Source organism: Coregonus clupeaformis, chromosome 35 (genome assembly GCF_020615455.1).
Source record: "Coregonus clupeaformis isolate EN_2021a chromosome 35, ASM2061545v1, whole genome shotgun sequence".
Taxonomy (NCBI): Eukaryota; Metazoa; Chordata; class Actinopteri; order Salmoniformes; family Salmonidae; genus Coregonus; species Coregonus clupeaformis.
This window is the reverse complement of record NC_059226.1, coordinates 2,368,005-2,489,900: the sequence shown is the minus strand read 5'-3', so window position 1 is coordinate 2,489,900 and position 121,896 is coordinate 2,368,005. Positions and strand designations below refer to the sequence as shown.

The 121,896-nt window shown below is 42.9% G+C and overlaps 5 protein-coding genes across 7 annotated transcripts in view; 2 read left to right on the top strand and 3 right to left on the bottom strand.

Annotated features, from left to right (window-relative positions):
- Positions 1 to 390: 390 nt before the first annotated feature.
- LOC121550436 (vesicle-fusing ATPase) lies at positions 391 to 29,346 on the bottom strand. 3 transcript variants are annotated; one of them, XM_041862693.2, is made up of 23 exons: positions 29,217 to 29,346; positions 22,728 to 22,745; positions 20,428 to 20,513; positions 17,210 to 17,309; positions 16,976 to 17,015; positions 16,576 to 16,742; positions 16,121 to 16,228; positions 15,731 to 15,806; positions 7,716 to 7,871; positions 7,256 to 7,455; positions 6,915 to 7,080; positions 6,468 to 6,542; positions 6,129 to 6,316; positions 5,822 to 5,917; positions 5,471 to 5,627; positions 4,862 to 4,995; positions 4,390 to 4,456; positions 4,064 to 4,143; positions 3,764 to 3,898; positions 3,499 to 3,612; positions 3,209 to 3,264; positions 2,698 to 2,741; positions 391 to 1,497 (listed from the first exon to the last, which is right to left on the bottom strand). In XM_041862693.2, the coding sequence occupies exons 1-22, from the start codon at positions 29,226 to 29,228 to the stop codon at positions 2,711 to 2,713; spliced, it is 2,262 nt and encodes a 753-aa protein (XP_041718627.1). In that variant the 5' UTR covers positions 29,229 to 29,346; the 3' UTR covers positions 391 to 1,497; positions 2,698 to 2,710. The 3 variants fall into 3 exon arrangements, with proteins under 3 accessions (XP_041718627.1, XP_041718626.1, XP_041718628.1); XM_041862692.2 differs by lacking the exon at positions 2,698 to 2,741; XM_041862694.2 differs by lacking the exons at positions 2,698 to 2,741; positions 22,728 to 22,745.
- A 1,429-nt stretch (positions 29,347 to 30,775) lies between these two features.
- On the bottom strand, positions 30,776 to 36,708 carry LOC121550385 (cyclin-dependent kinase 5 activator 1-like). The gene is made up of 2 exons (XM_041862613.2): positions 35,990 to 36,708; positions 30,776 to 34,828 (listed from the first exon to the last, which is right to left on the bottom strand). The coding sequence occupies exon 2, from the start codon at positions 34,706 to 34,708 to the stop codon at positions 33,767 to 33,769; it is 942 nt and encodes a 313-aa protein (XP_041718547.1). The 5' UTR covers positions 34,709 to 34,828; positions 35,990 to 36,708; the 3' UTR covers positions 30,776 to 33,766.
- Positions 36,709 to 60,777: 24,069 nt separating this feature from the next.
- Positions 60,778 to 75,100, top strand: LOC121550410 (26S proteasome non-ATPase regulatory subunit 11). Its single transcript, XM_041862660.1, has 12 exons — positions 60,778 to 60,890; positions 65,921 to 66,022; positions 69,592 to 69,788; positions 70,095 to 70,152; positions 70,394 to 70,588; positions 71,032 to 71,173; positions 71,376 to 71,499; positions 71,711 to 71,836; positions 72,786 to 72,821; positions 73,049 to 73,100; positions 73,529 to 73,671; positions 73,914 to 75,100. The coding sequence occupies exons 1-11, from the start codon at positions 60,800 to 60,802 to the stop codon at positions 73,669 to 73,671; spliced, it is 1,266 nt and encodes a 421-aa protein (XP_041718594.1). The 5' UTR covers positions 60,778 to 60,799; the 3' UTR covers positions 73,914 to 75,100.
- Positions 75,101 to 83,190: 8,090 nt separating this feature from the next.
- LOC121550676 (homeobox protein Dlx3b-like) lies at positions 83,191 to 92,217 on the top strand. Its single transcript, XM_041863029.1, has 3 exons — positions 83,191 to 83,900; positions 89,109 to 89,293; positions 90,883 to 92,217. Exons 1-3 carry the CDS (start codon positions 83,558 to 83,560, stop codon positions 91,204 to 91,206), a joined length of 852 nt encoding a protein of 283 aa, XP_041718963.1. The 5' UTR covers positions 83,191 to 83,557; the 3' UTR covers positions 91,207 to 92,217.
- A 16,279-nt stretch (positions 92,218 to 108,496) lies between these two features.
- LOC121550399 (homeobox protein Dlx4a) overlaps positions 108,497 to 121,896 on the bottom strand; it is a 16,126-nt gene continuing 2,726 nt past the window's right edge. Inside the window, exons 2-3 of the mRNA XM_041862642.2 lie at positions 120,715 to 120,911; positions 108,497 to 110,256 (exon numbers count right to left, since the gene is read on the bottom strand). Coding sequence (XP_041718576.1) covers positions 110,005 to 110,256; positions 120,715 to 120,911 — 449 coding nt within the window. The 3' untranslated portion in view covers positions 108,497 to 110,004. The remainder of the gene's footprint in view (positions 110,257 to 120,714; positions 120,912 to 121,896) is intronic.

Genomic DNA, 121,896 nt, shown 5'->3' with positions numbered 1-121,896 from the left:
CAACAGACAAATAGAGAACACAGGTATAAATACACTGGGGATAATGGGGAAGATGGGCGACACCTGGAGGGGGGTGGAGACAAGCACAAAGACAGGTGAAACAGATCAGGGTGTGACAGGTTTGCCATAATAAAGGTGTTGAATACTTATTGACTCAAGGTTTTTATTTTTTATTAATTTGTAAAAATAAAATAAAACATAATTCCAGTGACACAAAATCTAAATTTAATCCATTTTAAATTCAGGCTGTAACGCAACAAAATGTGGGAAAAGTCAAGGGGTGTAAATACTTTCTGAAGGCACTGTACATGTACAGTACCAGCTCGAGCTGGTTTGACAACTAACCTTCACACAAACAACTAAACCAAAAATGGAGACTAGAGATAGATGTTGTTTTTACCTTGTGTATCTGTGCTTTTATTGAAATAATACATCTGTATGTTGACACACATGGTCAATTGACAGAACATAAAAATAGCTTTTGACAACAAGCACTGTTCACATTAAGTAATAAATTAACAAATGCGTCACAACAAAAGACTGGTCAAATTTGGATTCAATTACACACACATACTGTACTTAAGCACAGACACAAACACACTCACTCTTACAGGCACACAGAAGCAATGCTTATTCATACACACACATGCACACACAAAATATTGAAATCACAGTCACACGTGGAGCTGATTTGATAAGTAATAAAGGTTTCTTTATAACATATACCCTTTCAAAAGTGTTGAATTGTTTAACACTGGTCTCGTACACACAAGGCATCTATAATAGACAGACTACAGCCAAGTTATAATCCAACACCACAATCTTCAAGTTTGGGGTGAGATTAACAACAACACTGATATATATTACTCAATAATAGTCAATAGAATGATTTGAAATAATCCATGATATACTGCATTTTATATATACTATGTACAGAAAAAAAATAATGGAGGGAAATACATTTACACCCGAAACGACACTTCTCACTTCCACTACACTGTATATGTTATCATCTGAATATTCAAATAGTGTTGATGACTTACGCTTCATATGAATCTGTGTATATATAATACATATATCATGTTTTTAAGACTGATATATCTACTGGTTTGAATAAATATAGATAGCAAGACAGATACACAGTACTGTAAATACAGAAAGCTAAAACATACATGGCTAAATATAGCACAATGCACAAGACAGCACTTTGCAATCCATATTGGGTTTCATACAGACAACATAGTGGAACAGTAGGATTTTCAATAGGTTTCTGTGACGTGATATGTCGATAGTGTCGGATGGATGGATGATGACGGCATTTGCCGCTGAAACATGCGTGGATGAGAGGGGGGCGACTTCTTCTCCCTCTCGGATTGGTTGGATGAGAACTGATGACGAACAGAGGATGTCCTCCTCTCCTCCTTTTGTCTCTTGGTCAGACGCTCCCTTCAGCTCTAGTCGAACTTGTAGCTGCGGTCATTGCGGTCGCTGCGTTCACTGGAGAGACAGACGTATGGAGAGATGAGGAGAATTTAGGTGACGATGGTTTACCAGTGTCCCCAACCTTAAACACATGACGTTTCGTAAACCACATCCGACTACAGCATGTACTCAAACAACAACAAAAGGTAAGAATGAGTCTTGCATGAAACAAATGTTGAACAGGATTTAATATGCTATAAAACAAGAAGAGAACCATAATGGTGAACCATATCTTTTAACAGTAATTTTAGCACTTTTAATGACCTTTCAAATATAAAGTAATTGCGTAGAATGTCTATTCAAAAGAAAAGAAAATACTTCTTCATCTTGTCGGCTAGCTTTCATCAAATCTGGCTTCAGAACTACTCGTAAGGAGAAACTTACGAGACAAAAAAACAGCAATCTAGGACCCTAAAGTTCTGCAGTCTTGCTGCTTTTGTTTCTCCCTGGCACTTGATGTCACCGATTGGGTGGAGAGAGTGCATTCACCTGGTTTCCCAGGTAGAAGCCAGTCTGTAGTTCAATGGGCTTGAGGACTGAGTCTATGCACCCCTGATATAGAATAAGTGGTGTCCATTGTCAGAGACTATCACAGTAGGTTCATATCAGCCTCAAATTGACATTATGAACAATACGTCATGGTAGGTCATGACATAGGATGGGAATGATCATAAGGTTGTCTTATGTAATGTTTTTATTACATAGACATGATTGAGGCACAGGAGTGGCAGGTATGTCATGCATATAAATCTTTAATAACAACCTCATAACGCGGTCATTATAATGACATGAGATGTTATAAAATGTCTTGACAGCTGATGTCAGTATACCTAAACAATAGCTTCTTTAATGACAAGTGTTAAATCAGTTTCCATAAGCTGATATATTTGACTGCAACTGCATATGCTTGAAATGTAATTGTGTGATCATTGTAATGTAGAATCTGGTCGCTCATAGCACAAGTTGGCCAGAGGGTATTTCTTGTAAAGGTAAATAGATACAGGTGCTAGCAGAAGTGCTAGCAGGTCCTTCTAGAGCTCTAAAACATTGGTATCATTGTAATGAAGCTGAATGAGGGAAGCTATTTCCTAAAGCTAGAAGAGGCAGTTAGGGAAGCTAGTTAAATGTCTGGGTAGCTAGCCTCGTAGCTAGCCTCGTAGCTAGCCTCGTAGCTAGCCTCGTAGCTAGCCTCGTAGCTTCTACTGATGCCCTTACCCTCAGCGACAGCTTAAATTCGGATGTGGTTGGCGTCATCCAACCTGGTGATGACAAAATGAGATCACACCGGTCAACGACTGATACTCTGACTGCATTGGCAGTCAGTGGGCAAGTAAAGTGATAGTATGACAACTTTATTCATAGCCCTCTTCAAGAACATAAACAAGCGTGATACAGTGTTTCATGTTCATAAGATCCCATTTGTGTCAGTGTGTCAGTGAAATAAGCAATACTGATATACTAGTATTTCTACTATACTAGTTATACTACTAGTAATATAGTAAATCATGTTTTTTTTACTTTAGCCTTAAATATGTGCCTGTTGTTGTGTATCCTTGTTGTAATATTCACAGAGATAGAAATGGAGTAATGGATATGCAGGAGAGGAAGGCAGGGTTATAAAGTCAAAAGAAAGGAGGTGATTGGGTGGCTGTGATTGAGTCGCATGCAGGCAGGGTGAAGGTGATTGCGTGGGGTTGGAAAGGGGGAGGGGTTGGGGAGTACTCACGCCCCCTCGTCTCTGAGAAGCTGCAGGAACTTAGTGACTCTGTATTCCACATCCATCTGGAGATCAGGAAGCAGGAAACCAAAGATGAACCCCAGTGCATTACAGAAGAAAAAGAAGAAGAAGAAAAAGAAGACACATTGACAGTGCAAATATGTGGCATTATAAAACCGTTTGCACCACTTCTTGAGGCAGGAGACCTTTCTAGCGACCATAGCTACTGGATGACGCTTGTGGTCGACTGTTCTGCAGCTGAACGATGACGAGGAGGAGGAGTGCTGATTGACACTGACCTGCAGAGACATTTCAATGAGCATTAGGAGCTTCTTGATGCCAATCCAGACCCTCTTTCCTTTGACGTGCTGGCCGATGGTGACCCGCTCTGCATCCGTGAAGCTTCCCAGTAGCTGGAATGGATACAATGTCAATGAGTAAACAAATGGCACACAAGACAAGACAGTAGCATTAACTACTACAAACCTTCATCGATATTTATATTTTGTGTGTGTGTGTGTGTGTTTGCTTGTTCGTTCGTGTGACTGTGTGTGTGGTGTGTACCTCTAGGGCTTCCACCAGGTGTTCTCCAGTAGAGATGTTGGGGACGTGGATGGTGGTACTGAAGGCGTCCAGCATCTCCATCTCCTGCAGCACCTCCTTACGGCTGGTGGTTCCGATAATCAGCAGCTTACGGCCCTGTAGGCAGAGTAAAGCACAGGCAGAGTTACACACACGCACATGCGTGCACACAAACGCGCATACACACACACAGACTGGTGTAAATAAACCCATTCATATAACGCAACACCTACATTAAGCAATGCAACCATGCCAATGCTGTAATGAACACTGAACACTCACTTTAGGAGGAGTCTTCTTCAGCAGCACCAGCAGGGCCTGGAGAACCATGTTGGAGAAGCGAGGTCCAATGGGAACATAGTCTAAAGGAGTGGAGCACAAAGAAATCAGAACAGTACTTCAGACAGGACCCACTAGTGTTGCTGCTGATTCCTTTAGGTTTGAAGACCGGGTCTTGGCTTTAAAATACAGTGCTTTGTTTTATCTGCAGCGTCATTGGAAAGTTAAAAAGAGATACGAGTTTGTTGCTCCACTAGCGACGGAATTAGGAGGTCCACTAGACTAAAAGGAGAATGAGGTTTCAGAGGAATGAGGAGGTAAATAATCACCTAGGAGACGCTCAATGTCATCCACCACCACACAGCTCAACTGAGACTTGTAGGCATCCTCGAAGATCTGAGGGAAGGAAGGCAGGGGATACAGAGTTAAATAACACAAAAATACTGTATAATAATACCATACAGTAAGTATTGGTAATAATCTCTTTCTTCTGCTCTTAGTTGTTATCGATACGTCAGATAGGAAAAGGGGGGAGAGAAGTAGCTAGTAAAGAGAGCGGTGGACCCAGGGATCCAACCCCCAACTCTATGGGGCAATGCGTGGTCCAGAGTCAGCAGTGCTACAACTAGTCTACCATTCGACCAGATTCTGGCACAGTGGCCATCTATTTCTATGGGCATGGTGCCAGTCTTACAAAGACATTGGGGTCGAAACACTTAATACAACTTAATAAAACTGCAGGAGCATTCAACAGTGTGCAGGTATCTATCTTTCTTTCATGGTGCCTGGCTTCACACCCACCTTCTTGATAGCCAGGCACTTGGAGTTTTCGGAGAACCCAATCATCTTGTCCGGGGAACAGATCTTGATGAAGGGGAACTCTGAGCTCTCCGAGATTTGGGCAGCCAGGGCCGTCTTTCCACTGTGAGGGGGTCCTAAGAGGACAGATGGACAAATAAAGACTGTTAGAGAGAGAGGGGGGCTGTTTTTCAACTGTGTGTGTGCGCTTAAGTGTGTGAGCTCCACCTGCATGTGCCTACGCTCACTTGCGTGTGTGTATGTGTGTTCGCTCACACGTGTGTGTGTGTGGTCTAAGGCGCAGTGGTCTAAGGCACTGCATCGCAGTGCTAGCTGTGCCACTAGAGATCCTGGTTCGAATCCAGGCTCTGTCGTAGCCGGCCGCGACCGGGAGACCCATGGGGCGGCGCACAATTGGCCCAGCGTCGTCCAGGGTAGGGGAGGGAATGGCCGGCAGGGGATGTAGCTCAGTTGGTAGAGCATGGCGTTTGCAACGCCAGGGTTGTGGGTTCGATAAAATAATGTATGCGCTAACTGTAAGTCGCTCTGGATAAGAGCGTCTGCTAAATGACTAAAATGTAAAACATTTAAATGTGTGTGTGTGTGGTCTACCCTCCAGTAGCACGGCCACCAGCGGTGTGCGGTCACTGTTCTTGGTCTGCTGCACCAGCAGCTCCCCGTCATCCAGTACACGGGTCACAGGGTCGCCCCACTTGATGATGCCGTTCATGATGTAGCTGGCATAGTCCTCCTGGTTGGAACCAAATGCCTGGGGGAGGAAGAGGGGGAGGATGAGGAGAAGGGGTGGAAGGGTTAGGAGGAGGAAGAAGGAGGGGAGGAGAAAGAGGAGGGGGAAGAACTCTTTAGGATTGGAATGATAGTCTAAGGGTCAATCTCAAATGGCACCCTATTCACTTTGTGTACTATCCTTCGTAAATACACATATAGTAGAGGGACACTTACTGGTTTAATGTCATTGTTCAGGGAGCCCAAGAAGTCGCTTCTGGTGACCTGCAGCTTCTCGGCTCTCTCTGTGTCCACCTCCACTGTGGCTGTGGCCTGGACATGCAGAAAGACATTTCAGTCTGATCTGACTGTGATATACAGTAGACGTAACAAAGGACAGAGTTATGGCAGATACGACTAAAAGACTCTAAAAGCACCTTGCTAAGGGGTGGAGTCTAACCATGTCATGGGTGTTCAAAGCTGTCAATTGGATAGTCTAACCATATTGTGGATGATCATGTTTGTTGATGGGTTGGACTCGAACCTTAATGTGGCGATTCATGGCTGTTGATTGGGCAGCTCTGACCAGCCCCTCCAGTTCAGCACCACTGTAGTTCTTGGTCCCGGCAGCCAGCTCCTTCACGTCCACATCAGGAGCCAGCAGGCCAAAGTCACGCATCTTATTAGTGTGAATGTTGAGAATCTGAACACGCCCTTTCTCATCCGGAAGACCTGAGAGGGAGGGAGGGAGGGAGGGAGAAAATAAATAAATAAAGGGAGGGAGAGAGGTCCCTACAATAATACAATAAAGGGTGGAGAAACATACGAAAAGGAACAACCCATGAGATAAAGGGGAAGGCACAGAGAGATGTGTGGTTCTTACCGATCTCCATCTTGACCTCAAACCTGCCAGGCCTCATCAGAGCATCATCTATCAGGTCAGGCCTGTTGGTCATCCCTGTGGGAAAGAGAAAGAGAGAGGGGGGGATATAAAGATGGAGTTTCTAGTTAGACCAGAGTCATGTATTCATCTCTGTTGCTATGTGAGGCTTAAGGTAAGATTGGTATCTATACCTCAAATTACATTTAGACAAACTGACACCTAGATATTCAGCAAAGTTCAACAACTATAACATGTATGCTTTTATAGGACAGCATACCACTACCTATCTATGACCAGTATGTTATACGACAGCGTACCACTACCTATCTATGACCAGTATGTTATACGACAGCGTACCACTACCTATCTATGACCAGTATGTTATACGACAGCGTACCACTACCTACCTATGACCAGTATGTTATACGACAGCGTACCACTACCTACCTATGACCAGGATGTTGTTGAGCTGCTCTACTCCATCTATCTTGGACAGCAGCTGGTTGACCACCGTGTCGTGGACTCCTGTACTGCCTTGCCCAGTACCTCTCTGCTTACAGATGGCATCCAGCTCATCAAAAATGATTATGTGCAGACCACTGTTAGCACCCAGCTAGGAGGAGAGAAGAGAGGGGAGAGTAGGAAGAGAGGATGAAGAGAAAGAGAGAGAGACAGTCAGTCATGCATGTACGTATAACATATGTTTGTGATTTTCTCATCGTGGATGGATTTTTTTGTTAGATTAATTACTTGTGGTCATCAAAAACAAGATGGCGGCTGGTACTCACCCTCTTCTGCTCCTCTTCTGCGTCTGCGAAGAGCTTGCGGATGTTGGCCTCAGACTCTCCCACAAACTTGTTGAGGATCTCAGGGCCGTTGACGATCTTGGGCTCGCGGGAGTTGAGCATCTTGCCAATCTGCCTGGCCATCAGAGTCTTACCACAACCAGGAGGCCCGAAGAGAAGGATTCCCTTCACGTGCTTACAACCTGGGGGGCAATGGAACAACGACTGTCTACAGACCAACGCTTATCAATCTCTGAATCTTTGAAAGCACAGCATACTCCAGTTGTGTACACAGACAATTTAGTTTGTGACAAATGATCGCTAGGAGGCACCGAGGCACGATGTTGCACATGCATTGCGACAATTGTTCTGCCAATACCATGGCTCGACCGTACTTTTTTGTGTCCTCAACTGTAGGTAGTACTGCATGATCTGACTAAGACTAAGGAGTTGGGTGCCTTACCCATCTGTTCCACGATGTCAGGAGGGAAGACACGAGAGGCAAAGGCTCGGCGGAAGATGTCGGAGAACTCCTTGTCCAGACCACCAATGCCCATGCGCTCAAAGTTCCAGTCCGGGTTGATGATGGACTGACGCTGCTCTTTGGTCTTGGCCTTGCCTAGTGGGCAGAGAGGAATCAAATACAACTTTACAATGAAAAGTGTAACAATGGATAAAGAATGGTTATTTTCCCATGGGTTGCAGGATTTGATCAATCTTGGTATATTTGGTTTATTTTGACAAATCTAAATCAAAAATCTAATCAAGGTTTATTGGTCACGTACACAGATTTGCAGATGTTACAGCAGGTGCAGGTAAATGCTTGTGTTTATAGCTCCAACAGTGCAGTAATACCTAGCAATGACAATGAAAACCTAAAACAACAACACACATAATCCAGAAAAATAAAGAAATTAAGAAATATCAGAACGAGCAATGTCAGAATATATATATACACAGTACCAGTCAAAAGCTTGGACACACCTACTCATTCAAGGGTTTTTCTGTATTTTTACTATTTTTTACATTGTAGAATAATAGTGAAGACATCAAAACTATGAAATAACACATATGGAATCATGTAGTAAACAAAAAAGTGTTAAACAAATCATAATATATTTGAGATTTGAGATTCTTCAATTAGCCACCCTTTGCCTTGATGACAGCTTTGCACACGCTTGGCATTCTCTCAACCAGCTTCACCTGGAATGCTTTTCCAACAGTCTTGAAGGAGTTCCCACATATGCTGAGCACTTGTTGGCTGCTTTTCCTTCACTCTGTGGTCTGACTCATCCCAAACCATCTCAATTTGGTTGAGGTCTGGGTATTGTGGAGGCCAGGTCATCTGATGCAGCACTCCATCACTCTCCTTCTTGGTCAAATAGCCCTTACACCGCCTGGAGGTGTGTTGGGTCATTGTCCTGTTGAAAAACAAATGATAGTCCCACTAAGCCCAAACCAGATGGGATGGCGTATCGCTGTAGAATGCTGTGGTAGCCATGCTGGTTAAGTGTGCCTTGAATTCTAAATAAATCACAGAAAGTGTCACCAGCAAAGCACCCCCACACCATAACACCTCCTCCTCTATGCTTTACGGTAGGAAATATACATGCGGAGATCATCCGTTCACCCACACCGCATCTCACAAAGACACGGCGGCTGGAACCAACAATCTCCAATTCGGTCTAATGTCCATTGCTCGTGTTTCTTGGCCCAAGCCGGTCTCTTCTTATTGGTGTCCTTTAGTAGTGGTTTCTTTGCAGCAATTTGACCATGAAGGCCTGATTCACACAGTCCCCTCTGAACAGTTGATGTTGAGATGTGTCTGTTACTTGAACTCTGTGAATAATTTATTTGGGCTACAATTTCTGAGGCTGGTAACTCTAATGAACTTATCCTCTGCAGCAGAGGTAACTCTGGGTCTTCCATTCCTGTGGCGGTCCTCATGAGAGCCAGTTTCATCATAGCGCTTGATGGTTTTTGCAACTGCACTTGAAGAAACTTTCAAAGTTCTTGAAATGTTCCATATTGACTGACCTTCATTCTTAAAGTAATGATGGACTGTCGATTCTCTTTGCTTATTTGGGCTGTTCTTGCCATAATATGGACTTGGTCTTTTACCAAATAGGGCAATCTTCTGTATATCCCCCCTACCTTGTCACAACACAACTGTAATTTGTACGCTGGGAATCGGGAAGCAAGTACAGGGAGTGAATTTAATGATAAATAATACATCGAACAAAACAAGAAACACAAGTAGCGTACAGACATGAAACACAAACATAGTCAACAACGCATGGGGAAGTAACCAAAGGGAGCGACACATATAGGGGAGGTAATCAGAAAGGTGATTGAGTCCAGGTGTGCCTGATGATGACGTGCAGGTGCGCGTAATGATAAATCCCAGGACCGGTGACCTTGAACGCCGGAGAGAGAGTACACGTGACAGTACTCCCCTCCTGATGCGCGGCTCCAGCCGCATGACGACGCCGACCAGAGGGACGGTCCCGAGGACCAGGGACGGAACAGTTGCTTCTCCTGAGACCCGGGACCCAGTCGCTTCTGCTGCGGAGCCTGTAGAGCCAGCTGAGACATGGGAACCTGTCGAGCCAGCTGAGGCATGGGAACCTGACGATCCAGCTGAGGAATGGGAACCTGACGAGCCGGCTGAGGCTTGGGAGCCTGCAGAGCCTACCGAGTCTTGTAAACCTGGTGAGCCAGCTGAGGCATGGAAGCCTAACGAGCTAGCTGAGGCATCCTCGGTAGATTCGGCAACGGACGCTTGACGGGCCAACCAGGTCTTGTGAACCTGACGTGCCGGCTGAGGCATGGAAGCCTGACGAGCCACCTGAGGCAACCCCGGTTGCTCCGGTAGCGGCACCTGGACCCGACGTCACCTAACAAAAAAACACTCCCTGATGCTTCCCTTTGGTGAGGCGTTATTCTGTAACATGTACGCTGGGAGTCGGAAAGCAAGTACAGGGAGTGAATTTAATAATAAATAATACATGGAACAAAACAAGAAACACGAGTAGCGTACAAACATGAAACACAGGAACAGAATCAATAACGCCTAGGGAAATAACCAAAGGGAGTGACATATATAGGGGAGGTAATCAGGAAGGTGATTGAGTCCAGGTGTGCCTGATGATGACATGCAGGTGCGCGTAATGATGAATCCCAGGATTGGTGACCTCGAACGCCAGAGAGGGAGAGGGAGTATGGCTCAAACACATTAAGAAGGAAAGAAATTCCACAAATTAACGTTTAAGAAGGCACACCTGTTAATTTAAATGCATTCCAGGTGACTACCTCATGAAGCTGGTTGAGAGAATGCCAAGCGTGTGCAAAGCTGTCATCAAGGCAAATGGTGGCTATTTGAAGAATCTCAAATATAAAATATTTGTTTGGTTACTACATGATTCCATATGTGTTACAGTGCCATGCAAAAGTATTCATCCCCCTTGGCGTTTTTACTATTACTATGTTGTTTCATTACAAACTGTAATTTAAATTGATTTTTATTTGGATGTCATGTAATGGACATACACAAAATAGTCCAAATTGGCGAAGTGAAATGAAAAAAATTACTTGTTTCATAAAATTCTAAAAAATAAATAACGAAAAAGTGGTGCGTGCATATTTATTCACCCCCTTTGCTATGAAGCCCCTAAATAGATCTGGTGCAATCAATTACCTTCAGAAGTCACATAATTAGTTATATAAAGTCCACCTGTGTGCAATCTAAGTGTAACATGATCTCAGTATATATACACCTGTTCTGAAAAGGCCCCAGAGTCTGCAACACCACTAAGCAAGGGGCACCACCAAACAAGCGGCACCATGAAGACCAAGGAGCTCTCCAAACAGGTCAGGGACAAAGTTGTGGAGAAGTACAGATCAGGGTTGGGTTATAAAAAAATATCAGAAACTTTGAACATCCCACGGAGCACCATTAAATCCATTATTAAAAAATTGAAAGAATATGGCACCACAACAAACCTGCCAAGAGAGGGCCGCCCACCAAAACCCACAGACCAGGCAAGGAGGGCATTAATCAGAGAGGCAACAAAGAGACCAAAGATAACCCTGAAGGAGCTGCAAAGCTCTACAGCGGAGATTTTAGTATCCGTCCATAGGACCACTTTAAGCCGTACACTCCCCAGAGCTGGGCTTTAAGTGGCCAGAAAAAAGCCATTGCTTAAAGAAAAAAAAAAGAAAACATGTTTGGTGTTCGCCAAAATGCTTGTGGGAGACTCCCCAAACATATGGAAGAAGGTACTCTGGACAGATGAGAATAAAATTTAGCTTTTTGGCCATCAAGGAAAACGCTATGTCTGGCGCAAAGCCAACACCTCTCATCACCCCGAGAACACCATCCCCACAGTGAAGCATGGTGGTGGCAGCATCATGCTGTGGAGATGATTTTCATCGGCAGGAACTGCGAAACTGGTCAGAATTGAAGGATTGATGGATGGCGCTAAATTCAGGGAAATTCTTGAGGGAAACCTGTTTCAGTCTTCCAGAGATTTGAGACTGGGACAGAGGTTCACCTTCCAGCAGGACAATGACCCTAAGCATACTACTAAAGCAACACTTGAGTGGTTTAAGGGGAAACATTAAAATGTCTTGAATAGCCTAGTCAAAGCCCAGACCTCAATCCAATTGAGAATCTGTGGTATGACTTAAAGATTGCTGTACACCAGTGGAACCCATCCAACTTGAGGGAGCTGGAGCAGTTTTGCCTTGAAGAATGGGCAAAAATCCCAGTGGCTAGATGTGCCAAGCTTATAGAGACATACCCCAAGAGACTTGCAGCTGTAATTGCTGCAAAAGGTGGCTCTACAAAGTATTGACTTTGGGGGGGGTGAATAGTTATGCACGCTCAAGTTCTCTGTGTTTTTGTCTTATTTCTTGTTTGTTTCACACAAAAAACATATTTTGCATCTTCAAAGTGGTAGGCATGTTGTGTAAATCAAATGATACAAACCCCCAAAAATTCCTTTTAATTCCAGGTTGTAAGGGAACAAAATAGGAAAAATGCCAAGGGGGGTGAATACTTTCGCAAGCCACTGTATTTCATAGTTTTGATGTCTTCACTATTATTCTACAATGTAGAAAATAGTAAAAATAAAGAAAAACCCTTGAATGAGTAGGTGTGTCCAAACTTTTGACTGGTACTGTGTATATATATATATGGTGTGTAAAGACAAAATAGACAGTATATGAATAGAAAAAGTGTGTACAGCAGTAGTTATATAGGACAAGACACACAGTATATACATATAAAGTGGGTAAAACAGTATGTAAACATTATTAAAGTGACCAGTGTTTAATGACTATCTACTGTATGTACATAGGACAGCAGTCTCTAAGGTGTAGAGGAGGGTATCGGGTGGTAGTCGGCTAGAACAGTGACTAAGGCTAGTGGTGACTGTTTAACAGTCTGATGGCCTAGAGATATGAGCTGTTTCTCAGTCTCTCAGTCCCAGATTTGATGCACCTGTACTGTCTCCGCCTTCTAGATGGTAGCGGGGTGAATAGGACGTGGCTAGAGTGGCTGGGGCCTTCCTGTGACACCGGGTGCTGTAGATGTCCTGGAAGGCAGGCAGTGTGCCCTGGGTGATGCGTTGGGCTGACCGCAATACCCCCTGGAGATTCCTGCGGTTGCGGACGGTGCAATTGCCCTACCAGGCGGTGATACAGCCTGACAGGATGCTCTCAATGGTACATCTGTAGAAATTCGTGAGGGTCTTAGGGGCCAAGCCAAATGTATTCAGCCTCCTGAGGTTGAAGAGGCGCTGTTGCAACTTCATCACCACGCTCTGCTGTCTCCTGTAATCCACGATCAGCTCCTTCATTTTGTTGACATTGAGGGAGAGGTTATTTTCCTGGCACCACTACGCCACGGCGCTCACCTACTCCCTGTAGGCTGTCTCATCGTTGTTGGTAATCAGGCCTACCAATGTTGTGTCTTCAGCAAACTTGATGATTGAGTTGGAGACGTGCATGGCCACGCAGTAATGGGTGAACAGAGAGTACAGGAGGGGCTGACCACGCACGTCTGTGGCGACCCCGTGTTGAGGATCAGCGTGACAGAGGTGTTGTTGCCTACCTTCACCACTTAGGGTCGGCCCCTTCAGGAAGTCCAGGACCCAGTTGCACAGGGAGAACCAGGGCCCTGAGCTTAGTGATGAGCTTGGAGGGCACTATGGTGTTGAAGGCTGAGTTGTAGTTGATGAACAGCATTCTTTACATAGGTCCAGGTGGGATAGGGCAGTGTGCAGTGCAATGGCGATTGGTTGTCCGTCGATCTGTTGCGGCGATATGCGAATTATAGTGACTAGGGTGTTGGGTAGGGTGGCGGTGATATGGTCCTTAACTAGCCTCTCAAAGTCATTTAGTCATTTAGTTCAGTTACCTTCGCTTTCTTGGGTACAGAGGGGCCCACATCGGCAGCTCGATGTTGTTTTCCTCTAAATGGGCGAAGAAGGTGTTTAGCTCGTCCGGGGAGCGAGGCGTCGGTGTCCGCAACCTGGCTGGCTTTCCCTTTATAATCTGTGATTGTCTGGAGTCCCTGACACATTTGCCTCGTGTCTGAGCCGTTGAATTACGACTCCACTTTGTCCCTGTGCTGTTATTTTGCCTCTTTGATTGCCTTACGGAGGTCATAGTTGGTCTGTTTGTACACGTCCATGTTCCCAGTCTCCTTGCCATGGTTAAATGCGGTGGTTCACGCTTTCAGTTTTGCAAGAATACTGCCTTCTGTCCACAGTTTTTGGATAAGTTCTAATCGTCACAGTGGGAACAACATCCTCAATTGCACTTGCTGATGAACCCCGTCACTGAGTCTGTGTTAACGTCGATACTATTCTCAGAGGAGACCCAGAACATCTCACAGTCCGTGTGATCAAAACAATCTTGAAGCATAGATTACGATTGGTCAGACCAATGATGAACAGTCCTTACCACGGGAGCTTCCTGTTTTAAGTTTCTGCCTATACACTACTGGTCAAAAGTTTTAGAACACCTACTCATTCAAGGATTTTCTTTCTTTTTACTATTTTCTACATTGTAGACATCAAAACTCTGAAATAACACATATGGAATCATGTAGTAACCAAAAAAGTGTTATACAACATATTCTTCAAATAGCCACCATTTGCCTTGATGACAGCTTTGCACGCTCTTGGCATTCTCTCAACCAGCTTCACCTGGAATGCTTTTCCAACAGTCTTGAAGGAGTTCCCACATATGCTGAGCACTTGTTGGCTGCTTTTCCTTCACTCTGCGGTCCGACTCATCCCAAACCATCTCAATTGGGTTGAGGTCGGGGGATTGTGGAGGCCAGGTCATCTGATGCAGCACTCCATCACTCTCCTTCTTGGTCAAATAGCCCTTACACAGCCTAGAGGTGTGTTGGGTCATTGTCCTGTTGAAAAACAAATGATAGTCCCAATAAGCACAAACCAGATGGGATGGCATATCGATGTAGAATGCTGTGGTAGCAATGCTGGTTAAGTGTGCCTTGAATTCTAAATAAATCACAGAAAGTGTCACCAGCAAAGCACCCCCACACCATAACACCTCCTCCTCTATGCTTTACGGTGGGAAATACACATGCAGAGATCATCCGTTCACCCACACCGCGTCTCACAAAGACACAGCGGTTGGAACCAAAAATCTCCAATTGTTCTCCCATCTCCCATCTGTCAGAGAGACCATCGGGTTCTTTGTCACCTCCCTGACCAAGGCCCTTCTCCCCCAATTGCTCAGTTTGGCCGGGAGGCCAGCTCTAGGAAGAGTCTTGGTGGTTCCAAACTTCTTCCATTTAAGAATGATGGAGGCCACGGTGTTCTTGGGGACCTTCAATGCTGCAGACATTTTTTGGTACCCTTCCCCAGCTCTGTGCCTCGACACAATCCTGTCTCCGAGCTCTACGGACAATTCCTTTGACCTCATGGCTTGGTTTTTGCTCTGACATGCACTGTCAACTGTGGGACCTTATATAGACAGGTGTGTGCCTTTCCAAATCATGTCCAATCAATTGAATTTACCACAGGTGGACTCCAATCAAGTTGTAGAACCATCTCAAGGATGATCAATGGAAACAGGATGCACCTGAGCTCAATTTTCAAGTCTTATAGCAAAGGGTCTGAATACTTATGTAAATAAGGTATTTCAGTTTTTATTTTTTTATAAATGTGAAAATTTTCTAAAAACCTGTTTTCGCTTTATCATTATGGGGTATTGTGTGTAGATTGATTTGGGGGGAAAATGGTGTCCATTTTAGAATAAGGCTGTAAAGTAACAAAATGTGGAAAAAGAGAAGGGGTCTGAATACTTTCTGAGTGCACTGTATGTTTGAATATAAACTGTGCAGAAAGATGTGCCTGTTCTGGTACCATCTTGTGCAATAGTTAGATATAGCTCCTATATAATCTACCTGTATTCTGTATGAACTCCTCTGTGACTTACCAACTAATGTGAGGGAGGAGCTCTCTGCTTTCTCGAAAACCACCTGGCTGTTCCCCACCAGCAGGCCAATGTCAATCTAAGGGAAACAGGATTTATTGGAATTATTACCAACTACTGGTTATTACAAATAACTGTTCCAAATCAACTCTTACAATTCTGCAGAGTGCCCTTTGGACTTCGACCAGCACCCTAGCAGCGCATTCCCTCGTCAAATAGAGGCCTCGTTCTAAATGAAGGGGCAGGTGAAAGCAAGGGCTCCACCACTTGGCGTTCACCTGTCCAGTCATTTCTAATCATGGATTACTTCAAGGAAGGGGGGTAATTCCAACTAGGGCCCATATCATAAAGGGCTGAGTTGTTACAGCAGTAGGTTAATGTAACTCTGGGTACCTTCTGCTTCTTGCCAGATGCTGGCTCCCCCTTGAGGATGCTGGCGTCCATGGCCTCGATGTCTTTGATCACCAGCCCAAAGAGCTTGTCGCAGAAACTGAACACCAACTGGGGAGGAAGGGAGGAGGACAGGAAGGATGATAGAAGAGAGGAGAGAGAGGATGAGAGGAGAGAGGATGAGGAGAGAGAGGATGAGAGGAGAGAGGATGAGGAGAGAGAGGATGAGGAGAGAGAGGATGAGGAGAGAGAGGATGAGGAGAGAGAGGATGAGAGGAGAGAGGAAGGATGTGTTAAGTTGCATCCCAATTCTCCCAAGTGCGCACTCCTACCCACATCTAAAATAATTTGATTGATGTAAACCACCAGTCTTTTTCCTTGTAACTCCAGGGAAGGGAAGTGTGCAGGAAAAGTGTGAAGAGTTGTGACCGGCTGTAGTGTTTGTTGTTCTGAATGACCTGCTGGGTGACAGAGAAGCCCTGGTTGTTGAACTGCTGGATGAACTCGCTGGCCATCTTGTCTGAGTCGTAGGGGCTGGTGTCCGTGCTCTTCTTCTGGAGGAAGTCAATCTCTATAGTCATGGCACCGATACACTGCTGGGACTTGTCAAAGTTGTAGTTGGCCACTATGAGGGGAGAGGACTCATGTCAGATATTTATCTAGTACTGTATAATTTGTACTGTCAGAAATACTGTACTGTCAAAAATTAAATAGGTATGTTAAAGTGAGCTATTGGTTGTGGTCAAGATGTGAAGGTACAGTATATTAGGGACTGTCCAGGGTGCAGTGTAAATGAGGCAGTATCTTTGGTCATAGTTTTATTTTCCTCAGACTCATTAATGAAATGGAGTGAATTACCTTCCACCTCCTGTCCAATGGACAGACCGGCCCATTTCCTCTGAGAGAAAGAAAGAAGAGAGATAAGTAAGCAAAGAATGGCAGGGAAGCAGAGGGAAGAGGGGCATGTACAGTATGCTTAAAATATTAATATATTTGTTTTGGATAAATTCATTTAGATTATAAATAGGTGTACTTTATAAAACATTGCAGATTCAGTACAATATAAAGATCTGGAGTAGGTGTGTTTTTTACCTGTGGCAGACTGAAAGCGATAGTGCCAGGGACTATGGCGTGGTGGGTTTTTGTGGTGAACACAAACTTGTGAGTTGGCGTAGTCTTCACAGTGACATGTCTGTAGAGAGAGGATTTGAGAAACTCATGGACATCTGTTCCATATACACAGGCAACAAAATGACCTCAATAGAATATCATATTTACAACTGTTTTTTTTCTTCACATAACAACTATTCTGCTAATCATTTTTTTGAATGATGATTATAGAGTATAGTTTGTAGTATGAAATCAGAAAAATACATTACTTCACAGCAAAAATGTGGCACTGATTATATGACAATTAAAAAAAATGAATGCACATATTTAGATAGCTGTGTACTAGTTCTGCAGAGAGGAAACCGAGGAGATGCCAATCTCAGTCGAAACCCTATTGTAACGAAGTGATTATAGCACCGGTGAGTGCTCTAAGCAACATACTTATATTTGAAAAGAGAATTGAATTGTGGGTAGAACAGCCATTGAGGAAAGAAATTAATCCAACATTTTCCAGGGGGGTGGCAGGGCTATAGGCCCAAATCAACAACATGTTCCCACCCTTCCCCCTTTGACAACCAAGAGGATTCCATTGCTGGTGGACTAATCTCAAATTAGCAAGAGATGTGTGGTCCCTAACAATGAGCAGAAAATATATAAAGAGAGATCAGTTGGGAAAAGCTGCTACTGAAATCAACCATTTATTGATTCCTATTTATCTCTAAAAGACAGTAAAAAATTGCAATTGTATTATTCAACAAATAGTTGAATGTAGTGTGTAGTAACGCAAGGTTCAATGCTAGTACCTGTGATCTTTTTTCAATGGCTTATTTGTAAATGCCCTTACAGAGTCGATGTGAACAGTGTTTCTCCTATTGTTACCAATTGGATATCACGAAAAAGGGGTAAAAGTTTTTTTTAAAGGTTTTAAAAAGAACACTCAGGACCTCACATGCCCTACAGTACTGTATGTACGAGCCATGTTTGAGCACAGTCTTGGCCACTCTTTTTTTGCTTCTCTATACTGTCACACTATCTACCTTCCCACTGTACCGCCAATAAAAATGAAGAAAAAAAATATCAAAGGAGATCAAGTGTTGTTTCAAAATGTTGAAAATTGTGCCTTATTTCAGTGTTCTCCTTAGATTGTGCCTTATTTCAGTGTTCTCCAGCTCCTTCAAGTTGGATGGGTTCCACTGGTGTACAGCAATCTTTAAGTCATACCACAGATTCTCAATTGGATTGAGGTTTGGGCTTTGACTAGGCCATTCAACCACTCAAGTGTTGCTTTAGCAGTATGTTTAGGGTCATTGTCCTGCTGGAATGTGAACCTCCGTCCCAGTCTCAAATCTCTGGAAGACTGAAACAGGTTTCCCTCAAGAATTTCCCTGTATTTAGCACCATCCATCATTCCTTGAATTCTGACCAGTTTCCCAGTCCCTGCCGATGAAAAACATCCCCACAGCATGATACTGCCACCACCATGCTTCACTCTGGGGATGGTGTTCTCGGGGTGATGAGAGGTGTTGGGTTTGCGCCAGACATAGCGTTTTCCTCGATGGCCAAAAAGCTCAATTTTAGTCTCATCTGACCAGAGTACCTTCTTCCATATGATTGGGGAGTCTCCCACATGCCTTTTGGCGAAAACCAAATGTGTTTGCTTATTTTTCTCTTTAAGCAATGGCTTTTTTCTGCCCACTCTTCCATAAAGCCCAGCTCTGTGGAGTGTACGGCTTAAAGTGGTCCTATGGACAGATACTCCAATCTCCGCTGTGGAGCTTTGCAGCTCCTTCAGGGTTATCTTTGGTCTCTTTGTTGCCTCTCTGATTAATGCCCTCCTTGCCTGGTCCGTGAGTTTTGGTGGGCGGCCCTCTCTTGGCAGGTTTGTTGTGGTGCCATATTCTTTCAATTTTTTTATAATGGATTTAATGGTGCCCCGTGGGATGTTCAAAGTTTCAAATATTTTTTTTATAACCCAACCCTGATCTGTACTTCTCCACAACTTTGTCCCTGACCTGTTTGGAGAGCTCCTTGGTCTTCATGATGCCGCTTGCTTGGTGGTGCCCCTTGCTTAGTGGTGTTTCAGACACTGGGGCCTTTCAGAACAGGTGTATATATACTGAGATCATGTGACACTTAGATTGCACACAGGTGGACTTTATTTAACTAATTATGTGACTTCTGAAGGTAATTGGTTGCACCAGATCTTATTTAGGGGCTTCATAGCAAAGTGGGTGAATACATATGCACGCACCACTTTTCCGTTATTTATTTGTTAGAATTATTTTCATTTCACTTCACCAATTTGGACTATTTTGTGTATGTCCATTACATGAAATCCAAATAAAAATCAATTTAAATTACAGGTTGTAATGCAACAAAATAGGAAAACGCCAAGGGGAATGAATACTTTTGCAAGGCACTGTAGGTGTGGCTAATGTTGCCTAAGTAGTTACAGTCTTGTCCCATTGCTGCAACTCCCCTACGGACTCGGGAGAGGCGAAGGTCGAGAGCCATGCGTCCTCTGAAACACGACCCTGCCAAGCCACACTGCTTGCTTAACTCGGAAGCCAGCCGCACCAATGTGTCAGAGGAAACACCGTCCAGCTGGCGACCGAAGTCAGCTTGCAGGCGCCCGGCCCACCACAAGGAGTTGCTAGATCACGATGGGACAAGGAAATCCCGGTCGGCCAAACCCTCCCCTAACCCGGACGACACTGGGCCAATTGTGCGCCACCTCATGGGTCTCCCGGTCACGGCCGGCTGTGACACAGCCTGGGATCGAACCCGGGTCTGTAGTGACGCCTAAAGCACACCAATGCAGTGCCTTAGACCGCTGCGCCACTCTGGAGGCCCATGTCCCAAGTGTTAAATGCTACACCAGACTACAGCACCAGAGTTGAAACACGTAGACCAGGGATCATCAACTAGATTCAGCCGCGGGCCAATTTTTTCTTGAGCAGATTGTTGGGGGGCCGGAACATAACAATTTGTAGACTGCAAATTGACCGCAAGAAGCCCAAACAGATATAATACAGTTGCTTACATTTGTATACAATCACGTGTCTCTCTATTATGCGTGGGAATACTTGGGAAGAGATTTCCAAACTTAAAATCACTTTGAGCTGAAGTGGGGAACCCTGATGTAGACAGTGTGGTTTTCCAGACTACAGAGGGCTATACTGTATAGGGTGATTACTCACTGTCCAGACTGCAGATCCTTTTCGCTCACCACAGCACAGTTTGTCAACGATAGGTCATCTGTCGGGCATCGCGCCGCTTGCATCGTCTGCAGTGGAGAGAGAGAGAGAGAGAGAATAAGTTGAAGGGGAGATATTACTCTAGTAGTTGAGTAGTGACGCAGCATTTCCAAAGGAAAACTAATTTTACATTTAATAGCATCATCAAGGAACTTGGGTTTCCTTGTTGAGACTGAAGCTAAGAAACAACCAGGAGACACACCCATAATGGCCTCTTGACTTTCATCAGGAGTCATTAAGAAACATCCAGTCAAATTCTGGTAGTTCACACTATGGTGTGAGGGTATATTACGAACCATAAAACTTTGTAGCAATGCAACAGTATACTGTAGATCCGTCACAGCATTTCTTTGGGTGGAACATTTATCGTGTTTAGTTTCTCTGCAAATTCAACATATTTCAACTCATAGGCAACAGCAATGTTTGTCCAATATCACAAAATGAATATAAACCAGCCTTGAAACAGACAATGCCAGAGAGCAGCAACAGACAGCAGATACAGCTTGCTAGCTAGTTAGTTTATTTCTTTATTTGATAGGATCTATTCCAGTCGTTACAAGACTATGAATTAATGAATGACATACAAAATACAATGAAACCAAAGACAAATTCAAAACACAATATATAAAAACTAAACAAAGAACACTTCTTTCTTAGTTGCGGTAACTTATCTAAACACAATTCTTGTTGACAAGTTTCTACATTCTCATGTCAGATTATTGCACGGATTAACTGCATCGACATTCTCTTACATAGCTCCGTTCACACAATTCACTGAGCGAAAAGGTTCCAGAGTGAAAAGGTGAAGAGATTCTCAGGGCACTGAATCTCGTCACCTTTGTTTGCTGCTAAGAGCATGGCTTCCAGACCGCCTGTGAACTGTCATAGTATACCAAGGACACTATACAGTACAGATTCTTCCCTTTGGTACACAAGACAAACCTCGAAACAGTTTCAGTAAAAGAGAAAAGATGGGAAAAAGCAAGGACGTGGTTCCAATTAAAGATCCCACAGAAGGCCATGTTACAAAAAGGTTGTCATGACCACACATTTCAGATCAAGACAGAAAGAGATCTTGATGATGATGCAATATTCATTCCAGCTTTAGAGAGTTGATCTTGGGTTCTCAATCTCAAGACTAGTCTAGACCATTTAAAAACAGTCTTGGTCTGGGCCACAATGGCAGAGGTCTGGGTCTGGGCTGATGGTCTATGATGAGACCATGGTCTTTGTAGATTTTCAACTCATGTCGTCAAGATGCATCTTTGAATACCATCTTGTCAGTTATATGGCCATGTATGAGTGAAATAACAAGCAAGTCCAACACTCGCTGCCTTACTTCTCTAATGTCAGAGCCAAGGGGGCCTAAAATGACAACTGGTTTGGTCTGGGTCTAAATAGGTTGCATCTTCATCTGGGTGTCATAAGGTATAGTCTGGGTCTTGAGGGCCTCACACGATTTCTGAAAATTAGACCCTTAATATTTAATTAATAACATAAGGAGACGAATCGTCATTCATTTCAGTTTGATTTGATACAATCCTTAACGTTGTTGTGAACGTACCCTGTGAAGATATGCATGCCATAGGTATCTCTGATTTTGCTCACTCATAGTTAGACACAGGCCTGCCATGTACGCTTGCTTGTCTGACATTTGAGCGGTGGCGGCTGGGGAGCGGTGAGCAAGGGCAGCGGGTTTTGGGAGTCGTAATGTTTGGGTGCAAGGGGAATGCTTGGGTTGTGGCAATTAATAGAGAGGTGCGTATTGCACTGCAGTGCTGGCACACTGCCCTTCCCCATTTAAAAAATCATCACATGCAGTCTAGTCTACCCCCAGAGCTCGCTCAGCCAGAAGAAAAATAAATAGGCTGAAGCTTTTCTGTTTAACCCCGGTCCAAGAGTAGGTCTAATCATTCTTAGTGAAACTGCAGCGGAGGAGTAAAGGATGCTAATTAATTTTGTGCACTCAATCAAATGTCCTCCCCTCTGCATTGCAACTCAGTCAATGGATTTGCAATGGCAGATGATATGTGTATCATATGTATATTGTTTCCTGAGACAGTCACTACCAAGGGTGCGAGCAGCGGCAGTGGCAGCAGGGGGGAAGCTTTCGTAAGACCTTGGGAGTGGACGAGGCGGATAAAGCTACTTTCAGTAAAGCCGACTGACTGTCCAATGAAGCTATTAGACGTTTAGCGGGTGGCGTGGGAGTTCATACATGAGGAAATGACTTACATACATACCTTGAAAAATATTACGACCTGGGGGCCAACGTACGCAAGCAAAGAGGGAGGGGAAGAGGAGGACATAAGACAGAGAATTGAGACAGCCAGGACCACTGTCTGTCAGAGAGCTGAAGCAGCATTGGGTGCATTGATTCACAATCGAAGGAATACCACTTTGACAGTGGCAAGTGGCAAGCGCATGCAGAGAGGGGCAGAGTTGGGGTCTTTCTTATCATTTCACTTTACTTTTGTTCTTGTCCTGAACTGCACCAAAACATGGGCACATTTTGACGTCAGTGAATTTACACTGCCCAAATAAATTGGTCTGTGGCTAGAGTCTTGTTTTTGAAATGTGAGTTTTTAGCATGCTAAGCGCCTACTATAAAGTATACCCCAAATCTGGTAGTAATGTCATTTGTCAGCCATATATGTTTTACAGTCTTATGTAGATCTTACATAAGGAAGAGATTCATTCTTCACATTGTAAACAGAAAACATTGTCTTAATGTGAGAACTAATATGAATTTTCATGAGAGCAGAAATCTTTCGTATTTTTGGTGATCTTTTGTGATGAATGGATGGAACCCCAGGGTTACTGTCATGTATGGCTGATTAAAATGGTAATAGGAGCTGTAGCATGCACAAACAAGCAAGACATTACATGGTTTTGAAAATGTACAAAGAATAAAACCCTTCACATAAATACCTTCATTCATAGCAGAACTCAATGCATTTAATGAGACACCATTTCAAATCAAAGTAGTCAAATCTTAGTGAGCTATGCACAGCCTTTGATGGATCAACACACCCCACAAACCCTCTAGATTGTATTCAGTAAACCTATATTACAAATGGCTCGTTGGTGGTGGTATGCTGCATTCAGGACTAAGAATAGAGGGTGTTCAGTGATCCGTCTTATGATTGCGGTATAAACACACACACACACACAATCCTAAATCTTGATGCCCCACCCAGCCCTGCAGTCTCGTAGGACAGAACACTCCAGGCTTTTTCTCCTGCCTTATTTCAGGAATCCCTTTTCAATATTGCATCAGCTGGAGTCCTGGGGGAGGTATCCATTGAGCTGTATGTGCTGGAGATCAATATGTATAGATGCGGCTAGTAGGAGGAGCCATTCAACTCAGCCTCTAGCCAGCTAGTGCATCAGGTTGGCCTATGTATGCAGTAGAAACATAATTAAACTGAGTATACACAACATTAAGTACACCTGCTCTTTCCATGACATAGACTGACCAGGTGAAACTTAGGATTCCTTATTGATGTCACTTGTTAAATCCACTTCAAATCAGTGTAGATGAAGGGGAGGAGACAGGTTAAAGAAGCCTTGAGACAATTGAGACATGGATTGTGTATGTGTGCCATTCATAGGGTGAATGGGCAAGACAAAAGATTGAAGTGCCTTTGAACGGTGTAAGTGCCAGGCGCTCCAGTTTGTGTCAAGAACTGTGACTCTGCTGGGTTTGTCACGCTCAACAGTTCCCTGTGTGTATCAAGAATGGTCCACCACCCAAAAGACATCCAGCCAACTTGACAACTGTGGGAAGCATTGGAGTCAACATGGACCAGCATACCTGTGGAACGCTTTCGACACCTTGTAGAGTCCATGCCCCAACGAATTGAGGCAGTTCTGAGGGCAAAAGCTGGGGTGCAACGCAATCTTAGGAAGGTGTTCCTAATGTTTGGTAAACTCAGTGTATTTGAATATAAATTATATGCCTATGGGCCTATATTTCATCAGTCAAAGGGACATGTTTACAAAACCACAATATTTATGCAATCAATTCAAATGAGGCATTACTTTTTCCATGGTAGTTTGACAATCTTACCACCATACTATGTCTACTAATCAGTTATTTTCATTATAGGCACCAGAAAAAGTGCATACACAATCTATTTCAAACTGACTTGGGATCAGTTCTCCCAACACCAATCTTCACTTGAAACCATTGTAAGCGAGTCAACAAGAAAGCCATAGGTCAGATTTTGAAGGGCATTTAGAGTCAGCACAGGGATATGTGTTATGCATTCAGAAGCAGCTGAAGACATTATTGAGCTAATATGCTAGGTTTGAAAGCCAATTCCTTTTTCTATTCAGATAAATCACTTTAAGCTAGTTCTTGGCTCTCTTCCCCTACTGGAAAGTAATTACATCAAAGTTAGAGAGATTTGATGGCAGGGAGAGACCATACAGACACATCACTTTGACTACTCTGCGACTGCACTGTTATAGCCCTGCAGGGTATGGTATGTTTTGTAGAGGAAGATTCCAAAAGGTAATGTGCAAAATGTAATGTGCTTGTATTTCTTCTGTGTAGCTGTAATGAATACTGTAGCTGTAATGAATACTCAGGGAGAAAAAGGGGTAGATTCACGCGCAGAGCGCGGCAGGTGTTAATTTCGCCTTCGCATAAGGCAGGAATCGTGGTCACAGGCAGGCAAACAGGCAGGAGAAACAAAACTAGGACTGAAGGCTGACTGGTTCTCACAAACGAGCTAGGAAAAGGCTTAGTAGAGTCAAAACGAACAATACCTCACAAGGCACAAACAGAATGAACTGAACTAAATAAGGAGCTGATGAGACCAGGTGAGTACCTAATACACGTCCAGCCGGCAATGAAGCTTCAAGCTTTTCTCAATATATCTGGCTAATGTGGATACCAAGGATGTCTATGCCTTCTGCTTCCATTACAATATAATTAAACTCACATGAGTTATATTTTGCTTTGTCCGCATTGGCTGATTCTGCTGCATGCTCTCTGTCTGACGCCTCCAGCAGAGATAGAGGAACGCATCACTGCTTAGTGAGTGAACGCATCACAGCAGGGCAAGAGGACACATTTGAAGGTCGCTCTTGTCCTAGAGAAAACACTCTGGTCATCACCCTATTCAGAATCAGAGAGAATAACTAAACTCAACTATGAGGGCTTCTTGTTTTGTGCAGTCTAAACATAATGACATTCAACTATCAGATGAATTGTGTGTCTGATGGAAAGAGTGTTTGAACTGTTCAAGCCTGTTCCACAGCAATGCCCCCACAGCACATAGAGTAGCACTCTCTCTATATATAGATAGCTGCAGCTCACACAGATGAAGGCCCTACACCAAGACAGGGATTACAGATTACACAGACACCCACCCACACTGTACACTCCTACACATTTATATGTGTATACAGGCACGTAACATATATATATAGAGAGATATATGGATATACAGTGCCTTGCAAAAGTATTCATCCCCCTTGGTGTTTTTCCTATTTTGTTGCATTACAACCTGTAATTTAAATGGATTTTTATTTGGATTTCATGTAATGGACATGTATCTAACCCAGGGTTAGAGATACTATTTTTTTTAAATAACATATCGTGAGCTACTAATTTTGTTATACCAAATAGGCACATTCTTCTCTTCTCCTCTACCCTGCAACTTATTGGTGTACAAATATATAGCTGGTAAAATAATGGTTAATAAACAACTCTAAGGGCGGCCCAAAAAAGTATATTAGGTATAGTAGTTTAGTTTACTCCTAGTAGTTAAGTTGCAGTTTGTGGTAGTGGAAGTTTGGGGTGGTTATCGGTTGTAGAGGATGTGTAGAGTTTCACAGGAGGGAGACTGCTATCTAATTCAGTCTGTCTTTTCCTCGTATCCTGTCACACTCTCGCTCTGATCTTAGATCCTGATTCTTGTCCTGTTGAAAACCTACCCCATTCCGTCCCATCTTGCACAGAACACAGATTTTGTTCAGTAATCTTCCCGGTGCACTGTTGTGTTTGTTTATTTACATTGTTGCACGTTACATAAACGTTACATAATATATTAACTCTCCAATTAAAATACTAAGATGGGAGCGGGCCTATGAATAAAGAGGATCTGATGTCAGCATAGGATGTAGATTCTCCTAAACCCCTGGCCATTTAGACATTACTACAAGGCCATGGATGACCACGCATACACAAACGAAGGTCATTCTCCAACGACCATCCACTGTTTACATTCCCTAGGTCTACTGTTCATAGTGAATCCACGTCCTTTCCTACGTTTTCCTCTTAGTACGAGAATTTAGTAAGGGGTATTCATGTAGGCCATTTCCCTCTGTTGTAAGATGTCCGCTGTGTGCTGTCAGTCTGTGATACCATCCATGTCAGCTCTGACACTCTAGGCCCAGCAACAATGTGCAGTGCACTCTGCAAGGGCGAGGGAAGGAGGGAGACCAATGCCAGTGGACACAGTTGACTCATGCCATGTGACCAAGTGAAAATGTGTCATCGGATGCCTTGGCTCGGTACAGGGATGCACATTCTCCCTCTCGCTAAGGCAAAGATTGAAACGCGTCTCAATGCCTTTAATCCAAGTATGTCAACTGAAATGATAATAAATAAACAAGTCTGTCGACTGAAACGAACTGTTGGATCCAGTACACTGATGTACAAAAGCTAATCATTGCCTTGACACTTAACGGCAAGAAGGAGTAGAATACTATCTTAAAGAATGACATTGCTGTTATTTTTCATAGTGTAAAGATTGCATTTTCAGTACTGTCTTGTAATTTCATTGGGGCCATTATACTAGAGCACTAAAGGTGAAAATATTCCTTATTATTCTCAAACCACAGCGGTGTATTGTCAATGGTGTCTTCTGGATACAAGTTTGAATAATGCAGGCGGGCAACAACGTCAACCAATGGAATAGGCCTAGATTTTAAAATCTCATGCTATTATGCCCCACCTATATTACCATTTTGCCTTGAGCTATGTAAATTCAATGGGCAAGCTTAGATCTCCACAACATATAATGGTTTTAAACTGGGAGAGACAGGAGAAGAGCTTCAATCAGCATTAGGGATGGGCCAAGGTGTGGTGGATAACTTGACCAGCTCTAAATAGTGCTCCATCCTGTGATAGAAATCCAGTGATATAAGATATTTGGCAGCACAGTGGCACCAGTCCCTATCAGCAGGCCAGGCAGGGCATAGCTAACCTACGTAATGCAGCAGCAAGGTGTTGTCTGTTCAAGTTGAGTGTAGCGTATAGGTCAGGGGTAGGCCACCCTGTTCCTGGAGTGCCGCAGCCACTTCATGTTTTGGAGTTAACCAACCTGGACCCTGTGTGTTGAATTTAGGCAATCACTGAACAGATCAATTAGCTAAGTAGCTCAGTGTGGTGTCTAGTTGGGACAAAATCCTGCAGTACCTGCGGCACTCCAGGAACAGGGTTGCTTACCTATGCTATAGGTTGTGGCTGCCTGGCTGGAATGCATCTCTATCGGCAACAGGTTGTTGCTTGTCATGCACTGCTTTGTCTAGATTAGGGATGGGGTTGGAGGCCACAAAAAACTCTGAACTCATCATGTAGGCCGCAGTGGCGTGCGGGTTTGCTACCCACACATACAGTCAGAGCCCTTGCCTTTTGGTGGCCGTAAGTGAAATTTTGTCTGCCGTTTTAGAGTTAATTTCCTGCAAGATAAATTAGCAGTTTTACAGGTAATTTCGTGCAATTCTACACATTGTGCCATAGGGTGGAGAGAAATGTTTGCAGTTTTTTTATATGATATCTGAGTGAGAGTGACTAACAAAATCGATGGGGTGCCCAGGTCGGTAATTCGACCATGATTACTACAAGTTTAGATAGCTGGCTAGACTAATAAAAAAATGACTTACCAATAAAAAAATACAAGCTGACACGGGCTAATTAAGTGAATGTCAGTGACTGACATAGGCCTAACAAGAGAAAACTGATGATCCACAACCAAAATTTCGAAATTGCACCTTGTTTATTCTACCATTCTAACTCTCAACAGTAAATTGACCCTAACTGAGTTCCCCAAAAAACATTAATATTTTTTGTTTTTGGAAATTGATCCGCGGGCATACAAAAGCGGGTTGCCCATCCATGATCTAGATAGCGCAGAAATAGCTTTCCAATACAATAAAGCATAGATTATATTCCGGACTCCCAAAACTGCCATAGGCTATATAGCCTAATAAAATACACCCGCGACGTTGAGGTCGTGCTATGTACAAGGAAGCTTGCGAGCACTGCTTTTCACAAATTATTACAAGCACTTTTTGCACAGATATCCTATAAAAGGTTTCAATAGCCCTTTTAAGCATTCCGTCGGCTAAAGGGCATGTAAAATCCAGGATTAGCTTCAACCGACGCACTCAGTTTATGCAGTGGCTAGCTGTAGAGGTCTGTAGTTTCCTAGCGCTGACTGTAGGCTGATTATACAAGACAGGTCAATTATTTCTGCGACCTGTCAAAAACCAGATTGGGCGGGTGCCTATCAAATTGAATGCCAGGGCGTAAAAAACATTCTGCATTGAAATAGCAGAGCAGAGCCGACATTTCTTGCCATTTGAAGGCAGGCAAGCCCCTTCCTTCGCGTACCAGGAAGCCATACGTCGCACTCGGTATTGTATCCTATTTACAACGAAAGAAAATGTTGATGTTGACAAGGAGATATTGAACAAACGAGAAAATATCTTACCCGGGCCGCCATCTTCGCGTTTGGTGATGTTCAGAGGTGCAGCTCTGAATGGTAATTCATACGGCAGTCGGCAGCATTGACAGCAGATGGACTGTATCCTACCTACCTAGCTACGCAGGAGGAACCAACGCTACACACACAGCACGACTGACGAGTGCAACGCATTCGATTTTGATTGGCCGAATTGAGAGTTAGCCCTAGCAAAATATCAGTCCCTCACGTTGCACGATTGTGTTCCCCCCTCCCACTCTTACACACTATTATCCATGTAGCCTATTCTTTGTTTAATGTTGAGTATTCTCAATACAATTATTTTATTAAACCAAGCTATGATCTTAACGCAACATTGTATGTAGCCTAGCTTACCAGTAAATAATATGGGCAAATTACACACAATGTAGCTATTGAAGTTTATAGATTACTATTGTTATCTGCAATTGTGAATAAGCAGCTAGAATCTAGATTCTAAACTGTGCTGGGTGTGTGGTATCTTGCGAAGGCGCTCCTTTCAGCACTGCAGACAGAGCCTCTACATTGGTCAGGACCAGGGACAGAGGCTCTCACACAAACAGCTAGCTGCCCGTTCAGCACCACCGACCGTGGACAGCTCCTCCTAACCACTCCACCACTTCAGAGAAGGACATTCCGCACTGCGGTTGCCCACCCCGCAGCAGAATAGCGTTTGAGCAAGGCAATGCGCACTGTGTATTTAAGGGGGGTTCCCTTTGAGCGAGACAAGGTGCAAAATCGCTAGTCTTAATCACATAGTAAGCAGTTATTTGGGAGGCGTGATTTGTAGATCTGTGATTCTCTGCAATGTAGCCATCTCAAGTCGGCCTGCCATGGATAAGAGAGGCTACCTCAGCAGCCATAGGCTACAGTTTGGCAGACATATTAAGCAACCTAATCCTCTCTTATCCAACATTCCACCTAGCCTATCAGAGGGAAAGGTGAAGCTATTTCCATGATGGTACTTAGATACAGTATCTATCATCTCAGATCTCCAAGCATGATGTGCCACAACGCGCTACTGCCTCGTTGTGGCCAGACTGGGTAGTGCAGGCTCATGGGAAGTGAAGTTCTTTTTTTAAAACCTTTATTTAACTAGGCAAGTCTGTTAAGAACCAATGACGGCCTACTCAGCCCAACCCTCCCCTAACCCGGATGGTGCTAGGCCAATTGTGCGCCGCCCGATCACGGCCGGTTGTGATACAGCCCAGGATCGAACCCGGGTCTGTAGTGACACCTCTAGCACTGCAATACAGTGCCTTAGACCGCTGCGCCACTCAGGAGGCCTACAGGGGTGGCTTCCATCGCCTACAGATGAATGGAAGGTTTTTACTCTCATATTGTTTATACAGTGCTTTATATGGCTAGGGGGTGCAAAGCGTTCGGTCTGTCTGCATTATGGTTTTATAGTGTGTGGTCCCTGGGACAGGATTGGTGTATCCAATACAGTGAAAATTCCACCAAGCCTATCTGTGTAAGATGGAGTTCTTGCTTCCTCAATGTTCAACATTCATTCACATGATCAGACACAAAGAAATAGAACATTTAAAAAGGCTTGCAAATGTGTTTTTTATATAAAGTAAATGTAACAGTTGATCAAATTCTTCTCACTCACATACATAGTCATACATCCACATACATTAGTCACAGATTGCCTCATCTTTACTCTAATAACACTATTTTGACTTGAGTAGTTCAACAAAATTGCACACAATATGATTCACAAATGAAAAGGGAAAATAATTAAACAACCCCATTAACTTTGTATTGTACAAATGTGTTGTCTTGTTTGTGTTGCAAGTGAAAACATGGCACATAGTTATGACTTAGTCAAAGAAATAAGAGGATACAGGGTGAACTTCACCTCTCTCCATAGAGTTCCATAGAGTCCCAGGCTGTGTTCCATTCCAAACAGGCTCAGTGTTCCATTCCAAACAGGCTGGGTGTTCCATTCCAAACATTTGTTTCATTCCCTCTGTTCTTTGCGACTTGCCCTTGCTGAGTTGAATGGACTGAATACGTGAAAACAAAATGGCGGAAACTCCACCTGGCAGACACTATCTCTGTTGCTTTATACAATATAGAAGTCTAGAAGTTTCACTGCCTGTCATTTCCACTACATTTCTACTCATCAGTATTATTGGCCAGTTTGCACATGTGCATTTTACTGGAAGGCCTATAGATAAAGTTTGCAAAATATCCAGATGTCAATATTTTACCAGTCACAGTAACTATCTGAAATTGTAAAGAGAATAATTACACACATTCAAATGTGGTTGGAGCTATAAACATTAATAGCAATGAAAAGAGAGCAATATTCTAATTTTCACTTACTAGCATCAATTTGGAAGCAGCAAACCCTCAGTGGACAGTTTTTCTTTTCTTTTTAGTAACTGTTTCAAGCACATGGAAATGTAAATGGTTGTATTGTATGAGAATAAGCACTGAACCCATACCACACAACTTGGTTCAACAGCAAAGAACATGTCTTGATAATAATAATTCAAATTGTATCTGAAAGTCACTTATACATCAGCTATCTACCGTTCAATCCAGCCCAAACACATCATGCAGGAAGAACATGTATGCAGGCTCTGCAATCTGATTTTCATATGCATATTTTTCATGAGGTTTGAGACTGTTGATAATATCAATGGCAGTTTCAATTGAGCGCTACACAGCCAAGTCAATGGAGATTCTGAAATGGGCAGATAATTAATATTTATCTTGTTACATGTTGCCATTGAGTTCCATTGGTAGAACACAAGTCACTGGCTCTGTCATCTCCAACATACATACACAATACTATAATAATAACTGATGAAATGTATTGGGTGATTGCTTTAAGAAGTCTTTCTTGTTCTACATGATGATCCAAGACTTGCGTTGTTGTTTTTATAAATCCTCATCTTCAGAACGATATGGCACAGGACTCTCGCCTCCCAACCTTGCAGGAGGTGGGATTTCATCAGAACGAAGACTTCATAATCAGTAATCATAACTTCATAATCAGTTAAGGTAAGGGCAGCATTGCAGCATACTGCTCTCAGTCTAAAATAATGTGGGGGTATGTCCCAAATGGCACCCTATTCCCTATGTAGTGCACTACTTTTGGCCAGAGCAGCCCATTCCATAGGAAATAAGGTGCCATTTGGGAAGTAGCCGTGGTGTGCGAACACAAAGCAGCATGCTAGGAACCCATAGAAGCACACATGCATGTCAACACAAGTGGTTACATAAATAACCATCAGTGGGGAGGGAATAGTCTCTTTAAGGGAGATGACTTAATGGAGAATCCATTTTGTTCTGTCCTTAATGGAAACCAAGCAGGTGGACACATCACATGAATTGCCACAATAATAGTCTCCTGTAGTTCTCGACTAGTGTTGTTTTGGGTCAATGGAAGTCAATCAACTCAGCAGTATGTTCTACTGGCCTTCCATATCACTTTATTCGATGAGGACTAGCCTCCTCTCCATACCAAAACACAAATCAGAACTGTGGTAGGTGGTGAGATTTGGCAATGTTACCCTCTTATCTGTTAATGGTGAAATAAAACCAGGCATGCTTGTTGTGGGAAGAAGTGCAATGTTGTGGGGGTAGACTTGGGCAGGGCTATTGTTGGTGGTGAGGTAGGGGGTATTGGCAATTGGTGATTGTGTGTGGAGGAAGTTAAGATGTGAGAGGACATGTTAAGACATATGAAAACGTGATGTCCTGAGGGGACACGTGATGACATGGGACGTGGTCTCATGCGTAGTGGGATCATGATGTTTCTTGTACCCCCATATTTCCCTGTTGAATCCACATGGATCCTCTCTTTAGCTCTGCTTTTGGTTGCTTTGATGACTCTTAGTTTTTCCCCCCTAACTATGTACAGTACACGAGCAGACTACTACAGTGATGTTGTCTGGTGTTTCCACTGTCTGTGTTAATATTTAGGGTCAGTGAGGATGCCGATGCAGCTTGGAGAGGGGGAAAAGGGATGCAGTGGCTTCACAGCTTTCTGAAGTCCCTAAAGTGATTCTCTTGACTCTGAATCTGGACACATAAAATGTATCTGTCTTTTACTCAGCCATTCTTCCTTTTACTCTAGTCACTGACATTTGATTACCTGTTTTGGGTTTATGAGGGGTCATCATTTTCTATCAATGTAATCTTGTCAGGTTTGGCTGCTGTTGAAGTAATATTTAATATGTGCCCAGCCCCAGGCCCCGCTGCATCTCTGTTATCAAATGTCCTGAAGGCAGTGTTTTACTGTTCACTCAACATAAAGGTTATCAGTAATTGTATCTGTGCGATTGTCTGTAAGTACTTTAATGCCCAAACATTGGCCTTGTTAACATGATATATGACACCAGAGCCTCCTGATTGGCCATTATGGGCCTCCAGCTAAACCAATTTCCTACTAATACAAGATGGGAACACCAGACAACGCTCCTGTTCTTTCTGTAGTCGTGCATGCCACCCTGACCCTATCCACATCCCACCCGTCCCACTTCTCCCCTATTCCTCCCTTTACCGTCCTCCCAAGGTTCCTCTTATCGGTCGAGGCCAATCAACAACCTCGTCTTCTCTTCCTCCTTCTTGCTCTCGTTTTTGAGGTCGGCGAACACCTGGGTGAAGTAGTGCGGGTCGGAGTTGATCTGCAGCATCTTGCCACTCATGCGGTTGATGATTTCCAAGCAGCGGTCCCAGAAGGCCTCCTTCTCAGTCTCCACCAGGAAGGGCTTGAGCGGGTAGGAGATTTCATTGCCCATGTAGGAGTAGGACAGGTAGAGGCAGGTGAGCAGAGAGGCTTGCAGTTCCCGCTCGCTGGCCACCTCAGACGAGACCACATCGCGGCACAGCATGTAGAGGAAGACCACATTGGCCGGGGTGATGAAGCCCTGGTCCTGCCAGCCCTGGAGGAGGAGGGAGCGGTCCACGCTCCGCAGCCACAGCACTGGGTCGGTGGGGGACAGACGCTTCAGCCGGTAGCAGCGCCGGCACAGGAACTCACCCAGGCTACGCATTAGCTCGCTGGTGGAGGCCTGGACGATCACCCGCTTGGGCGTGCCCGCGTTCATTGCCTGGCCCCCCGTGGAACAGGTCAGCGAGTTCTTCTTGGCGGTGGCGGCCACGTTGGAGACGGTCTTGGAGGTGGGGATGGTGGCAGCTATGGTGGGTTCCTGCGTGGCGAAAGAGGACAAGTTGGCGCAGGACTGGGACTTCTTCAGCTTCTGGCTGTTGGTGATGGTGTGCTCAGTGCTGACCTTCTGCCCATCGTCGGGTGGGAGCTTTTTGGAACCTTTCCTTTTGGCCGATACCGCCACAATGCGTTTCCATGGCAACACGCTGATGAGGGACTGGCGCTTGAGGCTCTTGGCGTCCTTGGAGTTTTTGCTGTTCTGGACGGCCGTGTAGTGGCCCACAGTGGCCGGGCCATCCTCGAACAGGGCCGCCTTCCGGTAGCTAGGGGAGAGGGACAGAACGGTACCCATCGTTCCTCTGGGGGAGAGAGTTATGGAGGGAGAGTTGGTTCTCTTCTCTGGGGGATCTGACAAAAATGTTTTTAATGGGAAGAACCAAATATGCTTGTTCTCTGAGAGGGGAAATGGTACCTGTCAATAAACAGAATAGAAAGTGCATTACAAAGTAGTATGCTACAGCGTTTTGTGTATGGTAAACATTTGGGATTTGGGTGAAAAATGTATTGAAGATGAGCTGTACATTGATTGCTGAATGCATTTCCAATGGTTATTAAAACAAGAACTGTTGATCTTGGAAAATGCAGGGGTAAAGCATTTTGTATTATTTGTATTAATTGGAAGGCCATATTACATAAGAAATATTACATTAAAATAGTATTAATATTTAGTGTTTAATTCAAACACAGTTTTTAGTTTGTTCAGTTGATATACATCAGACTTCCTATCTTTAAAACAGAAGTAATCAAGATGCCCAACTTCTAACCAAATCAAATTCCTTTGCAGCTTGGTTTGGATAAATCAATCAGTTCCTTGTGTGTTAATTAGGCTATAAATAATTATCACGTTTATTAAATAGCCTGTGTTTACAGGATAGTCAAAGTTGCATGTTTTTTTTTTGTTAGTCACAGATCAATGAATAGACCTTGGGCTGTATAACACCTCAGAGACAGTTCATTCATAACGGCCAAATCTCGCAGCATTCACTATACACTTTTGAAATGAGGATTTGTTTAATATTCATTTCAGCCATGATGTTAATATCATTTATAAGATGTATTATGTCTAATATTTCGAATGCAAATTCGAATTAATCTAACCAGGCCAAACATTACATCGTTACTATTAATTTTATATAAGGAGCAAGATAAGGCCACTGAAGCATGATAAAGAAATGTGCGCAAGCATCCATCTTATCTTCAAAATGGAAGCCTTGAATGAAAACACCATCCCCTTTAGCACAAGACAGCGTTGATATAGATATAGATGTTATATTTGTTGATGTTACATGTTTTTTATTTGTGATATTGATCAATATTGTTTATTGATGACACATGACCTATTATTGAATACATTTTTTTTCTCCAATTAACCATTAACAAGATATGGAAATGCAAGCAAAAAATTGCACTGTGATTTTAAAATGGTTGCTTAATCGTGCCCAATAAAGACAAATACAGTGCAATGATAAAGAAACCAAATATACTGTATTGTTTATAGCATGTTGATTAAATCACTTGATAATGATGCTGACAAGCTGCAGAATATCAACTGCTCAAAGGCACAATTACTTACCTTCAAATCAGTAGAGTCTTCTGGTATAATCCATATGGAATCACGGCTTGTGATCTTTACTATTGGTCAATTCTTGAGTATCTTTTGATGATTGTGATGAACCGATAGGCCTAATAGTTGTTTTTCACGCCGAGCTGCGGCCACTGACACAAGCGCTGTCCACGGTCCTGGAGAAGGCGCTATGGAACTGAAAGCTCTATGAATGAACGTTTCACGGTTCTTGTTGTGTCTGTGTGTGGTGTCTCAATCTTCAGCTAAGAATAATGGAATAATCTCTTTCTCATAGAGGGCAATACCGGTACACAGCAGATGCGAAATGTATTGCCAACACTCGCTATTAGTATAAAAATGTATTCCATTGAAGAGCAAAAATCAATAGCACGGCTGTTATCTCAGTCCTCCCGAAGAAGCAGACAGAGGCGGGTATCTTTCTCAAACACGCCGTAGGGAAAGGCGAGAAAGAAGAAAAGGAAGGTGTGAACATAGAAAAGAAAACGATCAAATGTATACTACAGATTCTTAAAATAGATGGCTTATCCTTAAGCAAACCAGCAAAAATCTCGACGCTTTGATGCAGGCATCTGCAGATATTCGGGTTGGCTGTGAAACTGATATGCAGTCATCCTATTGGTCCGCGCTGTAAGCTGCTGTTTCTGCTATGTCGCTCTCGCAATCGTAGCGCTAGAGACCGTATTGGCTGTGGATGTGTCGGTAGCCAACCGCTGGGTGCTCTGTCCATGGTGCTGAATCCGCTGTATCCAGAGGTGCCCTTCACTCCGTTGACAACCAATACAGTTACGCCATACAAACTAGTTGGATACCCTCCTGTAAACTCAAACCCCATTGGCAGATCAGGACTCTCCGTAGGCCTACATCTTTAGATAAACATGCATTTGTAACTGAATCTGATTGTAAAATTCTGCATCGTGCATCTCCGATGGATAGTGGTTTTTAACAATGGCGAATAGCCTTCACTTGATATCGAGTGCTTAGTCAAAAGGATAATTTAGATATTGTCCCCATCACCGGAGTTTAAAGAGCACTATACACTATCATTTATTTAGGCCATTCGCCTTTCCATTTAATCTCTCCAATGCATGCTAAATTATGGAATTATGTTTGGGTTCAATCGGGCAGCTACCTCTAACATGTGTCCGCTTGGTTGGGTGATGGACAAAACAAAATGCTGGGTTAAAAACAATTCAATTTGGGTAAATATTGGACAGAACAAATGCTGGGTTATTTTGAACGAGCACTTGGGTCATTTCACAACCCATTGCCAGAGCCAGGTTGGGTTGTTGATGCTTGGTTATTGATCTACGATCAGAGATGGGCAGTATTTCTGTTACATGTATTTGAAATACCTATTTGAATTACTTCTGAGTATTTTGAATGTTGTATTACATTGGGCTGAACTATACGCCAATGAACTTTCGAAAGCTGTAATTTGTATTTTCAAAATACTTTTCTATACCATTTCTTTATAGTTGTCCCCCTTTCACTCTACATTGGTATCAAAAGTCTGATGGCACTATGGTGTGATAAGAGCATCTGCTAAATTCATTACAGTACAGTCAAAAGTTTGGACACACCTACTCATTCAAGGGTTTTTCTTAATTGTTGTACTATTTTCTACATTGTAGAATAATAGTGAAGACATCAAAACAATGAAATAACACATGGAATCATGTAGTAACCAAAAAAGTGTTCAACAAATCAAAATATATTTTATATTTGAGATTCTTAAAATAGCCACCCTTTGCCTTGATGAGAGCTTTGCACACTCTTGGCATTCTCTCAACCAGCTTCACCTGGAATGCTTTTCCAACAGTCTTAAAGGAGTTCCCACATATGCTTAGCACTTGTTGGCTGCTTTTCCTTCACTCTGCCGTCCGACTCATCCCAAACCATCTCAATTGGGATGAGGTCGGGTGATTGTGGAGGCCAGGTCATCTGATGCAGCACTCCATCACTCTCCTTCTTGGTAAAATAGCCCTTACACAGCCTGGAGGTGTGTTGGGTCATTGTCCTGTTGAAAAACAAATGATAGTCCCACTAAGCCCAAACCAGATGGGATGGCGTATCGCTGCAGAATGCGATGGTGGCCATGCTGGTTAAGTGTGCCTTGAATTCTAAATAAATCACAGACAATGTCACCAGCAAAGCACCCAAACACCATAACACCCCCACACCTCCTCCATGCTTTACGGTGGGAACTACACATGCGGAGATCATCCGTTCACCCATACCGCATCTCACAAAGACACAGCGGTTGGAACCAAAAATCTTCAATTTGGACTCTAGACCAAAGGACACATTTCCACGGGTCTAATGTCAATTGCTCGTGTTTCTTGGCCCAAGCTGGTCTCTTCTTCTTATTGGTGTCCTTTAGTAGGGTTTCTTTGCAGCAATTCGACCATGAAAACCTGATTCACACAGTCACCTCTGAACAGTTGATGTTGAGATGTGTCTGTGACTTGAACTCTGTGAAGAATTTATTTGGGCTGCAATTTCTAAGGCTGGTAACTCTAATGAACTTATCCTCTGCAGCAGAGGTAACTCTGGGTCTTCCATTCCTGTGGCGGTCCTCATGAGAGCCAGTTTCATCATAGCACTTGATGGTTTTTGCGACTGCACTTGAAGAAACGTTCAAAGTTCTTGAAGTTTTCCGTATTGACTGACCCTCATGTCTTAGAGTAATGATGGACTGTCGTTTCTCTTTGCTTATTTGGGCTGTTCTTGCCATAATATGCAAAAGTTTTCACCCCCCTTGGCATTTTTCCTATTTTGTTGCCTTACAACCTGTAATTAAAATTGATTTTTTGGGGGTTTGTATCATTTGATTTACACAACATGCCTACCACTTTGAAGAACAAACAAACAAGAAATAAGACAAAAAAAACAGAAAACTTGAGCGTGCATAACTATTCACCCCCCCAAAGTCAATACTCTGTAGAGCCACCTTTTGTAGCAATTACAGCTGCAAGTCTCTTGGGGTATATCTCTATAAGCTTGGCACATCTAGCCACTGGGAATTTTGCCCATTCTTCAAGGCAAAACTGCTCCAGCGCCTTCAAGTTGGATGGGTTTCGATGGTGTACAGCAATCTTTAAGTCATACCTCAGATTCTCAATTGGATTGAGGTATGGGCTTTGACTAGGCCATTCCAAGACATTTAAATGTTTCCCCTTAAACCATTTGAGTGTTGCTTTAGCAGTATGCTTAGGGTCATTGTCCTGCTGGAAGGTGAACCTCCGTCCCAGTCTCAAATCTCTGGAAGAATGAAACAGGTTTCCCTCAAGAATTTCTCTGTATTTAGCGCATTCCATCATTCCTTCAATTCTGACCAGTTTCCCAGTCCCTGCCGATGAAAAACATCCCCACAGCATGATGCTGCCACCACCATGCTTCACTGTGGGGATGGTGTTCTCGGGGTGATGAGAGGTGTTGGGTTTACACCAGACATAGCGTTTTCCTTGATGGCCAAAAAGCTCAATTTTAGTCTCATCTGACCAGAGTACCTTCTTTCATATGTTTGGGGAGTCTCCCACATGCCTTTTGGTGAACACCAAACGTGTTTACTTATTTTTTTCTTTAAGCAATGGCTTTTTTCTGCCCACTCTTCTGTAAAGCCCAGCTCTGTGGAGTGTAAGGCTTAAAGTGGTCCTATGGACAGATACTCCAATCTCTGCTGTGGAGCTTTGCAGCTCCTTCAGGGTTATCTTTGGTCTCTTTGTTGCCTCTCTGATTAATGCCCTCCTTGCCTGGCCCGTGAGTTTTGGTGGGCGGCCCTCTCTTGGCAGGTTTGTTGTGGTGCCATATTCTTTCCATTTTTTAATAATGGATTTAATGGTACTCCGTGGGATGTTCAAATTTTCAGATATTATTTTATAGCCCAACCCTGATCTGTACTTCTCCACAACTTTGTCCCTGACCTGTTTGGAGAGCTCCTTGGTCTTCATGGTGCCGCTTGCTTGGTGGTGTCCCTTGCTTAGTGGTGTTGCAGACTCTGGGGCCTTTCAGAACAGGTGTATACAGTTGAAGTCGAAAGTTTACATACACTTAGGTTGAAGTCATTAATTCTCGTTTTTCAACCACTCCACAAATTTCTTGTTAACAAACTATAGTTTTGACATAGTTTTAGATTATTTCACTTATAATTCACTGTATCACAATTCCAGTGGGTCAGAAGTGTACATACACCATGTCTCCTGAGTGGCGCAGTGGTCTAAGGCACTGCATCGCAGTGTTAACTGTGCCACTAGAGATCCTGGTTCGAATCCAGGCTCTGTCGCAGCCGGCCGCGACCGGGAGACTCATGGGCGGCGCACAATTGGCCCAGCGTCGTCCAGGGTAGGGGAGGGAATGGCCGGCAGGGATGTAGCTCAGTTGATAGAGCATGGCGTTTGCAATGCCAGGGTTGTGGGTTCGTTTCCCACGGGGGGCCAGTATAAAAAAATATATATATATGTCTTCACTAACTGTAAGTCGCTCTGGATAAGAGCGTCTGCTAAATGACTAAAATGTAAATGTAAATGTAAGTTGACTGTGCCTTTAAACAGCATGGACAATTCCAGAAAATGATGTAATGGCTTTAGAAGCTTCTGATAGGCTAGTTGACATCATTTGAGTCAATTGGAGGTGTTTCAAGGCCTACCTTCAAACTCAGTGCCTCTGTGTTTGACATCATGGGAAAATCAAAAGAAATCAGCCAAAGAATTGTAGACCTCCACAAGTCTGGTTCATCTTTGGGAGCAATTTCCAAATGCCTGAAGGTACCACGTTCATCTGTACAAACAATAGTACGCAAGTATAAACACCATGGGACCACGCAGCCGTCATACCGCTCAGGAAGGAGACGCGTTCTGTCTCCTAGAGATGAACGTACTTTGGTGCGAAAAGTGCAAATCAATCCCATAACAACAGCAAAGGACCTTGTGAAGATGCTGGAGGAAACAGGTACAAAAGTATCTATATCCACAGTAAAACATTTTAGTCATTTAGCAGAGCGACTTACAGTTAGTGAGTGCATACATTTTCATACTGGCCCCCCGTGGGAAACAACCCTGGCGTTGCAAGCACCATGCTCTACCAACTGAGCTACAGGGGAGTCCTATATCGACATAACCTGAAAGGCCGCTCAGCAAGGAAGACGCCACTGCTCCAAAACTGCCATAAAAAAGCCTGATTATGGTTTGCAACTGCACATGGGGACAAAGATTGTACTTTTTGGAGAAATGTCCTCTGGTCTGATGAAACAAAAATAGAACTTAATGACCATCGTTATGTTTGGAGGAAAAAGGGGGTGCTTGCAAGCCGAAGAACACCATCCCAACCGTGAAGCACGGGGTGGCATCATCATGCTGTGGGGGTGCTTTGCTGCAGGAGGGACTTGTGCACTTCACAAAATAGATGGCATCATGAGGAAGGAAAATTATGTGCATATATTGAAGCAACATCTCAAGACATCAGTCAGGAAGTTAAAGCTTGGTCGCAAATGGTCTTCCAAATGGACAATGACCCCAAGCATACTTCCAAAGTTGTGGCAAAATGGCTTAAGGACAACAAAGTCAAGGTATTGGAGTGGCCATCACAAAGCCCTGACCTCAATGCTATAGAACATTTGTGGACAGAACTGAAAAAGCGTGTGCAAGCAAGGAGGCCTACCTACCTGACTCAGTTACACCAGCTCTGTCAGGAAGAATGGGCCAAAATGTACCCAACTTATTGTGGGAAGCTTGTGGAAGGCTACCCGAAACGTTTGACCCAAGTTAAACAATTTAAAGGCAATGCTATCAAATACTAAGTGAGTGTATGTAGACCTCTGACCCACTGGGAATGTGATTAAATAAATAAAAGCTGAAATAAATCATTCTCGCTACTATTATTCTGACATTTCACATTCTTAAAATAAAGTGGTGATCCTAACTGACCTAAAACAGGGAATATTTACTAGGATTAAATATCAGGAATTGTGAAAAACTGAGTTTAAATGTATTTGGCTAAGGTGTATGTAAACCTCCGACTTCAACTGTATATACTGAGATCATGTGACACTTAGATCGCACACAGGTGGACTTTATTTAACTAATTATGTGACTTCTGAAGGTAATTGGTTGCACCAGATCTTATTTAGGGGCTTCATAGCAAAGGGGGTGAATACATATGCACGCACCACTTTTTGTTATTTATTTTGTAGAATTTTTTTAACAATTTATTTTTATTATTTCACTTCACCAATTTGGACTATTTTGTGTGTGTATGTCCATTACATGAAATTCTAATAAAAATCAATTTAAATTACAGGATGTAATGCAACAAAATAGGAAAAATGCCAAGGGGATGAATACTTTAGCAAGGCATTGTATACCCCCCTACCTTGTCACAACACAACTGATTGGCTCAAATGCATTAAGAAGGAAAGAAATTCCACAACTTAATCTTTAAGAAGGCACACCTGTTAATTGAAATACATTCCAGGTGGCTACCTCATGAAGCTGGTTGAGAGAATGCCAAGCGTGTGGAAAGCTGTCATCAAGGCAAAGGGTGGCAATTTTAAGAATCTCAAATTAAACATATATTTAAGAATCTCAAATAAACACACTTTTTTGGTCACTACATGATTCCATATGTGTTATTTCATAGTTTTGATGTCTTCACTATTATTCTACAATGTAAAAAATAGTAAAAATAAAGAACAACCCTTGAATGAGTAGGTGTGTCCAAACTTTTGACTGGTAGTGTAAATGTAAATGTATATGTAAAATGAATAATTGCAAAGCATGCTGAGTATTACTCAAATGAGCTCTGCCCCGAAACAAGGCCAATGAAAATACCCAGTGTGCTTTGCAGTTGTTCATTTTCACATATACATTTAGGTAATTTAGCAGACGCTCTTATCCAGAGTGTCAATGTATTCAACTAAGGTAGATAAACAACAACATAACACAGTCATAAAGTAAAACGTTTCTGTAACCATTACTGAGAATGTTATTTCTGTTCGGCCAGATACTTGCACATTTATTTTTGTATTTTAAAACACAAAACACATTCATTTTAATTTCATACAATACTTTGCAAAAGTATCTTGTATTTTATTTTGATACATTGGTCTTTAGGGTATTTTGTAGTTGTATTTTGTAATTGTAATTTATGCCCATCCCTGGCCACATATGACTGGGACAAATCCACTTGAACTGGTAATTACTAGTGGGGAACTCGTCTTTCATCCTGAGATCCCACTTCTCCCACATGCTGACCTCTGACATCACCTACTAAGGAAATTACCTCAATAACAGCATTTGACAGTTAAATGCAACAACAAAATATTATTTATAAAAAGCAATCTATTAATATGGTTTTTGAACACTATAATTTGTTTACAAGCATGATAGCTGTACTTTTAGTTCATGGTTTAAGCAGCTGTTGGCCATTAGCCAATCTGCGTTTCTCAACAAGTTCAAAGCATGTGAATGCATCCAACCGGTATTTATGACTTCACAACTGGTAAATTCCCACCTCCCACTTGGTTATGAATGCAGCATAAGCATAAACAGCACTTGTCATTTTCCCATTCTTTTTTATTTATTTAACTAGGCAAGTCAGTTAAGAACAAATTCTTATTTACAATGACGGCCTACACCAGCCAAACCCAGACGACGCTGTGCCAATTATGTGCCTCCCAATCACGGCCGGTTGTGATACAGCCTGGAATTGAACCAGGGGGTCTGTAGTGACGCCTCAAGCACTAAGATGCAGTGCCTTAGACCGCTGCGCCACTCGGGAGCCCATGGCCTCAGCAATGTGTAATATGTTTTATGTTCTGTTATTGTGTATATTGTTTCTCATTTGTTGTTGTTTTTGTAAAACCAATTTGGTTTTCTACTAGTAGTGTGAAAGTATTTCATTTTAATTTTTTTATGTACCCTTATTTTACCAGGTAAGTTGACTGAGGACACAATCTCATTTACAGCAATGACCTGGGGAATAGTTAATTGGAGTCAATTAAACAATGTAATCATGGTTTGTTCCTTCCTTTGTCCCTGAAAATCATAGAAAACACCCAACATTAACCTCTTAAACTACACAGAAAATTCGACAGTGTTAAATCAACACAGAGTGTTACATTTAACACTGGTCCAGTGTCTATTGGGGTCCACACTTTTCAGTATTAAATTAACACATTAGTGTAAAGCCTTATTTGCATATTTCCCAGAGTGCCTTGCCTTTCTAGTGAATTGTAGCGTTACTACCCCTGACTGTATTTGTTAGTGACATAGACATGGTTGTTGCATTCATCCATGTTCAGTCCTGTGGCTTTCACCAAGTGAGATCCTAAGAGAATATGTTATCATAAAAATTAAATGATTTAACATAACACATTTCATAACGCCATATTTTGAGGTCCTAGTTTTACCCTAATACAGTGGCCTAAAACTCATGGTTTACAGGCCTGCAAGTCACATTATGCTGACTTGCAAAGTGAGTCCAGCCAGAGTGGGGATATCCAACATTTTGATTTTTTATTCACCCAAACATGCATTCAGAATGACTACCTAAAGAATCTAAACTGGAACAACCATTTCAGTAAAGGGTGCAACAAGTCCAAGTAACATATTAGATTAATAAAACAAATGATGTTCTTTGTATTTGAGTAGGATAAAATCAACTTATCAATTAATGAACATGCAAAAACATAGATATTGAAACAAACTATTCAAAAGATCGTGCTGGGACATTTCATTATGATGGGTGTGGTTTTGGTTTAACACTGGTTATTAACACCAACAGGTTATTGTACACCAATGAGTGTTAATTTAACAGTTATAGAGTTAATTGAACACCTGAATCAACACTAGAAATGTTACACTGAAAAATCAACACTAGGAATACTGGCCAATTTACTTTATACCAAATCTATTTTTGGATGTTACAATATAAAGTATCCCAACCCTGGTCCAACAGTAAACATTGTTGTTGTAGCCCTGGACAAACATACCTCATTCAGCTCATTGAGGGTTTGATGATTAGTTGACTAATTGAATCAGGTGTGCTTGTCCAGGGTTACAATAGAAATGTGCACTGTTGGGGGTACTCGATGACCAGGGTTGGGAAACATTGTTCTATACTGTAGAATAAACAAGACAAAACAAGCTTGATCTTCTTAAAACCAGCAATATATCTCATAAAAACACAGTTCATTTTCAACTACGATGATGTTGTGTAACGATCCCGGCAGTCTGAGTCGGGTCCTGTCGGTGTACTAGTTTTTCTGCTCGTGATCTCCAGTTTCCCGAGGGTTCTGGAACGCTCCCTGCCTGGTTGCCGGGCAACGTTGCTAGGCGGGAGCTCTCTTGATTTCCGCACCTGCATCCCATCAGCAATCTGCACACCTGGTCCTGATCATCACCCTTCTTAGGCTCTGGCCTAACATCCATTCCCTGCCGGATCGTTAGCCATGAACAGTATGTTTGTCCGTGTATCAGCCTTGGAACTTCTAGCGTTAGTTTTGTTGTTTTGCACCTTTTTGACTTGCTGTATACTTACCTCCGTTTTGTTCTATCTGCAGTCACTCACCCGGAACCTTCACCCAACCTCTGCCTGATGGTCGGCGGCTGCCGAGCCATTACTGGACCTACCACTGCACCCTCAACAAACCATCCACGCCACCCGCTCTGTTCCCTGGATTATTCAGCCTCACTCGTGGATCTATTAAATAAACACTCACCTTTGTTTCAATTTACCTTGTCCTGGTCTGCTTCTGGGTTCTGGCTTAGTAAACCGTGACAGAACGATCCGGCCAGTAATGAACCCAGCGGACCTGGACTCTGTTCGCCATGCCATTACCCATCAGGAGAAGATGTTGGGCCATCATAGCACGGTACTACAGGAGATCGCGTTGTCAGTTCGGAACCTTTCTACCGGTCTGACGGAGGTCCAGAACCAGCGCAAGTTTCCGGTGGAGGATCCACTACCGGTTTCACCCATCTCGCCTGCCGCTTCTGGAGCTGTGTCCTTCCGTGAGCCCAAGGTTCCGACGCCGGATAAATATGAGGGGGAGCTGGGAAGATGCCGTTCCTTCCTTATGCAGTGTGGATTAGTGTTCGATCTACAGCCCTACTCTTATGCCACAGACAAAGCTAGGATAGCCTTTGTGATTGAGTTGCTGCGTGGTCGAGCGCTGGAGTGGGCTTCAGCCGTTTGGGAACGACAGGATCCCTGCATGGCTTCATACCAGGGGTTCACGGCCGAGATGAGGAAGCTCTTCGACCATTCCGTCCGAGGGAGGGACGCAGCTAGGCGCCTGTTTTCGCCCGCCAAGGAACTCGCAGCGTGGCCGACTTCGTGATCGAGTTCAAGACGTTGGCTGTGGAGAGTGGGTGGAATGAGGAGTCTCTGCAAGCGGCCTTTTACCAGGGTCTGTCGGAGCAGCTCAAGGATGAGTTGATCTCCTATCCGGAGCCTAGTGACCTGGACAGCTTGGTAGCCTTGTCTATTCGGGTGGATAATCGAGTCCGAGAGCGAAGGAGGGAGAAGCAATGGGTCCCGTCCAACCGATCAGCTTCTCAGGTTCCAGTCGGGTCGGGGATTGGACCAGAATACGTCGATCATCGTCCACCACACAGGATTAGTGGAGAGGTCCTGTCTCCCGATTCTGAACCCATGCAAGTGGGGCGGCACGGGTTAACCAAGGAGGAGCGCCAACACAGACGTAGGACTAACTGTTGCCTCTACTGTGGTGGTTCGGGACATTACCTCGCCACTGGTTCCCGGCGGTCGTCAAACTGCGCGGCTCGCTAAAGTTGGGAGGACTTTTAGCGAGCCAGTTTCGACCTCTCAATACCTCTGTCAGACCCCGTTTCCCGGCCACCCTTATGAACAGGAATCAGAGCTTAGCGATTAACGCTTTTATCGATTCAGGTGCCGATGGAAGCTTTCTTGATGCCGAGTTGGTGGAACAGCTGGGGCTTTCCAAGGAGCAATTGCCGGAAGCCATTGAAGCTACCACTCTGGACGGCAGTAGTCTGGCACGTATCACGATGAGGACTGAACCGGTTAAGATGCTGTTGTCGGGGAATCATTCTGAGATGATTTCATTCTTCATTCTGCCGTCTTCCCATGTTCCTCTGGTCCTTGGATACCCCTGGCTGAAGGAACACAATCCCACGTTCGATTGGGTGACGGGCAAGGTAACGAGTTGGAGCCTTGATTGTCATGCTAACTGTCTCAAGACTGCCTGTCCCCATTCGGTTCCCAGTCAGGTGATTGAGGCTAAACCCCCAGATTTGTCCCTGGTTCCCGAGACATATCACGATTTGGGGGAAGTGTTCAGTAAGCAGAAGGCTCTGTCACTCCCCCCCCACCGACCATATGATTGTGCCATCAACCTGTTCCCTGGAGCTGTCTACCCCAAGGGAAGGTTATACAGTATCTCCCGACCTGAACGTGAGGCTTTGGAGACCTACATCAAGGAGTCCCTAGCTGCTGGTCTCGTTCGTCCCTCGTCATCACCCCTGGGGGCAGGATTCTTCTTTGTGGGTAAGAAGGATGGCTCTCTTCGACCGTGTATTGATTATCGGGGGTTGAATGACATCACGGTCAAGAACAAGTATCCCCTGCCCTTGATGAGTTCTGCCTTCGACTCCTTACAGGGTGCTACGGTGTTCACCAAGCTAGACCTACGCAATGCGTATCACATGGTCCGGATCAGAGAGGGGGACGAGTGGTTGACGGGTTTCAATACACCGATGGGTCACTTCGAGTATCAGGTGATGCCGTTTGGACTGACCAATGCTCCAGCGGTATTCCAGAGTATGGTGAACGACGTCCTGAGAGATATGATCGGTCTCTTTGTGTTTGTTTACCTGGATGACATTCTGATCTTCTCGAAGGAACCTTCCGACCACGTCCAGCATGTCCGGCAGGTTCTGCAGCGATTGTTGGAGAATCGCCTGTTCGTGAAGGCCGAGAAGTGCGAGTTTCACGCCCACACGACATCCTTCCTCGGGTACATCATCTCCAGGGGAGAGATTAGGATGGACCAGGAGAAGGTTAGAGCGGTTCTGGAATGGGCCCAGCCCGGTACGAGATTGCAGCTCCAGAGATTTTTGGGGTTTGCGAATTTCTACCGCAGATTCATCCGGGATTACAGCCGTGTGGCCGCTCCGTTAACTGCCTTGACTTCCAGTATCAGGACCTTCAAGTGGAATCCGGAGGCGGATCGAGCGTTTCTGGATTTGAAGAGGCGATTCACCAACGCACCGATTCTCTCTCAACCGGACACGGCCCGTCAGTTCGTCGTTGAAGTGGGCCGCGTCTGATGTGGGAGTTGGCGCCATCCTGTCGCAGCGATGCTCCACGGACAGTAAACTCCATCCCTGCGCCTACTACTCTCGTCGCCTTTCGCCTGCGGAGAGGAACTACGATGTGGGTAACCGGGAGCTTCTCGCGGTGAAACTTGCCTTGGAGGAGTGGCGCCACTGGTTGGAGGGGGCGGAGCAACCGTTTATTGTCTGGACTGACCACAAGAATCTTGCTTACGTGCAATCGGCTAGACGTCTCAACTCCCCGTCAGGCCAGGTGGGCGTTGTTTTTCGGACGATTCAATTTTTTCCCTGACGTTCCGACCTGGATCTAAGAACGGCAAGGCGGACGCCTTGTCCCGGATGTTCTCCAAGACGGAGGAGAGTGGGTCCAAGACCGAGACAATTCTCCCCTGGAACTGCGTCGTGGGAGCAGTTATGTGGAAGATTGAGGAGGAGGTGATGGCGGCCCTTCGGACGCAGCCCGGTCCCGGTAACGGTCCACCCGGTCGGTTGTTTGTGCCTGAGTCGGTTCGTCCTGCTGTCCTCAAATGGTCCCACGCCAGCAAGATGGCTTGTCACCCTGGCGTGGCTCGGACGATGGCGTTTCTTCGCAGACGCTTTTTGGTGGCCTGCCATGGCCGAGGATACTCAGGGTTTTGTTGCTGCCTGTCCAGTGTGTGCGCAGAATAAGAGTACCAATCGGCCCAGCTCTGGACTACTTCACCCCCTTCCTATTCCCCGGCGACCATGGTCGCATCTGGCCCTGGACTTTGTCACTGGGTTGCCCGCTTCTGAGGGGAACACGGTCGTTCTGACTATCGTGGACAGATTCAGCAAGTTCGCCCACTTTGTGCCAATTGCCAAGCTTCCCTCTGCCTCGGAGACGTCCGAGATCCTGGTTAGGAGGTTTTCAGGGTCCACGGTTTGCCCAGTGATATCGTTTCCGACCGTGGCCCTCAGTTTACCTCTGCTGTCTGGAAGTCCTTCTGTTTGGCCATTGGAGCTACAGTCAGTCTCACATCTGGTTTTCACCCCCAATCTAATGGTCAGGCGGAGAGAGCCAACCAGAAGATGGAATCCACGCTACGCTGCCTGGTCTCTTCCAACCCCACCTCCTGGGTCTCTCAGTTGCCTTGGGTTGAGTATGCCCACAATACTCTCCCTACATCTGCCACTGGGATGTCTCCCTTCCAGTGCCTGTATGGCTACCAACCTCCCTTGTTCCCTTCTCAGGAGAAGGAGCTCTCAGTGCCTTCTGTTCAGGCCCATATTCGCTCGTTGCCACCGGACCTGGCATCGGGCCAGAAAGGCACTCCTTAGAGTTTCGGACCGGTATCAGCTCCAGGCGAATCGTCGCCGGATCCCCGCTCCCACCTATACCATCGGAGATAGGGTCTGGTTGGCCACACGGGATCTTCCTTTACGGACTGAGTCTAGGAAGTTGTTACCGAAGTTCATTGGTCCGTTTGTGGTGGAGAAGGTGATCAATCCGGTGGCAGTTCGACTCAAACTACCGAGGACGCTCAGAGTCCATCCCACCTTTCATGTCTCCTGCCTCAAGCCTGTTTTCCCTCAGTCCTCTGTTGCCTCCTCCGCCTCCTCCTCCTCCTCCTCGGATGATCGGAGGTGGTCCTGCCTACACGGTGCGACGCATCATGGATTCCAGACGGCGGGGCCGGGGTTTCCAGTATCTCGTGGACTGGGAGGGGTATGGTCCTGAAGAGAGGAGTTGGATTCCGCGCGACAGATCCTAGATGCTGACCTCATTCGTGACTTCTACCGCCTCCATCCTGGCGCTCCGGGAGTCCGCCCGGTGGCGTTCGTCGGAGGGGGGGTACTGTAACGATCCCGGCAGTCTGAGTCGGGTCCTGTCGGTGTACTAGTTTTTCTGCTCGTGATCTCCAGTTTCCCGAGGGTTCTGGAACGCTCCCTGCCTGGTTGCCGGGCAACGTTGCTAGGCGGGAGCTCTCTTGATTTCCGCACCTGCATCCCATCAGCAATCTGCACACCTGGTCCTGATCATCACCCTTCTTAGGCTCTGGCCTAACATCCATTCCCTGCCGGATCGTTAGCCATGAACAGTATGTTTGTCCGTGTATCAGCCTTGGAACTTCTAGCGTTAGTTTTGTTGTTTTGCACCTTTTTGACTTGCTGTATACTTACCTCCGTTTTGTTCTATCTGCAGTCACTCACCCGGAACCTTCACCCAACCTCTGCCTGATGGTCGGCGGCTGCCGAGCCATTACTGGACCTACCACTGCACCCTCAACAAACCATCCACGCCACCCGCTCTGTTCCCTGGATTATTCAGCCTCACTCGTGGATCTATTAAATAAACACTCACCTTTGTTTCAATTTACCTTGTCCTGGTCTGCTTCTGGGTTCTGGCTTAGTAAACCGTGACATGTTGATTATGTTCATAAACAATATTGTTAAGGTTTTCAAACTCAGTAGATATTTTTCAAAACTACTACCATATTTTTCTATCCAGGATCATATAAATCAGGTTTATTGTTTATCCGTTTTTTTCTCTCCATGAAAATAAAAAAATTTACACAAAATAATCAAGGTTACAAAATCCAGATGCAGTGCGTCTTTGATTAGGCCTATATCTTTTCATCTCCTGAGAAGTTTGCTAATGTTGTTCCTCTCCTGTTAGTTAACTAACAATTCAAAGCTAATTAATAACCATTGTTTTACTAATTGAAATGTCTCAGTTATAGTCAACTGCCTGGAAAAAGTGTTTACAATAAGTGTTTATTCTTGCATTCTTGCCTGTGTTTAAAATGAGAACACTTATTGACAAATCTAAATGCCTAGTGGTTAAGTTTTAAACACTGACGTTTAGGTTATAAATGTGTCACATGTTTCATGGTTTTACAGTGCATTTTGTTCCTCTCCTAACTGTCATTAAAACATTGAATACAATTAGTAACCATGCTTTACAAACATCTTCAACTTAGTTAAATTTACATTTCTCGGTTATACCGTCTTTCACCTAACTGCCTATGATTACATGTCAGGGGTAAAAATGCTTTATATAGTTCAAACAAAGAGGGAATATATATATATATATATATATATATATATATATATATATATATATTTCCCTCTTTATATATATATATACATACACACACACACACACACACACCATTAACATAAAAAAATGACAGAACAATTACAAAAAAATCATAAGAGTCTCGTGCTTGGAATAAATTATGTATAAGCATGTAGTAAAACAATTATAACAATGAAGATTGGTATAGTATGACTATATTTATGAGTATGTGCAATTCCCTACTAAATATCTTAATTTGAGCATTGATGTATTTCTCCTAATTGTTAGTTTGTTCCATATGAACAAGATGATAATACTCCACCATGAGTTGCTTTTACTTTCCATCTCTAGAATATTAGTGAAAATGTTTTCAACAAGTTTTATTTGAGGTAGAAATTAATATCCAGTGATTGTGTTTAGTGATGAGCTATTGTTTATTTTATGGCTTGACATTTAGCTCCTTCGGGGCATCTTCCTTTGATATTTTTGTCCAAGCTTCTTGAATTGCACCCTGGCATCCATTCTCATTTACAAGTCTCAACTTGGGTTTTTCTTCCAATTGCTTCTTGAAGGGACAGATGAACCACTTCCAGTATTATTTCTGACTTCCATCTGGAGTGATTTGCCATTTGTCAAGGGGGTGACCAGACTCTTTATATTTACTGTAGGGGACACTATAGAGTCCTGTGATGGAAAAAGTCAATTATCACTTGCTACTTCAGTGGTACAAAAATCAACAGAAAATATATCTATGTTCTTGTACTGACTACCACTTAGAACCTTACAGTGATGAAATTCCACAATGTGGAGACCGGTATGATTAGGTATGGTGTTGGTGCAGATAGCTGTGCAAAAGGGACACTGCTCCCAGCATCCCACTCAACTGATTGCATAGCATGTCACTTGCTCTGTATAGAATGCTGGTCATGTTAGACCTTTCAATAGCTAGCTTTCCATCCAATTGGCGACAGATTTTCCATCAAATTGACTTGTTGCAGATAAAAGGCTGTGCGTGATGACGTAGTGCACATACAAATCCCTTTTGCCGTTAAATTCCCATGGACCGAATAAAAAAAAGACATGCTAAATGGGTTTCCATCGCGTTTTCAACTCTACTGATGTTGCACTATATAGCGAGTGTGTCCACTCTGGTATTGGCACGTGCGCTCTAGCCAACAGCACGCAGGATGCACATACAGTGCTGTTGTCACGACTTCCGCCGAGGCTGCCTCCCCTCCTTGTTCGGGCAGGCTTCGGCGTTCGTCGTCACCGGCTTACTAGCCACTGCCGCTCCATATACCATCATTCCATTTGTCTTGTCTTGTCAATTACACACACCTGGTTCATTTCCCCTCACTAGTCCGTGTATAAGTGTTCCCTCTGCCCCCTTGTCCTTGTGGGTGATTGTTTTATGTGAGTTGAGTGTAGCTCGGTGGAGCTACTCGTACCTTGTATTGCCGGGGTAGATTGTTCCCCTGTGCCTGTATTTTGTTGTCGCTATCCAGCGCAACTGTGTACGACGGAATGAACTCTGTATTCGGTGATTTACCCTCCTGCGCCTGACTGCTTCTAATCACACTCATCACAGCTGTATCTGCATGCTGTTGGCTAGAGCGCACGTATAGCCTACATGATGTGATTATTTGTATTTGTGAAATGGAAGCCAAGCATCGATGATCATGTCACCAGAAAAATACCCTTGATATTTATTGGAAAGGAGCATCAAGCTCATCACCTTGCACTTTCATCATCCTGTGAAGTTCATTACTTATTTCATCTGTAGCCTAATAAACTGCATGCTTTCCCGACGAGTCGTAGTGGGAGGACCACACAGCTTGTCATCGCGTGACTCCAAGTTTACTTTCATATGATGGTTATAAATTATTTGTGCACTAAACCGTTTCCACTGACATTTCTCGCATAATTTACAGACACAAAAAGATCCCACTTTGTTTAGCATATTTAGTTTTCTCGACATGTGGAAAGTTGACCGAAAAATGTTCTGTTTCCATCAGGCCTGTCATGACATTTTTTTTTAATCCAACATGCACTTTACTCGCATAAAAAGGTTGGATGGAAAGCTGGTTATTGTCTTCCTTTCCATTTTGCCGAATTGTTTCAAGGGAACTTCTTATTTTGTTTTAGGAGAACGTAAACCTCTCATTAGCTAGGTTTCCATCCAATTGGCGACAGATTTTCATGCAAATATTCTAAAATCCACATAAAGAAAATATGTGAATTTTTCCACCTGAGGTGTGTTTCCACCAAACGGACTTGTTGCTGATAAAAATCAGTGCTTGGTGGTGTAGTGTCGAGAAAACGATGCTAATTATGCTGTGAGAACAAGGAAATCCGCTGACACTGTACTTTGATTATAAAGGTTTATTATATCAAAGGATTCCAGCGTCAATTTACAGATATCTGCCGATATCTGGAGAATAACTGGCTCCAATCTCTAATATGTTATTCTCCCCGTCCTTTGTCCCAAACCATAGTATATATCCTATGTAACCTGATATGGGTGTTTTCCCCTACAGACCAATCCCAGGACTCCACCTAACAGACTTCCTCTGCTTTAGGGTGCCCCTATAGAACTACCCTCCAGATGCTCCCTTAAGCTGAGTCAACATCCTCTAAGACCATTTGCAACCATTAGCAAAGTCATAAATTGTCCAGATACTACAATGGCATAGTGCAGAAAAAATATAATTTTTCATGTACTGAATAAAAATCTAAAGTTCAATGTGTTTCCATCGCATTTTCAACTCTACCTATAGATTTTTCACAAAAACTGTTGCGTTAAATAGCAAATGTCCCTACTCTGGTCTTGGCATGTGCACTCTAGCCAACAGCTCGCAGGTACAATGCGGGTAGGCTGTGAGGCCAGGTAGGCTAGTCTACATGGTGAGGTTATTATGACTCCAAGTTTGCTTCGATATGATGGTTGTTATGTAAATAATTGCGCATAAAGGCGTTTCCACCGCCATTATACTGACATAAAAAGATCCCACCATGTCGAACGAACAAATGATCTGTTGGCATTTACAAAATTGTTCCGAAACTTCCTGTTTCCATCACAGCTGTCATGATTTTATTTTAGAAGGTATGACTTTACTCACATAAAAACTGTGGATGGAAACGTGGTTACTGTCTTTCTTTCCATTTCCTCGTCTTGTTTCTTCTTAAAGTGTAATCAACAAGAGATGACAATTAAGTGATAATGCCGGAGAAGCTGGTGTTTGGAGGATATATTGGCACGGGTGTTGTTAGGCCCGCTAATGAGGCGCGATTTCGCCTGGCATAGAAAATGTGCTCTCTCTTCAGGACACTGTTGTTCAGAGGAGCTAGCCAACAACACATGTAACACAATCACTTCAAACTAAAGCTGGAAAGACTGCAAACTAGCTGCACTTAGTTTCGTTTGACCTTTTTTCAATTGACATTTCTTTGTATATAGCCATAAAAATGATGCCAGCTGATTCATGATTTCGACTGGCTGAGAAAAGCTGCCTGCCTCCCTGTCTGGGTCCGACTCCCAACATGTGCATTACCATGGGACAGCTGGAGATCGAATTTGAATATTGAAACAATGTTGCAGATGTCGGAGAGACAGACAGCAAGGTTTATACAAATCTAGGCTGTTGAAAACTAAATGTTAGTCTAAAAGAAATGTGAGATAATGTCTAGATGCCTGGCTGGGCTGATGAGACAGTGAATTGCGCAGTCAGATGGAACAGAGTAAATAGGCATTTTAACATCATAGATTTAGCCAGTGGTGACAGGTGGAATAGACACCGTCTGGAATGGGGTTTTAACCAATCAGCAATTCCTCACATTGCTTCTGTGTATCATCAATAAGTTCCTCCTTCAGGTTTTGGACTCTTATGTCAGTGTTGCTCCTCCAGTTCCCCAGGAGCTGTGCATGTTCCTCATTCTTAAAATATGTCTCTATTTCGCCTTCAAATTCTTCACTTAGACTTGATTTGTGCTCAACCTGGACCATGTGGCTGTTTATTTTATTTCGGCATCTCTGTTGTCTCAAACGCATGCTTCTGCATTTTCCACGACCAGTCTGCATGGTGGTTCTCCAGCTTGTTGTACACCATGATCTCTAAAGTGTTTCGGAAACCGAAAATGAAGTTCTCTAAGCAGTGCCTTCCAGAGATCTTTAATTCTGAACTTGAACTCTGATGGTGAGGACAGATTACACTCCTGTTTCCACTGGGCTATTTAAGATCCTGGACATTCTGACTGTAAATTGGATTGGGAGGTGTCATTGGAGGGTCTCCCTCTAGGAGATTTTTGAAGTGAAACACTTGAGTGTCTATGTGAAATGGTATGATGTCACTTAAGCGGTGAACTGGGCAATTTTCATATTTTCTCTTTTGAAGAAGTTGTCGTCTTTGTTTTGAACATTTCCCGTAGTTTCTGCAACATTCTGATGGACAAATATGCAGTTTGGTTCGATTTTTACAGATGCCACCTTCAGAAAAGCCTGAGCACAAATCTGAAGAGTCTTGCATTTCAGATGGATTTTCTCCCATAATGTTGATCAGGGTCAAGTCACCTATCCCAATAATGAATGTGGCCAATTCGTTGTCATGCTTCATTGCTGTTTCAGAACTGAGCTCTTGGGATCTTAACCCTTTTGAATCTACCACTAGGACAGTCATACAGAAGCTAGTCTTTCAGGTCTTTATCTACCTTCGATAACTACGTAAATGCCCCACTGTGTAAGGTTCTGTATTTATTTTCTTAGTTCACCTTGTGTTCTTGAACGTAGTCCTGTTTCTTTGTGTTCTTGAACGTAGTCCTGTCTTTCATTTTTGTTCATTGATTTCACCTGTGTTAGTTACTCACCTGGTCTCATCAGCTCCTTATTTAGTTCAGTTCATTCTGTTTGTGCCTTGTGAGGTATTGTTTGTTTTGACTCTACTAAGCTTTTTTATAGCTCGTTTTTGAGAACCAGTTATAGCCTTCAGTCCTAGTTTTTGATTCTCCTGCCTGTTTGCCTACCTGTGTATGACCATTGCCTGCCTGTGACTATGATTCCTGCCTTTTGCGAAGGCGAAAAAAACACCTGTCGCGCTCTGCGCGTGAATCTACACCTTTTTCTCCCTGAGTTACACACTGGTGCATTTCCCTGCACTTACTGTGAACTGAAGTACAAACATTGTGTTTAAAAGTGTTAACTTCCCTGAGCTTTGGACCCCAAGAACAGAGAGAACAAATATATTTTTGTCCCCAAGCTTTTTAATCAGTTTGTCAAAGACAGCCGTAGACCTTTTTCCTGCAGTCGAATGACCAAAGCGCCCTCTAGTGGCCTCATGGGTGGAATATTATTAATATTTTTAATAATTGTATAATTAATTAACAATTTATTTTTAAATACAGAAAATTCGGTGATCCTATGTCAAACGGTTTTGTTATATTTCAGTCTTCTGTGATGTATATAAGGTGTAATATTGGGATTCAAACTCAAAATGTAATACATTTCAACTCTATATCTCACATGGTACAGGTGTCTTCTTTTTCTAAGCCCATAACATTTACGTCATTTAGCAGACGCTCTTATCCAGAGCGACTTACAAATTGGTGCATTGAACTTATGATAGCCATTTTTTTATGGGGGTGGGGGGGTAGAAGGATTACTTTTATACTATTCCAGGTATTCCTTAAAGAGGTAGGGTTTCAAGTGTTTCCGGAAGGTGGTCAGTGACTCCGCTGTCCTGGCGTTGTGGGGGAGCTTGTTCCACCATTGGGGTGCCAGAGCAGCGAATAGCTTTGACTGGGCTGAGCGGGAACTGTGCTTCCGTAGAGGTAGTGGGGCTAGCAGGCCAGAGGTGGATGAACGTAGTGCCCTCGTTTGGGTGTAGGGTCTGATCAGAGCCTGAAGGTAAGGAGGTGCCGTTCCCCTCACAGTTCCGTAGTAGATGCGAGCCTCAACTGGAAGCCAGTGGAGTGTGCGGAGGAGTGGGGTGACAGGAGAGAACTTGGGAAGTTTGAACACCAGACGGGCCGCAGCGTTCTGGATAAGTTGTAGGGGTTTAATGGCACAGGCAGGGAGCCCAGCCAACAGCGAGTTGCAGTAATCCAGACGGGAGATGACAAGTGCCTGGATTAGGACCTGTGCCGCTTTGCGAATGTTGTATAGCATGAACCTGCAGGATCGGGTCACCGCTTTGATGTTAGCGGAGAACAACAGGGTGTTGTCCAGGGTCACGCTAAGGTTCTTTGCACTCTGGGAGGAGGACACAATGGAGTTGTCAACCGTGATGGCGAGATCATGGAGCGGGCAGTCCTTCCCCGGGAGGAAGAGCAGCTCCGTCTTGTCGAGGTTCAGCTTGAGGTGGTGATCCGACATCCACACTGATATGTCTGCCAGACATGCAGAGATGCGATTCGCCACCTGGTTATCAGAAGGGGGAAAGGAGAAAATGAATTGTGTGTCATCTGCGTAGCAATGATAGGAGAGACCATGTAAGGATATGACAGAGCCAAGTGACTTGGTGTATAGAGAGAATAGGAGAGGGCCTATAACTGAGCCCTGGGGGACACCAGTGGTGAGAGCATGTGGTGCGTAGACAGAATCTCGCCACGCCACCTGGTAGGAGCGACCTGTCAGGTAGGACGCAATCCAAGAGTGAGCAGCGCCGGAGATGCCCAACTCGGAGAGGGTGGAGAGAAGGATCTGATGGTTCACAGTATCAAAGGCAGCAGATAGGTCTAGAAGGATGAGAGCAGAGGAGAGAGAGTTAGCTTTAGCAGTGCGGAGAGCCTCCATGACACAGAGAAGAGCAGTCTCAGTTGAGTCTTAAAACCTGACTGGTTTGGATCAAGAAGATCATTCTGAGAGAGATAGCAGAAGAGTTGGCTAAAGACGGCACACTCAAGAGTTTATCCACTACATAACCATGTGAGTGAGGTGTAGATTTGTTTAAGACTACCAAGAAACACTTTTTAACCCACTACAGTAAATTAAAGGTCCAATGCAGCCATTTTACCTCAATGTCAAATCATTTCTAGGTAACAATTAAGTACCTTACTGTGATTGTTTGCAATTAAAATGGTCAAAAAGAAACAAAAATAGCTTCTTAGCAAAGAGCAATTTCACAAGCATGAATGTTGCTTGGACTGTCTGGGGGTGGTCTGAGTTATGTCACCAGGCAGGTCAAAATGCTGAAATTTCAGGCAGCTTTTTCAAACAGCTCCTACACTAAAAGGGCATTATCTTAATTTTCACAATTTTACAGTATTATTGCAACCTCATAGTGTGGAAATATATATAAAACAAAATCACATTTTTGACTGCGCTGGGCCTTTAAGCCATGTCATTGGAACATGTGAAACATCTCCATTCATCAGCTCAAGTGGATATCAGCTCCAATAGAAGGAAGACGTTCAATCAAATGTTTGTTCTCTCCATTGTAGTTCAGGTCTTGAGGAGCCTCATACAGCTGACATATTTCTGTCATTCTGTCATTAAGAGTGAAAGTGGGGACATTTATCAGTGAGGATATTTCGCTTCGATTTTGACCCATCTGCCCACATGAAATAATACTACAGTTTACTATAGAATAGGCCTACTACTGTACTTAATATAGAATTATATAGTAAACTATAGTATACTGTAGAATATTATACTACACACTGTAGTACTTACTTGTTGTAATGGCGCCAGAGGGGGAGGCTGCCGTTTTACGGGCTCCTAACCAACTGTGCTATTTTGTGTGTTTTTTGGCATTGTCATTAATGTTGCTGCTACCGTCTCTTATGACCGAAAAGAGCTTCTGGATATCAAAACAGCGATTACTCACCTCGAACTGGACAAATATTTTTTCTTTAATGAGTCTGACGCGAAGGATATACTGCTTCTCCGAGACCAGGCCCAAATCCCCATCATTCGAATGAAGAAAATACGGAAATACATGGGGAGGAGATTGGGGTGCCTTGTGAGAATTCGTCGGCGAGTGGGTAACCCGCCTCTACCATCCGTTCTATTGGCCAACGTGTCACATGTGCAACCAGAGGGAAAAAAACTCTGGAAAATAGACCCTTAAACCCAGACTTGAACCACACACCCACTCAACTGAACAGCAGGCTAGTGATTGCTTTGCAACGCTTGCAGTTAGCCATTATTCTTTCCAAATCACTCATTGTTGAATTTGCGATTTCCAACTTGTTGTGTAATGTTTATGTCCAATGGCCGATGAGCACCGATACGTTTTATCGATAATTCATCTTCATATGACAAATATTTAAAAGGATTTGCCAGTAGATAGTCGACGTGATTCATGATGATAACTGCTTGTCTAGCTTGCTAGCTAAGATTTTGAAAGTATGATGTTGACATGATCAGTCCAATCAAAACTACAGTAGATATGACGTGATTTGATGTCATTTTATCTGTGGCCAAGGACCTTGAGCCTTCTTGGAAGGGCACTTCTAATGTAACTCTATGGCAGCACCCAAGGGGCTGGAACTTTCGAGCTTCCCCGTAGATTTTGCTGTGACGTAGTGTCCCCATGAGTGACAGAACACTGAGCCAATCACGGCGCAACTAGTGAACATTACCAACCCCTACGCTCCGTATTTTCCGCTGGCTGCCCCACCACCACATAAAGCACCTGCATTTTGGAGCTGCCTTACTCAAGAAAGCAAAAAAGAGACCATGTTTGTATGCGGCTTTATTAACTCAATGTTTTTTTTTATACATTGTTTGCAAACTGATATGTGACACGTAATTAATGCCAAAATAACATGCAAAACAGGCGGGGCTCAAGCTAAACAGGTGGGGCTCACCTGCCCCACCTGCCCTGAATGACGGGTCGCCAATTGATATTGGGGTTAAGAAACATGTTTATTTAGACATTATAAAGACATTTTGACATCATAAAGAAAAACGTTTAAAAACAATGGCATGTTGACACGGTCATGTTGATCTAAACTTCCTGTAGGAAAACCACAACAGTGTCCGACTTTTGGCTGTTGCAGATGCACCTCCCCTAACTTCACTCATTGCTTTTCGTCTACACCTCAAATGTGCAGTAAAATACAAGTACAAATGTAAAATGTAAACCTCCTAACCTCTCAACCGAAATTCTCATTAAAAGAAACCTCACTAAGGGTCCACTAGGAAACAGGGGCGGTTCCTATCCTTTACAGGGAGATGTCCATAGCCCAGACCAATGAGAACCTGTGTTGAGAGGTTAGGAGGTTTAGATTTGTATTTCATTTTAAGGAGATAACTAGCCTCGTGAAACCAGTCTGCTAGCCTTGGAGACAACATTAGTGGGCACTATGCAAGGTTCCTTCTCTGTCTGTGAAACATAGGCTACATACTCCAGTCCAGTAGGTGGCGGCAACCGCCATTTAACTTCAAAGGAAAAGAAGGGGAAAGTTGATGGACAGACCGGAAACAAGCGGTCATTGAGAAGAGGCAAGATGGCAGCCGCGGCGGTGGCTGAGTTTCAAAGAGCCCAGTCTCTTCTCAGCTCAGACCGGAATGCATCTATTGATATTTTACATTCAATAGGTAAGTATATAGCTACAACATAACTTGTAGTATCCAAGTGTCTCGGATGTGTAGATTATCGCTAAAACAGTCCCTGTGTTAGAGCAGTTAGCTAGCTAACTTAGCTAGTAGCTTGCCAGCTAGGTAGCTACCGTACTCTCTAGCTCAATGACCGTACCGGGCTACCGGCCTATCCCCATTGGTCACAGTGAGTCAGCAGCAGGGAGACTGGTAGCTAGCATGCTGTGTGCAATTAGGTAGGTAACGTTAGCTAGCTACCCTTTTGCTTGCGCATTGAATTAATAGCTTGCTAGCTAGTCCTACTGGCTAGTTAGCTAAATGGTAGAAGATTCCGACACAGACAGAAGTGATTCCAACCTTGTACCCCATCGACGCAACATAGCGGAACTTCCGGGAACGTTTGCGAAGCAGACTCAACAGACCAGACCGGGATTTGGGCTATGAGAATAGGGACGCCTGCTACACAGACCCTGATGATTTTTTCTGAGTCAAGATCACTTTCTGAGTCAAAATTCAAGCCGAGATCTACCGCTCAGATGTATATATTTTTTTTTTTACATGACTTTTAAAAAACGTAAGCCTATGCTAAATTATATATATTTGTAATCGAGGTATATGATCACACTGGTAATAGATCAGTTGTATTACTCGTGAAGCACAACTGAGTGAGCATACATTTAAATAATTACCTTTTATTTTACTGATGGTGCCTGTTTCTGATGGTCAGTCTCAGCGGAGGGAGAGAGTAACAGACTGCGGGTCCGCCTCAACATCCTTCCGCTCTCCATTGACACTGACCAGAAAGGGACACTGTCTTCCTGCTGATGGCTAAACTCGAGTCGCACCACACAAATTCATGTTACTCCTATGACCAGAGAAAGTGAAATATTCCTTGATATTAAAAAAGACTTAAGCTGCTAATAATAACAATACACTTTCGATACACTTTCCTACTCATTTATTGCAGCTGCAGTGCTGGTTGTAGCGCGAATGGAGGTAGGGAGAATGCACATTTTGTGTTGAATAGAAAGTGTTGACAGTGCTGAGTAAAGACTTAAACATGAACTCGCTCATAAAAACAGTCTTTTTTTTTTTTAGGGGGTAGATCAGCTTTAATATTGCAGATTGTAACTTCCATCAATGTAATTGTCTGCATCACTTCCAATCCCCCATATGTTTTTTTTTCTCGCATATATATATACATACATATACATATCCTTTAAAAACAAATATTTACCTTTATTACTTTCCAACCCCACCACCCCTTCCCTAATTGGAGTATAGTGAACAACAATGCTTAGGCCTCTACTTCCAGCTTATAGATACTATATACATTTTATGGACACAGTCAATTTTACAATAATTCAATTTTGTTTGTTTTTACTCCTGAACTTCCTCTACCCTCAACCTTTCCAGTAGCTCTTTGCTGTATTCGTTGACAGTCTCTCTAGTCATGGTTTTAAACATTTTGAAATCTCACATTACTGCAGATACGGTAATCTGAGCCATCCGATTGGCCTGTGGTAGGCCTATAGGGCACTTGATTTGCTCCCCCTGGACCCGCCAGGAAGGCAGAGTTTGTACCTTCACACTAGAGAATGACAGATATACAGATTTCTGAGAGTCAAGGACGCCGATATTCAATATCATTACATAGAAAAATTTGGATGACACAACTTCCCAGAGACAGCCATATACAGTGCATTCATAAAGTATTCAGACCCTTTCCCTTTTTCCACATTTTATGTTACAGCCTTATTCTAAAATTGATTAAATAAATTTGCACACTAAATTAAATGAATCTACACACAATACCCCATAATTACAAAGCGAAAACAGATTTTTAGAAATGTTTGCAAATTTATTCACCAAAAAAAAGGATACCTTATTTACATAAGTATTCAGACCCTTTGCTATGAGACTCGAAATTGAGCTCAAGTGCATCCTGTTTCCATTGATCATCCTTGAGAAGTTTCTACAACTTGATTGGAGTCCACCTGTGGTAAATTCAATTGATTGGACATGATTTGGAAAGGGGCACACCTGTCTATATAAGGTCCCACAGCTGACAGTGCATGTCAGAGCAAAAACCAAGCCATGAGGTCGAAGGAATTGGCCGTAGAGCTCCGAGACAGGATTGTGTGGAGGCACAAATCTGGGGAAGGGTACCAAAACATTTCTGCAGCATTGAATGTCCCCAAGAACACAGTGGCCTCCATCATTCTTAAATGGAAGAAGTTTGGAACCACCAAGACTCTTCCTAGAGCTGGCCGCCTGGCCAAACTGAGTAATCGGGGGAGAAGGGCCTTGGTCAGGGAGGTGACCAAGTACGCGATGGTCATTCTGACAGAGTTCCAGAGTTCCTATGTGGAGATGGGAGAACCTTCCAGAAGGACAACCATCTCTGCAGCACTCCACCAATCAGGCATTTATGGTAGTGGCCAGACAGAAGCCACTCCTCAGTAAAAGGCACATGACAGCCCACTTGGAGTTTGCCAAAAGGCACCTCAAGGACTCCCAGACCATCAGAAACAAGATTCTCTGGTCTGAGGAAACCAATATTGAACTCTTTGGCCTGAATGCCAAGCTTCACGTCTGGAGGAAACTTGGAACCATCCTTACGGTGAAGCATGGTGGTGGCCGCATCATGCTGTGGGGATGTTTTTCAGCGGCAGGGACTGGGAGACTAGTCAGGATCGAGGGAAAGATGAATGGAGAAAAGTACAAAAAGATCCTTGATGAAAACCTGCTCCAGAGCGCTCAGGACCTCAGACTGGGGTGACGGTTCCCCTTCCAACAGGACAATGACCCTAAGCACACAGCCAAGACAACGCAGGAGTGGCTTCGGGACAAGTCTCTGAATGTCCTTGAGTGGCCCAGCCAGAGCACGGATTTGAACCCGATCGAACATCTCTGGAGAGACCTGAAAATAGCTGTGCAGCGACGCTCCCTATCCAACCTAACAGAGCTTGAGAGGATCTGCAGAGAAGAATGGGAGAAACTCCCTAAATACAGGTGTGCCAAGCTTGTAGTGTCATACCCAAGAAGACTTGAGGCTGTAATTGCTGCCAAAGGTGCTTCAACAAAGTACTGAGTAAAGGGTCTGAATACTTATGTAAATGTGATATATCAGTTTTTTGTGCAAACATTTTTAAAAACCTGTTTTTGCGTTGTCATTATGGGGTATAGTGTGTAGATTGAGGGGGGGACAATTTAATCCATTTTAGAATAAGGCTGTAATGTAACAAAATGTGGAGAATATGACTGTAAGTCGCTTTGGATAAAAGCGTCTGCTAAATGGCATATTATTATTATTATTATAAGAAGTCAAGGGGTCTCCAATCTGTCTTTTAGTTATCAAAATTCTCAACTTAATTAAATGCAACAGCGGAGATCATCGTCCATATCCCCAGTGAGTGTGCATATTCACTGTCTTTATCATTTGGTCAGTGCCACTTTTGTTTGTTATTGGACAGGAATTTCCTACTCCAGGTTAGATGGACGTCATATTGCTAATGTTTCCAGTCAAAAAGTGTAGTAGAATTGCATGAAATGTGTTTATAAAGGGCCAACATCTTCCTGTGTAAAGAAAAGAGAAGAAATATAAGGTCTGATATATCCTATAGTCTAGGCCCACTCTAAGCCACTACACGCTGCATTGAACAGTATGTTCCATAATGCAATTAGCAGGAAAATACCATTGTGAGCGGTTTCATATGACAGAGATAAAGATATTTAGAAAGAGGGGAGATCTAAATAGGCATATGCAACAACTAGCATTGGTGGCTAATATGACTAGGAGTGTGCCTTTGGCTACTGGACAATGAAAGAAAGTTGATTTGAAAACCAATAGAACATAAGACAAAAGGGCTACTGGTTTCAATGGCATATGGAAGTCTTTATAAAAGTATTGCCTGCACATTTTGGCTAGGCTACTTTGAAGCAAGGTAAGACATGCCTCGTAGTCAAACGTTCAGATTTCAAACAATTAAGTAGGCTATGCTTTCAAAATGCGTACTGCCTCCAGCTCATTGCAAAGAGGTGTGTGGCGCACCGAAACCTGCCTAGTTGCCTATGCACTTGAATGGCGAATGGGAAGCGTACTTCATTTACCAGTTGAGAGAAAAAAATTGCTGTTTTTTAATCATGGCCATTTTTTAAACGCAAATTGCCTTTAGAATTGTTACAAAATGATTGGGCTTATTAAAGCTGTTTGAGCTGTATCAGCAGCTCTCGTGCTACATCGACTGGTATTTCAATCAAAGAATAGGCAGAAATGCATTATTTAGTGGCAACTGCTAGCTAGCACAAGGACAGAAATGGCAGTTTACTTAAAACTAGCAGTCGTTCAATCTTCTCGTGTAGCAGGTGGGATAATGGGACAATTCGGAGTACAATGCCATTTATATCCCTTGATTGAGGTACATTTTCTGAGCCATATCTCGCTCCGGCTCAGCTGTGTGTTAATTTAAACAAAAGGCATTTCCAACCTTCTACTGTAGCAGAACGTATAAGATTGGAATCATCTAGCTAGCTAAATTAATTTTTCTGTTTTTAGTTTTTGATTTACAAATCTAGCTAAATGTTAGCGAATGTGATAGCTATCTGACAAATGCATTTTTCTAACGTTATATAGCTAATAGCTAGCTAAAGTTAGCCAGATAGCTAACATTACTGAAATGACTAACTAGCTACACATTTTTGTTTGTAAATGGAGCCAGCTAAATCAGATTTATTGACAGCAGAAGCTCAACAGCTAGTGGCTCAGCCTTTGTTACTTTGACTGCTAGCGAATTAGGTGCAATGTTGGACCCAGGGATGATTTCCCCCAGCTAGCCATCAACTGAAAACAGTGACTTATAAGTGAGCACCCCCACTTTGATTTGACAACAAAACTGATGATGGCAGTAATAATAGTTTGATCATTTGTTCTCACATATAGCCTAGATGTTGCCATCTATTAAGCTAGGTCTACGTATAAAAGGTTGTGCTGTCAATGTCAACAAGTATTCTTCCATTGTTTGTTGCAGTAAAGCGGGACATCCAGGAGAGCGATGAGGAGGCGGTGCGTGTCAAAGAGCAGAGCATCCTGGAGCTGGGTGGTCTGCTGGCTAAGACGGGCCAGGCTGCAGGTAACATATCCTCCCTCCCTCCGATTTCAGCTGGACAAGTGCAGACTCAGAGTAGACACATCACCTCTACTAGAGAATGATGCTGACTAGGCTTGTCACGATACCAAAATTTAGCAAACGATACCAGGCCAAGTATAACAATACCGAGTAGTATTGCGATACCATGGTGCAAGACTATCTGTGGCCTAGCATCCTGTTCGCCCCGTCCCCCAGACGCTTGTTTACGTTTTTGAAACGTTCTCCAAAAACCTGTCCCTGAAATTCACACTTCTACTCAATACAACACATTGAATTTAAACTCACACTGTTCAGTGTATAATAAAATACTGCATAGAATGGCTCATTTGCTAATATTTGCAAAGGCCTACCTGTGATTTGGTTGGAGGAATGGGAGGAGGGACTATACCTCAGTGGAGGCTGTTGAAGGGAGGATGGCTCATAATAATGGCTGGAACGGCGCAAATGGAATGGCATCAAACACATAGAAACCATGTGTTTGATACCATTCCGCTCCAGCCATTTTCACAAGCCTGTCCTCCCCAATTAAAGTGCCACCAACCTCCTGGGATATACATGCATAATGATCTGCTTGTCATTGTGTCAGTAAGGGGAAAACACTGCATGAAACCTTCTTTACTCTTCAGTTAAGACACACACTCCCTCATTCTCAAACACACACACACCACTCTCTCTCTCCCACAAACACACATACAGACACTACTCCCAACTTTTAAAACGTTAGGCACCAAACAGAATTTAAGGAGCACCAAAAATAAATTGATTTTTGATATAGTTTAGGCTTACATTAGTGTCCTACCCTTTTGAAGCAAATCTCATGAGCAGCAGACCCTTTTCCTTCCTGTGCCAATCCAATTTGCCTAAACCTACTGTCAAGTTAACAGGTTGTTAGCTAGCTAGTTAACATGACTGAACAACATTGTTTGTTATCAAACCAATAATTAACGACCCGGGATACATTTAAAACGGCCCGAGACATGTTTGTGAAATGATATACAGTGGGGAGAACAAGTATTTGATACACTGCCGATTTTGCAGATTTTCCTACTTACAAAGCATGTAGAGGTCTGTACTTTTTATCATCAACTGTGAGAGACGGAATCTAAAACAAAAATCCAGAAAATCACATTGTATGATTTTTAAGTAATTAATTTGCATTTTATTGCATGACATAATTATTTGATACATCAGAAAAGCAGAACTTAATATTTGGTACAGAAACCTTTGTTTGCCATTACAGAGATCATACGTTTCCTGTAGGTCTTGACCAGGTTTGCACACACTGCAGCAGGGATTTTGGCCCACTCCTCCATACAGACCTTCTCCAGATCCTTCAGGTTTCGGGGCTGTCGCTGGGCAATACGGACTTTCAGCTCCCTCCAAAAATTTTCTATTGGGTTCAGGTCTGGAAACTGGCTAGGCCACTCCAGGACCTTGAGATGCTTCTTATGGAGCCACTCCTTAGTTGCCCTGGCTGTGTGTTTCGGGTCGTTGTCATGCTGGAAGACCCAGCCACGACCCATCTTCAATGCTCTTACTGAGGGAAGGAGGTTGTTGGCCAAGATCTCGCGATACATGGCCCCATCCATCCTCCCCTCAATACGGTGCAGTCGTCCTGTCCCCTTAGCAGAAAAGCATCCCCAAAGAATGATGTTTCCACCTCCATGCTTCACGGTTGGGATGGTGTTCTTGGGGTTGTACTCATCCTTCTTCTTCCTCCAAACACGGCGAGTGGAGTTTAGACCGAAAAGCTCTATTTTTGTCTCATCAGACCACATGACCTTCTCCCATTCCTCCTCTGGATCATCCAGATGGTCATTGGCAAACTTCAGACGGGCCTGGACATGCGCTGGCTTGAGCAGGGGGACCTTGCGTGCGCTGCAGGATTTTAATCCATGACGACGTAGTGTGTTACTAATTGTTTTCTTTGAGACTGTGGTCCCAGCTCTCTTCAGGTCATTGACCAGGTCCTGCCGTGTAGTTCTGGGCTGATCCCTCACCTTCTTCATGATCATTGATGCCCCACGAGGTGAGATCTTGCATGGAGCCCCAGACCGAGGGTGATTGACCGTCATCTTGAACTTCTTCCATTTTCTAATAATTGCGCCAACAGTTGTTGCCTTCTCACCAAGCTGCTTGCCTATTGTCCTGTAGCCCATCCCAGCCTTGTGCAGGTCTACAATTTTATCCCTGGTGTCCTTACACAGCTCTCTGGTCTTGGCCATTGTGGAGAGGTTGGAGTCTGTGGACAGGTGTCTTTTATACAGGTAACAAGTTCAAACAGGTGCAGTTAATACAGGTAATGAGTGGAGAACAGGAGGGCTTCTTAAAGAAAAACTAACAGGTCTGTGAGAGCCGGAATTCTTACTGGTTGGTAGGTGATCAAATACTTATGTCATGCAATAAAATGCTAATTAATTACTTAAAAATCATACAATGTGATTTTCTGGATTTTTGTTTTAGATTCCGTCTCTCACAGTTGAAGTGTACCTATGATAAAATTACAGACCTCTACATGCTTTGTAAGTAGGAAAACCTGCAAAATCGGCAGTGTATCAAATACTTGTTCTCCCCACTGTATATAATCCGCGTGAATCATGATAGAAAGAAAAAAAGCATCTCCGGTAACATGGGTGATATTTTTAGGCTAGAAACTAGCCGTTTTCTTTGCTGTAAAGCTGCAGGCATGCCTGTCGTGAAGCGATGCTCCATTTCCCCTCTCTGACATGCGGAGGCTGCATGACAGTGAACTTGCAAAGTCTTCTCAGACTGGTCTGTGCTCATGGTTATAACAGGCGATGAGGTGATACAACATATCAACATTGCTCGCTTTGCACGCAGCTCCAAATCTAACAACCGAAGACTCATCAGGGTCTGCATCTCCGCTCGCTAAATTATATAAAAATTAAATTAAAAAAAGTGATGGAGGATTAGACACGCGTGAAAAGCGGATGGAGAGAGGCAGGTGAGTGAGGGCTGGTAGGGTCTAGGCGATGCTGCTGGCTGATTACAGCAGCCACACGTGATATGCGCATGAAAGTGAAGTGGATATTATTGGACCTGCACATACAAGAGACTAGTGGCTGTTGCTTAAATTCTACTTAATTTATAAGCAAAGCTGACTTTATAAACATTTCATATCAGGCGCCAGCAGGTTCTTTAGATCGGTAGGGCTGAAATAGTCAGTAGTATCATATGAAACGGTACTATGGTATTCTAAAATGTTGGTATCGTAACGTTTTGGTACCGTGATATTACCGTGGTACTGGTATATTACGTGCAACACTAATACTGACTGTCATGATCTTCAGTATGGCAAGGAAACGCAACACCAAGCAGACTTAATTGCTGACAAATGTATCTCAAAGGTTTCTCCTTGACTCTGCGCAAGTTTGAGATTGATTACATTGCATGCGGACTGCCCAGAATTACTGATCTACAAATCACCTTGCATCCCAAATACCTAGTCATTGTGATCAACATTAGTGTTCCTGCTCCTCACCTTGGCTTGCTTAAACGGATCCCCTCAAACTGCTGTCTGTGTCCCTCAGAGCTGGGTGGTCTCCTGAAGTATGTGCGGCCGTTCCTGAATTCCATCAGCAAGGCCAAGGCGGCGCGGCTGGTGCGCTCGCTGCTGGACCTGTTTCTGGACATGGAGGCAGCTACAGGCCAGGAGGTGGAGCTGTGTCTGGAGTGCATCGAGTGGGCCAAGGCTGAGAAGAGGACATTCCTCAGACAGGCCCTGGAGGTGAGGAGTGGGAGAGGGGACTCCACTGGGGGAGCATTGACATGAGGGGTTTGGTTCGCCTCACTAACGGGTTTACAATAGATGGAGATTAAGCCCGTTTTAGGGTTCTTTAGTCTGTTTCGCTGTATGTAGCGCTGCAAGGGCCATTGGTGGAACTTGATGACACATGTCAATTCAGGAATTGAATTGACATTCCAATTGGACAATTTGATATTTGTATTTCTTAAAATGGACCTCTGGTGGTGATGATTATGGTAAAGATGATTCCAGAAGCGTGGTATCCTTGACTTTGTCTTCTCTCTCCAGGCTCGTCTCATCTCTCTGTATTTTGACACAAAGCGGTATCAGGAGGCGCTTCATCTAGGTGCGTTGTTTTGCTTGTTTGTACTTAAACTGGAAATATTGATCACAACAAAAAGAGCTGGATATGAATACAGTTGGTATTCCTAATAAGTGCACATCAGATACATGTTAACGTATTATACACTTCAGTTGACCAGTCCCAATTAAAGTACATTTAAAAATCTGCCAACTCTGGCTTTGTGTGCTCATTCATGTCTCTCCATCTCTCCATCCCTCCCTCCTTCCATCCCTCTGTCCATCAGGCACCCAGCTGCTCCAGGAGCTGAAGAAGATGGATGACAAGGCCCTGCTGGTGGAGGTGCAGCTGCTGGAGAGCAAGACGTACCACGGCCTCAGCAACCTGCCCAAGGCCCGCGCCGCCCTCACCTCTGCACGCACCACCGCCAACGGCATCTACTGCCCGCCCAAGCTACAGGCCGCCCTGGACATGCAGTCAGGTACGCTACCCTCCATCCTCCTCCCCTACAACACCCACCACTAGTTCACTATTATGTCCACTGTGTAGGAGTGGCCTCTGCAATTTTAAAAGATATTCAGGGATTTTTGAACATTTTCTGTTTAATTTTAAAGCTTTTTAAAGTGGTGGGGCATCAGCCAGCTCTTCCACATCGACCAAGCATAAAGGCCTGGATCCTAACTCGACATAGTTGTAGGTTGACCTTTTCTGGCCGTACAGAGGTGACCATGCAGTGTTGTTGAGATGTAAATTCCAGTTGTACCTCTGATCTCCATTTTTACCTCATTGCACTCACCTGGTGCCCTGGGTCTAAATCAGTCCCTGATTAGAGAGCAAGAATGACAATCAGCATTACAATAGGACCCGAGGTCCAGATTTGAGCATCCCTGGTTGATAGCCTCCTCACCCCTCCACCCCCTACAGGGATCATCCACGCGGCAGAGAAGGACTGGAAGACGGCCTACTCTTACTTCTACGAGGCCTTCGAAGGCTACGACTCCATCGACCACCCCAGAGCGATCACCGCTCTCAAATACATGCTGCTCTGCAAAATCATGCTCAACCTGTAAGCAGCTGAATACTTAACTCTATATGTTGTGTGTTATGATGATCGATGTGTAATCACTATACTATACTTACGCAATATATCACTTTGGAATTTGAGTCAATATGCTGCACAACAATTAGCTATGGAGCTAGTTATGTGTAGATGAGAGCTTTAGAGGAAAGTTGATGTCTTGGATGAGTAACCTGTTGTCTTGTTGTAGTCCTGAGGAGGTCCAGGGTCTTGTCAGTGGAAAGCTAGCCCTGCGGCACGCCGGGAGACAGACAGACTCTCTGAAATGCGTGGCACAAGCCAGCAAGAACCGGTCGCTGGACGATTTTGAAAAGGTAAGAGCATGTTGAGTGAACTGAATAGCATTGATGCACAGATGCATTTTTTCGTTTGCCGTTGTTATCTGTTGTAGGTTCCTTAACATCTGTTTCACTCTTCCTCACTCTTTCTATCCCTCTCTTTTGCTACATTTTTACTTTCTCCCCTCCTATCTATATCCTTGTATTTTCCTCATTTCTCACCTCTATCCCCCCCCTCTCTCTCCAGGCCCTTACAGAGTACAGAGGGGAGTTGAGAGACGACCCCATCATAAGCACACACTTGACCACGCTCTATGACAACCTGCTTGAACAAAACCTCATCCGTGTCATCGAGCCTTTCTCCAGGGTCCAGGTGAGCTTACAGCTGGGCATGTTGTGGAGGTGGGGGCATGCTTTTCAGTCCAGGACCAGGCTTTTGTTCTTGTAAAATTATTTTAAGAATTAGGGAAGTCTGTAAAATCCGAATTTCTGTGTTTTTAAAAGTAGTAGGCTCGAAAGAGAGCGACACTCCATTTGGGCTGATCTGTGTAAGAGGGGAACGAGGCAACCTCAGAGTTACACACAAGGGAACTTTATTGCTGTACACACTCACAGCAGACAGGGAATAGATGTAGGAAGGATGTGGTTCTGTAGTACAGGAGATGAACAGTAATGAATAGGCTGTACACTATTAGCATAGCATGAGCATAATTCCAATACAGTAGCACAGCAAGAGCACTGGTAAGGACTGTATAGATATAAAGGACTGTATAGATCAAGGCTATACATGCAAACAATTATCATTAAACACTACCAACAGTAAGTACTAAACACACACACACACACACGTTACAACAATAATAACAACAAAGTTCTGCACGCACTCCATCCCACAAGTCCACTCAGAGGAGTGAACAGACTGCACAGTCAGAAGAGTTGTCAGGTGTCCTGCCCCCTAACAATGTGCCTCTTAGCAACCAATCAGGGCCCAGGACACACATGTTTGAGAGGCCAGTTTATTGTGCCCCTAGGGTCGTGGGGGATGGGGAGTGGAGTGTGCAGCTTGAAAGGGTTGTGAGATGCTGATAAGTCACTGGCAGGGAATTCGTAACAAGGCTATTTGTAAAAGGCTAGTATTTGTTTAGCTTTGTTCAGTTTGGATTTTTCGTCTTGTAAAATTCTTTTAAGGATTTGTAAAGTCTAAAGTTCAAATTGGTGTGTTTTATAAAAGCAATATTTGTAGAATTTTTGTCTAGTATTTGTTTTGCTTTGTTGAGCTTGTGTTCTAGACTACTGACAAGTGTTGTTCTGTCGCCCCACAGATAGAACACATTTCCACCCTCATAAAACTCTCCAAGGTAAGTCATAGCTTATTCCACTAATAGGACATTCACTGGTGTCAGCACATCTTTTACTTAATTTTGTTATTTTGCCTTGCCCGTTTCCCTCTTTAAGAATTTGCTCTGTTGACTGAAGCGGTAATGTTTAAAAAATAAAAATCAATCATTGGTGTTCTTTTTACTCCATTTATGGTGAGCGTGTGTGGTTAGCTGTGTGTTGATTTGGTTTCTTCACTTCTACACAGGGAGATGTCGAGAGGAAGTTGTCACAGATGATTCTGGACACAAAATTTCACGGTAGGTGTCTGATAATGAAAGATGTGAACACATACACTTCTCTATGTATTTATTTGGACAGTGAAGCTAAAACTTGCTGACTAATCTAAAATGCTGGAGCATAGAGCCAAATTAAAAGTTTTAGGTTTACTTTCCAAATAAATACAGTGGGGAGAACAAGTATTTGATACACTGCCGATTTTGCAGGTTTTCCTAGGAAAACCTGCAAAATCGGCAGTGTATCAAATACTTGTTCTCCCCACTGTACATAGGGGAGTTTAAATCCAGATTTCCTCCTCCTGTCATATTAGTCCCATAGTTGTTGGTTATATGTAATAATTAACTTCAAGTTAAAGGAAGACAATCACATTTTTTAGGTCAGAGTTTTTAATGCCTTTACTATATACCTATGTGACACCCTCTCTCTCTCTGTCTCTCTCTGTCTATAGGTATTTTGGACCAAGGCGAGGGTGTGCTGATCATCTTTGATGATCCTGCAGTAGACACGACGTACGAGGCGGCCCTGGAGACCATTCAGAACATGAGCAAAGTGGTGGACTCACTCTACAACAAAGCCAAGAAGCTCACATAGGTCAGTCAGTCCCCTAAGCTTGCTAGCAGAATTGGAGTGATATAGAATACATTTATGTTGAATATGTGTCATTGTTATGTATGACAGTCCTGCTTTGGAACATTATGGGACGGTTTCGCGAACATAGATTAAGCGCTTTCAATTGAGTATGCTATTTAGTCCATGACTAGGCTTGATCTGCGTCCCTAAATCTACCGCCCCAGCCTGCCAGTTAATCTCTTTTCCCTTTTCTCTTTCCACAGAGGAGACCACCTGTACCCCAGCACAGAGCGTGTCTGGCCAGTTTGTGAAGCACTCCGGGGAGAGGAGAGAGAGTGGGGTGTTCGGACTCAAACAACCCAGCAAGCAAATAAACCAACCGACCAACCCACAAACTGACAGGGCTAGGCTGTCGTCGTCCCAACCCCCCCACCCCTCTTCAATTCAGACTGGGTACATTTCCCCCCAACGGACATTATAACTACTGGTATCTCCATCACAAGTTTCTATGTTCCTCGGTGTCCCCCTCCTCCCCTCCTTGCCAACCATCAGGGAATCTTGTAAAAAAAAAGAACAATAAAGAAACCGAAACATATACATAACATGTATGATACATATAGGTCTCTGAAAGAGTGTAATTGGGGGGGGGCTCACACTGCCTAAAGGTTCAGTTCTGTTGCAAACAACCTCTGGCCATATCCCCCCTCGCCCCAACACACACACCCACACACGGCAACCTGTGTCTGCTGGCTTTGGGCCAGAGTGGACAGAGAAAAAGGACCCCTGTCCCTGGGAACACGCCACAGGAAAAGGACACAGTCATCGCCATACTGTTTTATAGTTCCTAGACCTGGGTTAATATATTGTTTGAAAATCGTTCAAGTACTGAGAGTTTGTTTTATCCTGCCTGGGGTGCCAGGAGGGTGTGGCATTCCTTTTTGGGACTTTTCTACTGGTTCCATTTCAACAGGCAAGCTCAATCGAGAACAGATAAAGTACCTGATATGATCTCTAATAGTATTTCAATCCAGGTCTAATTGTTTCCCTCCCTGCCTCCAATTCCAGTTTGTACATAATGTTGCCAGGCGTCTCTCTCTGTCCATGTCAGGCCTGTCATGCTAACACCCCTCCACCCATCCCCTTTTTATTATAACGCTAAACGAGAATGAAAGAAGCCCCCAGCGTGCTTTTGTGAGTGGTGGTGGTGGTGACGATTGTGACTGGCTGACTGACGGGGAGAGTGAGTTGGTTGTTAATTCCTCATGTATACAAACGACTGGGGCTCGTTTGCTGAAAAATATAAAAGCTGTAAGGTTTGAGGACTACTTTTTGCAAGGACACCTAATCGACCATTTCCCATATGACATAGATAAAAGACAAGTGCTAATAAATATGTTGAATGTCACGGCTTAATTTTCTGTTTGAAGGAACTAAACTAGATGGACTGTTATTATCTTGCCTCTTCGTTTTTGGCCACTGTCTATTATTATACCTTGATTTTTCTTCAAATGTATCGGGTCTCTGTATATAGATTTTTATCTTGCATACATCATCAGATTCAGCATATGTGCTGCATTTATCAGGGTAAATGAGTTGATACATTTTATTCAATTTTAGACAACTCGAACACAGGCAAAAGGTGATTGGACAGTCAGTTGCAGCGAGTCTGGGGTCTGTTCACCAAACCATCTTGACAAAGCCTAGTGGTCTGTCCCACATGGCCCCCTATTCCCTATATGGTTTACTACTTTTGACCAGAGCCCTATAGGTGAAGGCAAAAGGTAGTGCCCTATAGGGGATATGGTGTCATTTGTGACAGTACCCAGAAGGCGCACAGGTTACAAATGAGAATGTCATTATGTAGCTACACTTATCAGAAACCAGGGAGCGCTGTTGGATTGGGATTTTCACAAGCGAAATTGTTTTGTAGTTGGGTCACAGATGAAAGTGGAAAATAAACTCTTTAGGTTGCCTAATTTGTAAAAAAAAAAATCCTTCACGGTCTGCTTGAGCCGTATTCGTATTCTAAGTGATGCGTCTGTCTGATAAAAAATACCATGAAATAATAGGCTACACGCTTATTCAACGAACATTTCACTTCAAAATAAAAGTTTGTCAGATGTTTTTAGACTTCAAAAGTGGTCTAACCTGATCATACATTTGACTGCATTTTATATCTCACATAATTAGCCTTTACGGAGCCGCTTAGGGGTCATGGTGGAGAAAACTAAACAGCCAGGCTAATCCATTCCCTCTGATTTTTTAAAATTAGTTCCCTCCCTCTATTTTTTTATTCGTTCCCTCGGTTTTTCATCCATTCCCTCAGATTCTTTATTAGTTCCCTCTTCTCTTTATGTAGGCTACCATGATGGTCCCACTTGGCGGATAACAAATTGCAGCCTAAATGTAATTATATTTAGTTAACTACATGCTTCAAATGGTGATGATCACTGACAATTCAATAGCTTATTTCCATTTGCCATAGTGTTTTCATATTCCTCTGAATCATAAGGGAAAATAATACTAATGGGCGTGCAAAACCACTCAAGGTGCAAATCTGGTGTAACGATGCGCGCTCATCCCTAGGCAGGAATTCCGTCTGGCTCTGCTTCATGACGTTAACTGTTCTATATCTGTACTTCGGAGGAGTTCTTTAGCTACCTATACCCTAGCCTGACAATTAGCTAATTTCCAGGTGAACATATTGTAATTGCAACAAAGCAAATAGCTATCAGTAGCTAGGTTTCCATCCAATTGGCGACAGATTTTCATGAGAATATTCAAAAATCTGCATAAAGAAAATATGCGCATTTTCCCACCAGTGGGATATTACCACCAAACGGACTTGTTGCGGATTAAAAAATCAGTGCGTGATGTATTACATTTACCTTTTTTGCAGACGCTCTTATCCAGAGCGATTTACAGTTAGTGCATACATTTTTCATACTGGCCCCTCGTGGGAAACGAACCCACAACCCTGGCGTTGCAAGCGCCATGCTCTACCCACTGAGCTACAGGGGATGGTAGAGCTCACAATGGATGTTTTTGCTCAAGTTTTCATGTACGGAATAAGTTTAATGTGTTTCCATCGCATTTTAAACTCTACCAATAGTTTTGGCACAAAAACTGTTACATTTAATAGCAAATGTGCCTACTCTGGTTTTGGCACGTGTGCTCTAGCCAACAGTGCGGGTAGGCTAGTCGAGATTATTATGGATAATTGCGAGAATATTTGTATTTGTCAAGCATCTATCATCATGTCACCAGAATAAAACCATATATATTTATTGGAAAGCAGCATCAAACTCATCACCGAAGCACTGAGAAGTTAATCATCATTCATTTCATTTGTAGCCTACGAAACTGCATGGTTTCCCGAGTCATAGTGACTCCAAGTTTACTTAGATGTGATGGTTATTAGGATATTTCAATACCTGCGCATAAAGGCGTTTCAACCGCCATTTCGCAAATAATACATTTTACCGACATAAAAAGATCCCACCATGTCAAACGAACAAATTATCTGATGCCATTTATAAAATTGTACCAAAACTTCCTGTTTCCATCACAGCTGTTTAGAAAAAAAATTATAGGCTACAATATGACTTTACTCACATAAAAACAGTGGATGCAAACGTGGTTACTAACTAAATTGGCGCCAGATTTTCATGCCAATTTTCTAAAATCTGCATAAAAACAATAGGACCTATGCGCATTTTACCACCATAGATTGTCTTGTTAGGGATAAAAGGATGTGGTGCGTGGTGTCATATGCACATAAAAATACCTTTTGCGGTTAAATTCCCATGTACCGAAAAAAAACATGTTAAATGGGTTTCCATTGCATTTTCAACTCCAGTGTTGGTTTTCTGACAAAAATGTTTTGCATTAGCGATTGTGCCCACTCTGGTATTGGCACGTGCGCTCTATCCAACAGCTCGCAGATACATGAGATTATGCTATTATTGACAAAATAGCGATATTATTTTTATTTGTCAAATGGGAGCCAAGCATCGATGATCCATGTCACCAGAATAAAACCCTCGATATTTGTTGGAAAGGAGCATCGTGCTCATCATATTGCACTTACATTTCACCACCCAGTGAATTTCATCATAAAAAGGTAGGCTATTTAATCTGTAGCCTAATAGAGCTCGCCTGTTTTTAGTCCTAAAACCCGGAAATAAAATACCTCTGGTTCGTTGAGCAATCCATCCCAATCGGAAAAATGTATGGGGAAAGAATAGGATTTTGGAATAAACGCAGAAAATAAGGTCTGAGGTTAACACAGGTTTAGGATATGTTCTATTAGATAATAGCAGTCAGTTAACATTACCTTTATGAATGATGAAACTTTCATGTGATTTGTTTTTTATTATTAGCCTACATAAATTCTTCAAAATTCACAAAACGTGATGTTAGCTGATGAAGATTATCTCATAGAACAAAACGTAGCCTATAAAATCTAAACCTGTGTTTACCACAGACCTTATTTTCTGCGTTTATCCCAAAACTACAAAAATGCCATACATTTTCATCATAGCCTTTGTCCAACGAACCATGGCATTATTATTTATCTTGATAGAGCCCCACAGTGGAGGTGTCATAATACCCATAAAACCTAGCAGTCAAACAGGGAAATGGTTTGAATCGTTTTCCCACCATTTATGTTTCCCATAGGGAATTTTAGAACCACTTAAAATAAGGGCTGTGTTTTATGTAGGCTTACCCTGGTGTGACGTTTTGATAACCATGTATATCTCTCTCGGACAAGGTAACTTTTATCAATATATTCAGCTCCATTTACTCTCAGATTCGAAAATGCTAATTAGCATCAAAGTAGACATCATGAAAGACTACACATCCCTTCAAGCTCCTGCACATCATATCTAGCTGACACCTTTGCTAACAGGTATTCTGTCAATTTGAAACTTGCACAAGACAGTTCACAGAATTGTCATTTTAAAGAAAGTTAGCCAATTTATTAATTACTAAATTTGGCTAACATTAGATAGTTAATCCAGAGATTCTTACATTTACCTCGATTCGGCAGTCTCGTCCAGATCATCATGGATTTTGTAGTTCTTTATGATAGCCACATTAGCAGCTAATTGGCATAATTTTTTGGGGGGGTAAATACAAGCGAAAATATTGATAAAGTCACTAAAGTTCTGAGTTCAGTTGTTTTGAAATCAGCATATAAACTGCATGCTTTCCTGACAAGTCATAGTGGGAGAACCACACAATATGTCATCGCGTGACTCCAAGTTTACTTCGATATGGTTATTATATCAATATTTGAGCATAAAAGTGTTTCCGCCAACATTTCTAGTATAATTAATTTTACTGACAAAAAGATCCAACCTTGTCTAGTATATTTTGTTTTGTCGACATTTGGAAAGGTTCCCGACAAACGTTCTGTTTCCATCAGGCCTGTCATTACATTTTTTATCTGACATACTTTACTAGTATAAAAAAGTTGGATGGAAATGGGTTATATTTAGTTATGAAAATAGAGCCCAAGCCGCTTTAAACCATTTGTGTCTGGTTGGCTATGTCACACAAGATGTTCACCTATCGCAGGGATGAGAGTGCATCATTGCACCTGTTAACACCAAAATTACACACAATAAATGTGCATGCCTTTCCTTTGTCTCAGATGAGTCCCATGCACAATTGTAAACAAACACATCCAGATGCTTGGCTGCACCATGTTTTACATGGTTATACAGTGCATTTGTAAAGTATTCAGAAACCTTCGCTTTTTCCACATTGTTACGTTACTGCCTTATTCTAAAATTGATTAAAATAAAAAGGTTCCTCAATCTACACACAATACCCCATAATGACAAAGCAAAAACAGGTTTAGACTTTTTTGCATATTTATTAAAAATTTAAAACAGTAACACCTTATTTACATAAGTATTCAGACCCTTTGCTATGAGACTCGAAATTGAGCTCAGGTGCATCCTGTTTCCATTGATCATCCTTGAGATGTTTCTACAACTTGGAGTCCACCTGTGGTAAATTCAATTGATTGGACATGATTTGGAAAGGCACACACCTGTCTATATAAGGCCCCGCAGTTGACAGTGCATCTCAGAGCAAAAACCAAGTCATGAGGTCAAAGGAATTGTCCATAGAGCTCCGAGACAGGATTGTGTTGAGGCACATATCTGGGGAAGGGTACCAAAACATTTCTGCAGCATTGAAGGTCCCCAAGAACACAGTGGCCTCCATCATTCTTAAATGGAAAAAGTTCGGAACCACCAAGACTCTTCCTAGAGCTGGCTGCCCGGCCAAACTGAGCAGTCGGGAGAGAAGGGCCAAGAACCCGAGCTCTAGAGTTCCTCTGTGGAGATGGGAGAACCTTCCAGAAGGACAACCATCTCTGCAGCTCTCCAAGAATCAGGCCTTTATGGTAGAGTGGCCAGACAGAAGACACTCTTCCTATTTACAGTGGGGGAAAAAAGTATTTAGTCAGCCACCAATTGTGCAAGTTCTCCCACTTAAAAAGATGAGAGGCCTGTAATTTTCATCATAGGTACACATCAACTATGACAGACAAAATGAGAAAAACAAATCCAGAAAATCACATTGTAGGATTTTTAATGAATTTATTTGCAAATTATGGTGGAAAATAAGTATTTGGTCACCTACAAACAAGCAAGATTTCTGGCTCTCACAGACCTGTAACTTCTTCTTTAAGAGGCTCCTCTGTCCTCCACTCGTTACCTGTATTAATGGCACCTGTTTGAACTTGTTATCAGTATAAAATACACCTGTCCACAACCTCAAACAGTCACACTCCAAACTCCACTATGGCCAAGACCAAAGAGCTGTCAAAGGACACCAGAAACAAAATTGTAGACCTGCACCAGGCTAGGAAGACTGAATCTGCAATAGGTAAGCAGCTTGGTTTGAAGAAATCAACTGTGGGAGCAATTATTAGGAAATGGAAGACATACAAAACCACTGATATTCTCCCTCGATCTGGGGCTCCACGCAAGATCTCACCCCGTGGGGTCAAAATGATCACAAGAACGGTGAGCAAAAATCCCAGAACCACACGGGGGGACCTAGTGAATGACCTGCAGAGAGCTGGGACCAAAGTAACAAAGCCTACCATCAGTAACACACTACGCCGCCAGGGACTCAAATCCTGCAGTGCCAGACGTGTCCCCCTGCTTAAGCCAGTACATGTCCAGGCCCGTCTGAAGTTTGCTAGAGTGCATTTGGATGATCCAGAAGAGGATTGGGAGAATGTCATATGGTCAGATGAAACCAAAATAGAACTTTTTGGTAAAAACTCAACTCGTCGTGTTTGGAGGACAAAGAATGCTGAGTTGCATCCAAAGAACACCATACCTACTGTGAAGCATGGGGGTGGAAACATCATGCTTTGGGGCTGTTTTTCTGCAAAGGGACCAGGACGATTGATCCGTGTAAAGGAAATAATTAATGGGGCCATGTATCGTGAGATTTTGAGTGAAAACCTCCTTCCATCAGCAAGGGCATTGAAGATGAAACGTGGCTGGGTCTTTCAGCATGACAATGATCCCAAACACACCGCCCGGGCAACGAAGGAGTGGCTTCGTAAGAAGCATTTCAAGGTCCTGGAGTGGCCTAGCCAGTCTCCAGATCTCAACCCCCATAGAAAATCTTTGGAGGGAGTTGAAAGTCTGTGTTGCCCAGCGACAGCCCCAAAACATCACTGCTCTAGAGGAGATCTGCATGGAGGAATGGGCCAAAATACCAGCAACAGTGTGTGAAAACCTTGTGAAGACTTACAGAAAACGTTTGACCTGTGTCATTGCCAACAAAGGGTATATAACAAAGTATTGAGAAACTTTTGTTATTGACCAAATACTTATTTTCCACCATAATTTGCAAATAAATTCATTAAAAATCCTACAATGTGATTTTCTGAATTTGTTTTTCTCATTTTGTCTGTCATAGTTGACGTGTACCTATGAAGAAAATGACAGGCCTCTCTCATCTTTTTAAGTGGGAGAACATGCACAATTGGTGGCTGACTAAATACTTTTTTCCCCCCACTGTATATTTAGAGATCCAACCTGGTCTCAGAGCATTTTGTATTATTCTGTATGTGTATCTGAGATTTAGTATATGTTTTGTATGGTATGTATTAATTTGTGGATGTCATCACCTATTTCGTAGAATATGTTCCGAATTACAATTCGTATTATAAGTTACGAATTTGCAAAAAGTACAATGTGTTACGAATTTGCTAAACATACTATTTGTTACAAATTTGCAAACGTATGATATGTTACGTTAGCTAGCTGGCTAGCATTAGTTAGGGGTTAGGGTTAAGGTTAGGGTTAAGTTTAGGCGTTAAGTTAAAGGGTAAATGTTAGAGTTAGGGAAAGGGTTAGGAACATGCTAAGTAGTTGCAAAGTAGCTAAAAATAAGTAAGTAGTTGAAAAGTTGCTCATTAGCTAAAATGCTAAAGTTGTCTGTAATGAGATTCGAACTCCATACCAAACGTGACATATCATACAAATTTGAGTGTTTCAGATTTACATTTACTATGTTACCTCTAGTCTGAGACCAGGCTGAGAGATAGGCTACATAAATCCACAAGGAGTTCAGGAGCAATTAAAAAATATAATAAAATAATAATAAAGGTAGGAATGGATATACAGTATATATAAAACGGATATATACTGATTAGCCTGGCTGTTTTAATCCCCCATCATGATCCCTAAGGGGCTCTGTAGAACCTTGTCCATTGCTAATAGTTAAAAACGTTCAACCATGGAAGTTAAAAGAGGAAAGCGAAGGTTGATCTATCTTTTTTGACACCCCTTCATGAGAGTTTCACATGCCATTATCTATAGGCTATATGAGTTAATTACGTTTTGTTAGGCTGGTAGGCCATCATTTGCTGCATATCTGATAATCAACGAAAAGTCGAATTACACACAATTTACCTAGACTTCTCAAAACCATGGTGTCATTAACCCACTTTTTGGGTTGTTTTGGAAGATGGAAATAGAATGGCCACGTGTAGGGGTTTCCACTAGTTACCACAGCCACAAAGTCAACATTGGCTATAGGCTATCGTAAAAATTCATGAAAACAAAAAGGGTTAGGCATAAGGTTAGCAGTATGGTTAAGGTTAGGGTTGAGGTTACGGTTAGGTTAAAAATCAGATTTTGAGAAGAGAAATGGTAGAAATAGGCGGGGTTTATGACTTTGTGATTGTGGTAACTAGTGACGACCCAATTCTAGGGCTGCCACTCCTAGGGCAAGTCACAAGCCAACCTACATATTAATTAGGCTATCAAATTGATCTTAAAGACCATGAATAAATAGCCTAGGCCCAAATCTATGTATTTAGGCGACGTTTCTTTTTTGTTATGCACAACTCCAGTGAAGAAAGCTGCAAATCATTGTTGCAGACTGTTAAACGTTAACTAAATATGTCTTCATTAGGCGTAATAAACACAACCAACAGAAAATGTCTCTTCTACTTTCAGAAAAGTTGTGGGACTGTGGTTCGGGCCGGGGGAGGTTCTGGAGGTTTTCGTGGGGAGAGGAGTGTAGCCTGGCTGGCGACACCGTTTAGCCCTCCGGGTAAACGAAGCAGAGACTGTTTGGAACCAATGGGAATGAAGCATCCACTCCCCTCGCTCTGTAATTTTGAGTTCAGTTGGGTTGGGTGCTGCAACAGTACAGTACATTGCAGTGCAGTCTTGCCGAGGGACTTTGGATAGACTCAGAGGAGTTCAACGCTTCACAATAGGCCTATTGCTTTGGTTTTATTTTTGGGAGTTTATGTTTTATTTTCAAACTTGTATTTCAACTTACTAGGACTTTCTTACAAGTCTCCACTATTTCTGGAGGTTTTTATTAGGGGGGTGAAGGAGGGCAGTGCAGGATGAATGGAACGACTTCTGAGAAGGCGGCATCGAGCCTGTCGTCTGATCTCCACGCCACACTGAGCTGTCACCCGGGCGCCAAGGATTTGCCGACGCTGCCAAAGTCCTCTGCCATGGACATGGGGTTCTACAGCGGCCAGACGACGCACAGCCACCACGACTACTACCCCAGCCACGGCCAGTCCTACACGCAACCAATGAAGCCATACTCGTATCATCACCACTACAATCTCCATGGGATGGCGCTATCGGGGGCCTACATTGCCAAGTCGGAATACCCTTATCCCCATACGCAATACGCTCATTATACCCGGGACATACAGTCACATCTCCAAGATATCGGTAAGATTTACGCATGAGACGCGAGGCCATTTTTGGTAAATAAAGAGTTGTCTCGAAGATATGTTTATTAATACTTTGTTTCGACGTGTCATTGTTGCCCAAGTTAAATTAACCATCCAAAACGCGTATGCTATCGCTTATCGACAACGAGGACCAACCTTTATGCCACATAATTTAAATTTGTCTATTTAAAATTCTATTTATAGGAGTTGGGAGTTCAACGGTTTTGAAAATAGTGTAAATTAGCGTACTTTTGATTTGGAATAATTTATCAACTAAATTAGGCCTACCTTTACGGAAAAAACACATGATTTCACATGTGAAATCATGTGGTTTTTCCGTAAAGGTAGGCCTAATGTAGTTGATGTGAAACCATGTGGTTTTGGAACACTTTACATGTGATGATATTTCACATGAAGTTTCACATGGATAAAAAAAATCACATGATGCCCTGCGAACAAAACGTAATTATGATGTCCCCGGAAAGTCACGAAATAGCCAGTGTTTTCCACTTAGCTACATACAGTACTTTACATACATGATTACATTGTGTATGTTTATTTCTACAGTAATTATTACTCAACATGTGCGATATGAACTCACAACCTCTTGGTTCACGGCATTCCGATCTTCCTGCTACGCCACCATGTCTGTGTCAATGATTGATTTCACCTGTATTCCTACATTGGACTTAAAAGTAAATCTCAGCTTTGTATAATACACTCATGAAAAACTATTGTATTTATCATAATGATTCAGGAGGAACATTAAAACAGAATAATATGCCCCACCAACATTAGACAACTATACAGAAACCCCTCAAAATGCTGAGATAAGTAAACGAAATCAGTGATGAGAGAGTAGTCAGATTAATTCATAGCTAAAATAGCAGTGCAGATGTCAGTCTTTAGCTAAGTGCAGATATGTATTATGGTAATGAATCTGTAGGGGACTTTGGAATGGAATCATATTGATTAAAGATTTCTACACTTTTTTATTACACACTTTAGCTCAACAATGTACGATTTACATTAAAGCTAGAACCCTTAATTGAAACAATAACAAAGCTGGCACCCTGCCTGTGTTTTGGTAAAAAGCTGAGAGATGGGCCTGGATAAATGTAACCACTCTCAAATTCATAGAAAGAGCTATTGATCCATGATATCACAATTATAGTTTTAACCATGTTTTGAGGCTATACAGTGTTTGTTTGCATTTACATTGTTTACAAACATTGGCGTAAAACAAGCTTGTATTTTGGGTTCTGATGGGGTACGACAGTTGATCTAAGCTCGTGAGGCATTTATAAGTTGTATTATTCAAGAATCAATGGGTATATATCATTAATTGATAATTAAAGTCCCAAAATGTACAGTTGAAGTCGGAAGTTTACATACACTTAGGTTGGAGTCATTAAAACTCGTTTTTCAACCACTCCACAAAATTTGTAGACCTCCACAAGTCTGGTTCATCCTTGGGAGCAATTTCCAAACGCCTGAAGGTACCACGTTCATCTGTACAAACAATAGTACGCAAGTATAAACACAATGGGACCACACAGCCTTCATACGCTCAGGAAGGAGACACGTTCTGACTCCTAGAGATGAACATACTTTGGAAAAGTACAAATGAATCCCAGAACAACAGCAAAGGACCTTGTGAAGATGCTGCAGGAAACAGGTACAGAAGTATCTATATCCACAGTAAAACAAGTCCTATATCGACATAACCTAAAAGGCCGCTCAGCAAGGAAGAAGCCACTGAGAAATGTCCTCTGGTCTGATGAAACAAAAATAGAACTGTTTGGCCATAATGACCATCGTTATGTTTGGAGGGAAAAGGATGTTGCTTGCAAGCCGAAGAACACCATCCCAACCGTGAAGCACGGGGGTGGCAGCATCATGCTGTGGGGGTGCTTTGCTGCAGGAGGGACTGGTGCACTTCACAAAATAGATGGCATCATGAGGAAGGAAAATGATGTGGATATATTGAAGCAACATCTCAAGACATCAGTCAGGAAGTTAAAGCTTGGTCGCAAATGGGTCTTCCAAATGGACAATGACCCCAAGCATACTTCCAAAGTTGTGGCAAAATGGCTTAAGGACAACAAAGTCAAGGTATTGGAGTGGCCATCACAAAGCCCTGACCACAATCATGTAGAACATTTGTGGGCAGAAGTGAAAAGGCGTGTGCGAGCAAGGAGGCCTACAAACCTGACTTACACCAGCTCTGTCAGGAGGAATGGGCCAAAATTCACCCAACTTATTGTGGGAAGCTTGTGGAAGGCTACCCGAAACGTTTGACCCAAGTTAAACAATTTAAAGGCAATGCTACCAAATACTAATTGAGTGTATGTAAACTTCTGACCCACTTGGAATGTGATGAAAGAAATAAAAGCTGAAATAAATAATTCTCTCTACTATTATTCTGACATTTCACATTCTTAAAATAAAGTGGTGATCCTAACTGACCTAAGACAGGGAACTTTTACTAGGATTAAATGTCAGAAATTGTGAAAAACTGAGTTTAAATGTATTTGGCTAAGGTCTATGTAAACTTCCGACTTCAACTGTATGTAGCAACTATGGATTCCACATTTAAAATCCCCATACCATTTCATTACTTCCCTTACAAAAAAACATGTGACATTTGCAGTTTCACATGTGAAATAACTGTTTTCACATGTTGATCTGAAATGTTCACATGTGAAAACAAAAGTGGACAAGTGAGGTCAGTTGTTCAAATGTGAAATATGTTCAATATAGTCTATTCATGTTCAATATATAGCTAACATGTTCACCACCTTTTCACATGTGAGGATAATAATGTTTTCACTTCACATGTAAATTGCAGATTCACATGTGAAATTTGCACTTTCACATGTGAAAAACGTTAAAATGTTGTCACGTGTAGTTTCATGGTATCACGTGTTGAAATTTTACATCCCCATGTTGTCACATTTATTTCACATGAGATGATGATTTCATATGTGCTAAAATGTTTTCACGTGTACTTTAATAATATAATATAATATGCCATTTAGCAGACGCTTTTATCCAAAGCGACTTACAGTCATGCGTGCATACATTTTTTGTGTATGGGTGGTCCCGGCGATCGAACCCACTACCTTGGCGTTACAAGTGCCGTGTTCTACCAGCTGAGCTACTTTCATGTTATCACGTGTTGCTTTTACATGTTTCACATGTTATCACATTAACTTCACATTAGATCACGTGATCACAATTTTTTCTGTAAGGATAGGCTATGCAAATGGAGTAGGCCTAGGCCTATAGACAATATGTCAAGAATTCAGAATATATTTTTTGCTATTCTGCATTCTAGGCTGCAAAGCTAACAATGTGATATTTGTCAACATTTAAATTAAAATAAAAACAGCTATAGCCTACCCATTTGTATTTTTGTCAAAAATGCTTAAAGGTACCAAACAGTTATTTGGATTCCCATGTAAAATACCCTTTTGAGTGACTAAAATATCACCCATAATATTCGTTTTGGATAGAAATGCTCAAAATATGAGAAAAAGTCATTTTTTCTCTCATGGCTAACCACCAGGAAGTTTGAAACGACAGGCTGAGTGGGCGGGGAGCTTATATTCATAAGCTCGCCTTGACTGATAGCTCTTTGAAACGCCTATGTCAAGCAACATGGTTGCAGTGTTGCAGTAAAATCATCTCAAGCAAATTTGGTGAAACACAAAGCAACTCAAACAACATTGAAACTGCATCAATGATGTCAAAAATGTTTTTATACATCTCCTGTTTGGCATGTCTCTTGGAATGCGGTTCACAGCAGCACTGACGGATGTGTTGACATGACAACTGCGTCAGTGTTTTGAACGACCCTTCCCCCCTTTTGTGCCATGCTGGCTGAAGACCTAGCTAACCAGTAACTAGCTAACACCAGACACAGATGAAAGGGGAAACATAAACGTATCTTTGCCATAGATGAATATGGTACACTTTTAATTATATTTGCTGATACCCTACCGTCCAATTTTGGCACAGTAGAGTAGCTATCTAGCTATATAAACCATGCCCCTCTGCAAACATGCCTTCCCCGATGTTGGTTACAAGGCGGTACCTATTTAAATTAGGTAAGAGAAAATTAAGGTGATGATACCCTATCGCCTTAATAATCCCGCCTCCTGAATCCAAGTGATTGACATTGGGGAGGGGACCAGTAACTTTATGATCAAACTTTATCAATGTAGAAGCAACAGTCATACATTTCATACATTGGTCATCAAACTTTGATCTGGTTTCATCCAAATATCATCAAATGACATGAAAAGCATGATTTTGACTGTTCATGACCTTTAAGATGAGCTCCCAGGGAATAGTGTATTATATAAGTTTTAGCCTACAATTCAAATGACCCATTAGGCCTAGTCTACTTCGATCATTTTGCAATAACACACTATGCTATTAAGCTCTTAAATAATATAAATTGTTCATATGGCCTAGAATGCAAATTAAAATGTAGCCTATTCTATAAACGCAAAAGGTTTCTTTATTTCTTTCCAAAATTGGTTTTTGCAAAGCAGCTGAAACCTTCACATTTGAGAGAGAACTGCTATTGTTTTTGTGTTGTCATTGGTAATGTTGGTGTTGTTAACAATGTTTAGGTATCTAGGCCCTATAACATACCGTTTAGCAGGTGGCATTGGCATTCCAGGAAGAATCTTTCTCTTTGAATTGGCCCGGATACACACATCAGGTGTCATGACATGTCAGTCTGGCACGCATTGCTTTTTGGCTCAATAGCCTGTCTTAGAGTTTTGACTTGATCACTGCATGTGAAAACACCCCAAACAATACATGAAGGCTATATAGCCTATATACTCAATGCACCAATCATTCCCTCTCATTAGTGGCATATCCCATAATAATGTGAGGGGCATTGGAATCTCTTGGACAGAGACATTTTGTGCACCACCCTCCTTAGGCTATTGAGTAAAGCATATTTCAGAACTGGTAAAAAAATGATGTTGACTAATGAAATATATATAATCAATTCATTCATCTGTTATCATAATACTTTTCATTCATCTGTTATCGTAATACTTTTTTTCCTGTAGGCATAGGCCTATAGCCTACTGTTTAAGCCCTCTGTAGGCCTACTGTAAATGTATGAGCCTCTCAAGTCCTTTAGCCAACTAATGCTCTGTTGTCATTTTTCATTTTTCAGTGAAAGAGGAACCAGAGCCTGAGGTGAGAATGGTCAACGGAAAGCCTAGAAAAATCCGAAAACCTCGCACTATATATTCTAGTTACCAGCTCGCTGCGTTGCAACATCGCTTCCAGGGAGCTCAGTATTTGTCTCTTCCTGAGAGAGCCGAACTAGCGGCTCAACTCGGCGTGACACAAACACAGGTGAGGAAGCCAATAGGCCACACATACCACTGTTATGACACGCTGTTGAGAGATTTATACCTCTATGATTTATGTTCATTTGTTCAATAAAACCATGACCTATACTGGCATCTATTTTGCATACTTTAGGTCTACACCTAGTGAATCATCTGAGATGTTACAGGTTTTTTTATCGCTTTCTATTTTCACAAGTATGTGGGACATTTTCACCACTCTTAGTACAAAACTCAAAACAGATCATCAAAAAGGCAGTTGTTTTAAAACTCTGAGCACGTGTTCAATTGACATAGTACAAAACACAAAATCATACAGTCACTTTTTAAATTATTGTAATCAGTGTTTCATCTAGAAATACATGTTTCACATTTCAATACATGTTCATATAAAGTAATTGCCTTTCACAATGCAATGCTCACATTACTTTTGATATGATTCTCTTTTCTTTTGTTAAAAGACGTTACTATTACTTAATCCGACTGTTCTTAATTGATGATCACTTAAACGTTTGGTAAACCTATAGATTGTACACGTAAACTAGTTTGTCTGCTGCAGATTATGAGAATTACATAATGAAAAAGTATGTCTGTAAAGTAGAAACATAAAATAATATGATATATACTCGAATGTACTACTATGATGATGACTATTATGATTTAGCTTCACAGTAAGTAAAAAAAAATCTGATAGACAAGATCAGAGATGTACTGTATGTAACAAATCAAAGTTTATTGGTCACGTACACAGATTAGCAGATGTTACAGCAGGTGCAGTGAAATGCTTGTGTTTCTAGCTCCAATACTGCAGTAATACAATATCAATACAATACCAATACACAAATAATCCAGAAAGTCCAAGTCAAGAAAGAAATGCATCCCCTATACAATAAACATGTATCCAAAATGAAGTTTGCCATGACAAAAGGTTTTTCCCCAGGTGCATGATCAATGAGGATATTTACTATGAATTCGATGAGAACCTATGGCCAAATGCTCAAGACAGGCTTAATGCAAACTAGTGCCTGCTAAAACGTATGTTTCTTTCATTTATTTTATTTGATTACATTGTGAAAGATGTCTTCAATGATCACACCTTTGATCACACATGGGATAGAGATTATGGAAATTTGATGTTCAGTCAATTTTAATGGGTAGTGCAAGTGTATAGCCTAATGTGAAAACAGTGTAATGTACTGTAATTTACAGTACTGTAGCATACTACATTCAAAGGTCAAGTTTGAAACATGTATCTTACAATTCACCACATACTTGTAAAAATAGTACCAAAGCGATAAAGAAAACGGTATTGTTTATATTATATTATATTTCAAACCACCGGGGTTATTAACCTCTTCCCTGTCGTTTTCATATCTGAGAATTGATAGCTTCATTAATAGATCTAAGTTTGCGTCTGGATTCCAAATTTCAATGCAACATAATTAGGTATATTCTATTCTAATAAGGCCTAGGGTGTCAATATGAAATTACAACACTTTGCTAGATAATACATTTTTAACCCATGCATTCACATGTTCTGGTACAAACATCCCGACCTTCTATTTAAACCTGTAGCTCAAATATTTTTTCTTCCAGGTCAAGATCTGGTTCCAGAATCGGCGTTCCAAATTCAAGAAGTTGTACACGAACGGGGAAGTTCCACTGGACCACAGCCCAGGAGCCAGTGACTCTATGACCTGCAATTCACCCCCGTCCCCGGCCATTTGGGACAGTAGTGTACCCACAGACCCCGCCACTAGAGAGCTGGCTCTCCAGCCCTCCCTCAGCTCCTCTCTATGTTATGTGGAGGACTACACTCAACACTGGTATCAACAGACCTCACAGTCACGCTCACAGCACTCAGGACTGGTTCTTCAGCACACAACAACACCACCAAAGAATATGGGGGCGGTGTACTAACACAAAATGTATCGGTACATACTGTGGTCCATCAACATGGAAATAAAGCCTAGAAGGCTGAAGTTCACGGACAAGTTGGGAAACATGCACAAGGACATGTTGTCTCTGTTGTTCCTTTTAGATTCTAAACAGAGGAACTGTATACAAAAAGAATGGACAAATCCAAATCCATGTTCTGTTTAGATAGAGTGATGAGTTGCTAATGTTATCAGTGGCTCATTTCACTCTGTTGGAGAGATTTGATATGAGAATGGATGGAATAGCAACCTATTTGGTGGCACTTTCCTTTACAGTGGTCCACTGTGGGACCTTTAACTGAACAATGAAAAAGGTCCTTTCAGATTCTTTGATCTATAGCTATAAATATATACTGTCAGTGCATTCAACACCCTTTGTTTCTTCACAATATGAAACACACAGATACATGGAAGTAGCGTGTACCATTTTCATACATTTATATATTACACTTGCCATATGTTGCATTTATATACATGTAATTAAGGCTCAATTCACATATTGAGCCATACACATTTTTATTTCACAATGCATCAAAACAAAACATCTCTTGGAAGTTGCTGAGAACTATAGGAAATAAAAATCTGTAATTGGTACTTTGTGTTTGCAATAGATTTTTGGTAAAAGCCATAAACTCAGGTTGTTATTTATAATGTAGCCTATTTTATACTCTATTGATCTGTTAGTAGAAATTAGAGAACTTCAAACATCTGATTGTGGCACTTTGGTGCTTGAGAAACACATTTTATAGGTAGTCTTTTGAGTGTATAATAAAGTTTTTGTTTTTATTAATTATATTTGCACCAATTGAAATTATGTAATATTTACACACACACACACACACACACAGATGTAAATGACCCCTTGAGATAACATTCAAATCTTGTTTCCATAATCTTCTTCATACAAATGATCCATTGAAGCAGTTGTAAGACAAAATGGAATAGTAGACATGATATATTAACAGTCCAGACCAATAAATATATAGGAGCTTAGAGCTTGATCCCTATTGAGATGGAATCAAATGTTATATTACAGTTTTTTTTTTATCACATTGGTACTACTTTCACAAGTATGTGGTGATTTTTTAAAAACTGTTAGTACAAAACTCCAAACTGGTAACACTTGCAATGCAGCCAGTCTTACATTCAAAACCTTTCATTGTGCATTCATTTTGTTTGTAGACATCTTTCACCACACAAACATTGATCCAAAATACAAGTTTACTGTGAAATATAATAAGTATATTGGTTTAATCACAAAAACACAACATAATGATATATTCTCAATTTAGTTATTTTAACAACCAGTTAATCCAATAGCAAAACATGTAAGATACATGTTTCTAAATTGCCCTTTAAATGTAGTGTGCTACAGTACTGTAAATTACAGTACATTACTGTTTTTACATTAGGCTATACACTTGCACTACCCATTAATATTGACTGAACATCAAATGTCCATAATTTCTATCCCACATGTGATCAAAAGTGTGATCATTGAAGACATCTTTCACAATGTAATCAAATTAAAGAAACAATGTTTAGCAGGCATTAGTTTGCATCAAGCCTATCTTGAGCATTTGGCCATAGGTTTTGATCGATATCGCAGTAAATATCCTCATTGTTCATGTACAGTGGCTTGCGAAAGTATTCACCTCCTTTGGTATTTTTCCTATTTTGTTGCCTTACAACCTGAAATTTAAATGGATTTTTTTGGGGGGTTGTATCATTTGATTTACACAACATGCCTACCACTTTGAAGATTAAACAAAAAAATGTTTTTGAAACAAACAAGAAATAAGACAAAAAAACAGAAAACTTGAGCGTGCATAACTTTTCACCCCCCAAAGTCAATACTTTGTAGAGCCACCTTTTGCAGCAATTACAGCTACAAGGATCTTGGGGTATGTCTCTATATGCTTGGCACATCTAGCCACTGGGATTTTTGGCCATTCTTCAAGGCAAAACTGCAACAGCTCCTTCAAGTTGGATGAGTTCCGCTGGCGTACAGCAATCTTTAAGTCATACCACAGATTCTCAATTGGATTGAGGTCTGGGCTTTGACTAGGCCATTCCAAGACATTTAAATGTTTCCCCTTAAACCACTTGAGTGTTGCTTTAGCAGTATGCTTAGGGTCAATGTCCTGCTGGAAGGTGAACCGCCGTCCCAGTCTCAAATCTCTGGAAGACTGAAACAGGTTTCCCTCAAGTATGAAAAATGTATGCACTCACTAACTGTAAGTCGCTCTGGATAAGAGCTTCTGCTAAATGACAAAAATATATATTTTTTTTTCCCTTTATTTAGCGCCATCCATCATTCCTTCAATTCTGACCAGTCCCTGCCAATGAAAAACATCCCCACAGCATGATGCTGCCACCACCATGCTTCACTGTGGGGATAGTGTTCTCGGGGTGATGAGAGGTGTTGGGTTTGCGCCAGATATAGCGTTTTCCTTGATGGACAAAAAGCTCACTTTTATTCTCATCTGACCAGAGTATCTTCTTCCATATGTTTGGGGAGTCTCTCACATCGCTTTTGGCAAACACCAAAAGTTTGCTTAATAAAAAAAAAAAGTTATAGCTTTTTTCTGGCCACTCTTCCATAAAGCCCAGCTCTGTGGAGTGTAAGGCTTAAAGTGGTCCTATGGACAGATACTCCAATCTCCGCTGTGGAGCTTTGCAGGTCCTTCAGAGTTATCTTTGGTCTCTTTGTTGCCCCTCTGATTAATGCCCTCCTTGCCTGGTCCGTGAGTTTTGGTGGGTGGCCATCTCTTGGCAGGTTTGTTGTGGTGCCATATTCTTTCAATTTTTTAATAATGGGTTTAATGGTGCTCCGTGGGATGTTAAAAGTTTTGGATATTTTTAAAATAACCCAACCCTGATCTGTACTTCTCCACAACTTTGTCCCTGACCTGTTTGGAGAGCTCCTTGGTCTTCATGGTGCCGCTTGCTTGGTGGTGCCCCTTGCTTAGTGGTGTTGTAGACTATGGGGCCTTTCAGAACAGGTGTATATATACTGAGATCATGTGACACTTAGATTGCACACAGGTGGACTTTATTTAACTAATTATGTGACTTCTGAAGGTAATTGATTGCACCAGATCTTATTTAGGGGCTTCATAGCAAAGGGGGTGAATACATATACACGCACCACTTTTCCGTTATTTATTTGTTCGAATTTTTTGAAACAAGTTATTATTTTCATTTCACTTCACCAATTTGGACTATTTTGTGTATGTCCATTACATGAAATCCAAATAAAAATCCATTTAAATTACAGGTTGTAATGCAACAAAATAGGAAAATCGCCAAGGGGGATGAATACTTTTGCATGGCACTGTAGCTGTTTTCACATTGAGCTGAAATGTTCAAGGGAAAACAAAAACAGACACGTGAGGTCAGTTGTTCACATGTGAAACCATATGTTCACATGTATTACAGTTAGACTTCACATGTTAACGCCACCTTTTCACATGTGAGGAGAATAACAGTTGAGAAAATGTACCACATACTTGTGAAAATTGCACCAAAGCAATAAAAAAAAAACTGTAGTTAAACATGATGTATCATGATATTTTTCATACAAAGGTTCCATTTGAAAAGTTCTTAAGGAAGGAGCAACTGTATTTGTCGTCTCAGGGGTTAAGTGTGTGAGGCAGACAGTTTGTCTGTCTGGGTGAGTCAGTGAGGAGGACATGCCCTGGTTTGGGGAAGAGCTGCCTGCCTGCGTGTGAAGAGGCTGTGGGAGGTGACAGGCGAGCAGACACACTGGAGTCTCTGGATTTTAATAGCACACTGCTGAGAGAGAGAGAGAGAGAGAAGAAAAAAAAAAAAAAAAAAAAAGGGGGAGAGAGAGAGAGAGAGAGAGAGAGAGAGAGAGAGAGAGAGAGAGAGAGAGAGAGAGAGAGAGAGAGAGAGAGAGAGAGAGTGTGTCAGCTTCCTGCCTCCTGTTTGTCTCCGGGCCTCTAGAGGTCATCTGTGTTCCCCTCTGCCTTAGTTCTTCCTCGTGTGTCCTAATTAGCTTGATCCAGGTCACCTGTGCCTTGTTTCCCCCTTGTGTATTTTAGCTGTGTGTTTTCCCCTTGTTTCTCACTTGGTTATTGAGTCCTGGCTATGTGTCTCCTGCTTTGTTCCACCGTGTCTTTCCAAGTAAGGTTTTCTAAGTTATCTTTAGTTTGTTTTTCTCCCCTCGTGGAGTTATTTTGTTTGGCCTCCTGTTTTGTTAACATACCTCTTTCTGAGAAGAACTTTTGTTGGACTATTTGTGAATGGCGAAGAACCTTTGTTTTTACATTAAATCTACTGGCCTGGAGTATTGCCTTGGGTGTTTCATTTGGGTCCTACTACACCTCCTCTGTGGCTAAGGGGTATTACCCCCAGCTCTCCACATCTGAGACCGGAGTTCTAGCACGGCATGTGACAGAATAACCAAGTCAATCATGGACCCAGAAACACTCAGTTCCCAGGACCTGTTGGCGGTGATCACTCGACATGAGGCTTCTTTCCAGCGCCATGAAGCCGTTCTCAGCCGACAAGAGGGGCTGATGGCTAGACATTCTCAACTCCTGGCCGAAATGATGAGTTCCCTTCACCAGCTCTTTGAACGCCTCCTTGGTCCTCTCCCTTCCCCCAGGTCACCTCCCAGTGACGACAGGCCTTCTCGGTTGGCGGAGCCCCGACTACCACCTCCCAAGCCCTTTTCTGGGGATCCAAGCTCTTGCCAGGGTTTCCTCACCCAATGCTCCCTCACCTTCGAGCTCCAATCCTCAAGTTTTCCCACAGACCGTTCCAAGATTGCCTACATCATTACCCTTCTTTCAGACAAGGCGCTCGCCTGGGCCTCTGCGGTGTGGCAGTCCCAGGAGGCCTGTTGTGATTCCCACGCTGCATTTGTAGAAGAGTTCAAGCGGGTGTTCGATCATCCTGTCAGTGGGCGGGAGGCTTCCAAGCGCCTACTGTCTCTCCGTCAGGGCTCCCGAAGCACGGCAGATTTCGCCATTGATTTTTCGGACCATAGCAGCAAGGAGCGGATGGAATGATGAAGCGCTGAGGGTCTGCTTTCAGGGAGGGTTATCTGAGCCCCTTCAAGATGAGTTAGCCACCCGAGAACCAGCTGGAGATCTCGAGTCCCTCATAGCCTTGGCCATCCGCCTGGACAATCGTCTAAGAGAGCGGAGAACGGCTCGCCGCCAGGTGTCTCAGTCCCAAGTTCCTCGGAGCAGCTCTGTTTCTCCTGTTTGGACTCCGTCATTCAGAGCTTCCCCGGCTCCTGAACTGCTCCAGGATTCCCCCGGAGAGCATGCAGTTAGGCCGTTCCAGGCTTTCTCCCAATGAAAGGGAACGTCGCATGAGGGAGCGTCGGTGCCTCTACTGCGGGGTTGCCGGCCACTTCCGATCCACTTGCCCCGAGCTTCGGGAAACGCCAGTCCCCGCCCAGCTACAGGAGGGCTGTGATGGGGAGAATTAGAGCTCCTCCTACTAACGCTGTCCTGGCTATTCCAGCCACTCTGTCCTGGGAGGGCCACCAGCATCGGGTCCAGGCTATGATCGATTCCGGTGCCGCAGGTGATTTCCTGGATGTAACCTTGGCTAAGGAACTTAAGATCCCTACCCAACTACTTCCTCATCCCCAGGCAGTTACAGCCTTAGATGGCAGACCTCTGGAACCAGGAAAGGTTACAGAGGCGACTCAGTCCCTGCGACTTACCATCTCTCAACACCAGCAGGAGGAAACCTTCTATCTCATTGACTCTCCCGAGTATCCTATTATCCTGGGTCACCCTTGGCTATGCAGACATAATCCCCAGATCGACTGGCCTACTGGCACCATTCTAAGCTGGGGTCCCACTTGCCAACTCACCTGCATGCTTCAGAGTCCCTCAGCCCCTAGTACCCAGTTTCAAGAGTCTGTTGACGTCTCCCTAGTCCCCAGTGTTTACCATCGGTTCAAGGCTGTGTTCAGCAAGGCCCGGGCTACTTCCTTACCGCCTCATCGCACGTATGACTGTGCCATTGATCTACTCCCTGGGTGCTGCCCTCCTAGAGGTCGGATCTTTTCCTTGTCCTCCCCGAGCACGCAGCTATGGACACCTACATTAAGGAGTCCTTGGCAGCCGGCCTCATCCATGCCTCTACTTCCCCGGCTGGGGCGGGCTTCTTTTGTTGAAAAGAAGGACGGGGTCTTAGGCCTTGTATTGATTACCGGGGACTCAACAAGATCACGGTTCGGAATCGATATCCTCTTCCTCTCATGGCCACTGCTTTTGAGCTGCTTCAAGGGGCTTCCATTTTTCTAAACTGGATCTCCGCAATGCTTACCATCTCGTGCGGATCCGGCAAGGTGACGAATGGAAGACGGCGTTCAACACGCCCACGGGGCACTATGAATATCGGGTGATGCCGTTCGGGCTCACCAATGCCCCCGCAGTATTCCAAGCCCTGATTAATGATGTTCTCCGGGATATGCTTAATCTGTTCGTCTTCGTGTACCTGGACGATATCCTCATCTTCTCGAGGTCACTGAAGGAGCATGAGGGGCATGTTAGCCGGGTTCTCCAGAGGCTCCTTGACAATCACCTCTATGTTAAACCTGAGAAGTGTGAATTTCATGTTTCTCAGACTCAGTTTCTCGGGTTTATTGTCACTCCCGGGCACCTAGAGATGGATCCCAAGAAGGTCGGGCGGTCCGCAGCTGGCCCACACCTGCCACGGTCAAGGAGGTTCAACGGTTCATTGGCTTTTCTAACTTCTATCGGAAGTTCATCAAGAATTTCAGCTCAGTGGTAGCCCCCTTGACGACGCTTACCAAGGGAGGAGGGACCAAGGTTCACTGGGGTCCGGAAGCAGCAGGGGCCTTCGAGGATCTCAAGCGCCGCTTCACGTCTGCTCCGATTCTGGTGACTCCTGACCCAGAAAGACCTTTCGTGGTGGAGGTGGACGCCTCAGAGGTGGGGGTGGGAGCCGTCCTGTCACAGAGGGGTGAGGATGGGAGATTACACCCTTGTGCCTTCATGTCTCGCCGCCTGTCTGAGGCCGAGCGCAACTACCACGTGGGGGATCTAGAGTTGCTTGCAGTAAAACTGGCCTTGGAAGAGTGGCGCCATTGGCTTGAGGGGGCTCAGCACCCGTTCCAGGTTCTCACAGACCACAAGAACCTGGAATATCTCCAACAGGCTAAGCGGATGAACCCTCGGCAAGCACGATGGTCCCTTTTCTTTAATCGATTCCAGTTCCTCCTGTCTTACCGACCTGGCACCAAGAACGTCAAGCCGGATGCCCTGTCTCGAGCCTATTCTCCCGAGGTACAAGAGAAGCCCTTGGCATCGATTATTCCGAGGTCTAGGATCGTCGCACCTCTTCAGTGGGAACTAGAAAGAGGGGTACGAGAAGCCCTTGTCCATGAGCCCGATCCAGGCGGTGGTCCTGCCGGTCGCCTGTACGTTCCTCTCTCTGTTCGGGCCCGCGTCTTGCAGTGGGGTCATGAGTCGCCCTTGACATGCCATCCAGGCAGTGCTCGCACACTGGAATTCCTCCGACGGCGGTTTTGGTGGCCGTCCATCAAGAAGGACGTGCAGGTCTATGTTGAGGCCTGCCCGGTGTGCAACCAGGGAAAGTCGACGCGCCAGCGACCCCAGGGACTGCTCCATCCCTTACCTATTCCTCGAAGGCCATGGTCACACCTTTCTCTGGACTTTGTTACGGGACTTCCTCCATCCCAGGGCAACACCGTCATCCTAGTGATCGTTGACCGGTTCTCTAAGGCTGCCCGGTTTATTCCCCTGCCCAAGCTGCCCTCGGCTAAGGAGACTGCTGAGCTCCTCATGAACCATGTCTTCCGGATATTTGGCATTCCCCTGGACGTGGTCTCTGACCGAGGTCCCCAATCTCGTCCCGGTTTTGGGGGGCCTTCTGCAGGCTTATTGGGGCCACAGCCAGCCTATCGTCAGGGTTCCATCCAGAGTCTAATGGCCAAACGGAACGGATTAATCAGGATCTGGAGACCACCCTGCGGTGTATGGCGGCCAGTAATCCCACGTCTTGGGCCACCTATATCATTTGGGCTGAATATGCCCACAACACCCTCCAGTCTTCAGCCACCGGATTGTCCCCCTTCGAATGCCAGTTCGGTTACAACCCTCCATTATTTCCAGAGGAAGAGGCGCAAGTTGGTGTTCCCTCGGCCCAGCGCTTTGTCCAACGCTGTAGGCGGACCTGGAAGAAGGCCAGGTGTATCCTCCTTCGGACCTCCCAGAGATACCAAAGTCAGGCTAATCGACACCGCCGGACGGCCCCTAGTTTCCGAGCTGGTCAGAGAGTTTGGTTGGCCACTAAGAACCTGCCCCTCCGGGTCGAATCCAAGAAGCTTTCCCAGAGATACATCGGCCCTTTCCGCATTGCTAGAAAGGTTAACCCTGTTTCGTATCGTTTGGTTCTGCCTCGCTCCCTTAGAGTTAACCCCACTTTCCATGTTTCACTCCTTAAACCTGTCTTGTCTTCTCCTTTTGCCCCCCCCACGCAGACCCCCGCCACCTCCCAGGATCATTGACGGCCAGCCAGCCTACACAGTCCGCCGGATACTGGACTCCCGGAGGGTCCAGAACTCTCTGCAGTATCTGGTGGACTGGGAGGGCTACGGGCCAGAGGAGCGCTCCTGGGTTCCAGCCAGGGACATCCTGGACCCAGGTTTGATCCGAGATTTTCGCACCCTGGGGCCGGGGTGTTCTGGAAGGAACGTCAGGAGTCGTTCCTAGAGGAGGGGGTCCTGTCAGCTTCCTGCCTCCTGTTTGTCTCCGGGCCTCTAGAGGTCATCTGTGTTCCCCTCTGCCTTAGTTCTTCCTCGTGTGTCCTAATTAGCTTGATCCAGGTCACCTGTGCCTTGTTTCCCCTTGTGTATTTTAGCTGTGTGTTTTCCCCTTGTTTCTCACTTGGTTATTGAGTCCTGGCTATGTGTCTCCTGCTTTGTTCCACCGTGTCTTTCCAAGTAAGGTTTTCTAAGTTATCTTTAGTTTGTTTTTCTCCCCTCGTGGAGTTATTTTGTTTGGCCTCCTGTTTTGTTAACATACCTCTTTCTGAGAAGAACTTTTGTTGGACTATTTGTGAATGGCGAAGAACCTTTGTTTTTACATTAAATCTACTGGCCTGGAGTATTGCCTTGGGTGTTTCATTTGGGTCCTACTACACCTCCTCTGTGGCTAAGGGGTATTACCCCCAGCTCTCCACATCTGAGACCGGAGTTCTAGCACGGCGAGAGAGAGAGAGAGAGAGAGAGAGAGAGAGAGAGAGAGAGAGAGAGAGAGAGAGAGAGAGAGAGAGAGAGAGAGAGAGAGAGAGAGAGAGAGAGAGAGAGAGAGAGAGAGAGAGAAACTGTCCATCTCCCAGAATCCTTGCTTGCTTCAGGCACTCGCATACCGACCAAGAGTACCAACAGTTTACCTAATGACGGGAAAAGAAGAAAGAAAAGAGAGATAGACATCCAAGACTCAGAGAAAAGGACGATATTGAGTTGATATTTGCGGCACTTCATACATTATATTGAATATAGATGTAAAGTATGGTTTATGAGAGGTACCAGAATATAATTTAGAACAGCACTGACTGTACTGCTGTGGTGGGGAGAAGAAAATAATTAAATGTGGAAAATTAAAGGGATAACAAATACATTACTATCTAAAAAAAAAAGAACAAAAGAGAGGTATATTGTGAAAATCTACATTTGGATAATGGAATACAATATTTAAAATGGCTGCTTATTGTTAACCTTACAATAGCAGTTCATATGCCTAGTTGTCAGCTGTGCCCAGCTAGTGGGAATGCATGGATCCAGTCGTCAACGTCAACTAAAGTTTATAGGGATTACTTTTCTTTTAAGTGACTTATCACACGCAGATTTATGACTCTCTGCCATCTTCCTATGATCCAAGCGAACTGAATTTATTTGATGTTGAAAGCCAGTCATTGGGCTAAAAGTCATTGAAGGATGGATCGTGACAATCACTCATGCTTTCATTTTCCTTGTATTATTCTAGAGCTGAAAAGACTTTTCAGTTTGAAGTGTATAAAATTAGCTATAGTCGTTACTTTACCTTGCTGGAAATCTGTGCCGATTTAGCCCTACTTGGACTGGCTTGGTTTTCACTTGAATGGCACAAGACGGTGCCACAGCTTTGATGAATGTAAATACCTTTTAGGTCATTCAATTCAAGGTCATGTTTTACATGATGTCACTGTGTTCTTTGACAAACATCAACAACAACAAAACTAAATGAAGTAGTTATAGATAATATTTATAGTACTGTCCTTACTATCATATATGTTCATTGCTGCTTTTTCTTCTGTTATGAATGAGTGACACATTTATAAAATGGCATGAAATGAGGAAGTAGGCCTATGTCTTTTTGGGCAGATTTTTAGGTTTCTGTTTATAGAAGCCTTCACACTTATCTTCCTGTTGAATACCTTTCAAGTGACAGAGAAAAATGCCTCCGGCAAATACAACGGGAAAACTAAAAAGTGGAAGGACAGTGTGTAGCTGTGTCGTGAAGGATTGGGCTGCTGTTTCCTTCCCCACCTCAGGTCATAGTCCCCCACCACCTCCTCCATCTTCCAGCTCACTCACCTAAATCAGTCCAAGACCAATGTGATGTGCTTTACCTCCATTCATCTGTGTGAGGAAATGCATCTTTTCATCTCACAGTACATAAACAATATATCATTTGTTGGAAATTCTAATAGGTCTAAGCATATCAAGAGCATATCCCCACCTACGAATGGAAGCCCCCCCGTGTTAACTATAGCTTCGTTTTTGGCTGGTCTGTTTGCAGAGCTATAGAGAGTGACAGAATGTGTCGTCAGGGATGGGGAGATGGATGGATAGAGGACAACAGGACATCATGGGAGTGTACAGATGTAGGATCTTAAATTGAGCCAGTTTGCTACGGCAGGAAAAGAATCCTGCAGCAACAGGAACTGTGAATTATTATGTGGATTATAATTAATTGACATTTTTGTAGAGGGTAGATACATTTTTCGTAAGGGAAAATCAAGTCTTGACATTTCACAGTGAAAATTACAAACTTTTTAAACCTCAAATACACTACAAGTTTTACATTTCCTGCAAAGTTCTCCTGCAGCAGTGGGATCAAATGAAGATCCTACATCTGTAGGTAGAGGCTGGGCACAGAGCATGTAAACCATACCCCATCTTTAACAGGTTTGTTAATAACAGCCCCTGCTGGTCTGATTTGAAACGTATTAATTTGTTTTCCTATCTTCTCCTCCTCCTCCTCCAGTCCAAAAATATGGAGTGAGGAGGTGTTGTCCTCTGGGCAGCACGTTTAGATATCTGGGATATTGGATTTTATGGCTTTCCATCTCTTCTCTAAAATAGTAGCTCAAAATAACTTCGTTAAATTCAAAACACAATGACAGGGACACAAAGACACCCTTACTCTCACTAACAAGTGGCATCGTTCTAAGGTATTAAACATGAAATCACAATCATGTCTTCTTTGAGTTGATGGGGTGCTGTGGAAGCTTGAAACGGTCAAGTTCTGTGGAGTTTATCTCTACCGATGACTCTAGGGGACGAACAATATAAATGTTGTAGATGGCAGGAGGAGTGCTCCCTGGCTCTGTGTGTGGGCCTCTGGTCTTTCTTGCCTCACTCAGCAGGCTGACTGGACGCCTTAAGCCTTGGGACATATGAGTTGATTATATGTCTGGTGTGTGGGCCGAGGGGGTAGCATTGGGGTTTTAGCCCACCAAGCAACTTAGCACATTCAATATTGTCATGGTAACTGACTCGTAAGCGAAGTCGGACATGATCGATCAGAATCCACCACATTTGAAAAACAAACAAACTAAATAGGTACACTGAGTTTACCAAACATTAGGAACACCTTCCTAATATTGAGTTGCACCCCCTTTTGCCCTCAGAACTGCCTAAATTCGTCTACAGGGTGTCGAAAGCATTCCACAGGGATGCTGGCCCATGTTGACTCCAATGCGTCCCACAGTTGTGTCAAGTTGGCTGGGTGTCCTTTGGGTGGTGGACCATTCTTGATACACCCGGGAAACTGTTGAGCGTGAAAAACCCAGCAGCGTTGCAGTTCTTGACACAAACTGGTACGCCTGGCACCTACTACTATACCCCGTTCAAATACACAATCTATGTCTCAATTGTCTCAAGGCTTAAAAATCCTTCTTTAACCTGTCTCCTCCCCTTCATCTACACTGATTGAAGTGGATTTAACAAGTGACATCAATAAGGGATCATAGCTTTCACCTGGATTCACCTGGTCAGTCTATGTCATGAAAAGAGCAGGTGTCCTTAACGTTTCGTATTCTCAATGTACTAGGTGCAGCCACGGCCCACGTCTACGGTATTATTGGGAACCAGTGTGGGCAAAGCTAATTGTCACTCACACGAGATAGATTCTAGACCAATTGAAGTCAAACAAGAATCCATGTTCCCACTCTTATTCTCACAAGCAAACCTATGGAGGGGGGGGGGTTATCTGGAGCTGGATTGGGTGGTTGGGTGAGAACTGAGAAGCACAGCTGAGGAGGACAACATCACAGCTTGCAGATGTCATACTGCCTCTCAAGGCAGGGAAGGGATATGGTTTCACTCCTACCACAAACATCACTCACCACTGTCATTTTGATATGGGGAAAAAAACACACAAACAAAGATGGGATGGAAGAGGCATGAGAGACAGCTGTGGACTTTTCACTGGCCCACTGACCCCTGGAATATTTCTTCTCAGTGTGGATGTTTGCAGGGACACTTTTCTGCCACTTGCTTGGGGTGTTACTAATCATAGATGGCGTTGTATTGCACGTAAGGTTGGGTTGGTTCCATGTCATTTGCATATTTATTCTGCCACCTTGCTCTGACCCCTACCTCTCCTTCCACAAACCCTAAACATAAACCTCTTATTCATTATTTAACTATAGATGTGGTCGAGATGTGGTGTAACCTAGCGGTTAAGAGCATTGGGCCAGTAACTGAAAGGTCGCTGGTTCGAATCCCTGAGCCGGCAAGATGGAAAAGTCTGCTGTTCTGCCCTTGAGCAAGGCAGTTAACCCCCAACAACAACTACTCCCCAGGCACCGATAATGTGGATGTCGATTAAGGCAGCCCCTGCACCTCTCTGATTCAGAGGGTTGGGTTAAATACGGAAGACACATTTCGGTTGAATGCATTCAGTTGTGCAACTGACTAGGTATCCCCCCATTAGCTAATGAGCCCTGCAAAACTGTCGCATCATGCTGCCCCCAACGATTGGCTGCAACAGACAGGAAGTAGTGGAAGCATGTGCATGCAAAATGAGGACACAACATTAGCACCTATGTTTGATTTGGGAAGGGGGGGTAAATTCTTAAAAACTGGTTTGAATAGGTTTGTTTCTTGCGCACTGCTCTGTAAATTATGCAGAATTAATATAGGACTAAACCGTCTACCGATTATGGATAAAGGGTTGCTTCATGTGCTCGTGGGAAATGGGAAACTGGGAAGTGGTAGCTAAGTCTACATGAATGTATTCACGTGCCGTTGAAGTCAGAACAATTCTTCAACCAATAAGATTTTAGCTAGCTTGATAAGCTAGCTAACATTGCTAATAACAAAGTTAGCTAGCTAGCTTGCTTAACATTGACATATAAAAAAAAGTAATAATAATAATAATACATGTATGCATCCACTACCTGTAAGTTGCGCTGGATAAGAGCGTCTGCTAAATGACTAAAATGTAAAATGATATGGTCAAAGTAGCTACGTTTTCCTTATTGATAATGTTGTAATTGTCAAAACGGATGTCATCTTTTGGTTGAAAAGGTAAAAGTTCAGTGGTGAAACGTCGCAACTCAGGTAACAACATTTTCTCCAAGTTTCCCACTTGTAATTTCGACTTCGAGGGTCGTTCAAGCAGTGGTGTGTATTCATGGATGCCAAGGGAAGCCAGGCTTCCCCAAAAAATGTATCTTTCGTCTCTCTGTGTTTAGTAATTTTCCTTCAATTCGCAAGAGGCTGAAAGTATCTCACCGGAGAAAGCATCCGAGTGAGTGAAACAGCACCCATCTATCTGATGCTGTCTGGTCCAAAAGAGTATGACATTGTTGCTGCCCGTAGCATTGAATGCAAAGGAAGCCAGCAAGCATTTGGCCTCCCTTGATAAAAAAAAAAGTATAAAATAATAGCCAATCAGCGTTGAGCTAAACTGAGCGAGCTCAACGTGAATGGTCCTGGTGCACCATAAAAAAGTGTCAAGGGAAGCCAGTTTGGATTTGGCGTCACTCCCGTCATCGCATCGAGAGCATACGTCATTGACAGAAACAACTTGAATTGTTGCATCTCGTTGTGTTGTTGTCCTCCAGTGGCTAGCTAGATAAAATTGTCCCTTTCCTAAATTAGCCATGGATGGAGATAGGGATTTGGACTTGTTGTCTTACTTAATTCTCCGCACTGGCCAATGATTATAACCGTGATTCTGATCCAACCATTCATTCATACATTGTGCCCCTGGCCTGAGAGAATGCACATTCAATATGTAGCTAGATGTAGAAGGTTAATGTTAACTAGCTAACATTGGCCATGAAAGGAAGTTAGGCTAGCGAGCAAGCGTTTTAGCCAGGAAGCTTAAAAAATAAAAATAAAAAGCGTGTACTGTATGACAGAGTGTTAGACTGTTTCGTCAACATGAGGATGGCATTGGAGATTCTCTATAAGTTGGGTGAGTCAACATGTTTTTTCTACTTGTACGAACTTGCACACACACACACACACACACACACACACACACACACACACACACACAGAAATGAGAAACATGGACAGCCACATCATATTTAGCTTATGTTGATTGGACTAAATTGTTTTTTGTATCTTTTAGTTGTCACTGTATAAGACTAAGCATAGGTGATTTGATGATGTTGAAATGTTGAAATGTTGAAATGTTGAAATGGTGCTGGAATAGTGGAGGCAGTTCTTGTTTTCTTTGTGAATTGCTGTAACTCTCCGTGGTTCTATACTGAACAAAAATATAAACGCAACATGTAAAGTGTTGGTCCCATGTTTCATGAGCTGAAATAAAAGATCCCAGAAATGTTCCATACGCACAAAAAGCATATTTCACTAAAATGTTTTGCACAAATTTGTTTACATCCCTGTTAGTGAGTATTTCTCATTTGCCAAGTTAATTCATCCACCTGACAGGTGTGGCATATCAAGAAGCTGATTAAACAACATGATTATTACACAGGTGTACTTTGTGCTGGGGACAATAAAAGGTAACTCTAAAATGTGCAGTTTTGTCACACAACACAATGCCACAGATGTCTAAAGTTTTGAGGGAGCGTGCAATTGGCATGCTGACTGCAGGAATGTCCACCAGAGCTGTTACCAGATAATTTAATTTTCATTTCTCTACAATAAGCCGCCTCCAACGTCGTTTTAGAGAATTTGGCAGTATGTCCAACCGGCCTCACAACCGCAGACCACGTTGTATGGGCGAGCGTTTTGCTGATGTCAACGTTGTGAACAGAGTGCCACATGGTGACGGTGGGGTTATGGTATGGACAGGTGTAAGCTACGGACAACAAACACAATTGCATTTTATCGATGGCAATTTGAATGCTCTTGCCATTCATCCACCGCCATCACCTCATGTTTCAGCATGATAATGCACGGCCCCATGTCGCAAGGATCTGTACACAATTCCTGGAAGCTGAAAATGTCCCAGTTCTTCCATGGCCTTCATACTCACCAACCATGTCACCCATTGAGCATGTTTGGGATGCTCTGGATCGACGTGTACAACAGCGTGTTTCAGTTCCCGTCAATATCCAGCAACTTTGCACTGCCATTGAAGAGGAGTGGGACAACATTCCACAGGCCACCATCAACAGCCTGATCAACTCTATGCGAAGGAGATGTGTCACACTGCATGAGTAAAATGGTGGTCACACCAGATACTGACTGGTTTTCTGATCCATGCCCCTACCATTTTTTTAAGGTATCTGTGAACAACAGATGCATATCTGTATTCCCAGTCATGTGAAATCCATAGATTAGGGCCTAATTTATTTATTTGACTGATTTCCTTATATGAACTGTAACTCAGTAAAATCTTAGAAATTGTTGCATGTTGCATTTATATTATATGTAAATCAATAGTTGTTTAGTGGTCCGAAAATGTCGGAAACATTAACTTGCTTTACCATGCTGTAGGTCATGTAACTGTTTGTTACATGCAATATGCTTTATGGACTTCACCAGACAGAGGTTGCTCTCCGGTTTTGTGATGAAACAAACGTGTGGTTGAATTTATTCTGCCACTGTGTCTTCTTATTGTCTCAGCCTTTAGGCTTATATATCACGGTCGTAATGCATATAAATTAACTAATAGGTTATAGAGAAAACAACGCAATTATCACAACACATAGGTTCTAATATGGCTTTTTTTCCTGGCTTCCCCAGTGATTTTACCCACGCACCGCTACTGCGTTCAAGTGAAATTTCCCCCTGGGAAGTAAGAGCTTCTGATAACTCCGGTAGCACGTGCAAAAGTCTACCTTCAGACCAAGGTAGGTCGTAGTGGTAATATTGTGGTCAACACAATATGACTTTGTTAGCATATTTAGCCCTGAGTAGAAAATAATCCAACCGCACATTGACAATGGCCGGCCTATAGGAAAAAAGTGTCACAGCACTTTTATTTAGTTTAATAAAATATATCGACGCAGAGCTTTAAAAAGAGGGACAAAGTGCTGTTATTTAGAGCGATTTGCCTCATTTGTCAACTCACACACAATTTCCGTCCTTTGCTTGTCTCGCAGGTCGCGTGGGCTGGGCAAACTCAAGGCTAGCTCTTCACTTTCCTCTGGTATTTATTTAGCAAGCATTATAACACAACACTCCCGACAGACACAAGCAACGACTATTCCATAAATGTAGCAGCCTATACACCTAAACATTAGCGATCTTACATGCTGTATTGCGTGGAAACGAGACTATTTTTCAGTCTGATCAACTGTAGGCTACTAACAACAGCAGCTGCATAGTCTAGCCTACTATGTGCCCTGTCCCTCTGGCCGATCAACGTCAATCTCCCTCAACGAAGCGTTGTGTGTCTATTTATAGACCATTTGTATGTGAGAAAATGTGAATGGGTCAAATTTGGTTTATATTCAAACTTGGGCTGACTAGGAAATTCAGGCTTTTTCAGTCCAAAATGATTAACTGGAATTAATCAATAAACACACGAGCTGACAGACAGTGAGTAAATGTTTTATTAGGCCTACAAGTTGCATAGGGCAGCACTACGCGATGCAAGTCTGCATAAAGCAAGCTCAGCCCTGTGTGTTTTATTGTCCAATCATGTTGCTTTCTCCGTATACGTGTATAGGAAACCCCCCTAGTCCTTTTAAATATAATTCAGATATTAACAAGTACAAGGTTGCTGTAGTTTGACAGTGTTTTTCCAGGAGTTTTTTTTTAACTCATGTGACCTGATTAGAAAAAGTCTGGTCCCATCACAGCCCATATTAAACCTTTTTACAAGAGATGAATCATGTCATATAAGGCATTGAGTTTTACGTGGTTAGGTTACCAGATCAAGAAAAACTACGGGCCCCAGAATTGTTTTTTCGCCACACCACTCTGGGACCTGTGGTGCCACCTCTGTGCTCAATAGTTAGTCCTATACTGAAAAAAATCACCACAGTTGGTTTGCACTCGAGCACTATTATGTATTTTGCCTCTCATTTTTCAGCTATTCGTGTCGGACTGCTGATAGGCTACAATTAGCTTACACCTGCAAGTAATTTGGGTTAATGACGATTCCGTTGCCTTGTAGACCCGCAACAGCCGATGGATGCTCCTTGTCCTTTTCCTATTAGTTCCTATGGACTTTCAGTTTTGGAGAGGGATATTTTGTTGCCTGCAAATTGCTGGTAATTATACTGTTGGAATGTCCCAAATTACCTTTAATTGACATGCCCATTTTATAAAATAATTGTCAATGTTAAAATAGTACCCTCTATTGCTTGTCCAGATGTTTTAGGGTAAAAGAATTGACCCTTTCTTATGTGAGATGTTAGTTTTATTGCGCCATAGAAGTCCGTTTTTTTTTTGTTGCGCTTTTGGCATATTTTGATATGTACTTTAATAATAATGATAATAATAGTAGGCTACTACTACTACTACTACTACTACTAATAGTAATAATAGTAATAATTAGAAACTCATGCCTAACTGAATTTAGGTCTTTGCATCAAAGGACCTCTAGATTGCGGAAAACCTTCCTCCACATAAGTTCCATGCATTTCCCCTTCCTTTGTTACTGTCAAACTGCATTTTAAAAACTTAGGTGAAATTTAAACCTTTGAATTTAACTTAGATTGCTTTGTAACTCATGGGGACAGGGTTAGGCATTTTCATGCTCAAACTTGTGAGATCTTCGGATGGCTGATATCTTAAAAATAGATATTATTGAGAATTTATTTTAAACTGAACTGCATACAAAATCCAGATCCACATAGGCCTCCAAGCAAAATCCATCCAGTCATTTCTTCATGTCCAAGAAATTGTAAGACAAAACTTCGGATGAAATCCAAACAAAAAATGAAAAGTCTCTAATGTGATAGTTGGAGCTATTTTTAAAAGTGGATAGGCTACGCGGTTCATGTACAAGAGGAGGAGAAACACTAATTTAAATGTTGAAATTGAGTAAAGTCAGTTGAGGAGAGCGGATAGAATTCCATCCCATTGTCCCACATCGCGTCACATCATTTGAGTTCTCGGCATAGATTCCTGGTGGTGGCTTGGGTACCAGTGTCCGAAATTGTTCATGTATCCACCGGAGGGCGCAGGTGTCCCCTTATTTGCCATGGAAACGTCCCAAAGTGGCGGCATCCCCGGGGAACACGGTGACCCGGATGACCCAGGGTGCAGGTGCTCTCCCTCCGGTCCGCCCGGGCCATGCTTCATGATCTTCTTGTACTTGGAGCGTTTGTTCTGGAACCATATCTTAACCTGCAACAAGAAATAAAATGGAGTATATAAAGCCTGCAATTAGGCTATTATTGTAATCGTTATCATCATTAATAAGCTATTATCATTATTATTATTACTAGTCTATTCAGTATTCACTATAATAATAATAATAATTAATTATAGTATCCATGGACTCATTGCTGTTGTTAATATAATTGTTATTGGATAATATTGTTATACACCTTTGCAAATTGAGCATTAAATTATTCAAATTATAACTGTAGGCTATATGACTGCATTTTTAGCGCCAAGGAATAATAAACATATTTTCCATATGAGAACAATACGTTGGACTAAAAACAGAACATTCACAAGAAAGATAAAATAAAGCTGGTGGGTGGGTTCAGGTTGCCAGGAGAATTAACTGTAAACCCCACTACAAACCGCTTAAACAATAAGTTTGGCATTCCTTTGCGGTTGTTTTCCCCATTATATGAACAATGCAGGGAATTTACAGAGATATTTTGATATGGAGAGAGCCTGGTGAGACGTTTATGTAACCGCAACACCCACAGCGTGGTAAAAGCAGCTCTAGTAAAATCTAATTATGAATTACAATTGATTGTGGAGATGAGTGGAAAACACGCCTCAGATAGCCCACATTTCGCAAGGGCTCATAAATTGACCAAAATGAGAGATCTGCCCAAGAGTGTCACCCCAAACACGCTGATGACAGAATTACTGTTGTTGTGATGTCTTGAATTAATTAAAATTTTCCCTTTTCCACATTTTGTTACCTTACAGACTTATTCTAAAATTGATTAAATTGTTTTTTTCCTCATCAACAGGTTTTTAGAAATTTAGCAAATGTGTATAAAAAAAAAAAAACTGAAATATGACATTTATATTAGTATTCAGACCCTTTGCTATGAGACTCAAAATTGAGCTCAGGTGCATCCTGTTTCCATTGATCATCCTTGAGAAGTTTCTACAACTTGATTGGAGTCCACCTGTGGTAAATTCTATTGATTGGACATGATTTGGAAAGGCACGCACCTGTCTATATAAGGTCCCACAGTTGACAGTGCATGTCAGAGCAAAAACCAAGCCATGAGGTCAAAGGAATTGTCCGTAGAGCTCCGAGACAGGATTGTGTCAAGGCACAGATCTGGGGAGGGTACCAAAAAATGTCTGCAGCATTGAAGGTCCCCAAGAACACAGTGGCCTCCATCATTCTTAAATGGAAGAAATTTGGAACCACCAAAACTCTTCCTAGAGCTGGCCGCCCAGCCACACTGAGCAATCGGGGGAGAAGGGCCTTGGTCAGGGAGGTGACCAAGAACCCGACGGTCACTCTGACAAAGCTCCAGAGTTCCTCTGTGGAGATGGGAGAACCTTCCAGAAGGACAACCATCTCTGCAGCACTCCACCAATCAGGCCTTTATGGTAGAGTGGCCAGATGGAAGCCACTCCTAAGTAAAAGGCACATGACAGCCCGCTTGGAGTTTGCCAAAAGGCACCTAAAGGACTCTCAGACCATGAGAAACAAGATTCTCTGGTCTGATTAAACCAAGATTGAACTCTTTGGCCTGAATGCCAAGCGTCACATCAGGAGCAAACCTGGCACCATCCCTAGCATGGTGGCGGCATCATCATACTGTGGGGATGTTTTTCAGTGGCAGGGACTGGGAGACTAGTCAGGATCAAGGGAAACACGAACAGAGCAAAGTACAGAGAGATCCTTGATGAAAACCTGCTCCAGAGCGCTCAGGACCTCAGACTGGGGCAAAGGGTCACCTTCCAACAGGACAATGACCCTAAGCACACAGCCAAGACAACGCAGGAGTGGCTTCGGGACAAGTCTCTGAATGTCTTTGAGTGGCCCAGCCAGAGCCCGGACTTGAACCCGATCGAACATCTCTGGAGAGACCTGAAAATAGCTGTGCAGCGACACCCCCATCCAATCTGACAGAGCTTGAGAGTATCTGCAGAGAAAAATGGGAGAAACTCCCCAAATACAGGTGTGCCAAGCTTGTAGCGTCATACCCAAGAAGACTCGAGGCTGTAATCGCTGCCAAAGGTGCTTCAACAAAGTACTGAGTAAAGGGTCTGAATACTTATAAAAATGTGATATTTCAGTTATCTTTAATACATTTGCTTAATTTCTAAAAACCAGTTTTTGCTTTGTCATTATGGGGTATTGTGTGTAGATTTATGAGGGGGATAATGCTGTAACGTAACAAAATGTGGAAAAAGTCAAGGGGTCTGAATACTTTCCGAATGCACTGTATATTAAGGGGGACCTGCAGGCTTTACTAATTTTCAGAGATGGGACCAAGTCACTATTGTTCGAGTCACAAGCAAGTCTCAAGTCATAAGGTCAGAGTCTCAAGTCGAGTCCCAAGTAGAACGTGGTCAAGACTCGAGTCAAGACCAAGTCAAGTCGAGTTGAGTTACAAGTCTTCAAGTCAAGTCTCAAGTCAAGTAAAAAATTAATATATATATACATGCAACGACTTGTTCAACTTCAAATCTTTGTCTATTTATTGAGGCTACCAGACAGCTCTTTTCATCATTTTGTCTACAGCATATTTTTATTAGCCTGTGTAATTGTAAAATATGGACATTGTAGCTGTGGTAAGGGCATGAAATCAGCTGATGGCAAGGCAGGTTGACGTGCTCTGAGTGTAGATTTATTAGGCGCCATATCATATACACAGGCAATAGCCCAAAATAAATTGCCTCTGTCTAACAGGAGCTCAAACAGGAAGGCCTACATAATATAAGCACTTAGCCCCCAGGACCATACAATTAGCCTACCCAATTGGCAAGAGGCTGAATGTATCTCACAGGAGAAAGCATCCGAGCAAGCAAAACAGCGCCCCTCTGTCTCTCTACGTGTAGGCCATCTATCTGATGCTGTCTGGTCCAAACGAGTATGACATTGTTGCCGCCCATAGCATTCAAGGCAAGTGAAGCCAGCAAGCATCTGGCCTCCCTTGACAAAAAAATATATAAAAAACTAGCCAATCAGCGGTGAGCTAAACTGAGCGAGCTCAACTGTGAATGGTCCTGGCATACCAAAAAAAAGTATCAAGGGAAGCCAGCTTGGATTTGGCATCACTACTGTCAAATCCCATTGAGAGCATATGTCATTGACAGAAAAACTTGAATTGTTGCATCTCGTTTGTCCTCCGGTGGCTAGCTAGCCAGCTAGCTAAAATTGTCCCTTTCCTAAATTAGCCAAGGATGGAGATTGGTATTTGGACTTGTGGTTTTACTTAATTCTCCGTACTGGCCAATGATTATAACGGCGATTCTGATCCAACCATTAATTCATACATTGTTGTGCACCTGGCCTGAGAGGATGGAAGTTCAATATTTAGCTACATGTATAAGGCTAATGTTAACTAGCTAACATTGCCCATGAATGGACGTTAGGCTAGCGAACAAGCATTTTAGCCAGGTAGCCTAGGACAACAAAAAATAAAAGTGTGTACTGTATGCCAGAGTGATTGATAGTTTCCTCAACATGAAAGAGAAGAGGATGGCATTGGCGTTTCTCTACAAGTAGGGTGAGTCAACATGTTTTTCTACTTGCACGAACGCACATGCGCACACAAAGAAATCAGAACCATGGACGATGGGGGCTTGGATTCCCCAGTGATTTTACCAATGCACCGCTAATGCCTGCTGGCCTGATTTCAATCCTCTCTTCCTACAATTTGACATTTGCGCTGCACCCGATCCTATAGCTGTACAGCAAATCATCAATCTGTTCGCTAGCGCACTCTGCCTGTGTTGATTGACAGTCTGCTGGTCCAATCAGTGTGCCGAATGTGCTTTTCACTTGCCAATCTGTTGCAGTTTTTTGTTTGCAAGGGTGATGCTGCGGCTACTGTCTCTGGCTGCGTGTAGCGTAATCCACATCGACTCTGTGCCACAAAATGAGTGACAAAACATTACAAAACCTGGGCAGATAATTTCAGGTAATCAGTTTCAAGTCAATGTCGAGTTCTGAGTCTTGAGGCTCCAAGTCCAAGTCAAGTTTCAAGTTTTTTTATTTTCTGTCAAGTCTCAAGCCATCAAATTTGTGACTCAAGTCAGACTTGAGTCCAAGTCATGTGACTCGAATAGTCCAAGTCATGTGACTGGAGTCCACAATTCTGCTAACTTTTACGTTGTTTTCTCTGCCTTTAGCCTACACATGCTCAGTTCTGATCAACGTCAAAAAGAAAAAGAGTAGGGCCATGGTGAATAACCAACATATTTCTCTCCCATAAACACATTAGGACACTCCCATAGGCCTAACCGTAATAATGTGGCCACCCCTATAAGTGTTAAAATGTTATATATACAGTTGAAGTCGGAAGTTTACATACACTTAGGTTGGAGTCATTAAAATAGTTTTTCAACCACTTCACAAATTTCTTGTTAACAAACTATAGTTTTGGCAAGTCGGTTAGGACATCTACTTTGTGCATGACACAAGTAATTTTTCCAACAATTGTTTAAACACAGATTATTTCACTTATAATTCACTGTATCACAATTACAGTGGGTCAGAAGTTTACATACACTAAGTTGACTGTGCCTTTAAACAGCTTGGAAAATTCCAGAAAATGATGTCAGGGCTTTAGAAGCTTCTGATAGGCTAATTGGCATCATTTGAGTCAATTGGAGGTGTACCTGTGGATGTATTTCAAGGCCTACCTTCAAACTCAGTGCCTCTTTGCTTGACATCATGGGAAAATCTAAAGAAATCAGCCAAGACCTCAGGAAAAAAATGGTAGACCTCCACAAGTCTGGTTAATCCTTGGGAGTAATTTCCAAACACCTGAAGGTACCACGTTCATCTGGACAAACAATAGTACGCAAGTATAAATACCATGGGACCACGCAGCCGTCATACCGCTCAGGAAGGAGACGCGTTCTGTCTCCTAGAGATGAACGTATTTTGGTGAGAAAAGTGCAAATCAATCCCAGAACAACAGCAAAGGACCTTGTGAAGATGCTGTAAGAAACAGGTAAAAAAGTATATATATCCACAGTAAAATGAGTCCTATATCGACATAACCTGAAAGGCCGCTCAGCAAGGAAGAAGCCACTGCTCCAAAACCGCCATAAAAAAGCCAGACTACGGTTTGCAACTGCACATGGGGACAAATATCATACTTTTTGGAGAAATGTCCTCTGGTCTGATGAAACAAAAATAGAACTGTTTGGCCACAATGACCATCGTTATGTTTGGAGGAAAAAGGGGGACACTTGCAAGCCGAAGAACACCATCCCAACCGTGAAGCGGGGGTGGCAGCATCATGCTGTGGGGGTGCTTTGCTGCAGGAGGGACTGGTGCACTTCACAAAATAGATGGCATCATGAGGAAGGAAAATTATGTGCATATATTGAAGCAACATCTCAAGACATCAGTCAGGAAGTTAAATATTGGTCGCAAATGGGTCTTCCAAATGGACAATGACCCCAAGCATACTTCCAAAGTTGTGGCAAAATGGCTTAAGGACAACAAAGTCAAGGTATTGGAGTGGCCATCACAAAGCCCTGACCTCAATCCTATAGAAAATGTGTGGGCAGAACTGAAAAAGCATGTGCGAGCAAGGAGGCCTACAAACCTGACTCAGTTACAGCAGCTCTGTCAGGAGGAATGGGCCAAAATTCACCCAACTTATTGTGGGAAGCTTGTGGAAGGCTACCCTAAACGTTTGACCCAAGTTAAACAATTTAAAGGCAATGCTACCAAATACTAATTGAGTGTATGTAAACTTCTGACCCACTTGGAATGTGATGAAAGAAATAAAAGCTGAAATAAATCATTCTCTCTACTATTATTCTGACATTTCACATTCTTAAAATAAAGTGGTGATCCTAACTGACCTAAGACAGGGAATTTTTACTAGGATTAAATGTCAGGAATTGTGAAAAACTGAATTTAAATGTATTTGGCTAAGGTGTATCCAGGCTCTGCTGTAGCCGGCCGCAACCGGGAGACCAATTGGGCGGCGCACAATTGGCCCAGCGTCGTCCAGGGTAGGGGAGGGAATGGCCGGCAGGGAGGTAGCTCAGTTGGTAGAGCATGGCGTTTGCAACGCCAGAGTTGTGGGTTCGATTCCCACGGGGGGCCAGTATGAAAATAAAAAAGAATAATGTATGCACTAACTGTAAGTCGCTCTGGATAAGAGCGTCTGCTAAATGACGTAAATGTAATGTAAATGTGTATGTAAACTTCCGACTTCAACTGTATATTTTTTAACCCACTGTTAATCCTCCAGTGTATTTTAACACTGACTAAATGGGTATATTAATAAAAATTGTTTATCACATTCCATGCCCGCAACGGAATGAACAGTTCTGGCAGATGTAATAAAAACAAAGTCTCAAATAAATAATTTTCTGTGACAGAATGATACTATTGTCTTTCAAGTTTCAAGTTTTAATGTCACATGCACAAGTACTGTGAAATGCCTTTCTTGCAAACTCTAAACCCAACAATGCGATAATCAATCATAATGTAATACTAGAAAAAAAAACACGAGAAATAAGAAGAAATATGAAATATGTCCTCATAACTTTGCAGGTTGGGGATCTACAACAAAATCTAAGACCTCCAAAAACACTGATTTTCAAAAGGGGGACATCCTTAAATCAGCTGTTGAAACTATAACAAAGTGATTTCCCCACCCGTTTTGTTAAAATGCTGAAGGATGACAGTGCAATGGATGAAATAGTTTTAACCATGTTCTGAGGCTAAATAGTGTTAGTTTACATTTACTTTGTTTACAAACATTGGAGTAAAACAAGCTTATATTTTGGGTTCTGATGGGGTACGACTGTTTAACTAAGTTCATGAGGCATTTATAAGTTATATTCTTCAAGAATCAATGGGTACATATCATTAATTTATAAGTCCAAAAGTGATATAGCGACTGCAGATTACCACATTAATGTTGAATTGCATTGAACTTATATTTATAACGTCAATCAACAGCATGCTAATGTAAGTAGCTATTCCTATAATAATTGGTTTTAGATTTCAACAGCGACTCTCAGCTGACAAGGGCTTTCAGTCTGAAATGTTTGGTAATTAGGTAGGTCAAGAATCACGCTAGAAAATCCTGTCCCACATATCCAACTAAACCTCAATGTGTGTACCGTACAATTTGGGGAAACCACTCTCCTTAGTTAAATGTGTGGTGACTGGCGAGTGGTGGTGAGTGTTTCTGGTGCAAAAAGGTCTACGCATAATCTGCCAGGTGGTTGCTGCTCATAGAAGGCCGGAGGACACGAGTGATTCCAACAAAGCAATGTTAGAACCCCATTATCTATATCTAGCTCCCTTATCAATATGACCCTTATCAATATGACCTTATCAATATGACCGTATCAATAGCTCCATAATCAATCATTCCTGCCTCCTCCCAGGTAACATAGTATCAGAGAGGTTCCGAGAAGTGCTTCTACATATTTAGCATATACATACACTGAGTATACAAAACATTAGGAACACCATGGGTCAGTATCCCATGTTGACTCCAGTTCTTTCCACAGTTGTGTCAAGTTTTTCTTTATGTCCTTTGGCTGGTGGACCATTCTTGATACACAAAGCAGGTGTTCTTAATGTTTTGTATACTCAGTGTATATAGGATAATTTTGCAAGGGTGCCAGGTTTTTTTTATAGGAGAGAGAAAGAGGGTGTTGAATAGATATGAAGAAGTAATGAAAGAGAGCATGTTTGGCTAAATTTATCTTAGAAAAAAGGAGAAAGGTGGTAAGTGCAGTTTTACAGATGAGCGTAGGGAGGTTTAGTGGGGGTAGAGGGGTACAACTTTGTGAGAGAAAAGGAGGCCATTGATTGGTGGCCTGTCGCCATGGCCGCACGCGTGTCCTTTATATACTAGACATATCATGTCTCTAAAGTCCCAATGAATGCAACTTTCAGATGCATGTATACATGAAAATCTCTCCAACTCGATTTTTAAAAGTATTGTTTTCAAGAAAGAAAGTCCTGGCTTGATGTAATCTATACGTCTTTGAAACCATAAAGTCAAGTGTCTGTGAATGGGACGGTCACAATACTGTAGTTCTATCCGTCAGTAAACTCGATAGTCTAGGGTGATTTATTCAATTTAAGGATTGCACATTAAACCGATTAATGTAATAGCACATCTGGCATAACCCAGCAGAAATCTGCTTCACAAAAACAAAATGCCACAGCGTAATGCCATCCACTTGAAAAGGCTTTGGAGGACATTAGTTATCTGACACCCCCAGTTACAAAGCTATAGGCTACTGATGTCATATCCACACAAGTATGTAAAAAGTGCAAAAAGTCACCTCTTGACGCTTTCTCCGATATCTGTCGTGTAGCACTTATATGGGATTACTAAGGCCTCCTCTCTTAGCAGCACATCACAGCCTCTACATGCTCAGAATGGTCTCTTACCACAGAGGATCAATGAATGCATTTCATATCCGTCGATACGCCAAAAACAATCTTTACTCCAATTGATGTAAAGCAGCATTGAGAGTACATATTCCCTTTGGATTAGCCATGAGGTATTTTTTAAGTCCCCAGGCAAACGTAGTGAGAGCGATCTCTAGATTTCAGGAACTATAGAATGATTACCTGTGTGAAAGCAGTAAGCTCTCCCAAAGTTAGACATTTAAAATAATGTAGTCCTACCAAAGTATGTTCTTTCTCTGCAGTTCTTTTCTCTCATTTTGGGAACCCCAAAACTTCCTGGGCCTCACAATATTTATACCAAACGTGACGCGATAACTTCCTAAGCTCGCTTCCTCTATTCCTACTGTCAGACAAAATGGCCGCGGTTGTTACTCCCCTCTCCCTTCTTCTTCCCTTGCCAGACAGACAGCGCTTGGTGAGAAGTGAGGAGTTAGTTTCAAAAGAAACCCCTTGGCTGAGAGATTGAGGGCTTAAAACTGAAGCAAGCGCTATATAGGCTAAAGGAGATGACTGAGACTGGGGTGTTACCTCTAAAATCCTCAAGGAATGAGAGCTCAGGGCCCTTATTCATAAAGTGTCTCAGAGTATAGGAGTGCTCATCTACAATCAGGATCCCCCTCTTCACAATCTTATTTATTATGATCTAAAAGGCTAAATGTATCCTAGATCATCACGCCTACTCTGAGACTCGGGCCAGTTTCCCAGACACAGATTAAGCATAGACCTGGACTAAAAAGCATGTTTAATGGAGAATCACAATTGAAACTGTTTTTCAGTCCAGGACCAGGCTTAAGATGTGTCCAGGAAACCGGGCCATAGTGAATACAGGCTCAGATGAGTAAGTAAGTAATAGTAGGAGATAGATAACACAGTAGTGATACAAGTAGCAGCAATACAGGACGGTGATACACCATGCTCTTCTGCTGCCTCGGAACTGCCATGCCAGCTGAAGCCAAGGGCATTCATGTTGCATTCAAATATTCATGAAAGTGTGTGTGCCACACACTCATGATGGGAAACAATATCAGTTACAGGCCGAGAGAGTAGGCTAACACCTCCATGAACATGGCAGGACATCAAACTAATGGAGGTTGTTACCTAGGAACATAATGTTCCAGTGTCTTCTCCTATATGCTAAATAATACAGCATTGGAAGAGTCAACACTTTTAGTGGAAATTCTCAAAGCCTTAAATTACATACCTCCATAACATTAGGCTCCATTCTCATTTTTGATGAGACATTTGGCCTTAACCGTATCTAATCAGGCACTTATGCATATAGTGTTGTAGCCTATATGCAAAGAGTAGGCATGCCATTGAGAATGGGTATGCACAGCCTGATCAGTGTAATACAACTGCTTCTGCTTTTATGGGTTGGATTTAATCAAATTTGCACTGCTGTCCCACACTCCAGGTAAATCACATGCACTGACAAAATGCACCTTTCTCCATTTTTTATTTTCTTTAAATGCATTCCCTAAAATATTTCTATATACTATAAGAACTGTTACATTTTTCTTGAGTTTGGGTTTTATTTCTCTAAATAAACTGGAGCAAACCTACCTCAGACAGATGACATACAGGAAGTTGAGTTACAATATGCACCTAATTATGATGCCCAATCAAATGTCAACCCTGCTCATATTGGAGTAATGCCATTGAAATGCTATATAGTTTAACACCATGAGTTGATGTAATGCATTTTGACTAATTGCATTTTGACTAAACTTCTCACCACCTCGTGAGATGAGATGCTTACAAAGGAGGAACATTTTGTCCAACTCGAGTAAAAAATTGGCTATAGGAATTGTTCACTTGCTGCCACCTTTGCATAATGCTTGCACATTCATTCCATTCGAACTATTGAGACCTATACAGACCACGTTTAAAAAGAGACTGACACGAAAATTGTGGTGCGTTGAAGAGCCTCTTGTAATAAACACCTTATTGAACAGTTATATCAGTAAAAAGAACTGAAATAGACTACTAAAATTGGCCCAAAATACCGGAATATGTACCTGCGTTTGAGTTAGTCCCAATTTTGCTGCCAAATCGGCGCGCTCAGGTAGGGCGAGGTATTGGGTTTGCTGGAATCTCTGGTTGAGCGCCTGCAGTTGTAAGCTTGAGTAGATTGTCCGAGGTTTTCGGATCTTCTTCCCTTTTCCGTTCAGTCGAATTTCTCCATTCTCGATCACCGTGGTTGGCTTCTCAAGCTCTTCAAAAGGATGAAGACATTTTTATTTGTATTTTATTTCACCTTTATTTCTCCAGGAAGTCCCATTGAGGTCAGAACTTTTGGAATAATAATAACAATATTAACAACAACAACAACAATAATCATAATCATAATAATCATACATTTAATAAATAATACATGTTTAATTTATGCCATTTAATTTGCCCTCAATGGGCAAGAGCTCAACTTTCTTTTCTACCTCATGTTGCAAAAGAGGTCATTGAGCATGAGGAATATAATGACTCATGAGGAATATAATGACTCATGAGGAATATAATTCCCATTGTTTCCCATATAATTCACACATGATTCCCATTGTTATGAAGTTTGCGCATACCAACTAGTGCTTAGGGAAACAGCTGTGTTAGGCCCCACAAGGCGTTCATAGTAACATGACACTGTATGACTCCATCCTTATAATACAACCAGGGAAATAGCGTTAGGAGGTTGAACTTTAATCTACCTCACTTTTTGTTTTAAAGGGGTGTAAGATTTAGATTTGATTTGCTAAGTTGAACAATAATTGCAGAGAATTTAGGTAGGAGGTAGGTAGCCCAACGGCTAAGGGAGTTGGACCTGTGGTCGAAAGGTGGCCGATTTGAATCCCGGGGCCGGGCACTGGAAAAACTAGCGGAATTGATCTGGCAACTGGAGGGCTGCTGGGTTCACATCCTTAAGACATTCCCCTACTGTTGGGCGACTTGGGCCCTTAACCCAACAACATGCTCTCCATCCAGAGGTGCTGCAGCTTGACCCTGTGCTCGTCTCAACTGTCTGTGTGCTGTCTGGGGCAGATGAGAATGAGCAGTAGACACATTTATGTTGTTTGCTGTAACTAATGGACAATACAGTTGTATTGTAATGTATTTTTGAGTGGTATTTGTTGCATTGGAACTGTTCAATCTTGATTGTCCCTTTTCTATTCTAAGCCTGCCATTCAAATAGCAAATAAACATAAACTCAT

Coding starts and splice junctions, on each gene's coding strand:
- LOC121550436 (XM_041862692.2), bottom strand. Junction 7,081..7,255: donor CAGAAGAGGAGCAGAAGAGG/GTGAGTACCAGC, acceptor CTCTCCTCCTAG/CTGGGTGCTAACAGTGGTCT. Junction 6,317..6,467: donor TGAGGTCAAGATGGAGATCG/GTAAGAACCACA, acceptor CCTCCCTCTCAG/GTCTTCCGGATGAGAAAGGG.
- LOC121550385 (XM_041862613.2), bottom strand. CDS start 34,708: ATGGGTACCGTTCTGTCCCTCTCCCCTAGCTACCGGAAGGCGGCCCTG.
- LOC121550410 (XM_041862660.1), top strand. CDS start 60,800: ATGGCAGCCGCGGCGGTGGCTGAGTTTCAAAGAGCCCAGTCTCTTCTC. Junction 60,891..65,920: donor TGATATTTTACATTCAATAG/GTAAGTATATAG, acceptor TGTTTGTTGCAG/TAAAGCGGGACATCCAGGAG. Junction 73,101..73,528: donor TCTGGACACAAAATTTCACG/GTAGGTGTCTGA, acceptor CTCTGTCTATAG/GTATTTTGGACCAAGGCGAG.
- LOC121550676 (XM_041863029.1), top strand. CDS start 83,558: ATGAATGGAACGACTTCTGAGAAGGCGGCATCGAGCCTGTCGTCTGAT. Junction 83,901..89,108: donor GTCACATCTCCAAGATATCG/GTAAGATTTACG, acceptor TTCATTTTTCAG/TGAAAGAGGAACCAGAGCCT. Junction 89,294..90,882: donor TCGGCGTGACACAAACACAG/GTGAGGAAGCCA, acceptor TTTTTCTTCCAG/GTCAAGATCTGGTTCCAGAA.